Source organism: Urocitellus parryii, chromosome 3, assembly GCF_045843805.1.
Source record: "Urocitellus parryii isolate mUroPar1 chromosome 3, mUroPar1.hap1, whole genome shotgun sequence".
NCBI lineage: Eukaryota > Metazoa > Chordata > Mammalia > Rodentia > Sciuridae > Urocitellus > Urocitellus parryii.
Genome location: NC_135533.1, coordinates 116241119 through 116356388, shown reverse-complemented (window position 1 = coordinate 116356388; position 115270 = coordinate 116241119). Strand labels below are relative to the sequence as shown.

The window sequence follows — 115270 nt, the reverse complement described above, 5'->3', positions numbered from 1 at the left end:
ACATGAAAACCAACATTGTTGGTAGATCATTAGAAGGAGTCCATGGGCCTCCTCATGCCCACTTCTATAGCTTTACCACATACCAGGTGGTGAATGAGGCAAATTACTACCCTCTTCTCCATTGGCCACCTTGATTACCCCATAGGAAAAGGATATTATCAGCCCCAACTTACAAGTCAGAAAACTGAGACTCAAGATCACATAACACATTGAAGGCAAAGCTAGTATTCAAATCCAGACTCATACATTTCATATGGTATTTCAGCACCTTCCATTTTGAACTATTTGGATATTATTTGCTTGGTGATGGGAGAGTGATCACCACCAATTGAGCTGTTTTTTATGTGGTCATCTCCAGACCCAGTTCCCCTCCCCAGTAGTCTTGAGTACTCCAGTCTCCCCAAGGATGGTGATGGAAGTAGACAAAAGATTGATATGAAAAACTTAGGACACTCCTTGTCCTCAGTGTGCCCCCAGGCACTATGGGAAGGGTTGTGCTGTCCTGGGCAGGGTATATGTTAAGAACTCTTTCACTTTGTGGCATCTTTTGTTACTCTTCTCCATGCTTATAATCATAGAAACCCATTCCTGTGATAAGCAACCAGAGAGAGCATCATATGAGAGAGGGAAGGGAAGAGCTGATAAGCTTAACCAAGAGCTGTGTTGCCGATTTAGGTGTCTTTGAGGGTCTCCTCCAGTAAAAGTCTTGACTTCTTGGTGGTTGTTCATACTTCCTGGCTCAGGCATCAGCAATAACAGTATCATCAACATCATTGTCGTCATTTTCATATATTTCTTTATTTTCTGATTATAAAGGGAGAAGAAAATTAAATAAGAAAGAATTAATTTAATGTCTACCTCTCTCACTGGACTGTCTCTCTGATATACTGCATTTCTGACTAGAACTTTATACATGGTAAATGTGCAATAAACATTTATTGAGTGAAAAAGTGAATAAGCAGTGAATTGAAAGAAATCAAAAACCAAACCATTAGAACTAATAAGTTCATCAAGTTTTCAGGATACAACATTAATATACAAAAATTAGTTGTGCTTCTATACACTAAAACACTCTGAAAATTAAATTCAGAAAACAATTTTACTTATCATAGCATCAAAAAGAAAAAAAAAACAATTTTACTTATAATAGCATCAAAAAGAATCAAACATTCAGTAATAACTTTACTCATGAAGATGCAAGACTTGTACATTGAAAACTACAAAATATTGTAGGAAAAAGCTAAAGAAAACAAAATTGAATGGAAAGAAATCCCATATTCATGGATTGGAACACTTACTATTGTTAGGATGTAAATACTACCCAAAGCTAGTTACAGATTTAATGCAATCTCTATCAAAAACCCAATAATATTTTTGTAGAAAAAAAATTTGCTGGGCTGGAGCTGTAGCTCAGTGGTGGAGCACTTGCTTTGCACGTGTGAAGCACTGGGTTCAATCCTCGGTACCACATAAAAAAAGATATTTTGTCCATCTACAGCTAAGAACTATTTTTTTTAAATTGCTGAAATTCATATGAACTTTCAAGAGATCACACATAGACAAAGAGCTTCCAAATAGCCAAAACAATCTTTAGAAAAAAATAAAGCTGGAGGTCTGATACTACCTGACTCAAAATTTACTATGAAGCTAGAGTAATCAATACCATTTGGTAGAGAAATGAAGACAGACATTCTGAGGAATGTATCATTAGGTAATTTTCTTATTGTGTGCACACATTATAGTGTATGTTAATGCAAACTACATGGTATAGCCTACATGCGTTATAGGGTATAGCATGGTAACGCATGTAGGCTATAGCATGGTCAGCCTATTGCTCCTGGGGTACAAATGTACAAACCTGTATAGCATGTTACTGAACACTATAAGCAACTGGAACACAATGGTTAATATTCGGGTACTAAAACATCTAAACATAGAAAAGGTACAGCAAAAAATACCAAACTAAGAAATTTTCAACTCCATTATAATCACATAGGACCACTGTGGTATAGTCATCTATTGTTCATCAAAATGTTATGTGGCTCCTGACTATATTGGTATATGCTACAAATTGGATGAACTTTGAAAATATACTTTTAAAGATTCCATTAATATGAAATATTCAGAACAGGGAAATCTATATAGAAAGTACATTAGTGGTTGGGGCTGGGGTTGTGGCTCAGTGGTAGGGTGTTTGCCTAGCATGCATGAGGCATTGTGTTCAATCCTCAGCATCACATAAAAATAAAGTAAAGATATTATGTCCACCTAAAACTAAAAAAAATAATTAAAAAAAGAAGAAAGTACATTATTGTTTGTCAGGGGCTGAAGTAGGGGAGCAGGGTGGGGAATGACTAATGATGGGCTTGGGGAAGAATGACGTAAATTAGTGTAATTAGATAGTGGTGATGGTTGCATACAACTTTGAGAATATATACCTTTTAAGAATAAGAAAATTCCATGCTTCACCACATAATTGTCCCAGATTTTATGCTAATATTTTTTTTTTTGCAAAAAAAGTCCGATGTAAACATTATGTGAATTTTTAAAATTTGCGCTGGTATTACTTAAAAATATTTATTACTAGATTGTCGTTGGGTACAAGATTGGGATGCATTGAATACTTGTGAATATATCTTAAAATTGAATAGTTCAAACAATGCACGTCATTTCTTTGTGACAGTATAGTGAATCATTTTCCAGTCTGAAAAAATGTTAACACATCAGCTGTTATTGATAAATTTACTATAATGTTGCCAAGTGTGGACTTACAAATTTTAATCTTCCTCAGTACCATTCATATAAAATGTGGTTACCATGCAAGTCAGCTTTCAGAAATATACTGACAAATTACATGTGGACTGAGGATTCTAGGGATTCAGTGTGTAAGAAGACAAATGTGCCTCCATATTCCTCTAATGAATACATTGTTAAGCTATTTGTCTTTTAAGCCACATGATGAAGAGAATTAGACCATGTGATGAATACATTATAAGAGGTTATAAATCAATTTTTGGACTGAAAAAGCAAGGTGTGTTGATTACACAGTGTTGATAGTTGTGTGGGGAAATACGGTTATTGTCTGTGAATTATATTACACTTAATTTTTTTTTTAATTTAAAAAAGAAAGTAAAGGGCTGGGGATGTAGCTCAGTGGTAGAGCACTTGTCTAGATGCACAAAACCCTGGGATTGATCCCCAGTGCCATTAAAAAATTTTTATCTTAAATAAATAAGATGAAAATGTTGAAGGGTAAAAGCTGGTATGGGAACTGTCCCAGAGGGTGACTCAAAGCATCACTGGGACTCTAAAGCACCCCAATTTCCTTTCCAAATCTCCTTTTTAAGCCCTACCTCCTATTTCTGTGGTCTGAACACCCCCCCTCCCCACGCTTGCTTCTTCCCAGGAATGCTTGCCCCAGGTTGAGACTCCTGTACCCCCTCTACCCACCCCATACTGATCAACTAGTTCTGGCATGATTCGCATAGAGCAGGTGGACAGGAATGTGCTGGATGTTGGGGCCAGAGGGGCAGCCCTTTCATGTTTCCTAGTAACAGCCTGGAAGGAGGGATCCTAGCTTGCAACTCTGTCTACCCGCCTGTGGTAATTTGTTTATGTGTGGTTGTTGTCATGGTCCCCTGGGAGCTTGGCAAATAAGTTGCTAAACACACCATGGGAGCCTTGCTTTGAGAGGATGTGTACAGAAGGTGGGGGGAGGGGGTTCTCCTGTCCCAGGCCTTTGTTTTAAAGAAGGGAACTTTAATCCTGTTGGCCCCAAGACAGCCTGAAACTCAAAGAGGATAGATGCCTCCCCCCAAAAAAAGAGGGTAGATCCCAGCTTTCTAAGCTATGATGATGATTTAGATAACTTATTGATCTCTCACTATATTACAGCCACAATGTTGAAACTTCTGAGAGATGGAAGGACGTGCTGTAGTTCTAATGAAGGTTCAGACAGGTTTGGGTTTAAATTCTAACTTTTTTTTTTTTTTTTTTGGTACTGAGTATTGAACCCAGGGATACTTTGCCACTGAGTTACATTCTCAGTCCTCCCCCCCCTCGACTTGTTTTAAAAAATATATTTATTTTCTAGTTGTAGTTGAATGCAATACCTTTATTTTATTTATTTATTTTTATGCGGTGCTGAGGATCAAACCCAGGGCCTCGCACATGCTAGGCGAGCACTCCACCCCTGAGCTACAAACCCAGCCCACATTCTCAGTCCTTTTTATTCTTTATTTTGAGACAGGGTCTCGCTAAGTTGCTGAGACTGACCATGAAGTTGCAATCCTCTTGCTTCAGCTTTCTAAATCTCTGGGATTTCAGTATGCACAACTGTGCCTGACTAGGGTTCAAATTCTGACTACATGACCTCAGAAAATTTTCTTGATCTCTCTTAATTTCCTTTTTCTTTGGCTGTAAAATGGAGATACTCATATCTGCTTCCAGATGGTTTGATAATGACATAAAGTTCTAATCCATCTCGTTTAATGTAATATCCCCATCACTTCCCCCATGTTCTCACCTCTTCATCTTTGCTTGGAAGGAACTATTCCTTCCACTTGGGATGCTCAGTCTTCTACTTGGCTCTCCACCAATTAGCATCTTCCCTTTTCTTCCCAGGCCTGGCTCTAATGCCACCTGTATCACATCGGGGTGACCCCTGTGCCTGAGTTCTCTCCCTAATTAGGGTGGAAGCTCCTGGAGCCAAAACTATGGGATAACCTAGCAGTGCAAAAGCAGAGTGGGTAATGACTTGAGCTTAACCTTGGATAAGTTGCTTAACTTCCCTTTACCTCAGTTTCCTCATCTTACTGATGAGGCTGAACCTACCCCCAAGGGATTTTCTAATGTTTAAAAGAGGTGATACATTCAGAATGAGCCCTTCCATGTAATAAGCTTTCAAGAAACATGATCCCTTTGCACTGTCTAATACAGTAGCTACAATCACATTGGGGAAATTTAGAGCAAAATTAATCAGAATTCAATTAAATTAAAATTTCAGTTTCTGAGGCTAGAGATAACTCATGATAGAATACCTGCTCAGCATGCATGAGGCCCTGGATTTGACCCCAGTACCACATAGTGTACACAGAAGGTTGCTTAGCACTTGTGATCTGGGCCAGAAAAGGTGCTTAAAGATGTCTCTGAAGGTCCACAGCTTCTGGGAGAATCAGCAACCCTTCCTTACTTCCCTGCAGCCAAACCTCTGATGCCCCCAGAAGCAACTGGGATGCTTCACATTAGAGGGATTAAGGTGAGAAAGGAGACTGGTGAGAAACAGGCAGGATTAGGATCTAATGATAGAGCAGTGGAGAAACCCAATCTGTGCATGCTGCCAGCCTGATGAGAGGGGTGTAGCCCAGGCTTTGTGTAAACTGAAGCTGGAATGTGAAGTAGGGTGGGGCTAGGGTGTGGAGAGTTACCTAACTGCTTCTAAGTGACATAGCTGTGCCCCACACAAAGGGATACAGACAGAAATGCCTCCACCTTCCTTTGGACACAACTGTATCAGGGGTCCAGACCAAGAAAGATACAGAGTCTGGTACCTCTGAATCATCCACTTGTGCCCTGAGATAGCCCGGAATAGAGGGCACAAGATAGCCCAGGAGTCGTGGGCCAGCCATGGGGACTAAAGCTTAACCGGAGGTGGTTTCAGCTTATATAGATTCCCTTGATGCCCAGAAAAGTTAATACTGTTATCCTCAAGAGATGGTTGTTTTACAGACCATCATTGATAAAAGAGTCTCTCCCTTCCTGAAGCTTCTGAGAACTACAAGAGAATAATTCCTTAGATGTGTATAATCCTTAAAAGTCTATGTGTCTCATTAGGTCCTCCTTCCAACTATTTAAGGAGGGCAGGGCAGGTGTTGACAGCTCCATTCTGTAGGCAAGTGACCCTCAGAGATGCCATCCTGAAATGGAGATTTTATACAGAAGTGGGGAGAAAGTCTGGGTCTTTGCAGGTTCATCTACTGGTGGACTGTCAGGCAGCATGATAGAAATCAAAGGCTGGAGAAACCTTCTGGGTCTTCTCGTAGGTGACCTTCCCTTTCAGGTGGATGTCCTTCAGTGATCAGGTATTGGAAATCCCAGGTGTTTAAAAACACCCTCGTTGCACAAGGCCATTAGCCTGCCTACCACTTCACTAAGGGAGCTGTTACTAACTGGAGGCACACACAGGGTCCTGGACAAGTCCTTATTGTTTTCATGACCTTGGCGATGGGAAGAAACAGCAGGGTAGGGGTGCTCGGCTTTTTCCCATCCTGAGGTCTCCAGGACCAGCTCCTTGGGATGAGATTTGAAAGACATCAGGAAAAGGAGCAGTATCCCCATGGAATAAACAAATTTTCACAAAGAACACCTTTTGAGTTCCATTTTCTGCCTCATCCTGTTCTCTACTTGACTACAGACTTTTGGTGCAAAAGGAGGACATTAGCCTCCCCCCAACTTCCAGCAAAGTGAAATGACCATTGTGTAGACTAACCAAGCTTTTGACTCCTACCCTGTTGAAACTGGGTAGAGGAGTAATCCTTGAAGAGTCCTAGGTGTTGAGTCTCTTCGTGAGTAAGCTGAAAGATGAGGCTCAGGGAGAAAGGGCACTCAATTTCTCTGAAACTCCCCATTCTCCAGGACAGAGGCATTGAAGCACTAACGGGGCCTCTTCAGGCATTCACTCTGGACCCCCCCAGGCCACAGAGGCCAGTCTCCTTCCCTCCCAGCTATCTCTACCTGGCAGGGGACCTCAGGCTCACCTTTGGTCCCTGCCTATTCCCCAGACCTGTCCCAGAGCCAAGCATGGGACCTCACTTAATCCCAGTTACATAACGTGCAATCTAAACAGTTGTCCTGGAGGAGGTGCCTGGAGCCACGCCCAGAAGTGGGGGCAAAAGGCCCCAGCTGCACTGGGGCGGACAGGCTTGGGCCTCTACCTACAGTAGCCACCACTCCTTAAGCTCAGCCAGCACCATGAGCGGCCGAGTCGGAGACCTGAGCCCCAAGCAGGCAGAGACCCTGGCCAAGGTGAGAATCCCTCTTCCTGGAGCCCCATGGGAAAATGGCTGAGGGTTGGGGTGGGAAGGGGTGGCCAGAACCCTGCCCTACTCTGTTGATTAAGCATATCTTTGGCATTGTCTCTTTGCTGTCACTTTCCAAAGGGTCAAGTTCCAAAGGAGCCCAGTAACATCAGCCCTGTCCAGGACAGGTACTGAGAGAAAAAAAAAAACAACAAAAAAACACTTCTGGCAATAGTCTGGGTGATGTCTACCCAAGATCAGGCCTGAGCCAGATCCTCATCCAAGAGCCAGACCCAATAGCTTTATCTAGCAGCCTCCTACCACCATCTTCTCCCTCCCAGGCCTCTTAGGTGGGGGCAAAAGGATGCTGTCAGTCTGCCCTGTAACTCTGTTCCCCCTATCTCCCTAAGTCCCTGAAAAGATGCCCATTCTCTAAGAGACAAATCAGAATGTGATGGCATGCCCACAGAATGGAGAAGGGAACATATAATCACTATAACCATTAACCATGTTTTTGTAAAAGATGGGAAGAAAAAGTCCTGGTGGGCTCACACATGGCGGGAACTAAGAATATATCCATACTCCGATCCACTTACCAGCCCAATCATTTATCCTTTCTTCCACCACCCATACTTCTTGCCACTCACCTATTCATATGTTCACTCCTATTTTTCATTCGCTCACTATCTCTCTGTCTTTTTACCTTCACATTTTTCCTTCTGCTTATTCACCTACCAATTCATCCAGCCATCTAGCCATCCACCGATATTTCATTCCTTTTTCTCCATTCATATAGCCACTTATTCATCACTTTATTCTTTTTCTACCCACGTACTCACCCATTAATCCTCCTTCCATTCGCCTACCTATTCAATGATCATCTCTCCTTCTATCCATCCATCAACCTTTCCCTTCATCAGTGTGAGTCAGACTCCAGGTGGAAGGGAAGGAGGGGCAATCACAAGAGCTTTAAGTCGGAAAGCCAAGGCCAATGTGAGAGAACAATTCTAACCAGCATCTCTCTTCCCAGTTTCGAGAAAATGTCCAGGATGTGTTTCCAGCCCTGCCTAACCCTGATGATTATTTCCTTCTTCGTTGGCTCCGAGGTGAGGGCAGAGGTGGGGAAATTCAGAATGAGGGGCAGCAAGAGAGGCCTGGTCAATAGCTTCAGAATGACAAATGGCTCTCAGGATCCGACCCTACTATCTTGCTTCTTATGTTCAGATCTAGGTCAGGGAAATAAGGTCCTACCCAGGCCCCCAGCATCCCCCATGGCCTCCACTGGCTAGAAGCAAGGCAGTCTATGTCCTGTCTTATATCTTTTTTTTTTCAATCCATCTTCCCACAGCTCGGAATTTCGACCTGCAGAAATCAGAGGCGATGCTCCGCAAGGTGCGACCAACCCCCTCTGGAGATCAGGGGACAGGTTTTATGTGGGGCAACCCATACCTCAGTCCCCTACTTTCAACTCCTTCTTGGTGTGCTGGAAATCTGGTGGGACCTTACCACTCCTTTCCTTTTCAGCATATGGAGTTCCGCAAGACCATGGACATTGAACACATCCTTGATTGGCAGCCCCCAGAGGTGAGTCAAATCCACACCCCAAACACCTCTGTTTTTTATGGGCATACCATCCAAGAAGCTTGTAGTCACTGGGGACCATGAGTGGAGAGCAAGGCTGAGAAACCTCTAGAATTCCTTGGGCCTAAAGGCTCCTCTTTTGTAATAAGGGGACCTTACAAGATTGAGGCTTGAGGTAAGAATTTATAAGCATGAGCTCATTTACATCACAACTCCATCAGATATGTGCTGTAATTTCCATTTTACAGAAAAGGACACTGAAGCCCAGCAAATGTTCAGCAACTTTCCCAAAGTCTCAGAGACCCAGAGTGGGACTGGGATTTGAACTCAGGCCCTTCTGGCTCCCCAAACTTGGGGGATCTCTGAATGCCATGGTTAGCTTGTTCTTCTGCACCCCTCCACACTAGGGCTTTACTCAAAGCATCCTGTTTGGGTGGGAAAAGAAACAGCCCACAAAAGTCCTGTTAAGATCAGGGACACCACTGGAGTTACGGTCATTAATCTACTGAGTAATGATCATAGCTCCACTTGTGGGGCATGTGCTCCAGGCCGGACTTTTTCCAATATTTTTTGGAGACTTTTTCAAAAGGAGGTAGAATAGACTCAGAGAAGTGATGTCACTTGTACTCAGAAAGGTTGTTTTAATTGCACAAGGACACACAGCGGAGAAGAAGCTGGGTCTGTATATGAACCAGATCTATTGACCTCCAGAATCCACATTCTCCATCACTAAGCCCAACTACTCTCCATGGAAAGGGATGTGGAAGATTTGGGGGGCAGAACCAACGATGCCAGGGGGAAGGAAGGACAGCAGAATAAAATAGACTTTATTTTTGCTGTATGTATCTACGTGACTGCATGACCAATGTGATTCTGCAACCTGTACACTCAGAAAAATGAGAAATTATACCCCCATCAGATTCAAATGTATGATATGTCAAGATCATTGTACTGTCATGTCATGTGTGATTAATTAAAACAAACAAACAAAAAAGAACCAACGATTCCAGAGGCCTTGAGCTAGGCCCAGCTGAGCCCTGGATTAGTTATTTATCTTGTGCAAACAAGTTCCTCCTCTTCAGAATGCTAGTTTTCTTATTTGGTAAATAGTGCCACCTTCCAAAGGAGGACCAGTGCTTTGCACTGTGGTGGATATAAGCTTGGACCCCACTGGCCAGCCAGGTCTAGGGGGTCTCCAGAGAAGTATAAAATGTCAAGTTCTGTGCACCTTTCCATGCATAGGTGATCCAGAAGTTCATGCCTGGGGGCCTGTGTGGCTATGATCGTGATGGCTGTCCAGTGTGGTATGACATCATTGGGCCACTCGACCCCAAGGGGCTACTCTTCTCAGTCACCAAGCAAGACCTGCTCAAGACCAAGATGAGGGACTGCGAGCGCATCCTACATGAGTGTGATCTGCAGACAGAGCGGGTGAGGCCCAGATCAGGTGGGGCAGGTGAGGCTGCCAGGGGGTGTGGTCTCAGGAACACACCTTTGCTGTCTACAGTCAAAAGCTCCTGGGTCAAACATCAGTTCTGCAGCTTACCAGCTGTGTGGCCCTGGGAAGTCGTCTCACCTCTCTGAGCCTCAGTTTCTTCACCTACAAAGCAGGGATAATAATAAACAGTGGTACAAAGTGTAAATGAGATAATGTAAGTACAAATGCTTGTTAATTTACAATGGGGTTACCTCCTGATTAGACCCCTTGTAATAAGAAAATATAAGTCAAATAGCATTTAATACACCCAACCTACATCAAAGTTTATCCTAGCCCACCTTAAACATGCTCAGAACATGTACATCAGCCTGCAATTGGACATTGTGAGAGAATACTGCATCACCAGCTTGGGAAAAGATCAAATTCAAAATACAGTTTCTGCTGAACACATGTTGTCTTGCACTTCTGTAAAGTCAAAAAATCATGAAGTGTAACTATCAAATTGGAGCCGTCTGTTTATGGCTTAGCACATAGGCCTAATACATATTTCTCAACCATGGTAATTATTGCTGTTCCCTCTGAGTCTTTGCTCTTGCTGTTCCTTCTATCTGGATAACTCCCTCCCCCACCAAACACATCTACCTCCTAAAACTTTCCTTTGCTCTCTCTTATCTATCCGAAGTCTCAAACTTAGATATTGCCTTCTCTGAGGCCCCAGGAGGGTTAAAAAAAAAAAAAAAAAACCTCTTCTATGTTCCAGAAACCCCTGGGCTGGGCTATTCCATCACAGCACTCATCATAGGACTAGGATGCTTTCATTGTTTTCATCTCCTTGATCAGATTACAAACTCTTTGAGGACCAGAACCGAGAATTATTAAGAATTATCCATTATACTCTCAATGTCTGGCACAATATAAAAGCCTAATGAGTAACAGTTGGACAAATGAATGGATGGATGGATGGATGGATAGATAAGTGGATTGATGGGAGAATTGGTTCATGGGTAGAAGGATGGATAGATACATGGCTTGGTGGAAAAACTGATGTTTGGGTGGTGAATGGATGGGATGATAGGTAGAAGGATAAATGGATTGATGGGAGAATTGATATACTGGGTGAGTAAAATAAATGGATTTCTGGGAGAATTGATCTATGGTTGGGTGAATGGATGGATGAGTGAGGAAATTCATTCATTCTTGTCTACCTTGTTCCTCTGCTGACTGAGTGGGGGACTGCAAGAAGCTTGAAGGGTCATGTGCTTGGGTTACCGTCTCCCAATCCTGCATCCTGAGCCCTGGAACTTTTTGTTCATCTTTCACAGCTGGGGAAGAAGATTGAAACCATTGTGATGATATTTGACTGTGAAGGCCTGGGACTGAAACACTTCTGGAAACCTCTGGTGGAAGTGTACCAGGAGGTGAGGAGAAGGCCTATGGGCACACTCCTCTGACTTGATTGGACAGCCGATTTGGCCTGCTACGACCTTGATGTTCACTCAGAGCCAAAGATTAGCAAAAAATGGTTGCCTTCCCAGATGCCATCACTGCCACTTGGAACCCAAAGGGTCTTAAATATGCTTCCCAAAAGATTCCATAGAGAAAAACTCAGGGACAATGCTATATTTAGATCCCAGGGGCCCACTTCCAGCAAACTCTTCCCAGCCCTGTTGTGCTACGCACTGAGACTCAGACAAGTCAGTTCACCTCCCCATGCTTCCGTTTCCTCACCTCCCGAGTGGGGATAGTGATGTAGGGTTACCACAGTAAGTTGCTATATAAAGTATATACATAGTGCTGGGTAAATTGTGAATATTTCATAAAAAGCAATCCTTACTATTATTATATATATATTATTATATGTTACTGTAACATTTACTCTTAAAATTATCATATACTTGTTATTAGAGTGTGGTTATAACAGTCTTGAGAAGGAAGGTCCCCCATAGAAGCCAGTTAAGGTGATGACAAGAAGGAATACCCTCTAGAGCCCTCTTCCATAAAGGAGATTGAAAAGGAGATGAGCATATGAGAAGATGAAGCATGATCCCTGATGGGGTTTTCTTGGTTCTGCAGTTTTTTGGCCTCCTTGAAGAAAATTACCCAGAGAGATTGAAATTCATGCTCATCGTGAAAGGTGTGTGGCAACTGACTTCACTCATCTGTGCCTCCATTTCTTCATCAGGACCATGAGGATGATAACAGTGCCCTTGTCCCAAGGTTCTTGTGAGGCAGGTTGGTGGTGGCTTGGCTGCTCATAAATCCCTGGCATACAGTAAGTGTGCAATAAGTGGTAATTTCTACGGGTGGCCTTCCTGTCATAGGAAGCAGCTCTAACCCACAGTGATCTCTCCTTTCCCAGCTACCTCCAGCAATTTTGCCTTTCTGGTTTGTTGCCTTTGGGAGCCTCTATTCTTAGGTGTGCTTCTCCTATTTCCCTGGCCAACTTATCTGTTCCTTGAGGGCTGGACCTCTGAATCTATACTTCTGTTGTATTCCGTACAGACCTGGCACTGTGGGGGGTTCTCACTATGTATTTGGATAGTTGTTATTGGGGTATGTGGGTAGATGGAAGGATGGGTATATAGTGAATGGTTGCTTGATTGTTTGTTAATTGGGCTGCTTAGTTGGTTATGCAGTTGACCGGTCAGTTGGTTACCCAATTTGTTGACCAATTAGTGGTTGGTTGGAGAGTCAGTTGTCAGCTTGATTGAGAGAGTTTGTTTTCTGTTTTTCTAAATTTTAATAACAATATGCATTAATTTTACAAGTAGGAAAGACAATAATTTTGGTTGATTGGTTGTTTGGGTGGCTGGTTGGCAGGTTGGTTAGTTGGCTCATCTTGGACGGTTGGCTGACTGGAGAGAGCAGATGGTTGTGTGGTTCAGTTGTTATTCAGTTGGCTGGTTGGTTTGCTGTCTGGCTGATTTGCTAGGTGATAATTTGACTATTCAGTAGGTTGGCTGGTTGGTTGGATGATCAGAAGGTGAATTGTTAGACTATTTGTTGTTGGATACTTGGTTGACTGGTTTATTAGTTGACCAAATGTGTGGCTGATTAGGAGGTTGGATGTTTGCCTCTTTTGTTAGTTGGATGGGTGGTTGATAGATTAAATGATTGGTTAATTGACTGTTTGTTGGCTGGCTGACTGATAGGTTGGGTGGTTTATTGAGTGAAGGGCCTTAGAAGTGGCCAGGGTTAATAATTATGACTCTTCTATATCATCAACTATAAGCATTATGGAAAGAGTGGACCAAAGATATTCTTTTCTCCTTATTTCTATCTTTTCCAGCCACGAAACTCTTCCCTGTGGGCTACAACCTCATGAAGCCCTTCCTGAGTGAGGACACTCGCAGAAAAATTATAGTGTTGGGAAGTAAGTTGTTCTGCCACCATTCCCTGAATCCTATACATGAGCTTTGAAGTGAGATTGGTCCATAACCCCATTCAGAACTTGTTACATCACCTAGAGTCACAGTCTCCTGTTCCCAAAAGTGAGTGGATAAGTGGATCTTACCCTATGGAGTCTATTCGGTGACCTACCCCTTTGGTGAATAAAGCATCCACACACCTTAACTTATCAGTTTCAGTCTGGTTGCAAGTCAACCTCTGGTCTATGGGCCCAGTTTTCTTTCAACACTCACAACCTCATTACTTTAAAGGCACCCTAGACTGAGGAAGATGAGAAAGAAGAACAAGAAGAGCAGCTATGATTCAGAGAAGGAAGGTCCAATAAGAAGGGATTGACTGTATATGGTAATGCACACCTGTGATCCCAGCTACTCAGAAAGCTGAGGCAGAAGGATTACAAGTTCAAGGCCTCTCACACAATACCATAAAGGGGACTGTATAAATAAGCAGTGATGTAGCCATTTGATGAATTATGGACAGCCATGAAAAATAATGCTGTGAGTGAATATTTAATGTCGTAGGAAATGTCAATAAGTGAAAAAACGAAAGTCGTTATAAAGTGGTGTGGGCAGTAAAATCTTATCTTTATAAAAACAAGTGTACCTTGGTTTGGCATGGTGGCACACATCTGTAATCCCAGTGGCTTAGAAGGCTGAGGCAGGAGGATTGCAAGTTCAAAGCCAGCCTCAACAACTTAGCAAGGCTCTAAACAACTCAGTGAGACCTTTTCTCTAAATAAATACAAAAAAGGGCTGGGGGTGTGTCCCACTGCTTAAGTGCCCCTTGGTTCAATTCCAGGTACCAAAACAAACAAACAAACAAACAAACAAATAAATATATGTTAAATACACATATTTTTTTCTAGAAGGGAATACAATACAATATTGATTTTTTTCAGTCCTGGGGATTGAACCCAGGGATGCTCTACAACTGAGTTATGTCTCTAGCCCTTTTTTAAAATTATTTTTACACAGGACCTAGTTTAGTTACTCAGGCTGACCTCAAACTTGCAACACTCTTGCCTCAGCCTCCTGAGTAGCTGGGATTATGGGTTTGTACCACTGTACCCAGCTGAATATTGATTTGTTGGTGGCAAGACATCATGTATTTAATGTTATTATTTGTATTTTTCTGTTTTCTAAATTTTAATAACAATATGCATTAATTTTACAAGTAGGAAAGACAATAATTTTTAAAAGTGACAGAGTGAGAGAAAGAAGAGAAATGGCTCATAAACTCAAACCAATGACCCCGAACTTGGAGGATAATATCTCCCAAGCAAAATGGTCAGATCACAGAATCAGGAAAACTGAGGACCTAAGAGTAGATGTGGAGGTCCTGTAAATTCTTACTTTCTCTCCCTTTTCAATACCCAAGTTTCTGCCTCTACCCAGTTCCATTAGGATGAGCAGTGGATCACAAGATAGCCTGTTTTGATAACCTCAGACTCTTGCCTTTGAAACCTGCCACATCCTGAGCAGTATGGGCTACTTCCACACTCTGGGCCCCAAGTCTATGGCCTCTGCCCCTCTTGGTGTCCCAGAGGCTCAGTGCCTTTGGCCCTAGTGTTCCAAGCATTATGGCATTTGCCCTTATCCCACTGGACGGAAGGAATATCCTCTGACCATGGGGGTTAGCCTGAATTAGCCATAGGACTGAGCATGGCATCACCCCAGGACTTGGAGCTTTGCATAGAATATAAATGACAGTAATTGGCACTATGCATTATACACTATGGTTGTGGTGATTAAGGGGCTAGGAGTCCCTCCAAAGGCTCAGAGCTGCCCATCCCCCACCAAGAGGTTTAACTTAATCACTGAATGAGTTGATGAGGACCTCAACAAGGTCCTGGTCCTCATAGGTCTTTAAAGTCTCCTTGAGAGCTGGGCATAATGACACATGCCTATTATCCCAGCTTCTTGGGAGACTAAGACAGAATAATTGCAAGTTAGAGGCCACTCTCTGCAGTTTAACAGGATACTGTCTCAAAAAAAAAAAAAGATTTGGGGAAGTTGTTCAGTGATAGAGCACCCTTGGTTTTAATCCCCAGCACTATGAAAATCAATCAGTAAATAATTTAAAAAATTAAAGTCTCCTTGATACAATTAAACAACTTTTAGCTTTATTGCTCATAACTGGGAGACCTTGAAGAATGTGCAAACCTGTAAGCCAATGAGAAGACATTTCCAAAGCAACAAGATGCTGGGAAAGACACTTCCTACAGCTGAGGCCTAAGAGGCTGGGGAGTTGGCCCTGGCAGCCTAGCTCCTATAGAGTTTGGAGAAGCAAGTTTGTGGCGTCCTGGAGGGTGTAGGAGGCTGATTGGTTCTCTCTGTGGTTGGTAATCACCCTTTAATCTCCCTGCCCCTAGACAGCTGGAAGGAAGGTTTGCTGAAACTCATCAGTCCTGAGGAACTGCCTGCCCATTTTGGGGGAACCATGACTGACCCAGATGGAAACCCCAAATGCTTAACCAAGGTACAATGAACTCAAGGACAGGGCAGGGTTAGGGAGTAGGGCTGGGTTCCTTTCTCACTTGTTCATTCCACAGATATGTGTGCATAGACACTGGTGTGGGGAAACCAGATGTTGAGCTGGACAGCTGCAGGCATGCCTTTATGAGGGTTCTGAGAAGCTGTGTAGGCAAATAGAAAATAAGGGAATTTTGACCCAGAAGGATCAGCTAGAGATGGAAGCTCCCATAGGAGGCCCTGTCCCAGCTTGGGGGGGGGGGGTCAAGAAAAGCTTCAGGGGAAGGCAAGGTGGGGACAGGATGAGCAGGATACTTCCTGGAGATGGGGACATTGTCACAGGCCAGAGAAACAGCATGAACAATGGCCAGGAGAGGGGAGCAAGCCCCCTCCCATCCTATGTCTGCAGATCAACTATGGTGGGGAGATCCCCAAGTCCATGTACGTGCGGGACCAGGTGAAGACTCAGTATGAACACTCAGTGCAGATCAGCCGTGGCTCCTCACACCAGGTGGAATATGAGATCCTGTTTCCAGGCTGTGTCCTCAGGTAGGGAGAGGCCACAGTCCCACCCCCAGCTGGGCCCTAACCCCTCAATACCTATCAGACTGAGCAGCAACCTCTCCCCTCATAGGTGGCAATTTTCATCTGATGGAGCTGATATTGGATTTGGGGTTTTCCTGAAGACCAAGATGGGGGAGCGCCAGAAGGCTGGAGAGATGACAGAGGTGCTGACCAGCCAGCGCTACAATGCCCACATGGTGCCTGAAGATGGAAGCCTCACCTGCTCAGAGGCTGGTGTCTGTAAGTCTGGGCATGGTTTCAGAAGGCAGGAGCCACCTGTCCTATAGTTGAGGAGAGGAAACAGGAGCAGTGACACCTCCCCACATAAGGACACACAGCCTAGGTTAGTGCTACTTAATCACACTTTCATTTACTAGGGCCATACCCATGAACACCTGCCTTGTACCAAAAGCCAGAGACACACAGGTCCTGAAGGGATTGAGGGCCACAGGATATAGGCAAGGGACAATAGGGTGGTGTAAATTTTCCTGCGAGGAAACTGGAACTCTGGAGAAGAGAATCAATTTGTGCAGAGCCACAAAGCTGAATGGGATCCCAGGGTTCCACCTTAGCCTCAGTGTAGCTGTATAACCCATGCAAAATTTGACTGATCCGGGAAGGACTCTTGGTTTGCTCACCTGTAAATCTGAGTTTGTAACTCTTGCCTCTCGGGGTGATTGAGAGAAGACAAAGGGTATGCAGCAGACCTGACTCAGCATCCACTCTGTCCAAAGGGATTGGGAGGCCTCTGATGCTCCCAGTTGTCTCCCCTTGCATGACCATCATGTGAGCATCCAGGTGTAGAAACAATGAAATATAATGATCATTGTTCTCCTTGCCAGTTGATGCAACTAAAGACAGGCTTGGGCACATGCCAGGAGGACACATAGCCTAGGTTAGTGCTGCTTACAGGCTCTGCTCAGGGGTTTCAGTTCCAAAGGGGAGGTAAAAATCATGGTGAGAACTTGGGCCAGCCTGATAAAGTCCAAAGGAACACAAGCCCATCTTCCCTCACAGTCAGGGCAGGGTTGCAGAGAGTGTGAAGCCAGGCTCAACTGCCTATTTCCCATCTGTCCCCCAGATGTTCTGCGCTTTGACAACACCTATAGCTTTGTCCATGCCAAGAAGGTCAGCTTCACAGTGGAGGTGCTGCTCCCAGATGAGGGCATGCAGAAATACGACGAGGAGCTCACCCCTGTCTAAAGGGATCCCCATTTCTCAGAGACCCTTAACCCTCTGTTTTTGCTCTATAGACCTTGCCCCCCAATTCCCTGAAACTGATCATTAGATTTCCTGACTGTATAACATTAATGAGTAGAGAAAGAGCTACCCTAGGGAAGAGTCATTCATCTGCTGGAGTCAGATCAGGGAAGGTTTGAAAGGCACAGCCTTGGAGGGTATCAAGAGAAGAGGAAGAAGAAAGAGTAAATGCAAGAGATGGATATCACTGAAACCCAATAATAGGGAAATGAACCTCCTAGCCTTCATCTTCACCCATCCTAAGGTGTTTGTGTGTGCTTGAATTCCTTTCTTTATCTAAGCCCCCTTTTCTTCCTCTCCCTATATATGCTTATTGTATACTTGCAGAATCAAACAGAAGACCAGAAGGTAGGAAATGGGCAATTCATGGGTGTGCATAACAAGGAGGAACCGCTATGGGGCAAGTTTCAGCACCTTGGACAGGGGTAGAGGTGTGCCAGGGATGGACTCTCTGCTGGGACCCAGGGAGCCTCAGGCACAAAAACTATGATAGGAGATGCCTCCTTCAGACCTTCTCCCATCCATCACTTCACCTCCTTCCTTTGGAGAACTCAGCTTATATTTTAAGTAATTAAAGGAACACTTCTCAAAGCAAAGAATCCCATCTGACTAGCTGCTGCCTGGCATAATAAAAGCAAATCACACCTATCATTTGGTGAGTGTTCTCTATGCAACAGACATTGTTTCAAATACTTTCTGAGCTTAGTCATTTCATTCTAACACCATCCCCAAGGCCATGGATGAACATCAGTAGATGCCAAGAGGCACATTTCAAATCTTGGCTCCAACCAGGGCTTTAGGCTCCCTGCACTGCCTCTGCCTCCTGGTAGTAGCAAGTCCCCCTGCTCAGTTGCAACAGAGCAGCCTTGACGAATGATGGTACCCAACAGCACTGCTCACATCTACCTTAGCTCCCACAACACAAGATGTCTACACCCACATCCTCCAACCCTGATGATCCAATGGGAAAAGGCCAGACAACCCTATTCTTCTATCCTGTACCAGTGGTAATAATCTATCCTCTTTTGAGGACACTTGTGACATGCTTGGACCAAATTGTGGGTGCTGCCACCATCTTTGAAGAAGATAAACCTGTTTCCCTGTTTATTTCCAGCCCCCCCACCTCCTTCCTTTGTCATCCCTCCACTGCCTGCACCTTATCTGGGAAGAACAGCTTATCCTCTGCTAAGCATTTTCACAGCCCAAGTGAGTAGGTCCAAACCAAAGCAAGCTCAGACCAGACACACACAAAAGAATCTTGGTCACCAATAACAAAGTCATCAAAGCTGTCTTCTATATATAACTACATCAATAATGACCAAGGGCAACTAGCCAGACCTCTACACACAGCTATGCCATTGGCCCAGCCAACCCAGACTGCAAAATCCAGATCTCTGGCTCTCAACACTTGCAGCTCTACAGGCCCCCTATTGAAGACAAGTATGCACATCCTTTGGGAGTGATTTAGAAGCTGACTCTGGGAACCCACATATTTATCCACATAGAGGTTAATGGTGCAGTTCAACATGAGTTGTATGCTGGCTTCTAGGGTCAGCCATGAACCTTCCAATAGGAAAGCAGGGAGGTATCTAGGGGAGGAGGGTTGTCCTTGACAAAGATCAGCATCATTCTTCAGCAAGTACACAGCCATAATTCCATTTATTCTTCAATGGTTCCTAAATGGGTGATAGAGGCTCAGAGTGGTAGGTGAGATTTAATTCACTTAACTCTTACCTACCAAATAGGTGCTGTCGCAACAAGTTGGAAACTGAGGTCAGAAGCAATAGAGGCTGGCAGGTGGCCCCCACTCTGCTCTCCTCTTCTTCAGGCAATACTTTAAGGGTCCACAATGATCCATCTACCTCTTTACACACATTAGTCAGAATCCACCAGGCAGTGCTGAAGGGCCACCTGCAGGGGCTGTAGGTAATAGATGAAGTCTCCCTGGCTGGAGTGGTTCCTAGGAGTGCCAGCTGTGTCAAAGCTGTTTGCCTCCTACCAAAGCAGCAGCCTCCACAGGGAGGCCCAGCAAGTTCCCACCACCAGACTGAAGAACAAGCCTTTGACAAGTTCTCCCAAGGGAGGTTATAAGAGTGGATGGGCAGAAAGAATGCCCCTCAAATAACCTTGAGCAGCATCAAGTATCATCATGGCTGCCATTAAAGTCCTGCCATACACTTTTTGGAAACCTCAAGATGATTCCCATTTTACAGATATAGAGAACAAGGCTAGGAATTCCTGCTGTTATCTGCCTGCGATTACATACTATTGTGAGTTGCAGAACTCAGGTTCACAATTCTAAAAGAGGGTTCTTCCAGAAATATTTAAAGGTTAGAGGAATCTCGGCAGATTCAGATAATACCAAGTGGTATTAACATGAAACTAGTTCACATTTAACCTCTCCCTACTTTTTGTGTGAGCAACTGAGCTGTGTGTAAGTGGACTCAACCCCTACATGACCCTCAGTTAATTCTGTTTCTTATTTGAGCTCCTGACCACTTTGCCAAGCTGCCCCTAAGAGGGGTTTTCTGAACTCAGAGGGCCTAGGGCAGATTCAGGAAGGGAAAGGAGTTTGGATTTTTTTAAAAGGAAATTTTAAGGCATTAGTTTAGTGTTTGCTGAGTACCTTCTATGTGCTAGGCTCTACCTAAGAGGCCAGGGTTTCAGGGTCGGGGTGGGCCTCTGTCCCCAGTGTTGGATCTGGCTGGGAAGCCCTAGCCTCAGGAAGCAGGTCTGCCCTGGACTCCAGCCCTAATGGCTCCCCAGATGCACTGTGAGGATCAGAGGAGAGGAACAGGAGGCCCAGGGTGCTGGCGGTCTCACCTCTCAATGGGAGAAGCAGCAGGGACTCCAGGGAGATAAGGGAATCTCAAGGCACCTGGTGGAATGACTCAAAGCCCATCAGGAAGGAAGCCTCTTCCAGTTTATATCCCCAGATGTGAAGACCAGGTCCTGCTGTGGCTCAGGACTGCCTGGCATAGTGTTTATCCCGGAGTGGGTGCACCAGGTACATGGCTGGCAGGGAAAGGCTCAGCTCAGGGACAGAGAGGGCAGCAAGGAAAAAACCCCTTCACCTCACCTCCCAAGAGCTCCATTGCCCATATCTTACCAAACAGCAAAGCTACAGAAACCATCAGAATCTTCAACCCTTGAAGAAGCCATAGTGAAAAGAAAAATTGCCTGCCACCCATAAGTCTCCTTAAATTGGCCCTTATAACTCTTGTGGGTGGGAGAGTGGGATGGACACAATGATGAAGAGTACTGTTTATTCATACAAATAAGAGCATGGTGGTCACCCTTAGGTGCACATTTATGGATCAAGGAGGGGTCATGGCAAGCACCATCAGATCTGGTCCTTGAATGCTGAAGAGAGAGGGAAATGGAGTTGGAGAGGATGTTCTTGATAGGGGGCATGGGCTAAGCAAAGTCACAGAAGTAGAATGTGGAGAGCACATCCGGAGAATGGCAAGGAGTTGCAGGGATGCAATGATATGGAGAAAGGGTGTGTCATGGTGAGGGATGAGACTGCCAAAGCTGGCTGAGTTGTTCGACTGGATCCTGGGAGCCCTCAGGAGTCCTGGAAGGACAAAAGAGGGACTTGGAAAGACTCAGCCACCAGCATGATCAGATCAGAAGAAAGGTTCTTTAGGTGCTGATCACTTGAGGAGTTTCCAAGCTGTTTATTCATACAAATAAGAGCAGGATGGTCTGTTGGTGAGCCTGGCTCTCAGCCTACGTGGAGGAATGCTTATCTTGATCATTGTGCGGCAGGGAAGTCCTAACACAGAACGCTATGTTTTGGGACAGAGTGCTGTCAGAACTCTGGCAAGCATCATTTCCTTGCTCCTTAGGCAAGGAGTTATTCCCCTGTTGGTACAAGGTCAGCCTATGTGGCAATTTCTGAACTCTTGGTGTCTGGACTCCCATAAGATGATATGTTGTGTATCACCTCTGGCCTATCATGATTGTTATATGTAAATCGGCACATACCCATTATAAAATCTATTCTTGCTTCACAATAAAGCAGATGCCATTCTCTGAAACTGTCTCCGGAGGGGTTTCTCCATGTCCCCAAGCTCCCCACAGTTGATGCTGGAAGGACAGGCCCCTCAACAGTGGTCATCCTCAGATGCCCATTTCTGGACCACCATCCAATTATTTTCTCTGAAGTGGAATCCCTGAACCATATAATTGACATTCTTTATGTGTCAAGAACAATCCAATCACTCGCTCTTGAAGTGGATGTCTTTTGCCATAATAATAATAGCCATATCTGTGAAGCCCTCACTCTGAGTCTCTGCCTGGCTATATGTTCATCCAATCAATTCTTCTGTAAGGGGAATTGTATAGCAAAGAAACCAAGGCAGTGACTTCAACTCCAGGAAAGAGGGACCTAGAAATACCCATCTAACTACTAGATTGTGAATATTAAATTAACCGTATCACAGCAAGCCCTTAGGACCATAACTGGCATCACTAAGAGCAGTTAACTAATAAATGTTATCAGAAGAAATGACTAGTTTGAATTAAAGTTTGAATTTTGTGAGGTGCTTCTCTCTTGTGGTGATTCTGAGCATTGCATGAAACCCGCTGCTCAGGAGATCCAACTTCCAGCATGCTCCAGGAAAAAAGCCATTAAACCTGGGGGAGGAAAAAGATAACTCTGTTCTCTCTATACAAGTAGTGTTAGGTGCAGAACAGGCTGAATAAATTGTCTGCAGGGCATGCCAAACAAAGTTAGCTGCAGGATGACCTGGCTTCTCAAACCGTCTGTCTGGTTCTTTATCACCTGTTTGCTTCAAGCCCAAAAGCCCAAGCCCCTGCTCAAGGCTGAACACTCAACCCGCCACTCAAGGCTGAACACTTAACCCTCCTTGTGCCAACAAGGCAGCTTGCAGACCCAGAGACCCCATTATATTTGGGCTATAAAAACTCCCTCGTGCCGGGCCCCCTCTCTCTCTTGCTCTCTTTCTTGCTCTCTCTCTTACTCTTGCTCTTTCTCCTCCTCCTCCTCCTCCTCCTCCTCCTCCTCCTCCTCCTCCTCCTCCTCCTTCTTCTTCTTCTTCTTCTCTCTCTCTCTCTCTCTCTCTCTCTCTCTCTCTCTCTCTCTCTCTCTCTCTCTCTCTTCTCCTCTTATTCATTGCTACAATAAAGATCTCTTGGTGCTCTGAGTGTTGTGGTCACTTTCCTTTCAAGTAGGGGTGTTTCCCATCAACTCATACCAGGGTGTAACAATTTAAGATCACAACAAGACTTCCACCTTCTATTTGGTTGACCTCTTTGCACGCTTCCCCACCCAGCAAAAGGAATAACCCATCAGCACAGAACTGCCCATCACTAAGAGCTGCCTTTCTGTAAAAAGGCTGGCTGAAGAGAGGGCTTCCCACCTCTACAGGGAGGAAGTGTCTGTAGGAGGGATTCTAGCTCCATGGATGCCCCTAGAGTTGCCAGATAAAATATAGGATGTGTGGTTTAACATATCTCGTGCAATGTCAGGAACATACTTCTAAAAGATTCCTTGTTTATTTAAAATTCAAATTTAATTGTGCCCCTTATTATTTTATTTTCAAAAGTGGGCAATCCTATCCCTGGAGATTTGGTGCAGAGGTAGGGGCTACGCTGCCTGAGAGGAGGCAACTACCCCATTTTATGCCTAGTGCTTTAGGTGTCTTACTTCAGTCCAAGCTGGTGGGAGTCATCTCCATCTTATCCTCCACCGCACTATGAGGTCACTGGAGCCCTGGCTGGCTGGAAAGACACAGGACTGCTGTTACAGGGCAGAGACCTATCATGAAACTGAGGCAGTGCAGAGACCTCATTTCAAACCCCCAATTCTTGTGATCATACCAGAAAGATTTCAGACATGTCACTCAGAGTAACAGGAATGAGTTTATCAAAAAGGGATAGGAAATGGAAAAGAAGAACACTCAAGGGAGAGAGTGGGTCTCTCAAGAGAAGGATGCTATGCCCCTCCTGCCCTCGAATTTTATTGAGAGTTCTAGGGAAGTTTCCAGAGTCCCGACAATTCCACATTCTGACATTTGACTGGCAGCATAGGAAGTGCATGGACCATCTCAAAGAGATGATGTGGTGCTCACAGAGGAAATTGAGTCCCCCTGGTTTTGCCCCCTTAATTGATTTATTACACTTCAAATAGTCCTCAACAAGTTTTCTTGGTGAGGAGTCTTGATGTTTCAGTTGCCAGGGTGATTGGGGGTTGTTAGTTTCAGTGATAAGGGAGGGACCAGCCATCAGTAGTGTAATGATATGAACTTAAAACAATAGTTTTTCTTAATGTGATATTATTATGACTAGGAGATATTTTAACATAGTAAACCCCCATCTCTGACGTGTTTATCTGTGAGATAAGGCTCTCTGGGGTTTTCATTGTCTTTTCCCTGTTCACCCATTTACAATTCACAATCTACCTAACAGCTACTGTGTGGAGGGTCCTGGAGAAGACCTGACCACAGGTTTTCAGAGTGGGAGCCAAGACTACAGGCTGCACAGTGGCAGAGGGGAACTGAACTGGAGAGAGCCTGATGAATCCTCCATAGGGATTCCTGCTCTCAGAGGCCAGGTGACTTCTCCAGCCACACATCACTCACAGTGGCTTCCCTGTCCATTCTCCCATGCTGATGTCTGGGGGCTGCCAACTTACTTTGGGGTAAGCCTGACCCTCTTTTTGCAAGCCTCTGATGCACTGCAGGTGCAGGGGAGCCTGGTGGGCTGGTCTCACCTGAATCTGGAGGAACCTGACATGGTGAGGTTGTAGAGCTGGGGCCTTGGGAAACTGAGGCAGTGAAAAAAACCCTCCCCCTTCAAACCCTGATTCTTGTGGTCAAGTCAGCAAGATTTAAGACGGGTTGCTTAGAGTAACAGACATGAGTTTATTGAAGGGATAGGAATAGAGAAAGGAGACACTCTCAAGGGAGAGGGTGATCCTCTCAGTGTCCCTCTCCTGGATTCCAGTTTTATTGGAGATCCCAGAGATTTTTCCAGAAAGCCCCGCCCAGTTCCACATCTTGATTTTTGACTGACAGCAGAATGACATCAGACTTTCAAGTCCCATCTGCCCTGACAACTAAAGGTCACCTTGACCCATGCTTTCCAGATCAAATCATATTCTTAACCATAAATTCTTACAGATTTTATAGTTAGAAGGAATTATCCTTCCCCTGAGCTTCAGGATGTAGTCTATGAAAAGTTCACAAAAGTCTCCCACTTCAGGGTAACTTGGGTTCCTCTTATGGACATTATTTGGGGCCTGCATTTCTCCTGCAGATAGCAGGTGTTTACTGAGGAATGTGATATATCCCATCCACCTAGGCCAGGAAGGGCTGATGGAAAATTGCTTTTTTGTGCTTCTTGGAAAAGAAAGCCTGTGGGGGTCAGCACAGCAGGCCCATTTTATAAAATTATTCCCTTAACTTCATGTTTCACCACTGGCATCTGTCTGTCCCCTATCAGTGATGGTAAATAAATGAGATAGATAGTAAAAATAGAGGCAGGCAGTTAGGGCAATGGGCCCCCAAATGGCTTCTCTAAATGTAAAGACCCTTCCGTGAAATTAACCTGTAGAAAAATTCCAAACATTCTATTCAACTCCTTTATCCCAGAACAGCAGGAAAAGGAAAGTGGAATAGACCTGAGTGATGACTACAGACTCAAGGGCTAAAAGGGCCCAACCAATCAGAAGGTCATGGACCAATAACCTTAACACTTTTCTAATGCCTGTTTGGAGGAGATAGTGCTCAATGACCCTACCTGGTAGCTATATTAACCACTAGTCCAGCAACCTGCTCTCAGGTTCCCCTTGCCCCATGAGAGTTATGTTTCTTTTCTTCCCACTTGAATAAATTCTACTCTTGCATTCCCACCCTCCATTGTTTCATTTGTTGGATTTCATGAAGACAAAAACCTGGAAAGAAGTCACCAGCATCTGGGCACAGTGGCGCCTGCCTGTCAACCCAGCAACTCAGGAGGCTGAGGCAGGAGAATCACAAGTTCAAAGCCAGCCTTGGCAACTTAGTGAGGCTCTAAGTAATTTAGTGATAACCTGTGTCAAAATAAAAAATAAATGAGAGTTGGGGACTTAACTCAGTCGTCAGGTGCCCCTAGGTTCAATCCCCAGTACCAAAACAAAACAAAACCATCACCACCAAACCATCACCACCAACAACAAAAAAGGCATTGGCAAGCGACTGGGGTCTCCTTGAAACACTAGAGCACTATAAACATAGACCTTGCTCAATGCCTGCTCAAGAATCTGGTCCTGCCAGCTGAGGCCAGAGGCACTCCCTGAAGTTGCTGCAGAGGGTCCACTACAGGAGCAAAGGCTGAGAGTCCAGTTTCAATGGCATCCCCCAGCTGCCATATGAGTACCTCAGTCTTCAGAGTCCTGAAGAGGAGAGAAATCCCTCCCAGAATTTTCCTGTGGCTTTGTAGCATCTTTGTGGCATCTCCTGAGCTGTTGGGCTTTGGGGGGATTCTTGGCTGGCCCATTTCTTTGGCAGCTGACAGCTCAAAGGGGGTGGAAGCACAGAGCTGAAGCAGATCTTGGCCCATCTCCTCCACTTTGACCCAAGCCATAAGGTGATCTCACCAAGACCCTGACCTGGCCCCTAACAGCCCAGATTAACTGCCACCTACTGTAGATTATTAGTAACTGCTTCAATTTGTGACCTGCCTGCCAAGAGGTGAGCCGGGGCTTTCATCATTCCATTTAATCTTTCTAACAAAAATCCTATGTAGGGCTGGGGAGGGATATGGTTCAGTGGTACAGTGCTTTCCTAGCATGCATGAGGCCCTGGGTTCAAGCCTAGCAACACACACACACACACACACACACACAACCTATGTAATAGATGAAGAAACTGAAGCTTGCAGTCACATAGGTGCAGTCAAATCCAGTACAATTGCCTCTTGGTATCTGAGTAGGACTGGCTCCAGAACAACAAATTCTATTTGCAAATAACCCCCACACATCCTCCTGTAGACTTTAAGTCATTTCTAGATTACTTATAATACCTAATACAATCTAAATGCTATGTAAACAGTTGTTATATTATATTGTTTAAGGAAAAAAGAACCCAGGAGTACTTAACCACTGAGCCATATCCCCAGCCCTTTTTGTTTATTTTGAGACAGTGTCTCTCTAAGTTGCATAGGGCCTTGCTAAGTTACTGAGGCTGGTTTTGAGCCCATGATACTTCTGCCTCAGCCTCCCCAGTCGCTGGATTACAGATGTGCACCACTGTGCCCGACAATGTTGTTAATTTCTTACTGTGCTTAATTTATAAATTAAACTTGATCATGGGTATGTGTATATATAGGGGGAAAACACATTACATAGAGGGTGTAGCACCATCTATGATTTGAAGCATCCTTAAAATGTATCCCCTTGGATAAGGGAGCACTACTACATTCTGTTTACTAGAAATAACAAAATGATATTGTGCTACGGTGTACTGCTTCCCAACACTGTGTTCAGTGATTTCATGTAGGCAGTTGAAAGAGAAGATGATGGGAGCATTTACACTGTGGAAATTGATAAGTTAGGATCCCTCTGCCCTGGAGAAGCCAGTGGTTAAACATAATCATCCACTGGCCTTTCTGCCAGCCCAGGACGTAGGGAGATACAGCACCATCCCTTTCCAGACCCAAATTCATAGGATCAGAGAAGGGAAGTGGCCTGACAGAGGCTTCACAGCATACAAGGTCACAGATAAGACCCAGACCTGGTTTGTTCTTCCCTCCCCCAAAGCAGCCAGGTAGGGAGATGGGAAGTCACCTGTCTGGAGCACTCCTGGATTTCTTCCCGCCTCTCTGGCTGCTAATCCTGCCCTCGACTCTTAGATTTAGACCCTCCTCTCTCTTGCCTGGCTGCTTCCACTCATTCCTGTAGCTTTTGTCCCCAATATTCTGCCATTACATCTTATTCACCCTCCAGACTTGGGTGAGAACAGCAGCCACTAGTTGCCCCTTCTTATGGTTTGAGCATGTCCCCCCCAAATTTATCTGTTGGAAACTTAACTCCTCCACATGGCAGTGTTGGACTAGGTGTGGCCTAATGGGAGGTGTTTTGGTCATAGGTGGAGCCTTCCTGATGGATTCATGCCTTTCTGTAGAATGGGTTAACTATTGCAGGAGTTCAGACCCTTTCTCCTGCTTATGCAAATACCCAGCTGCCTTCTGCTTTCTGCCACGAACTGAAGCAGAAGCTGAAAAGATGCCAGTGCCATGTTCTTGGACTTCCCAATCTCCAGAACTGTGAGCCCCAGTAAACCTCTATTCTTAATAAATTACCTGATCTCAGGTATTTTGTGATAGCAACAGTAAACAGGACACCCCTCTCCAAGCTTTTCTAACATCTTCAATTGTCCAGCACAGAGTTCAGACTCCTTGCCATGGGACTTTGTGTGATCTGGATGATACCCTATTGCCCATCCCATAACACCTTTCTTATATCCCCACCCAAATCTTCATTTCAGCCAGTCAGTCCTTTTTTGGTTTCTTAGATTTGGAGTTTCTCTTGACTGATTACACTGATTCTTCCTTAGGATGTTCCCTCTCTTCTTTCTTCCACCCCTTCCTTCATGACCAGGAAGCCCTCTTCAGATTACAGCCCACTCTTCCCTTAGTTTATGTCCACCCGCTTCTACTACCACATCCCTGCTCCCCCCCCCCCCAACAGAAGAAAAACTCAATTCTTGAGTATTTATTGGGTTTGGATGCGGGCCTGGCCAGCTTTCCAGCCAGACCCTAGCAGCCCCTGTATCAGAGAAAGGCTTTCCTGAGGTATCTCGGATGCTCCATTCCTGTTTCTCATGAGTGTCTGTTGTCCAGTCATGATGCCATGGAGTGACGCAGCCAAGCGGCAGAGAATCCTACGCCCAGCTTGCCTTGCCCTCTTTGGGCTTCAGTCTCCTTATCTTCCATTTTCCTCTCAAAAGTCAGAGCTGGGCCCACCCATGGTCCCCTCCTGCTCAGTACAACAGATTCCATGGAAGCAGATGGGGTTTAGGACCCACCTCTCTTTGGGACTCACTGCAGTCACTGCTCCTTGAGGCCTTTGTCTCTAAGCTTCCGTCCAGCTCTAACCTACTCAGTGTCAGGGCCATGGACCCTGGGGAACCAGGTGTCCACATCCCTAGCACGAGTGGGCTGGCCCACAAGCCAGGCACTGGGGTGGGGTCAGGAGGAGCTGGGCTTCCCCACTGATGGGTAGAGCTTGCGCAGGCTGGAGTCCAGGAGGAAGTCCACTGACCTGTAAGAAGGGTGAGGTTGGTGAGCAGGTGGCCAAGGTGTGAGGGAATAGGAGGCAGGAGGCCAGGGTGAGGGGAAGGGACTGCTAGACACAGGACACAAATGATATCCAGGTGGAAACCTACCTTATCTTGCCCCTCACACCTTGGGCTACTTGAACCCCCAGCATAATACCCATTTTCCTTTTCTATATTCATCTGGGGAAAGTGAAGCACAGAGAAGGTAAAGAACTTACTCCAGGCCTTAAGGTCTGTTATGTTCCCCCAGGAAAAGACTCCTTACCCCATTCTACATTCAGTTAACACCCACCTATAGTTCTAAGAGCAGGCACATGATCTAAGCCCAGCCAATCAGAAAACGGCTGGCTTAGAGGTTGACGTTCAGTCTGGATGGACCAGTGACAGCCTTGTTAGGATTTTTGTTATTACTTTTCAAAAACTTCTGATGGGGCTTGGTAAACTGCCTGATGGAAACTGGGAGCTGCTGGGGGCCATCTCTATTCCCATGAGCAAAGCCACTAAGGTGCAGGATGGGGCAGAGAGAAGGAAAACAGACCAAGCTTCAGAGATCCAAATTCCTAATGACATCATGTGGATGCCTAGATCCAGCCATGCCTGAAAGCCAAACAAGCCTGGGCTGTTTTGCTCTTACTTAACTTACATAGTATGAGTCTGGCTTCTGTCACCAATAACTCCCCAAACCCACCACTCCAAGTACGCCCACTCTGCCTGCCCCTGGTTGTTTTGTAACAAACACTACATTTTCTTCCTGGGAATTACTTGTCCTGTGTCCCATACCCTTAAGACACCCAGGGTCCACTCCTGCTCAGTACAACAGATTCCATAGAAGTAGATGGGGTTTAGGTCCCAATTCCCTTTGGGAGTCACTGCAGTCACTGCTCCTTGAGGCCTTTGTCTCTACGCTTCTCTCCATGGTAACATAAGAGTACCTGCCAGATCACATAAAAAGGGCACAAATTGTCCTTTCCATTTCAGGAGCCCTGAGTGCCAACCCTACCTCTGCTGCCATTGTTCTGTGCCCCATACCTCTCAGAGCCTAATTCTACCTACACAGGAGATGACCCCTGAGGTCAAGAGAGCACCCACCTGTCAATGGGGTGGATGATGAAGGGGATGGTCAGCAGCCCAACTGCAGTAGTGGTCCACTTGCGGACAGTCAGGGGCCAGCGGGTGGCAGTGCCCAGGACATAGAGAGAGGCAGCACACACGCGGTTGATAGTGAAGCCTGGGATGGCCACAGAAGCCAGAGCCTGCCACACAAAGGTATCTACCACAGCCACAGTCACGCTGGTGCTGCGGCCTGCTTCAGGACCCTGCACCTGGTGGGCAGAGAGAAACTTAAACCAGTTGGGGTAGAGGCAAAAAATTCTGTAGACAAGGAGCATGAGCCTGGACCAAGGAGGGGAAGTGACCAGTCGCGGGGGGGAGGCATCAGGGCCAAGGAACTGTTCTAGTTTTGGATTCTGGCCTATATACCACAGTCAGAACTAAGAATGGCCTTGTCCACATCCAAGAGTTGGGTATAGACTGCCACCTCCAAGTATGGGAGTGAGGTGCACTCTCCTACAAACAGGACTGGAGATGGACTTTATCACTTGTAAAGCTGTAGACTGAGCCACACGCACACCTGGAGTGCACTGGGGTGGGGGTTGAGAAGGAAAGCTAACACTCACCTCTGCGGCCTTCTTGCCTTTGTCAATGGCATCCGCCAGCACATAGGAGCTGGATACACCATAGCTCAGCCACACCACAGCCTTTGGCACCAGGGAGCGGAAAGCTTCCCCAACCTCATTCGCATAACCTGGAGGGAGGGGACATTTAATTCTCAAACCCATGGACTGTTCCACCAGGGGGCGCTGGAAAGAACTGGTTCTAATCCTATTCTGCAGCAGGGTGACCTTAGGCAATGACTACCTCTATAAACCTCTGTTTCCCACTTCAACTCCAGGGCCCACTGATGGGAAGATTGGGCAGAGCCACAATTATCGTGGCTCTCTGATTATATTTCCTAGCCTTGGTTCTGAAAGCGGGCACTAATGAGGTGACAGATAGCCAAAGACTGATCAAGAGCAACCCCAATGACCAGATACTCACCCTGTGCCAGGCCTTTCTGTGCTTTATCTCATTCCACCCTTACAACCACCACCCAATGAGAGAGGCCCTCATGTTGAGCCATTTTTGTCAAGGAGGAAACTGAGGCTCACATAGAACCAACTGAGTGGCAGGGCCGAGATGGGAGTACAGATGCCCTGACTCCATAGCTAGGCTCCAGGATGCCAAAGAGGGCAACCCACTCATCCGGCTGGAGTTTTCTTTCTGGAGGGCTGACCAACAGAGACCCCCAAGGCAGAGCTGAACCCATCAGTGTCGTGTGACCTTGGGCAAGTCCCTAGCCCTCTCTGAGCCCAGTCTCCGGCCCAGGAAGAATGAGAATTAAAATACTCTCCCGTCTCCTCCAGGCCCCGGAATGGCACCTGGGAATCCCTGCTCCCCTGCCATGCGGTAGGGTCGCAACGTCAATCACTCCGCGCTCACCTAGGTATCGAACCCACGTGTCCCGGTAGAGGTCACGCTCTGCGCTCAGCCGCTGCGGCTCCGACATGACGATCCGCCGCGGCTCGGGCCGCTGCTATTGGCACTGCCTATGCTTCCGCCTCCACCTGTACAGACACTCGGGTCTCCCACTTCGGGACCAGCCGAAGGTCCTAGGCTGAAGGACGGTTTGGGCAGTCTCCGCCGGCAGGGAGCGTCTGCAAATTGCCCCGCATACCCAAGCCCCTCTCAGAGACTCTCATTTTGCAGATGGATTGCCTTTTCTCTGGGCAATTAGCAAAAACCTCTCCCAGGACTGACTGTAGCTTTTGGAGCCAAAGAACCTGAGGTTCTGAAAGGGAGATTGAACACATAGCTGTGTGACCCCGGGCCAGAGTCTACTTCTCTGAGCCTTACTTTCTTCATTTGTAAAATAGGGGGAACGTTAGCATCCACTCCCTGGGATGGTTGCGGGGATTAATTATAACCATTGTTTTTATTTTAAAAAAATATTTTTAGTTGTAGATAGACACAATGCTTTATTTTATTTAGTTTCATGTGATGCTGGGGATCGAACCCAGGGCCTCACACATGCTAGGCAAGTGCTCTAACACTGAGCTACAACCCCAGGACCCCCTTACTACCAGCTGGGACGTACAGCTTAGTTCCTTAAGCCCTCCCACCAACTATGATCCTCTTTTACAGAAGAGGAAATAGAGTCACAAAGAAGGTGGGTCACTTTCCTGGGACACACAGCTGCCAAGTAGTGAAGCTGGGATTTAAATCTAGACAGCGTGGCTTCAGATCCCATGCTCTTAAGGAGAGCTCAGTAAAGGAGGTTTGGGAAGGAAGTGAATGGCGAGTGGCCTAGAGGGTGGATGCCCGATTCTGCAGTCCCTCTCAGGAGGTGCCAGGTTTATCTATCAAGCACTAACTGGATCATTATGCACCCAGACTGAACCTTTTGGGGGCAGGACGTTAAATGAATGCACGAATGAGACAAGGGAAACAAGGATGGGGTACAAAACTATAGGGAAATGAGAACAGGAGAGAACTTAGGGGCTAGTGATTACAACAGGGGGAACCCCCACTGAATCTGTTTACCATGTGAGCAAGGAGTGCACTTTACTAAAAATCTGTGAATCCTCGGGGCAAGCACAAGGCCATTAGGAACAAGACGTCCTGGGTTAAAATCTCAATTGTTCCGTCTATCACACACTATCCTCCCCGAGCCCCAGTTCCCTTAACTATAAAAAATGAGAGTAACCAATATTTACTGAGCTCTCACTTGTACCGGGCTCTTTTCTAAGAGCTTTGCATTTGCTTAGCCCTTAAATCTTTGCAACAATTCAAGTCAGTAAGCACGAGGATTTTGGCGTGGTGCCTAGATGTTCATTAATAATCATCTTTTATCATCAAATAAATACTGGGAAAATTAATATCAACTCGTTATGAAGACCGCCGTTTTCAGCCCTAGGCGTCTGCATCCTTGTAAGTTAGTGTGAGGCAGTCAGTCAGCGGTTACATCTCGGGAACTTGGTTCGAGGCTATGGGTGGGGACAGAAATGTCTCCAGTCCCTGAATCGCCGACAGTGCGGGTGCGGAATTAGGAGACGGTCCCTAATACCACGTGATCACCCCTGCTCCACCTCCCCACCACTTTTGGTCCCTCGCAGGCGCAGCGAGTGCTCGCCGGGACTGGCACTTGTCTGAGCTCACGTACACCGGGCGCTTTTGACGCCGCCCAAAGGGGCCGGGCCTCTGCCCTCAACCGTGAAATCGACCCTGGCACCCTAATGCCCTGAGCAAAGATGGCAGATGACAGCCCACTGGAAGAACCAATCAGGAGGCAAGTTGTTAGTCGAACCGCCCATAAAAGCTCTTGCGAGCGTACAGTTGCTGAGTTTCTGCGCCTGCGGCTCAAGTGGGGGACGTAGTTCCTAAGTGACATTCGGGTCTCAAAATAAGGGCAGCGAGGAATCGAGCGGTAGGCATTGAATTCCACTCTCTGTGCACTCAATGATGCTTTTATTCACCTATGAATCTTCCTAAAATAGCTTTGTAAACCAAGACCAGGATGTTCTCCTGAGCGATCTGCCCGTGGCCTGTGCAGCCTCAGCCCCCTCTGGTCAGCGCTAACCCTGCCCCTGCCCCGAGCTCCCCAGGTTGGACCAGGGCTCGGGTTCACGGGAGAAGAGGTCCCATAAGGGCCTGGGTCTGCCTTCCCTAGTTCTGAGTAACCCGGGAATCTGGCGTTTTTTCGCAGGACGTGTCAGTTGAATTGCTGTGGTTTCGTGGCAGTCCCCAGTCCCTGGTTTTGCGAGATGCTGGCCAGGCCTTTGGCGACCTGCCCGGACAAACTCTCCCTGGCTACCTACATCCACAGGCACGAGGAACCCACTTTGCACCCGTTACACGCCTCCCCACAGAGATGGGACTATCAAGACCTTGTTCAGATCAGTCAGGAAGCCAGTTGGCAGGCACTGTGGGTGACTCAGACCAAAAAATGCTCTGAGTGCTACTGTATTCATATCATTTGTCAGAGGGTTACTTGGTGAGAAGCTGGTGGCTCAAAAAAGTGAATGGAAGCCCCCCCCCCCTTTTAGGACTCAATCCTAATCCAAGCCTCCTTGGTCCTTCCACCAGCTGTGATCCCTAGAGGTAATTGCCCTTGTGCTTTGTTTCTTTGGAGAACAGTGGCTGGGTACCAAGTCCCAGGAAGCTCTGAGTCACTGACAATCATTAGTAATTAAAGTGACATCCAGTGGGGCCCAGGAGTTGCTGGGGTTTTTTAAGTGAAAGACCTGCCTATCAACCTTCTATGTTGACTTGAGCCACTCCTGAGATTGGGATAAGCCAAAAGATACCCCAGCCTCAGTGATTAAAAAAAAAAAAAAAAATGGAAGGGAGTCTGTAGCAACCAGCCACCTTGCTGTCCCTCGTTATGATCTGAAGGTCCATGTTCATTTGGGAGCAAGTTCCTCCCCTACAATTGCTTCCCTGAAATGTTAGGTCCCCCCGCTTTTCTAATTTCTTCCCTGCTGCCATCCCCATGGTAACCTCTCTCTGTCTTAGCTGTCACTGAGCAGGTGAAGTTGGCAAGGCTTACAGAACAGATCCTATTGTGATGGTCATCCCCTGTGGACTCCTTAGTGATTTGAGAGGCAAGGAGACCCATTCTAGCTACTTGCCCTCTTCCTGATTCTAAAATGAAAGCTCCCAGATCCAGCCTGAAATCTTCCCTTCAGCCCAGTTTCTTTGGGCTGCAGGGTCACAGGGAAATGACTGCTACAAGGAAACCAACAGGGAGACACTGAGGGGGCCAGGCCTGCTGTAGGAGGAGGCATTATTTGGGGGTGACTGTCCCCAGCTGATTCATCTTCTCTTCTGAGGCTTTGTCTGGAAGCAGGACCTCCACAGTGAAACTGACCTTCTTGGCATGAATGAAGCTGTAGGTGTTGTCAAACCGCAGGACATCTGAGGGGAGGCAGAAAAACAGACATTCAGGTGATTTTAATAGAAAGCAGAAAGCTCAGGAACAATGATATATTTAATTGACTGAGCAATGCAGTGTGATAGGTAATGGGGATGAAGGGAGTATGCGTAATGGACTTTGACCTTCTTAAAGTTAGTCTAGCTGAGCTGACAAGACTTTGTGGAGTGTAAAGCAGGCTAAGTGCCGGATGAGTAACAAAGACAATCACATCTATAACATCTGGGAAGAAGAGGGCCCTGTACAACATAACCATGTCTTTTTAGACAAGGTAGAGCTTGAATTGGGCTCTGAAAAGGAAAGTAGAATTAATAGCAGCAGTAGTAGTTGTAATAATAGTAATAATAGCTATTTATGTGTCACAGCACTGGGTTGGTGATATGTGATCACATTCTTCTTCACAACTCCATGAATTCAGCATTAGTCCTGTTCTATACCTGATAAAAAAAAAAAAAAAAAGAGGTCTCTTATGTCACATAGTGAAAAAATGGTTGGAGCTAAATTCTCCTCTAGTTCACATTCCTCTTTGTCCTGCCTGACTTGGGCCTTGGAAAACCAAGCCCTTTTCAGTTTCTGACAATAGGTAAAATGTGCAAGCTTTGTAAATCAGGAATTTATCCTGCAGAAAGATAAATAAACAAGGGTGCTCACTGCATATCTGCTTATAATAAGAAATTGGGAATACTCAAATATTCTTCAAGAGAAGATCATGGAGTTTTTTTTTGTTGTTGTTGTTGTTTTGTTTTTGTTTTTGTTTTTTTTTTTTTTTTTTTGGTACCGGGATTGAACCCAGTGGCATTTAACTATTGAGCCACATCCCCAGCCCTTTATATATTTTACTTAGAAACAGGGTCTTTCAGACCTAATTCCTATGAGTGCATCCATGTGTGTAAATGGCCTGTTTATTATGGAAACATGATACTTATAAAGGGATGGAAAATGTTTCATAAAATAATAGTCAAGACCTATTAGCAGTGGTTTTCAATGGGAAGAGAAAATGGGCATGTAGTTGGCAGAGAGAGCTTCCAAGCCTTGGCAATAGAACAGACCTGCTTTTAATCTAACCCTGTTTCTTTCAAAAGTTGTTCCATTTCAGTCAAACATCCCCTTCAAGAGAACTAAGCACAAAAACAAAAACAGTAGTTCTACCTCTTCCCTATGCTGGTCTTTTCTCACTTTTCCCAGCAAGAAGAAAAACCTGTGTATTTATCCTAAGACTTTTACTTTCCCTTTTCCTGACCCTGGATAAAATGATAGTTTAGACCAAAAGTAGGCATACCACCCACTCCTTCCTGGCATGAAGTAAGTATGTCATTTTTTCTCTGGACCAGAGGTCTTACAGGACTTACAGTCCTACAAAGAGGGAAGTTTTGCCGGGCATGATGGCACATGCCTGTAATCCTGGTGATTTTCAAGGCTGAGGCAGGAGAATTGAGCATTCCAGACTAGCTTTAGCTAATTAGCAAGGTCCTAGGCAATTTAGTGATACCCTGACTCAAAAAATAAAATGGGCTGGGGATGTGGCTCACTGGTGAAGTGCCTCTGGGTTCAATCACTAGTCCAAAAACAAACAAGGGGGAAAAAATGAGTGAAGTTTTCTCTTTGCCCTGTATGATACAGCCTTGTCAACTAGAATCTATCACGCTGGAAGAAAGTTCTTTTGATCTCCCTAGGTCAAGAAGCAGCATTGAAATGGCTCTGCCTAGCAAGATATTCTGCCTTCAAAAACAAGGAAGGGGTTGATCAGAGGCACAGGCCCTTGGGAAGTGGAGTCACTGCAGCTCTAGATTCTGCATGGTTCATTTTTACACTAGTCATCTATTCACAGCTCATGGAACCATTGAAGATCTTTCAAACTAGGGCTTCCCAAGTTTGGTTGGGATCTGAGAACCCCCCTTGAGAATCTGATTAAAGCACCAAATTTCAGATTCCCTGGAGTCCATCATAGATCCTCTGGGGCAGTGGTTCCCAATGGGAAAGGTACTGTTCTGAAGATAAGTTGTCCTCATTTAATGTAATAAAAATATATATATTCTAGTGCTGGGTGTAGCTGAGTGGTAGAGTGCTTGCTTCAAATGCATGAAGCACTGGGCTTAATCCCCACTGTAGGGAAAAAATTAAATATATATATATATACATATATGTGTATATAAATATGTGCATATTTTTTATATGTATAATATAAATGAATACACACACCACACACATACATACGTACAATTGCAAATATATATTTGAATTTAGTTTCTTTTTATTTCTCTAATATTACAGATAGGAGATTATATTGAACCCAGGGTTGTCCTACCACTGAGTTACATCCACAGCCCTTTTTATTTTGAGACAGGGTCTCACTAAGTTGTTAAGGTGGCCTAGAATTTGTGATCCTCCTGCCTCAGCTTCCTGAGTTGCTGGGATTGCAGTCATGCACCACCATGCCCAGCAATATTGATTTTTAAATTATGTTTATAGGTATATTATGTATTTATGAATTCCATTTGAGAATAGTAAAGGGGACCCTAGACATATTATAAAAGGGGAGTGTTTGGTTTTAAGGATTTAGGACAACTGCTCTAGGGAGTCCATGGGCCCCAAATTAAGATCTGCTCTTGTCTACTCCCCTCATTTTAAAGAGAAAGGAAGCCACATCTAATTCGTTAGAGACACTTGCTCAAACTCAGAGAATTGGTGGCCAAACTGGACCTTCTCAGTAAGCAGAACTTCTGTTGTCCGGCTGGCCTCTTTTCACCCAACACTGTCAGCAGGCTGTGTCACCTTCTTTCCAGGTCTTCACGACCACATTGTACCCTCTTGTTGGACAAAAATCTAGATCTTTTCTCTAAATCTTTCCATTCCTAGTTGAGTATTCCATACACAGTAGGCCCTCGGTAAATATTAGGTGAGAACAAAAAAAAAAAAGTTAAATCAGTTCAAACTTTGGTCCCCTCGGCAATAATTTAGTACACCTGGACAAGGACCAGAAAAGCCCAGTGAAGGTTAATGTGTTACAGCCATTGGAGGCTGGGCACTCAGAGGTTTAATTTCTCCACTGGATGATTGTGTTACACATTGCAGGGGATCTTCTGATTCTCTGAGGGCACTTCCTTACCACAGATGAGTTTATGACCCAACACTGGATTCTCTGGGCTTGGGACTAACCTGAGCCACTAATCCCACCTCATTGTCTTTTTACCTGGGAAGGCAGAATGGATGCCTTTCCTGGGAATGGGTGATTCACAGATCCCAATCGAGGCCCTATAGGCACAGGGTTCCAGATATGTTCCTATCAGGAATGTATCCAAGAGGAGCTATAATAAATTTGGGATTTGTAAACCAAAGTCTGATTATGTTAAAGGTTCACAGACCCTTCTCAGGCTGTGTTGCCCTTCAGCTACTAAGGAAGAGACAGAGGGATAATGGTCAATGCTAGAAAATAGGTTAGGGCTCTCCTAATGGATCTATGACAAAGAAATTATTTTCCTGGTCTGGGACTCCACTCTCTCCATCATCACATCAAAGAGATGTCCTGATCATCTCTAGGACAGTCTATATTCAAGAAATCATGGAGTAGGATTCTAGAGAGTTTCTTGCTCTCTACATAAGTTACTTTGTTGGAGAGAGAGCACCCCTTCTCTATACCTTATCTTTCCCATCCTTTAAAAAAAGAAATTCAAGCTTGTATGTACAAAGAAGTTTATCCTTTGTGGGTGACAGTATCTGGGCTGGTGCTAATCTTGTTCTTGCTGAAGCAATAGTATACACCCTCTCCCCCTGGACCAAGCTGCTTATTAACAAGAATACTCCCCACCCCATGGGGAGCCATATTGTGCCACAGAGCATCTGTGAGGAGGGGGCAGTAGAGACTGAGGTTGCCTGAGATGTGAGAAATGAGACAGAACTACAGACTAGGTGATGGTTGGATAAGCACAGAGGCTGAAACATCTGTGGAGCTAGTTCAGACCTCCTGGTGGTGCTCCTTAGAAATGGGCTACAGGGATAGATATGGTGGTATAAAACTATAATCCCGGCTACTCTGGAGGCTGAAGCAGGAGGATTGCAAATTCAAGGACTATCTGGGTAATTTAGTGAGATGCTGTCTCAAAATAAAATTTTCAAAGAGCTAGGGACATAGCTTAGTGGTAGAGTGCCCCTAGATTCAATTCCAAGTGTACCACACACACAAAAAAAAAAAGAAAGAAAGAAAGAAAGAAAAGAAGAAAAAGAAAAGAAAAAGAAAGAAAGAAAAGAAAGAAAGAGATCAGGGCAGGGCATAGTGGCACTTGCCCCAGCCACTTGAGAGGCTGAGGCAGGAGAATCACAAGCTCAAAGCCAGCCTCAGCAACTTAGTGAGACTGTCTCCAAATAAAAAATAAAGGGATAGGGATGTGACTCAGTTGTTAAGTGCCCCTAGGTTCAATCTGTATTACCAAACCAAAAAAAAAAAAAAAAAAGAAAAGAAAAGAGAGAGAGAGAGAGAAATAAAGAAATAAAGAAAAAAGAGATGTGCCACTGGGCTTCTCCCATCTTTGCAGCATAATCTTCAGGGTGGCCCTGCTCCCACAACTGCCCTAAAAATAATAATGGTGGCCACAGAGTATTGAGTGCTTGCTCTATGCCAGGCATTTCAGTAAGTGCCCCACAAATCTTATCACATCTGGTATCCCTATAAGATACCCCTGGTAGCAATCAAGAAATTGAAACTCAGGGAGGTTAAGTCACTAGCCTAAGGCCAGGCAGTCAGCCAGTAGTCCAGTCCAATTCAGGTCTGATCATAGAGCCAGCCCTTGCTCATTGATTTTCCACTCTTAGCCCCCTGACTCTGTCAGAAAGGAAACTGGGAATTTGGTTGTGTTTGTGTGTTCACACATGCTCATAAACGTACTGCATTGTCACTGGAAAGCACATTATTTTGTAGAAATAGTAGAAAAAATGAAAGCCCTAACTCTAATGCTAACTTTAATAAGGGTTATCTCAAGGGAGCTTAATCATCCTTCCTCTCCTGAGATAATCACTATTAGATTTAGCATAGACTCCCCAGAATTCTTTTCTGTGTACTCACTTTTTAAAAAAACCAATGTTAGTGTATACCATACATTCTGGGTTTCATTTAATAAGTATCAGACATTTTACATGTCAACTTATTCTCTTTGATGTCTATATGATATTCCAATGTATAAACTGACTATAATTTATTTAACAAGACCTTTTTATGGCCATTTGGTTTATTGCCAGTTTTCTAGGCTGCGTAGAACATCCTACTCCCTCTCTGTTTGTGTATTTGTGTAAATATTTCTGTAGGATATGTTTCCAGAAGTAGAACTGCTGAGTCAAAGGAAGTTTTAATCAATATTTCAAAGTCAAGAGAGGTTAAACACTTTTTCAAATGTCTGTTTGCCATTCTTATTTCTTCATGTGTAAACTGCCTGTTCACATTCTTTGTCTGTTCTTTGATCAATTGGACATGAGTGGCATTCAGAAGGGTCAAGGCTGAGCTTTCTTCAGCACACTGCTGAACCTCTGATCTCTATACCTATCCAGCCAGTTCTGCCTCTCTGGCCTGTGGGGGAAGAGCATCCTCAAGAAATGTCTGGCCACGGTCATAGACTCAGACCCCAAAGCAGACATTCTGAACCCCTGTGCTTATCTACACTGTGACTCACCTATACCTGGAAGAGTCCCTTCCTATTTCTAACCAGCTGAATCACCTTGAGCAAGTCATTGTACCTCTCCAAGTCACAGTTTCTCATCTATGCAAGGAGAGGGCTGCTCATGGGATTCTACTTCCCACTCAAACTCTTTGAGAGCCCAAATCCATGGAATAAGAAGGGACTCACAGGCAGAGAGCTGGATAGAGGCTTCAAGGCATTGCCAAGATAGATATACTTACAAATGCCAGGATCACTGCAGGTGAGGGTCCCATCCTCAGGGACCAGGTGGGAGTTGTACCTCTGGTTAGGCAGCACCTCTGTCATCTCTCCTGCCCGCTGTCGCTCCCCCATCTTGGTCTTTAGGAAAATCCCAAAACCAACATCTGCTCCCTCTGACATAAACTGCCACCTGCAGGAGAAACCCACTCATTTAGACATAATTCTATCTGTATGTGCATCTCTCTGGCACCAGGGATTTTTTTCCCACTACAGCCCACCGACTGGCACCTACAGGTCTCCTGGAAGGGCCAGGTCCTACCTGAGGACGCAGCCTGGAAAGAGGATCTCATACTCCACTTGATGGGAGGAGCCACGAGAAATCTGCACACTGTGTTCATATTGCTGCTTCACCTGGTCTCGCACATGATACTTCTTGGGGATGTCACCCCCATAGTTGATCTAAAAGCAGAGCACAGAATGAATTGGAATGTACATTTAAGTCAGGCTTCCCTGTTCACCTTCAGCCTCTGATGGCTCTCACCTTGGATTTGCACTTGGGATTTCCATCAGGGTCAGTCATGGTGCCCCCATATTCCACAGGCAACTGGTCAGGGCTGATATATTTCAGTAGAATCTCCTTCCAGTTTGCTGGCAAGAGAGGGAAGAATGAGACATGTCACTATTAGGCAAGATTTCACCACAGCCCTGATGGTCTATACTAAAGTGACAGAAAATAAAACTGTCCCTGTCTCTTTCCCTATGAAGATGGGTATTAGGAGGATATGATGTGTACACAGTACTTGCAGGGGAGTTAGGAACAGCCATCTCCCAGAGAAAGGATTCTGTCCTGGACCAGGAATTGGGAGATCTGGTTTTCTATCCTCTGACAGCTGAGCAACTTAGAAAGTCAGTTCATTCAAGCTAGTTCTTCCTGCCCTACAGGGTTGTGGCAGAAATGACCTAAGTATATTTGAGAGGGCATTAAGGTGCCCTACACTAAACAGAATATACTATCACCCCCAAGGAAGGAGGTACAAACATTAAAGTATAAGCAGGAGGAGGGCAGACAAAGTGGGGATGGGTGTTCCATGCAAAGGGAACAGCATGTGCAGCAGACAGGAAGGTCTGATCTACCCTGATAAGATAGAAGACTGCACTTACCCTATATGTAATTGTACTCAATTGTGACTTACTAAATTAACCCACTGTACAGTGCTCCCTTAAATAGTTTTCCTTGGCTTTACCCAAGCCCCAAATCCACTCCTGCCCCAGTTGTTTTGAGCTATTTTGGCTGCTTTTTATAACCAAGCCATCTCCTGACTAGAAGACATTCTGAACCCCTGTGCTTGATTCTAGTGCGGCCAGTACTGAGAACCCATCTCCAGCAATTCAAATTTGTGAAGGAATATAGCCAAGTACAATGTTTTGATACTGAAACCTTTTGGTGCTAACTATATAGACCATATATAGGCGGCAACTCCATGCCATGGGGGATAGCCTAGTGTCTTCTGTGTAGTGCTGACTGAAACCCTACAGGGACATGGCGGCACATGCCTGTAATCCCAGCAATCTGGGAGGCTGGGGCAGGAGGATCCCAAGTTCAAGGCCAGCCTTAGCAACTTACTGAGATCCTATCTCAAAATTTAAAAAATAAATAAGAAGGGCTGGGAATGTAGCTCAATGGTAGAGCACCCCTCAGTTCAATCCCCTGTAGCAAAAAATATAAAGAAAAAGAAACCCACAGAGACTGTCCATGGTCTTCCCAGTCTCCCAATTTTTAGGACCCAAGACCAGGCAACTTCTGGGAACATAATGTCTGTGGTTTTAAAGTGATTTAATCTGCACTGCTAAGCTCCAGTGACCAGCCTGGAGTGAATTTCATCCCTCCTTCGATGAAGATCCTGTACCTTCCCAGCCTGAGGCGGGTTTGGTTAAAAGAATTTTAGGTGTGGGAGGGAGAACAGACTGAGCCTCCTACATAGTTCAGCTGCCAGGAAACCAAACCGTCTCACGCACATGGTGGGTGGTAGCAGCAGATAAACCAAAAATCATAAAAGCCTTTTGCTCCGAATTTTCATTTCTTCCCCCAGTTCAGCTGGAGAGTTGGGATAAGGCCAGGACAGTTCATCCCATCTTACAGAGGGAGTAACTGAGGCAACAAGAAACAGAATCTGTCACTGCTGGGGCTAGGACTAGAACCCAGAAATCCTGCACTTCCCTGGCAATATCATACATGCTCCCATCTCCCTAGCACGTTTGGAAAATCATCACTTGTAAAATCACATAAAGGGGAACATTCAGAAACCTTCATAATCCCTATTACCTAGGCCCAGTTTCACACAGGTTGCATCAAACCTTCCTTGAGCTGTGGTGATCTACCTTTCTAGTTCTTTTTCCCACCACTCCACTTCCTGCTCTGAAAAGCAGAAGTATCCATCCCTGGCTGGCTTGATTCCTGTGCATCCTCTTTGTGGGTTTTGGGTCTTGCTTTTCCATGTGACCCTATGTTCTCCCTGCTTCTCTGCATATTCAATCCCTGTTGGCCTGCTTCTCTGCCAACAACATTAATCACTTCTTCTCAGTCTCCCTGGTGGGCACTTCTTCCTCTGCCTGCTCTTGAATTTGGATATTCCCCCAAGGTTCAGCCTCTGCTCTTCCCTGGGCATCTTACCTACTTCAAGGTTTTAGCTACCACCTTTATTTGATGATTCTCAAATTTCCAGGCTGAAGTTCTCACCTAAACTTCAGGCACATGTGTTCCCAACATCTGTAGATCTCGCAGACTCTTCAGGCTTAACCCCAAGCTCATTCAAATTTCTACCAGTTGTTTTCCTCTGTTGAACTAATTTAGCATCACCATCTACTCTGTCATTTATGCCAGATACCAAGAAGCCATTCTGGATTTCTCTTTCTCTCTTATCTCCTATATTCAGTCAACTTGACTTCTGCTCTTTTACTTCCTAAATAAGCCTAAATCCACCTTCTTCTCCTTATCCTGACCACTGCTGCCCCAGTTCATGCTTGCAATACCTCCTGCATGGACTGTGGCAACAGTTTGCAAACTGGCATCAGTTCTTCACAATCTTGCCGTACATCAGTTTAAAATCTGATGATAGGGGCCTATACAGTTATGTCCCAGCTTCTCAACATAGTACCCTGCATCTGCAACCTGGCTCCTGGCTCTCCAGCCTCACCTCTTGCCACACCCTGTCTCGTGTTTAATAACAACTGCCTGTGCCACACCAGAAGGTCTTTGCTCAATGCCTACTTTCTGCCAAGCAGCTTCCTGCCTTGTTGCACGCAGCCCACTCTTACTCATCCCACAGTGTGTAGTTCAGATGGGCATCACCTCCTCCCCAGCTTAAGTGGAGCTGGTTACCCTGCTCAGCTCCAGTACACTTTGCGGTTTCCCTTTTCTTCCATTTACCATATTGTGCTGATTAACATCTGTTTGTGTCTCCCTTCCCTCAGAGTTCTTCAAGGGACTCTGTCTTTTTCATCTTTGGATCCTGGCACCTAGCCCAGGGCCTGGCACATGAGAAGATGCTTGTCACATGAAGCCACTCCTAGTTGCCCCCAACTGAAAGCAAAACCTTGCTCTTCTAATCTCCATGGCACTTTCTCAATGTGTTTTCTAGTATCTTCTAGTTTGTATCTTAGCTTTCTCTCTATAGGTCGCCTTTCTCCCATAATACATGAATGTCTTAAGGGCAAGGACTGGAGTTTCCTTCATCTATGAATCTGTGATTGTGAGCCCAGTGTTTGCTTCTAGAGTATCTGAGAAAAAGAGTTCTTATGAAGACTGACAGGAAGACCCCAGGTCTGTCCCTCCTTGCACCTGGGTCCCACTGCTCCCAAGCCTTCACCCTGGCAGCCATGGCTATACCTGGGAAACCTGACCCAATTTGGGTCACAGACCAATCTGTGGAGTTGAGAAGAGTCTGAGCCACTCACCTCCAAGGACCATGATTTTCTTCCGAGTGTCCTCACTCAGGAAGGGTTTGATGAGATTATAGGCCACAGGAAACAGCTTGGGGGCTAGAACAGAGACCAGACCATGTGAGGCTGGGGGCAATGTTCAGTCAATCCTTAATGGTGTCATCTGTAGCCCACCTCTCTGCAGCACCCCTACCCCATGCTGGGCCATACATCCCTGGTGCTATGGAGTGCACATCAGCTGCCCAGGGTATGAGGCTCAGTGTGGGCACCTGTTTGAAGTTCAGCCTCCCCAACCTTGGATCTAGTTAAATGATCCCTTCCTATCTCATTAGGATAGACAACTCCAAAGGAGGTGATAAAAACTAAAAGCTCTGCACATCGGAAAGCATCTGATATGTCAACACCAACCTTTGGAACATGATCTTGGGCCCCTCCTTTGGCTCCTTGTTTTGCTTTTTTCAATCTGCCTCCAAGTAATGTTTTTGGCTCCCCTTCCCATTTGACTTCTCACTGGAAATTCCCAACTTACTTTTATTTATTTATTTTTTTGGTACTAGGAATTGGACCCAGGGGCACTTAACCACTGAGCCACATCCCAGCCCCCCCCCCTTTTTTTGTATTTATTTAGAGACAGTGTTTTGCTGAGTTGCTTAGAGCCTTGCCAAATTACTGAGGCTGGCTCTGACCTCATGATCCTTCTGTCTCAGCCTCCTGAGCCACTGGGATTACAGGTGTGTGTGCCACCGCACCCAGCCCTACTTACCTTTAACAACAAATAGACGCTTCAGTGTTTCAGGATAATTTTCCTCAAACATGCAGAGAAACTGTGGAAACAAAAAAATCACTGGTTCCAGCAGGCTCAGGCTTTTGTGCCAGGGAGAGAAGCCCTGCTTCCTCCAGACCATAATCTGCCCCATGGCTGCACCCATCCCACAGGGCAACCTAGATGAGGATCCCACTCCGACTCCCTTACCTCTCCATAAGCTTCCACTGCAGGTTTCCAGAGATGCTTGAGGCCCAGCCCCTCACAGTCATAAATCATGGTGATGGTCTCTATTTTCTTCCCCAACTACAGGGAACAGATAGCAGAAAGTCACATTAGGCTGCCCCAGTGCAGAAGCCCGGCCCTGTTCAGGGCAAATGCTGATTGCACCATGTACCCACCGAACAACCACATCTGGTCTGGGCTGGGCCCAGGGTTTTCCAAATAGAATTAACTACCCCATGCTGGAATTGTGGCCTAAGCAAGTGGTTCCCCCTGGCTAGGTCTCCATGTTCTCATGTGGTAAACGACTGGGTGGATCTAGATTACATCTGAGGTCCCTTTGTCCTGAAGGTTTGCCTGGCAGCCTCTCTTCCTTTGTATCACCATGTGATCTCTGGGCAGCACCCACGAGGCACCTGTGCAGTGAATTCTCGAGCAGGTATAGATGATCTGTCCACTCTAAGCCCTTAAGGGAAAATGTGGGTTGAATGTCTCCTGCATCTCCAGCCCCTTGGGGTCTCTGCACCCAGTAGCCTCTCTGTGAACATTTGAAGATGACAGTACTAAAATGTCCCTAAACGTTATCATATTGTTTCACTAGATCTTTACAACTATTGGAAGGAGGTAGACCAGGATGGTAGCTCCAGCTTGTTTCTCAGTCTTTTTCTCAGTACGGAATCAGGAGTCCTGATCTCTTTTGAATTCAGTTAGATAAGCACAGAATCTGAGCTCATCAACACCAATGGTGCCCCAATACTTGTCCAATAATGGATTGCCTTATTTGGCAAAACAAAAATTTGTCAGGCTGGGGTTGTAGTTCACTGGTAAGAGCACTTATTTAGCATATGTCAGGCCCTGGGTTCAATCTCCAGCACAACAAAAACTGGCAATATTATATCAGTTTCTAAAATTCTGAGACTTTACTGGTCTATGAAATCCAAAAGCCTGGTCCTCAGCCCTGAGGCTGTACTTCTATCCCTGTGTGACATCCTTGCTTCAGTTTGAATGCTTCCACAGGGTCAACTTATTCTGGACGACAGCAGATCACTCACCTTTGTGCTCTGGTGGGCACACTCCTGTAAAAGCAGCTCACAGTCCCGCATCTTGGTCCTGAGCAAGTCCTGTTTGGTGGCTGACAACAGCAGACCCTTGGCATCCAGAGGCCCAATGATATCGTACCAGACAGGGCAGCCCTCCAGGTCATAGCCACACCTGCCCCCTGACAGATACTGTTGGATCACCTGAGCAAAGACATCTGAGTGAGGAGGTAGTATCTGGGAAAGCCAGGGCATCCCTACCTTCCCTGGATGGCAGAGCTTTACTTTGGGTTCCTTAGTCTCTCCCTCCACATCCCTCCCTGGATGCCAATGGATACCCACTCTGGAAACCATCATGGCTCCCTTGGCATTGTCATACCTTTCTTCTGAGGATCCGAGTTCATAAACCCAGAAAACTGGCTGTGGGTCTACTGTTCTAGCATTGAAATAGAGCAAGCTAATGTATACTCACCTCTGGAGGCTGCCAGCTAATGATGTTGTCAATGTCCTTTTGTTTTCGGAACTCCACATGCTACAAACATACAATCAGAGATTTTAAAGTGGGAATTGGGGAGAAGGGGTGAGGAGGGGTTCTTAATATGCATCTAACAATAAGTGACAGCATGAAATGGAAAAGAAGGCCCTGCCTGTTTCAGAGGTCTCAGCTGAACAGATTAGCATTCTTGCCAGGCCTGGAACTAGGAAAGCTCTGCAGATCCAAAGAAAGGAATGCACTTTGTCCCAGAGGGATAATGCGACAGTGATCGGCTAAAACTCAGATATGTTACACAAGCAAAAGACTGTGATCAGAGTAGGTGGGGGTGGGCAAAAGGAAATCCAGGCAAGGTGTGATTCTGTTGGGGAGGAGGCAACAGTGGGATTTTGAGCCAAATGGATCTCACCTTCCGGAGCATAGCCTCCGACTTCTGCAGGTCGAAGCTTCTTGCTATAATAGAGAAACACAGTCACAATTAGGCCAGCAGTCTGGGTGCCCAAGGATGGAGAAACTTCCCTGTTCCCATCCTGGGACCAACTCCTCTAGGGTGTTCTCCCCAGCTGCCTGGAAGATCATCCCACATGCAGAAGCCAATATGAAGACTTCCCTGAGGGCTTCTGGAACACCACAGCCCCTGGTTCTGTGGGGAGTGCAGGTCAAGTTTAGGGAAGCTGGGGATAGGATTGCAACCTCAGGGTCAAAAGAGTTCTACCCCAGTGGATGTAATCAGGTGAAGGGTCTTATCTCTTCTCAGGGAAAGTGAACCCTGGACCCCCTTATCATTTGGCCTTCCCCCTTACATGGAGAAACTTTATCTCCTCTAGTCTAACATCCAACCCTGAGAAGTTGACCCACAGTTCAAAGATGAACATAGTTGCCCTGTAATCTGGGATGAAACTGGCAGAACACCCCAGTGAGGTAGAGGAGTCAATACGCCTCCAGTCGATCTTCTCATGTGCTTAAAGGACCCACACATTCCTTAAAGGAGCACAAAGAGTTCCTGAAAAGTTTCTGAATTAAAATTCACCTGAGCCAACACTTTATTTATGTATGAACCCCAACAAGTTGTCCTGCTCAAGTTTGAACACAAAGACCTCACTGTCCCTCAAGGCCACTTGTTCCCAAACTAATTAGAGCTTCCATCTACACTTCTCATACTGAGTGGAGATCCACTCCTGAGACACTCAGAGGACAGGGTTGCTTCTTTAGTCACATGATAACCCTTCTGATACTAGAAAATTCTGTGCTGTCAACCTGGATCTGTTCTAATATCATGCTGTACATCCTTGGAGCCTTTCACTATTCCTCACAATCAGTTCCAAGACCATCCTCGTAACTTCCCTTTGGATGATTTCCAGTTTGTCAACGTACCTCTTAAAGTGTGCTGTTCAGAGCCAAGCGTAGCCCCAGGTGTTATATGCCTTCTCCAATAAAGCCTAAGAATTTTCTTGACAACAGTCCCACCCTTAACCCAGGCAGAACTTTGAGTCAACCAAAAGCCGCAAATCCTTTGCACCTGTGCTGTTAAGCTTTTATCCCATACCTAGAGATCCATCGCTATCAAGTTTCCTCTTGGTACAGCCAGCTTCATTCCAACCTTTGAAGATTTTCTAAGATCCAGATTCTGGCCAATTTGACCATCTGATCTATGAACTGTACACCCTCAGCCCCAAGCTGTACATCCTTCATGGATTTGTTTGGTATTCAGATCAGCTGAGAACCCTGGAATCTGGGCCAGAAAGGCTGCTCCCTGGGCTGTCACTAGTCCCTTCATATCACTTTCTAGGACGAATACATTCCCTGACTTTGCTGTCATAAAATCCAGTCCTCTCTCCTGGGCCCAGAAGCTGCATCATGTGGTTTGACCAGTGCCACTCCCATCACATGAGCTGGACACACACTGATAGAAATGAACAGCCACTCTCAGGAATTGGTCTTGGGAAGTGCCTCTCAACTACCACCCTTCCAGTGCAATTCAGCAACCTAGAGTAGCTTGCACAGGAATACAATGCAGATTTGCATCCCAGCTCTTCTACCTTCTCAGTTTGACCTTGGACAAGATACAGCACATCTCTGACCCAATCATCTGATGAACTAAGAAGCAGTAAAGAGAAGCTGGGAATCTTTCACAGAAAGGGCACACTCCTAAAAGAGAGCCCTTATCTTCCTAAAGAACAGAGGCAGGGTGGCAGCAAATGGTGAACCCCCATCTGGGAGGAAGCTCTCCAGTTATCTATCAAGGTCCAACATCCAGGGTCTGAGTTGCTACTTGCTTCTGACAGCACTCTACCTGGTGCCTCCCCATTTCTGCTCAGTCAGATCTCGCTGGGCTCTTGCTGCCCTGGTCAGTGGCAGCTTAAAGCCATGGCACTGCAAGAGAACCCAACCCTGTAAAATGCAGAGACTCAAATGTGTTCTGCCTCGCTCTCAGAGTTTCCACCACCTCTTCATCTTGCTATCTAACCCTTCTTGCTGAGTGCCCAGAGCTCAGCCGCAGCCAGAGGTAGGGGTGCAGTGGGGACTTGAATAACTGTTCACATGCCTGGGGGCCAACAGAAAGCTGAACCCCAACCTCACACCTGGGTTAGAGAAAGACATGATGCTGGTGTGCAGTTTACAAAAGTCTCCTTTAGAATCAAAGGGAGAAAGGGAAAAGGTTTTTTTTTTTTTAAGTCAACAAAAACCCTAATTGGAATTCATAATAGGGTCTGACCAAGCCTGAACTCTTGCCCAGGAAATGTGAGCCACAAGTAAAATGTAGAAGAGACACTTTCAAACTGTTTTAGAAGCAAAGCTTGGCTACAGGAGCAGCGGTGGGCTTACTGGAAAGGATGCTGTGGCTTACTGGAAAGGGTGCTGTCTGAGAATCTGGAGTTTTTGCCCTGATTCTGCTTTGCAATAGCTATGTACCTTCAGGTAAATCCCCTTCCCTCTTTGAAACTAAGTTTTCTCGTCTGGCAAATGAGGATGACCACACTCTTTGATACCCCTGTGAGTGTGAAGGTGGTGTGGTGCCTGATATGGGTACTTGGTGAACTATCAAGCCTTATGCAAAAAAGGTTATCCCAGGACTCAGGAGAAGTGGGGTTAGGTGTTTGAGAGACCAGCTGCCAGGACCCCACCATTCTTCCTAGACAAAAGAAATCTACAGAACTCTTTAGAGGCTCTCTGAAACCACACTTCCCTCCTCCTAGCAGCTTGGTTTGATTGTCTTGCAGCTGGCCCTTTAAGGAGGCCACTGTCTTCCCACTCTCTCCACCCACCTGCTTCTAGCTTCAGCCCTTCAGCAAATGCTGGGCCAAAATTTCCTCCAGCCTGGACTAACTCCACTGCCACCTCCACACTGCCCCTCCACCCTCTCTGGGTGGGCTGGGAACACAGGATCACATCTTTTGGGGGAAATGGGCAAGTGACACTTCCAGTGGCACCCAAGGCCCCACGTGGCTCTCCTGGATGCTCCTACCGTCAGTGTTTGCTAGCAGACCTGCAAGAGCATACTAGCTCCACTAAATTTCTGGGGACAAAAAAAGAAACTACAGCAACTTGGGAAGCTGAAGCATGAGGATTGAAAGTTCAGCAACTTAGACCCTCAGAACTTAGCAAGACGCTGTCTCCAAATTAAAAAAACAACAAAAAACAAACAAACAAACAACAAAAAAAAAAACCCACAACGTTTTAAAGGAATGGGAATTTAGCTTAATGGTAAAGTGCCCTGGGTTCAATTCCTAGTAACACACACACATAAAAGGAAACTACACATTTTCACCTGTCCCACACTACTGGGCATGTAGGTGTGTGTGTGTGTGTGTGTGTGTGTGTGTGTGTCCTCAAGCAAATAATAAGATATGATCTATACTTTAATATTTGGGGATATGATTCTACGTCACATCTTAAGCTCATTAATTTAATACAGTGGTATTTTCTTTGTTATTTTTATTTCCAGTAATAAAGTCTCTATAAAGAAAAAAAAAAAGTGTGTCAGAAGAACTGGGGAGGGTGGCACATGACTTGACTCACAGGAGAGGAGAAAAGGGAAATGAATAGAAAGGTTTTAGGAGTGAGAGAGAACAGGGTCAAGTTTGACCTTGATGTTAGTAGCAGCTTGTACAGGTCATCATTAAATGCAGAGCTCTGTTGTGTCGTATCTTGCACCAGGCAGGGCACCCTGTCTTATCCTGTTCTCCCAGGGGAAGATCTCTTAGGAAAAAAGTGAGACTTTGACTCAGATGCCACAGCCAGGCCAGAGCAGAGCTGGAACTATAACTTGGGGCCCTGGTACCTGGCAGGGGTTTGAGAAATCTTGTCTATTCAAGTTGAGCTGAGCCCCTCACATTCCCCATGCACACTTCCCCTTCAAGTTGCCTGAACCGCTGGCAGCAGAGGCTTTGTCATCTGACAGGGCCCAGAGAGGCCCAGCCTCTCCCAGGGACCAGGACTCTGGTTCTAACCTCACCTCTGCCTCTGACTTATTACTTGGTGGGGCCCTCCTCACTTTTCCTCACTTTGCTTCCTCAAGTAGATCAGCAGAACAGATTTATATAGTAGACAGAAAGGACACTGGCCTGACAGTAAGCAAACTGGGACTCCAGTCTTGTCTCTGCCTGCAGCTCACCCACAGTGTGACTTGGAGCAAGTCACTTTGCCTCTCTGAGCCTCAGTGTCTTTACCTACCAAGAGAAAGGTTGAGGTTTTGTAATTGCCAAGTACTATTTTATTCTAAAGCCTGAACACCCCCAAATTCTCGATTGCCAGGGGCAGGGTTCCCAGAAGTGGTCATTCTGTTTCCCAGAATGCACTCTTGCTTCAGCCTCCCACAGCCCCTCTTCCCTCACCTCGGAGCCAGCGCAGAAGAAAATAGTCATCTGGATTCGGCAGGGCAGGCAGCACATCCTGGACATTCTCCCGAAACTGTAGGGAGAGGCAGCTTGGGTGAATGGTAGGTCCCACCCTGACCACCCTCTGCCAGAGACTCTCCACAGGGGACTTTGCTGGACCCCTCTGTTACATTGTTCAATGTTATAGAAACTGTCTGAGTACCTGGGCCTCTGGGGCTCTCTGCCTTGCCGGGGTGCCAGGTCAGGTAGCAGGGGAGGGGGTAAGAAGTGAATATGACACTGTGCCTGTCTCTCTGTGAGTTCTTCTACACACCAGTCTGACCAGGTGCAGTAGCAGGCACTGGCACTGTATCTTATCTACTCCTCACTTTAAGCCTCTGGGGGTATCACTGTCCCCATTTTACAGATGAAGGAATAAGAGCTCAGAGAGGCTAAGTAACATGTCCAGGTTCAAACAATTAGTAATAAACAGAGCTAGGAATCACATCTGGGCCTGTCCAGAGTCCAGAGCACATACTCCTTTCACCAAGGTCTCTTGTCCCAGTGGTAATAGGTGAGCATTGTGCTAGGCAGCAAAGGGAAGGAAAAGGGGGGTCTCATATGACTTCGTGTAAAAAAAAATAGCATTTAACCTGGGCTTGAAGGAATTGGAAAGAAGCAGAGGGAAGGGAGTGGGCAAGCCAGGTGGATAGAACAGTTTCAGCAGGAAGCCATGAAGGGGGAAAGTACAGTCAAACAAGAGAGGTGGACAGTGACCCTAAGGGATAGCCACACCCACCTCCAATCTCTCATTACCTTGTAGGTGAGCAGGCCCCCATGCACCCTCCCCAAGCCTCCAGCTCAGCCATTCACCTTTCCCTGGTCACTGACATACAGAGGGGACCAATGAGGACCAGCCACCTCTGCCCCTTGCCTAGGTCAGCCAGGATTGAAACCATCCCAACCCCCAAAGCAGCTCCTAATGTTCCAGGGTCACTACTCATCCAAACTGCAGGCATAAAGCCATCCCCCACCAATGACCCTACCCAGCCCCTGGTTTCCAGTATAATCATACCTTATTTGTTCCCTGCAAGTCAGCAGTAAAATCTGAAGTCTCCCTATCCCACCTTCCTGGGATGGGAGAGGCCCAGCCTGAAAAAATTCTTCATGGAGCCAGTGTCTTCCTATTACTGCCATAGCATGGGGCATCCCCTCCCTGCACCCAAGCAATGGAAAACTGCCCACCCATGGAACCTCCAAACCTTGGGGCTGGACCCAGATGAGGCCCTGAGAAGACCACCCCTCTCCCCAAAGGTAACAGAGATAAGGAGATTCAACTGGTGGGGAAGGAGGGGCAGACCTTGAACTGTAGCCCCCTCCTCTGGCCAGGTTCACCTCCTTGCCTTCTGAGGAATATCAACCTAGATCTCCAATCAAGAAGGGATCTGGGTTGCAACACAGGCGAGGGTTGGTCTTGGCTCAAACTAAACCCAACACAGTGCGTCCTGGGAAGGGATCTTAGATATAGATGTACTGTCTTCAACATCAGCTGGTCCAACCAGGAGCAACCAGAGAAGGACCGGGCTTTGCCCAAGGTCGCACAGAGATCTGGTCCTGAGCAAGGGGTACCAGAGAATCCTAAGGAGCTGTCCAGGACCCTTTTCATCTGCCACTGCCTGGGCAAGAGGAAAATCTCCCGGAAATGGGAGAAAATCTGGGGCCCTGCCCCTGTCCCAGGGCCCGGCTGCCAGTGCCTGCCAGCCCCGAGGATGAATGTTGCCTTTGTGCCCTCAGCAGCCTCCAAGGGCTTCCAAGCAACCACTTCTTCCCAGGTGGCACCGCCAGGGCTGCTCCGAGCTGGGGCCGGGGTGACCAAACTTCCTAGGGTCCCCAGGCGGACTGAAAGAGGGAAGAGCCGTCAGCTGGGTACCGGCCAAGCGGGGGCGGCCGGCTGCTGCTCCCTCCGCCGCCCTCCCGCCGGGACGGTCCCTCACCACTCAACCAGTCTCTTCTCACCCGAGGAAGAGAGCCACAGCCCCGAGCAGGGGCCCGGGCCGGGCAGACGGCTCACCTTGGCTAGTGCCTCTTTCTGTTTGGGGCTCAGATCACCGACTCTGCCGCTCATCCTGTCTCAGGCTCGGGGCGCGGCGGTTGCGGCAGCTGATGGAGCACGGACTCGTTCGCCGCCGCCGGAGTAAAGTCCCAGCCTTTTGCCGGGGCCGCGGGGCCGACGACCAAGCCCCGCCTCTTAAAGGATCCCGAGGGGCGGGGTGGGGAGGGACGCGCTGAGACGCTCGGGGCTCTAACGCGTGCCCGCCGCCTCCTCAGGAATCCGAGCCAGGCGCGGGAAGCGAACCGGATTGCCCACCCGGATTGCGGCCACAGCCAGTGGGGCATCAGACGACTAGGATGTCTGGGATTCAGTCCCAAATTTTACCCTGAGGTTTCAGTGTGACCCTAGATAGACACTGAGGCTCCCTGGGCCACTCTCCCCATCAGAACAAGGAGATTGAAAGTTGCTAATGACCTCTTCTAAGGTCAGATCTCTCTCAGCGCAGGACCTCGCCGCTCCTTTCCTCCGCACATGACGGTAGAGAACCGCCTGGTGCACTTGTGAGGAGCGATGTCCCTAGAACCTAGCTTCCGGGGAACTGTGGTATTGGCGGGTCTTTTTGGGGGCACTTTCTTCCACCTGTCCGGCCATCCATTTAGAACCACTGCTGCCGGCCCAGATTGGGGCCTTACAGCGGCGACAGCCTTTTCCCTCCACCTGTAGGGCAGGTAGGAGGAAGAATATGGGGGCCAGATTGAGGATCAAGGAAGCACGGTTTAGCGTCTCCTCACCCTGAGTCCTGTCCTCTGCTTCTAACCTTCCCTGCTTTCTGCCTGAGGGCTCACACCTCAGCTGGTGTGGAGGAGTGCTTCTTTCTGGAAATGAAAAGACTTAGGTTTGAATGCCAAATGCTCCACTTTTTATGAGATTTCATCAGCAAGCGACTTTGCCTCTCTGAATTCCAGCTCCTTTTTTCACTAATTGGCTTGGCGTGGGGAGGGGGAGTTGATAATCCCGACTTGAAATCAGCAGGAGGCAAAAGGGAGCTATATAATTCACTTTGTGTAGTGCCTAGCATGGGGATGGCTTCTTGTAACCACTTCCTAGTGCTCCCTACACAGCCTTCCTCCCCTGCCTACCTGGCCAGGCTTTGTAGAGGAAGTCACAGTGAAAGCAGTGGCCCAATGAAAGCAGACCTGTTATCAGTTTATCTGCTTCCCAGAGCTGTGGGTTTCTGGACAGTGGCAAGTCTGATTTTGGGGATGGATGCTCTTGGCAGTTGCAGCCCAGCAGCCTGTGGACCAGCCTATGCCATCTGACTGTCCTGCTACATTCTGGTCATTTCCCCTTCCCCACACAATGAAGCCAGTTCCTCCTTTCAGAACTCAGTAGCCTTCTCTCTCTCCCTGGGTTCCCTGTCATTTTAATCCTACCTCTGTGGTAGTACCTGGTCACATGCCTCAAGTCACTCTTTTCTCCTACTGTGTGCCAGGCGGGAGGCACTGTTTTGGGACCCAGAAGTGAATCAGACCCCATCCTGCCCTTCCAACAATAAGAAATGATACTTGACAATTAGAATACAAAAACAAGATTAATGCCCTAGGAGAAGCAGCAAGTGTCTAGAAGTTTAGATAGGGCAGAATTTGCTTTTTGTTTTTATTTCTGTTTTAGCAGTGCTGGGATCAAACCCAGGAACTTGTACATGCTAGGCAAGTACTCTACTACCAAGCTATGTCCTTAGCCCTCCTCCCCACTTTTTTTTTTTTTTTTTTTTTATATATAGCCTCTTACTAGAGGCTGGCCTTGAACTTGCAACTTTTCTGCCTCCCTGATTACAGGTACATGGCACCACATGTGGCTTGAGAATTTGCTTTGGATTGAAGAATTCAAGAAGGCTTCGCGGAGGGAGTGGCATTTGACTTGGGCCTTAAAATGTGGGCTGGGACAGGACATGGAAGGGAGATTCATTCATTCCATGCCAGCATAGTGGCAAGAACTGTTTTGGTGGTGGTTGGTTGGAAGTTCCGCTACAACCAGGAGGCAGAAAGAAGAGTAGGCAGGGGACCCTCAGATCCTTGATGTGGCCTTGCTTAATAGCATCTGCCATACTGTACCATGGGGTCCTTGTGCACAGAGCCCTGTTTCACTGACATGCGTCCCCACAAGCCCTGCAGCCTGTGCACAGTACCTTGTACTGTGATTGTTAATAAATGTAAGCTGAATACATGAGTGCCAATATAGTGCCAGGGGATAGGACTGGTAAAGGAGAGATAAGCAAAGACCATTCATTTAACAGCAAGGGAAACTGAGGTCCAAAGAGTGCCTGAAGTTGTTTGGCATGACTGATGTGGGTGCCCAGTGCCTGGCATATAGAAGAAGCACAGTCCTACCTTTCCCCTCCTGCCTGGGACTACCACAGAGCTAGACCCAGGAGTGTATGATCATCCCATCTCACCTCCCAGAGTCATGCCCTGGCTACATCAAAATTCAAGGCTTTCGGGGTAGGAGTTGTAGCTCAGTGGTAGAGCACTTGCCTAGCTTGTGTGAGGAACTGGGTTCAATTCTCAGCACTACATATAAATAAATAAATAAAATTAAAAGGTCCTTCAACAATAAATAAATAAAAATAAAAATATAAAATATAAAAACAACAGAGACATGAGATGGGAGGGAAAGGGAGAGAAAAGGGAAATTGCATGGAAATGAAGGGAGACCCTCATTGCTATACAAAATTACATATAAGAGGTTGTGAGGGGAATGGGAAAATAAACAAGGAGAGAAATGAATTACAGTAGATGGGGTAGAGAGAGAAGATGGGAGGGGAGGGGAGGGGGGATAGTAGAGGATAGGAAAGGTAGCAGAATACAACAGTTACTAATAGGGCATTATGTAAAATTGTGGATGTGTAACCGACGTGATTCTGCAATCTGCATTTGGGGTAAAAATTGGGAGTTCATAACCCACTTGAATCTAATGTATGAAATATGATATGTCAAGAGCTTTGTAATGTTGTGAACAACCAATAAAAAAAGAAAAAATATATAAAAACAATAAATTAAAATTTAAATTAAAAAAAAACCCTCAAGGCTTAGGAAAATGGAAAGTAGAATGCTCCCCTTCTATCTCCTCATATAAAAGCAGTAGAAGGCAGAGGCAGGCTGCAGCAGACCCTTTAAAAGACACTTGGAAGGACTTTGCCCCTGGTGTGGCCTCTACCATAGAGATCTGCTGTGGGGCACAGAGTGAAGATGGAGGAGCTGGAAGGTCCCTGGTCCCACCTCTGCCAAGAGTCTTCAGGAGGTTCCAGCAGCCCTGCCCTAATTAGAGGTTGTAGGCCTCTGGCTTGGGGCAGGGCAGAGCTGCTTTCCTTACTGGATATATGGTTAAGATCTTTATTTAAGACCCTTCCAGGGGCAGGATGTTCTTTACAGGGTAGGGCACACTCAAAGAAAAACAGCAGAACAGCCCCTTATATTAGGCCATTGCTTTACAGGTCACAATGCACTTACAAATAAATCTAGCTTCTCACTTAAGATAAAAACCTAAGAATTCTCCCTCCAATCCGCCCCTCTCAGGTTCTGTGGCTGTCCATTTCTCCTTCTTCCACTAAGACTTACCTATGTCTGGCCCACTGTGAAAAAGGTTAGTTAAGCTGATAATATCAATCCTAGATAAATAACCTGGCTCCAAGTGAGAAGAGACTCTTTTACCCTCAGCTTTTCTCGATTCCCCAACCCCTGCCCTAGAGTTCTCCCTCTCTGCTTCCCCCGATCAAGAATCTTCAGTGGGTCCCCAGTTCCTTCAGAAGTCAGCCTAGTCCCAAGGACTTGTGTTCAAGGCCTATTCCCATCTCTTCCCAGCATCCCTTCCACACAATTTAATTTTGGTCAAAGAAGCTCCCCTGCTGTCCCTCAAACATACCTTTGCCCTCCTTTGTCAGAATTCTTGTTCCGTCCTATTCCTCCTATGTTGTCCTCCTCATTCCTCAAGGCTCTGCTGCTTGTAGGAATTTCCTGAACTACCCAATGACCTCTGCCATCCAGAAATCCCTCTCTCCTCACTTTGACTCAGACTCCTTTATATTGTGGAGGTGACCATCAAGGGACAGCCTGGCCCAATAGGAAGAACCTGGCCTCCTGGGTCAGGCAGGCTAGAGGTAAGAAGCTTCCCTAATGGGGTATGTGGTCCAGAGTATACCTTGCTGGGACTGTGGGTGGGGGAGCATGGAATGTGTGAACAACTGAAAAGAGGCTGTTGGAGTATAGAGATTTAGGAGGAACGTGGAGGTTAGAGTCCAAGTTTTGGAAGTTAGGAGCCTGAGGTTTTGATTCTTTGAGGAGACAGCTCCTAGCACTGTTCCTGAAATTAATGTTCTGCAGTGACTATTCAGCAACCAACATGTGTGCTTGGTTGCTGAATAGCCTTCTACTGCTTCTGTGTGAGGTCCCCTTTGAGCTGCTTCTCTGTGTCCTCTGGGCCTTTGTATCTTCCTCACTAAAAGGAGGGCATTGGCCTCAAGATCAAAGCCCCCTCCTCCATGCTCTGACCTCAAATCAGGTGATGCCAGTGTGAGAGCGGGTGGCACACAGATTGGCACAGTGAGAGTGAAAAAGAACGGTCTTTTAAACTCTTCAACAAATATTTGTGGAACACTCTACTTCCATGGGGCCAGGGCAGGGGAACTTTCTGGAAAGCTCTTGTGCTCTCGGAGCAGCCAGGCAGAAAGGCCCAGACTCAACTGGAGCCTCCTCCCCTCCTCCCAGCCCCGCCATGTGGAACTGTAGCTGCCTCAGGTCACCTGCCTTCTCTGGGTGCCTGTAACCTGGGGAGAAAACTAATCCTTACCTCTCTCCCTGAGGGGGACTATGAGAATTCCAAGCAACATAATGGATGGAAAAGTGGTAGATGCATGGGGGGGAGGGATTATTATCTTTACAATCATGGGTTGTTTATGAAGGCACAAGAGAGTTGAGAAACTGAGCCTTCACCACTCCTCCCTGGGAGATCCACTTCCTTCTCACTTCCGCAGTCCACCCAGGATTTGTGAAAACACAAATCCTCTCCCAGCCTTGCTTTCCACACCCAAACCCCTGATTAAGTCCCTTACCTTCCTGGGTATCATTGTCTAATCCCTAATCTCTTTCTCACCAGTCTCCAGTTGTCTCGGAGAGTCAAATCCCTTTAGAATAAGGTGGCCCAGTTAGCTGTGAACAGAAAGGCTGGGGGCAGGGAGCTGGGATCTCAGGACTCCACCCCCACCCCAGGGGACAAGAGAGTGGGAAGGGGGTTGGAGACCCCACTCCAGCTCTGGCACTAACTGGCAGGAGTCTGGAGACTCCCCATGGGGAGGGTGGGCCACCATTTCTACTTTTACCCCCTGCATCTAAGATGGAGTCTGGATTCCATCAGCAGGTTGTTCTTTCCACACCAGAGAAACAGAGTGGCATGAGGGTGAGCCTACGGATTCTGGAGCTAGATGACCTGCGTCCAAGTCCTCGTTCCAAACCTTGAAAAGTTACCTGACCTCAGTGCCTCAGTTTCCTACCCAGAAAATGGCTGGGATGAGATCAAATGAGGTTTTTACAAAAAGGAGCTGGAATCTAGGGAATGTATTGGCTGTTTTCTATGGTGTACTTCCTGTTTCTTCCTCCAGAAATTCTAGCCATTCAGACATCAGCCCACATGCCACCTCTCAGGCCTTCCTGCTCCTGGAACTGAGCTGAGATAGCCCCCAGCCCCCAAACCCTTTCTAAAGCTGTTTTATCTATCGCCTTCTTATGGCACTTAGTGGTGTATGTCATTAAGATTAACTCTCTGTTCTCAAAGGCAAGAGCCATTGTCAGTCATGGTCACTGCTCTATGCCTGACACCTGGAACCTAGGAAGCCATTTGTGGGTACTGCTGGACACTCACCTGGAGGACTGGTCTGAGGAAAGGAGCAGGTGTCCCCTCTTGTCCCTTACCACAGTTGGCAGCTGTTGTTCTACATCTTCCCTGTGTGATCAAGGGTGAGTTACTAGCTGGGGCAGTGGTGCATACCTGTAATCCCAGCAGTTTGGGAGGCTGAGGCAGGAGGATTGCAAGTTCAAAGCCAGCCTTAGCAATTTAGAGAGGCCCTAAGCAGTTCAGTGAGATCCTGTCTCTAAATAAAATACAAAAAAGGGTGGGGGATGGATGTGGTTCAGTGGTTAAGAGTCCCTGAGTTCAATCCCTGGTAATAAAAAAAAGAAAAAAAAAGTGAGTTACTAACGCTCCTTGGACATCAGGGTGAGTAGAGGGAGATAACTGGACAACCAAGGAACAATCTAAGATTTTTTCTTCCTTTTTTTTTTTTTTTTTTTGTTGTTGTTGTTATCAAGGATTGAACTCAGTGGGCTTAACAACTGAGCTACATCTCCAGCCCATTTTTTAACTTTTTGAGACAGGGGTCTCGCTAAGTTGCTTAGGGCCTCACTAAGTTGCTGAGGCTGGCTTTGAACTTGCAATCTTCCTGCCTCAGCTTCCTGAGCCACTGGGATTACAGGTAGCACCACCACACCCAGCACAGTCTAAGATTTTTCTAAGACAATTTGTTTCACATTTTGGGGTTCATGCCTACAAGGGCAAGGGACCTCCAGGAATTTCCAAGTAATAAAAATATCACCCTCACCCAGCCTAGCCTTCTCTTGTTGCCAGTGGGCCTGAAGCTACCATGGATGGTGTGATTCTGTGAGTCAGGCACTTCCTTCCTCAAAGACCCTTTTTGTACAAATTGGACCCCAGTATGGCCCCCTTCTCTGGGGGCCAGTCTGCCACCTGGTGGCAGTTTCATAACATTGGCCCTCTTTGTGGTCTCTGGAACAGACACTTATTCCAAATGTGGATTTGCCTTTCCTGTCCTTGGTTCTTCTGCCAGAACCACCATTCCTGGACTCATGGCAAACCTTGTCCTTTTCATAGCGGTCTGTACAGCTTGGTGTCTGACTGAGGAACTCATTTCCAGGAAAGAAAGAGCAGAAGAGGACTCATGTTCATGGAATTCATTGGCCTTACTGTGTACCTATTCCTCTAAAACTTTCCACCACCCCATCCCATCCCGAACTGGGAATATACATTCCATGCCTGGTCCTTTCATTAACAGTTTCATTTATTTCAAGGTTCCCCTGCAACTTTAGGGCTTAAGGAGAGACAGAGGAATTAGGGTCCCCTCCACATAGGTCATAGCCTAGGGCAGGAAACCTTGTATTCCAAGAAACAAGCTACTTGGAATCACAGAATGTCTGATGGAAAGCCTTCCAAATCCTTTTGTCCAAGTTCCCATGTTATAGCTGGGGACACAGGCCAATAGAGAAGAGGCTTACCTGGAACTACATGGTAAAAGAGTGACAATCCTCTCCTCATTCACTCCACATCTTGTCCCAGAAGTCAAGTAAGTTAGGATCTGTGGGCTCTGAGAGGGCCTAATGGGCTGAGCATCCTGTTTGTCCATTCCTGCCTCCTGGGGTCCTCCTCACTTGCTCCACTCCAGGCAGGGCCTCCAAGTCCCTCATCTACTTGCAGTCAATTCTGACCCTTGGTTTCTGGTTGCCTCCCTTCTTGGGATTATGCTCTTTCTACCTCATACTACTCCATATTTCACAGCTCCTTCACATGCCCACAAATCTCACTGCACAGGGGCTGGGGATGTGGCTCAAGCGGTAGCGCGCTCGCCTGGCATGCGTGCGGCCCGGGTTCGATCCTCAGCACCACATACCAAAAAAGATGTTATGTCCACCGAAAACTAAAATAAATAAATAAATAAATAAAAATAAAAAAAAATCTCACTGCACAGCATCAAGTCCCTGGCTGGGCTGGGCTATACCTACTCATATTGAGAAGATATCCTTAAGTTCTTGTTCTCCAGGATAACCAAGGGCTACCTCATGGGAGGACAGTCCACAGGGTACCTCTGGTTACCTACCACGTTTGTAAGGAGTGGCAGCTCCTACTGACAAAAGCCTAGGATGTGGGTATATGTGTGTGTGTGTGTGTGTGTATACACACACAATGTATATATACATGTATATACATATATGTTGGTATATAGAAATGTTTCCTAGGAAGGAACAATTTATGAGTGATGATCTGTGTTTGATTGGGGCCTATGCTGGGGATAGGTGATCAAGAACCCCTGCATGGGTGGAGCAAGGGCAAGAAGAAAGTAGTTGGGAAAATGATAGGCAGATCATGGAATCAACAGTCAGACTGATGACAGGTATGCCCTTGTAGCACTGTTATTGGGGCTGAGAAATGGGCTGGGATGTTCACAGAATGGGAGAAGCAAGACTTTCCAAGGGCAGCAAAGAGCCTCCAGAGTATACATTGCAACTTATTATTATTACTAAGTATTAAGGATTCAACCCAGAGGCACTTTGCCACTAAGCCACATCCCCAGTCCTTTTCAAAATGTGTTTATTTTGAGACAGAGTCTCACTAAGTTCCCTAACCTGGCCTTGACTTGGGATCCTCCTGCCTCAGCCTCCCATGAAGTTGGGATTATAAATGTTTGCCACAGCACCCAGTGTATCACCATGATTTCCTTCATAGTTTTGTTCCATCTGAATATATGCCTAAATAATATAGTCAATTCCATGTGCTGGATCATTTTTCTTGTGGTGAAATTCACAGAACATAAAATTAACCATTTTTTTTTTGAGAATTTTTAACATTTTATTTCTTAGTGTTCGGCGGACACAACATCTTTGTTGGTATGTGGTGCTAAGGATCGAACCCGGGCCGCACGCATGCCAGGCGAGCGCGCTACCGCTTGAGCCACATCCCCAGCCCAAAATTTTAACCATTTTTAAGTGAAAATTTTAATGGCATTTAACACATTATTGTGCAACCATCACCTCTATCTAGTTCCAAACATTTTCATCACGCTGAAGGGAAACCCTGTTTCCGTTAAGCAATCACTCATCATTTCCCCCTAGCTCTCCAACCACCAGTCTACTTTCTATCTCTATGAATTTGCCTATTCTGGATATTTCATACAAATGGAATTATAAAATATGTGATCTTCTATATTTGGCTTCTTAGTATAATGTTTTCTTTTCCCTCCCTCCCTCCCTCTTTCTTTCTTTCTTCTTTCTTTCAGGAATTGCACCCAGAAGTACTTAACCCCTGAGCCACATCCCCAGCTCATTTTATTTTATTTATTTATTTTGTGTATGTAGTGCTGGGGATTGAACCCAGGGCCTTGTACATGCAAGTCATTTCATTTTTAATTTTGAGCAAATTCTTGCTAAGTTGCTTAGGGCCTATCTTAAGTTGCTGAGGCTGGCTTTGAATTTGCCATCCCCCTGACTGAGCCTCCTGAGCCACTGGGATTACAGGTGCATGTCATCATGCCCAGCTTAATATAATGTTTTCAAGGTTCTATGATGCATCATATATCAGTACTGTATTCCTTTTTATGGCTCAGTGTTATTCCATTGTATGTGAATACTGAATTGTTTATCTATTCTTGTTTATGGACAATTGGGTTGTTTCCACCTTTTGGGTATTATGTATAATGCTACTGTAAACAGATGAGTATAAGTATTTGTTTGAGTCCCTGATTTCAGTTCTTTTGGATACATACCTAGAAGTGAAATTGGTGGGTCATGTTAATTCTATGTTTAACTTTGTGAGAAACTGCCAGCCATGGACAAGGTTTAGATTTCCCAACATTTTCATCCACATTTATTATTTTTTAATTTTTGGGGAACAGTCATACTGTTATCCACATTTACTATACCAGTTCACATTCCTACTGTTGATCCATTATGAATTAATTTTTGTACATGGTGTTAGGTAAGGGTCCAACTACATACTTTTGCATTTAAATATTCAGAGCCCCCATTTCTTGAAGAAACTGTTCTTTCTCTCATTGAGGTATTGGCACCTTTTCAAAAATCAATTCCATGGGTTTATTTCTGAACTCTGAATTCTCTTCCATTTGTCTATGTCTGTTTTTATGCCAGTACCACACTGTTTTGTAAAGAAATGGAAGAGAATTCAGAGTTCAGAAATAAACCCATGGAATAAATAATAAATAAACCTGTTCATAGTAGGTTTAAGTCTTCTAACTGTGTTCTTTTTAAATATTTTGCTATTCAGGGCCCCTTGCAGTTCCATATGAATTTTGGGATATGTTTTCCATTTTTTCAAAAAAGAACATTAGAGTATTGATAGGATCTGGGTGCGGTTCCATACACTTCTAAATCCAGCAAGAGGCTGAGGCAGGAGGACTGGAAGTTCAAGGTCAGCCTTAGCAATTTAGCAAGGCCCTGAGCAACTTTCAAGACCCTGTCTCAAAGTAAAAAATAAAATGGGCGGGGATGTAGCTCAGTCCCCAGTAAACCCCCCAACACACACACACACACACACACACACACACACACACACAATTTCAATAGGGATTAGTTGGGCATAGTGGCACATGCTTGTAATTCCAGCTACTCAAAAGACTGGGGCATGGGGGCTGGGGTTGTGGTTCAGTGGTAGAGTGCTTGCTTGACATGTGTGATGCACTGGGTTCGATTCTTAGCACCATATATAAATAAATAAATAAAATGTCCATCAATAACTAAAAAAAACCAAAAAACCCAACAACATAAAAACAAAAAGACTAGGGCAGGAGGATCACAAGTTTGAGAACCACCTGGGAAACTTAGTGAGACCATTTTTTTTTTTTAAAGAGAGAGGAGAGAGAGACAGACAGACAGACAGACACAGAGAGAGAATTTTAACATTTATTTTTTAGTTTTCGGCGGACACAACATCTTTGTTTGTATGTGGTGCTGAGGATTGAACCCAGGGGGCACGCATGCCAGGCGAGTGCGCTACCGCTTGAGCCACATCCCCAGCCCCTAGTGAGACCATCTTAAAAATATAAAGGACTGGGGATATAGCTCACTGGTAGAGTGCTTATCTAGCATGTGTGAGGGCCTGAGCTCAATCCCCAGCACCATCAAAAAAAAAAAAAAAAAAAATTGAACCTGTAGTGACAATTCATTAGTTTGACTGTCTTTTCATTTATTTATTTTAATTTATTTCAGCAAGGTTTTGTAGTTTACAGTGCACAAGCTTTATTTCCTTTTTGTTTTTATTCATTCCTAGGTATTTTATTATTTCATATACTATTGAAATTGGAATTGTTGTCTGAATTTCCTTTTTGAATTATGGTATATAAAACCACATCTGATATTTGTGTATTGATCTGATATTTTGAGCTTAGCTAGTACATATTATTTGGAGACCCTCTTTTGTGCTCAGCATTCTGCAAGAATTTATCTAGGGTGCTCCTCATAACTGGTTCATTAATTTTTTCTGTTGTATAATATTCTACACATAAAGATACCAAAATATATCTTTAGTTATCTTTTCATATTTATTGGCTCTTTTGTTCAATGCCTATTTGTTTCTTGTGCCCATATCTATATATTTACTTATTCTTCATATGAATCATTTGGTTGCAAATATCTTCTCCCAGTTTGGGACATTTTCTACCACCTTATTCTGCTGTTTTCATTAACAGAAGATTTTTTTTTCATTTTATAATGGATACATTTTCAATATTTTCCTTTACAATTTTGCTTTTACGTCATAAGGAATCTCTTCTGACCTTGAAGTATTGTCCTATTTCTTTCTAAAAAATGTTTGAAGTTTTACTTTTCATGTTTAGGTTCTTAATCCAGAAGGAATTGATTTTCTGTTTATGATATACAGTAGAAGTCCAATTTCACTTCTTTTTCTAGTGGTTAAACTGATAGCTTAGCAAAAATTTTTTCTTTCTTTCCTTTTTTTTTTTTTTTGTACCAGGGATCAAACCCAGGGGCTCTTAACCACTGAACCACATTCCCAGTCCTTTTTGTATTTTGAGAAAAGTTCTTGCTAAATTGCTAAGGCTGGCTTTGAAATTTTAACCCTCCTGCCTCAGCCTACCCAGTTGCTGGGATTACAGGCATGCGCCACCACACCCAGCTTCTTAGCAAAATTTTGGAAGGGTCCACCATGTATCTCCTTTCATTTCCCAAAATGCAACATTCCCTCTGACACACCAGGTTTACACTTTGTCGGTTTCTGGCCTGTTTCATGCCCCATTTGTCTGTTTTTGCACTGATATCAGGCTATTTTAGTCTATCTCACTATTCTTCAGGAATACTTTGACCATTGATGTTGATGGCTGGATCGGAGTTCACTGTAAGATTTTTTTGTTTTTCTGTTTGAACTTTTTATATTATGATAAAATAGTAGGTGAGGTAGTGTCAAGATTCATCTGGCCTTTTTTCTTTTTCTTTCTTTCTTTCTTCTTTTTTTTTTTTAATTTACTGTTCAATTTTTAAAAGCCCCCTGAAGCTCAACATTTAGAGAAACGGACCAATTTTAGGACAGTAGTGAAACCTTCGCCTTCCAATAGGCGTTAGAGATTATTTGTTGGGGGTAGGGCAGTCCTGATTTTTGTCAAGCCCCTTTCACAGATGAAGTAAGTGACGAAAGGGACCCGCCTCTTTGCCCCATCAAGGATCTGTGTGCTTGGGCTAGCCCCGCGCCCTCCAGTCCCTCTTCCTGTCCGCCGGGGACCCTTCCATCTGCTACCCATGTCAATTTCTGTCTTCTGACCTTTGGTCAGATAGAGAGAAACCCAGGGAAGAGCGGGTGTTAACATGATCCTGGCCACACTATGGGCCTCCACAGAGCAAGGGCCAAGACCCACAACCCCAAATGTCCCTCGAAGCCGTCCTTCTCAGGCCCTGATTGCGATTCTGCCTCTCCGGATTACCCTTTCCAATTATCTCCCTCGGTCTACCCTGCGCCAGACTGGACTCTCTGACAATATTGCTGGCTGGCCAACGCTTGGTCTTTCGCACTCACGCCTCGAAACCAGGACCCGGGATCCGCCCCCTTTCAGCTTCCGGCCTCCGGGGCCGAGACTCTCCTCAGTCACAAGGGGGCGCGCGCGGCCCAATTAGGGCACGGAGCCTCCAGGATCCGTGCCACCCCTCTCGGCGCCCCGCCCCGTCCGGCAGTGGTCCCGCCCCTCCCTACGCCCCGCCCCGTCCGGCGCGGCGTAGCTCTCTCAGCTGTCCCCGCCGCGCCTGGGACCCTAGATCCCTAGTCTTGCCAGCGCGCCGGGTTCGGCCATGGGGCCCGCCGTTCGCCCCTCGCTGAAGTCGCCTCCGCCCCCGCCACCTCCGCCAGCCCCGTCGCCGCTGCTACTGCTGCTGCCTCTGCTGCCGCTGTGGCTGGGCCTGGCGGGGCCCGGGGCCGCGGCTGACGGCAGCGAGCCGGCCGCTCGAGTGGGGCGGGGCGGAGCCCGCGCAGTGCGGGTGGACGTGAGGCTGCCGCGGCAGGACGCTCTGGTCCTGGAGGGCGTCAGGATCGGCTCCGAAGCCGAGCCGGCGCCCCAGCTGGGGGGCCGCCTGCTGCTGGTGAGCGCGCCTCGCCCAAACCCCCCATCTGATACCCCGCTATAGACCCCGCATCCAGAACTCACCTTCACCCTGGACCAAACCGAGCTGACAGCCCAGCGCTCCCGGCTTCCTAGGCCCCCAGCATTCAGGCTTCCAAAAACTTATATACTTCTGCAATCTCGTTCCCAGACCCTGACCTTGTATTTTCTGTAGCCGACCCTTCCACCTCTCTTCCACCTTTCCCTGCCTTCCTCTTCTCATGGCCCTTGCTATACAGATGGACATCGTGGATGCTGAGCAAGAGGTGCCGGTAGAAGGCTGGATCGCAGTGGCATATGTGGGCAAGGAGCAGGCAGCTCAATTTCACCAGGAGAATCAGGGCAGTGGGCCGCAGGCCTGTCCCAAGGCCCTGGTCCAGCAGGTGCAGAGGGTGTATGTGTGTGTGTGGGGGGGTAGGGGGTGGAGGGCTGGAGGAAATGGTCCTCCAGCATCTGCTAGTGCCAGGCTACCACATGGCTTCTAAGGAACTTTCAGAGAAGCCATGAGCATGCATGGGTCCCCTGTTTAGAGAATTAAAGTAGTATGGTGTTGAAGCAAGGAGGTGGAGGGAGACAGGAATCTGGACCAGGCTCTAGAAGCAGGTGATGGGAATCTGGGTTGGGGTGGGGGGACTGCCTTGCTCAGTCTAGGGAAAGGACTAGGATTTTGAATTCTATAGAGCGGAAGGAATGAGAGTTTCCTCCCTTGACTTCAAGGAGCTTATGGCTAGTCTATCCAGAGGGAACACTCATTGCAGAGCAAGGAGCTAAGAGCAGCTGGGGCCACAGGTGTTGAGACAGGTGTGCGGCAGGGTATATGCTAGCTTCCCACCTCTGTCCTCTTGCAGATGCAACGGGCCCTCTTCCTGGGAGCCTCTGCCCTACTGCTCCTCATCCTGAACCACAATGTGGTCCGAGAGGTAAACTGGAGTAGGCTCTGAGGGTGAGCAGGTTGGGGTAAGAGCAACAACCAAGGCCTGCTGACCTCCTTGTTCCCTACAGCTGGACATATCCCAACTTCTGCTCAGACCTGTGATTGTCCTCCATTATTCTTCCAATGTCACCAAGCTGTTGGAGGCACTGCTGCAGTGAGTTGGAGTTTGACCTCAAAGGACTGGGCCTAGAACCTGGGTGTGGAGTGTTCTGGCTCTCCCAGAGGGTTCTCAGAAACAGGACTGTTCACCTTAAGACTGTGCTCTCCCTGGCTGAAAAATGGGGGAGGAAATAGGATGGACACATGGGGCCTGGAGGGAGGGGGTGGCTTTATGGGCAGAGAAGACTGGTCCCAGCAAGGAAGAAACAGGATACCTAATTGATGTGCTCTTCCTTGGTATGAGGTGAAAACTAGAAAAATCAACAGCCAGGAAAGGCCTGAGAGCCAAAGTGGAAAGCCTACAGGAATGACATTTTGGTATATCCATGCAGGAATAGGGTGGGTGAATGAGTGAGTCTGGGCCTTTTTTTCCAAGGGCCCTTCTGCCTGCCCCCTATGTGACTTTCCTTCCTAGGAGGACCCAAGCCACAGCTGAGATCACCAGTGGAGAATCCCTGTCAGCCAACATTGAGTGGAAACTGACCCTATGGACCACCTGCAGCCTCTCCAAGGATAGTTATGGAGGATGGCAGGACTTGGTATGCCTGGGAGGCAGTCGTGCCCAGGAGCAGGTAAGTCAGGTGGGGCCACATATATGCCTTGTCTTAAAAATCCTGTGGCCGCTCCTTGCCTTGATGACAAGGATAGCCCTTCTTACCTCACAGGGCTTATGTGTTTAGTGACATGGTACTGTGGGCTTTCAGTGACACATCTGGCCCAGGGACATGTGTAGTTAATTTAGCTCTTGCCGTGATCATCTTCTCCTACCAGGTAGCCTTCCTTGGCTTTCCATTATCTTCATAACAAAGTTCTGACTCCTTAGCCTGGATTTCGTAGCCCTCATCACTTATCTGTTTTTTGAGTCTTCTGTTTATGCTATGGCTACACTGTGCCAGTCACTGAGCTCCTGCCTCTGGGGCTTGTCCATGCTTGACCTTAGGCATTGATACCCTTTTTCTTCATCTTCATATGTCTGGCAGAACCTTCCCAGCTCATCTTGCCTGCCTGCTTGAGAAAGCTCTTTACACTCTCTGTTCAGCCACAGCTGTGCTTTGCCAACCTTTTACAGGCTTTTAGGACAACCCATAACATACACACACGTGTTGGGGAGCATGTGTTTCTCCTGGTGGCCAGTTTTGCCTCTCAATTTCCTGATATTTGGTATTCTCTTGGATTGGGGGTATAGTTCAGTAGTAGAGTACTTGCCTAGCATGCCCAAGGCTCTGGATCCAAGTCCCAGAACTGCAAAAAGAAAGTATATCCTCTCCTTAAACATATCTGGAGCCCCTGCTTAGTGTGTGCACACTAAGTAGCTTCAAGTCAAATAGGCTTGGATTCAAATTTTGGCTCCAAAACCTTAGCTGAGTGATTACAGACCTAGTATTTAACATCTCTGGGCTCATGTTCCTCATTTGGGAACACGACAGTATACTGTTGATTTTTCAACTTTGGCCATACTGTTTTTATGGGGTGTGCCCCATTATAAGTGTTGGGTGGCCATGGCAATTGGGGTGTCAAGGATAACTGGTCAGACATTTCAGCTTGCTAGCCTGATGGGCTATTCTGTAGTGGCCACTCAGCAAATCCTGCCACATGTCAGTCTGTCTCGGCATAGTATGGGACACAGAACTAGGCAGGTCCAACTCTGGGCTTGTAGGGCCCAGTCCTGGAGGCAGATATGCCACAGATGCTCTGTCAGATGTCTCTGCTGGGATGCCATGCTGGCAGTAGCATAGGACCTTCCAGGTCATAGCAAGGTCACCTGAGCTCAACTTAGGGAGCTTTAGGAGAGCTTCCTGGATCAGGTGCCAGCACCCCACTGCAACTGGAGAGGAGAGATAGGCAGGCTCACAAATACCACTTGGTAGTATTCCCCAGAGTGCCCTTGTCTCAAGCAAGAACATCTCATGGCATTAGTAGCCCCCAACCTGGTCTAGAGTGATGGCCTTTAACCATCAAATTACTTCTTAGCTCCTCTCCTCTGCCATGGTGGAAGTTTAACTTCAACATTGGTTGGGAAAGAACATGAAGGCACAGAGCTGCTAGGAATGCCAACAGCTTTTAAATGAATGTTTATTAATAAGAACACATATCCAGGCTGTGTGAAATAGCATGCCTGCATGGAAGAGAATGATGTCTTACTCTGCCACATCATTTCCTGAGCCAGCTTCTCAGTGATCAAAGACTAGTAGCCAAGTGGTAGAAGCTAAATTAAGGTCAATGTTCTTCCCCCAGCAGGTTTTATAGTGGTCTTTCAGTCATGTTTCCCAGCACATTCATTCCATGACTAGGAGAGGCACTGAGGATATAGGGTGACCATGTCAGAAGTGGTTCCTCCTACCAACAGGAGCTTGTGGACCACTGAGGGCAGCAGCAAGGAAACACATGATTAAAGTGACATGAGGAAAGGGCGGAGCAGGTGGAGACCAGAAGGGAATATCACCCCAGTGGTGCAAGAAATGGGGTCCAGCTAGGCGCAGTGATATACCCTATAATCCCAGTGGCTCAGGAGGCAGAGGCAGGAGGATTGCAAGTTCAAAGCCAGCCTCAGCAACTTAGTGAGGCCCTAAGCAACTCAGCGAAATCCTGTCTCAAAATAAAAAAGGGCTGGGGATGTGGCTCAGTGGGTAAGCACCCCTGGGTTCATTCCCTGGTATCCTCCACCCCCTCAAAAAAGAAAAGGGGTCCAAAGGCACACTATTACAGGGGAGGGGTAAGGAAGAATAGTTTCTGAGAGAGGGAGCAGTACATGTGTGGAAGGGCACAAACATGGAAGGAGTGAGGAGTATGGAACAAGGAGAGAGGCAGTGGGTAAAGGAGGGAAACTGTGCTATGGGGTCAAGTTTGCAGGTGAGATCCCCTGTCTGTGGGTGGGAAATGGGTGGGCAAGGTTGAGGACCAAAAGGTCATGGGATGGAGGAGGGGTGCATGAGACTTCTAGGAGAGCAAAGCAACAAAGCTCTGGGGCTGGCTTCAAGATTGTGCGTGTGAATGTTCAGCCTGGATGGAGGGGAGTGAGAGATGGCAGTGCCTGAGAAAGCAGTCCAGGAGGATGTGCAAGATGAGAATGGGTAGAACGATGCTGGGGACAGATATGGCTTTCCTTGCAACTGGGTGAAGCAAACATAGCTAGAGGCAGATCCTGAGGATCATCCAGGTAGGAGGGATGGAGGCTTCAGAAGAGGAAGCCAGGAGCCTGGGGGGACACAAAGGCCTCCAGGGCATGTCACCTGGCTGGTCTCTGGCCGTGGATATTCCTAGGGAAGAGTGTGGGGGCAGCTCCAGCGCCCTTGACACCCACCTCCCTCCCCAGAAGCCTCTGCAGCAGCTGTGGAATGCCATTCTGCTAGTGGCCATGCTCCTGTGCACAGGTCTTGTGGTCCAGGCCCAGCGACAGGCATCTCGGCAGAGCCAACAGGAGCCCAGTGGCCAGGTGGGAGCCAGACTGAGGGAGCCCTGGTGCCCACAGACCTTGGGCCTGCAAGACTGTGGTTGTCCTCTCCTGACAGGTGGACCTGTTCAAGCGGCGTATAGTGCGGAGACTAGCATCCCTTAAGACCCGGCGCTGCCGTCTCAGCAGGATAGCGCAGGGCCACCCAGAGCTGGTCACTGAGACCTGTGCTGTGTGTCTAGACTACTTCTGCAACAAACAGGTAAGTGCCCTGGGCAGGATCAGCTGAACTTCCTTCCTCTACCATATTCCTGAGAGACCTGGAACCACCCCAACCAGGTCTTTCTCTTCCCAGCCCCTAACCAGGGCTACAAAAAGCAGAACTGGGATGGAGGAGGGTGGTAGGCAGGCCCCAGGGGGTTTTGATTTCCTAGTTCGGGTGAGGGTTATAGGCCTGGGGCCCCCCTTATGGAATCCTGTCCCTGCAGCTTGAGCCCATTTTCCCCTGCCCTTGTAGTGGCTCCGGGTACTGCCCTGTAAGCATGAGTTCCATCGAGACTGTGTGGACCCCTGGCTGATTCTCCAGCAGACTTGTCCGCTGTGCAAATTCAATGTCCTAGGTGAGCATCAGGGGGTGGAGCCCTTGGCTGACCCCTTCTATCTGACCTACCTGATGCCTTTCTCCATGTTCTTTCTCCTTCCCTGCAGGGAACCACTACTCAGATGAATAGCTGGGGATTCTGGATGTGGGATGGAACCTTCCCACCTGTACCCTGAGACAGGATAGCCTGGACTTCTGGGACAGGACAGTGGGGTGGACAGGACTGCCAGTCCTGTGGATGAAGGAAGGATATTGCTCCCACTGTGACCTTGCTGGGAAGAAGGGTCCTGCAGCCCCCAGGATAAGGATGCAAGCCAGGACCCACCAGGCAAGGGAGACAGGTCACTCTGGGATCTTTCTCTATAATCCTGGGACATCTGTGTTTGCCCTTGTCATGGGTAGCTCTGAGGACCCTGGGGAAAGAGAATGTGGGGCCCAGTGCTGCTGTCCCCAGCCCCGGGAGCTCTCAGTGTCCCTGAGGCCACAGAGGCCGGGTTTTATGCTTATTTATTGGGGGGTGGATTAAGGGAAAAGTTCTCTGACCTTTGGGCACCCTGACCTAACCATGTTTCAGAATATGTCTTGGTCAAGGCTGTGATGTTAAACCCAGAGACGACTCTACTGCCTGCTGCCCTCAATCTTGGGCACTGGGAGCCATGGGTCCTGCTGCTTGTTCAGCTGGGCTCCCTTCCTGTGCTTGGCTAGGACCAGAGGCCTCAGAAACCATCCAGTCCTGTTCTTGGTTGGGCTGTGTATTGCTGATCAGGATACTTGAAGCCACAGGATAAAAGTGGAACATTTTCCAAGGGCATCCATTTTTTAAAAGTTAGGGTAGGGAAGTTTTAATAGTAAAATAAATGTGGATATATTTTAATATGTAAAATTTGAGTGAATGTTGCTGGTGGTAGGTGGAATTCTCACATGGCTCCTAAGGTCCCCCCCCCCCCAATCCTACCTTGTCATGAACATGCCTTGTATTGTCTCTGGAATGGTGACTCTTAAGGGATTTTACCCCTATGATTAGCTTATGTTATATGCACAGTTGACTTTAGGGTAGGGAAAGCACTCAAGTGAGCCTGACCTTGACCTGGGCCTGTTAAAAGCAGAGTTTGCTCTGGCTGGTAGAAGAAAAAAGGAAATCAGACACTTGATACCTGAAGGGGATTCAATACAGGGGACAAAAGTCCTGGCCCTTCCTTTGGTGGCCCTCCTGAGGCTCTGACTTCCAGGACTTAGAGAAATCCTTCATAACCAATTCTTAAAGGCATGGAGTTCCTCCGTGAATGAATGCCTGGTGTTCTTCGGTCCTTAATGCCCCAGACCCAGGATCAGAGCCACGGTGGGAGGCTGAAGGCACTGCTGTACTCTGCTTGCCTCAGTGAGCCCTGAGCCAGCATCCTAGCTTCTGACTCATTGCTTGCCTCAGATGCCCTCACTGGTCTTTCCCCTGTACATCCCCCACACCCTGATCTTCCTCTTTGTAGGTGCCTGGACTACTTCTGCAACAAAGAGAAGACAGAGACCAGGTTTACCCCTTGGTACTTGCTGTGAGAATAGTAAGATTTCTTCACCTGGCCCAGGTGCTAGAAGACCTGCATGGTATGGCCTCAGCCTCCAGTCTGGGCAGGGAAGGAAGGACTCTTTGTCCAGTTTAGCCATTCTGTGAGGCCAAGATCATCTTGGTTAGATGGCTGGGCCTTTATTTCATTGGGAGTTGCCAGCTACTTGTCCTCTATCCCTACCTCTACCACAGCCTACAAGGGTGGTTCTTGGGGCTGGTTTGCAGTACCCGCCTGGCCCCGGCTTGGTGACAGTCTCCTCCTCAGCTTGGCCAAGGTCCGGATGGGGTTCTGGGTACAGATGGCAGAGTGGGTCATGTCCTCCAGGGAGGATTTGTTGGGCCAGGTGGAGGGCTGCCGAGGTGGGGATGCTCGAGACTGGCCTGGCAGAGTCCTGCCTGCACTGCTTGTCCTGCTGCCAGGAGGGTGCCACCTGCCTAGAGGCCTGAGGGAAGACAAGATCACAAAATCCCCTGTGAGCAAGGGGGTCTATACCACTCCATCTGTCCTACATTTGACAAAGACTCACTCACCCTGGGGATGTACTCTGGGCCTGGGCCCGGGATGCTGCTCCTTGGGTTCCCTTGCTGGGAGGGGACCAGAGCTGTTCCTGTGGAATCATCTGCAAAGAAGGTCAAGCTCTCTGTACCCTACCCACTGTACAAAGAGGGTGTCTTAGTAGGGACAGGGAGGGAAAGTCTGAACTCTTAGTTCCTTCCACTAAGTGGTATGACCTAGGAAGCTGTCCAGGGCTTTCCTCAGCAGCAAACCCTCAGGCAGGCAGTATATATGGGAAGGTTCCTCTGACATTTGATGGTATTAAAGTCTCTAAGGGTATTTGGAGATAGAGGACACTGGAACTTTAACATCCTCACACCTTGAGTGAAGTTTCACAAAAGCACTGCTTAAATACCAAATGAAGATGGCTTTCAGCAGGCTCCCAGGCAACCTGAAGATCTCAATGGGTAGAGGCCTCCTCTAAGTCCCAAAGGGTTACCCTCTCAGACCCACCTTGAGGGCCCCCTGCTGGGCCACCTCATGGATTTTGGACAGCATTGACTGGAGCCACCCATTCTCCTCCTGCAGGACCCGGATGCGGATGTCATTGGCCTGCACCTGCCTCTCCATGTCATCTGTGACGTTGCCAGAGTCTGTGGAGACATGATATCTGGGACCCCACCACATTGGGTCTGCCTCTTGTGCCCAATGGGACAGGACCTAACAGGACAGGCTTGGAGCTAGGCAATGCACTGTGCTTCCCATCCATTGCATCTTCATTCTCCTAGGGCCTTGTTCGAATTCACAGTGATTTGGCAAAAAAAATGAAAGAGTAGATCTCTTATCTCCAGCACCACAAAAGGGAAAGAGAGAATCCCTACCAAGGTCACCTGTTTTTGTTGTGCTAGAAATACAGTGAGTTTGTCCTAAGAATCATCCAGGCAGCCCTGGATAAGTCACAAGAATTCAGCTTGGATGTTCTTTCCCATGCTTTGCTTCCAGCTGTGTAAACCTGGGAAAGTTACTGCCCACTTTGATTTCTGGTTTCCTGGTTTGGAAAAAGAAGCTACCTGCCCTCAGAAGGGCCTGTCACTTAATGCTCAGAAATGATGACTTATAATGATCAGCTAAATTACAATGCATCTTCCCAAGAGCTCTGTGACAGGATTCACTCCAGAGTCTTAAAGGGCTGTAGGGGCTGAGAGGAGAAAAGAACCCATTTGCCTGACACTTAATCCTGTGCCAATGTGGGTACATAGCACTCCTGAGCATGGGCTCTAGGACTTTGGAGAGTGGGGGGCTGTGTCATTGGAACCAGCTCTGTAGTATGGTTTGGGGAGAGAACCAGAAAGGGGGACACAGGAAAGCTGAGCAAGGACTGGCACGTGATGTGGTGAAAACCATGCACTATAGGCAGCTAGATCCATTTCTAGATTCTGCTGTAGCAACCATAGGCAGTCACCTCACCTCTGGGTTTCCATGTCCCCTCTACACAAAGCGGTGGACAACACATATTATGTGTTGTCATGGTGACTCTAAGGGCTGCACTTCTAGTTGTCACACCTTCCCCACTACCACGTACATTGTGGACTGGGGGAGTTGCAGGCCCAGTGTTCTGCCAAGGTGAGTCTTTAGTTGCCCACTCAGGCCCAACAATGTCTTTGGCAGCATTCCTAGGACCCTACTTGGGATCTGGGCCTCCATGGGCTTGTGTAGGTCAGGAAAGGCCACCAGCAACCGCTCTCGCTCCCTCAGCTCCGCCAACTCCCGTTGCAGTTCTGAGATGGTCAGTCGTAGATCTGTTGTCACCTGCTCCATGTCTTGCTTCTCCCGCTGCAGGCTCTGCAGTAGCTCCTGAGGCAGGGAGAGGTTCAGATCTGGTCCCAGGATGGCTCCCCTAGGGTCACTGCCCCACCTCCAGACACAGGACAGGCCCACAGACACTTAACAGGTTAGAGGTTCCTCTGATGAAAGGGAAGCTCCCCCCATCTCACCCTGCCCATTTTCACCTGCTGGGCCTGGAGCTGGCACTGTCCCTGCTCCCTCTGGCTCTGCAGGTTCTGTAGCTGCTCCTCCACCTGGGCTCGTTGGGCCTCGGCCTCTTCCAGACTGCCCCGTAGCTCCTCACGCTCCTGGTCCAGGATGTCCAGCTGCTGTAGCAGGGCCCGCTGTTTGGCTTGCAGGGACTAGGTGAGAAGGATGGGCAGGGAGGCTGTGAGGTCCACCAGTCTAGGCCAACATGGGACTAGTATCTACAACCTTCCCAGTTCCTTCCCTTGTGCCATGAGTCTGTGTACAGGGGTCTGTGCACATACATAGAGGGAAAGTGGGCAGAGGGGAGACAGCAGACATGTACACCTAACCAGATCCAGTTCAAGTCCCCAGCTTGCAGACCCTCCACCCTTGTAAGGCAATTGGCTGACCCTGGAAGCCTTCCCTCCCACACATTTTTTTCAGTCATACACAGTCCCTACTAGAAGAGGAATTCTGGCAAATAGGCTTCTCTTCTTTTCCTCCAGTGTCATATCAGCCTGTCATTGAAACCCTTACTGCCTGACTTGCATTGACTGTAAAGCAGTGAGAACCACTGTTAGTGTGCGGAGTCTGGCTCTGCCTCTTAGCTGTACAGCCTGGGAAGCTTCCTTAAATCTCACTGAACCTCAGTTTCCCCATGCATGAATGGGAATGACAGGAGTATGTACTGCCTACTATTGTGGAAGGGAGTAAGAACAAAAAGACTGCAAAGCCTGAAGCCCAGTGCCTGGTTGAGGGTCTTACCTCCTGATGGCGAACCATGCTGTCGACACGGGCCTTCTCCTTGTCCAGCTCTGTGCTGGCCCAGCGGATCTGCTGGCCAGCACTGTCCAGCCGCCCTGCCAGCAGCTGTACCTGCTCCTCCAGCTGCTGCACCTGCCTTTCAGCCACTGCCCTGCGCTCACTTTCCTCCTGCAGCTGCTGGGTCTTTGCTTCTGCAGGATCCAGTGAACAAGCATGTGTTGAGGGGGAGGGGTAGGGCACTGGAGCCTTTGGAAGGGAGACCCTGGACTACCTCTGACCCAAGATAGGACCCAAGGGAGGTCACATTATGTCTCTGGGCTTGTGTTCTCAGCCACAACATGCAGCTCTGGACCCCAATGAGGTGGGTCTAGAAAACAGAAGATACTTTCTGGGTAGGAGGTAGTACCCCAACTCAGGTCATCGCCCAACAGTGTGGATGGTCATGTACACCCTCCCTTTCTCTTTGCCCCAGAAGCTCAGGGAACAGAGATGGAGGATGCTTGTACAGTCACCACTGGATTGAGATATGGCATGGTAACATGCAATGGGGTTCCTTACCCATTGCCTGCATGGACTCCTGTTGCTGCTTCAGCTCCTCCTCTAGGGTGGCCACCTTTGTTTTTAGGTCACATGTTTCTAGAGCAGCAGAGAGAGAGGTCCTTCAAAGGGTCTTTTGGGACTAGCCAGCAGCCCTCATACCCAATGCATGCTGCAGAGCAGAGGCAGCCATGCAGTGTGGAAGAGGCCACCAGAGGTTGCCAAAGAAGCCCTGGGGAGATGCTTGAGCCCCAACCTGCTTCTCACTGGCTGGCTGTTGTGTGCCTGTACCTCTCTGGGCCTTGGTGCCTTCCATGGAAGTAATGGTGAGGCTTGGACTTGCCCCAGTTCCTCAGGCTTCAAACCATCAGAGGATACTGAGAAGCTCCAGTGCTGGGAGCTGTATCTCTTTGGTCAAAGCCAGAGAGACTGCTCCACTAAGGGGGAAATACTAGGGGAACAAGTTCCCCAGAAGTAACCCTCAATGACCTCCAGGAGCAAGTGGATTAATATCTTAGCTCCCTCCCCTTCTGATGGGACTACTCTGAGGCACATGTACCATCCATTATCTCCTGGTATTCCCCAGTGGGACTGAGCTCTAGTGGGACTAGCTGCTCACAGTGTCACCAGCTGGATGGACATGCTCTTCTTTGCTACCTTCTCCTCCTTGCCTACTCCCCAGGCCAGGTTCCTTCCACGTAAGCTGTGTCAGGGTCTACCTCAGAAAGTGCCCATGGCAAGACTTTAGCAGAGCCCATGGGCACTGAATATCCAGCCTTTGGGATACAGACCTGCGAGTAAATGCTGCCTGTCACACTCCTGCTGGGCCATGTGCTGCTCAGCCTCTTCTGCCCGCCGCTGCCGCTCGCCCTGCTCCTGCTTCAGGGCATGCTCCAGCTTGCCCACCTGCTTCCTTAGTCCATCCTTCTGTCCCTCAGCCTCCTCCAGTTGGGCCCTAAGGGGCCCAACAAGCTGAGTGAGAGTGCTCACATGCTTACTGAGGCGTGCCAGGTCTTTGCTCTGCTCTGTTGCCCAGTGGCCCATGGTGGCAGCTGGTAGTGGCCTGAGCCCCATGCTGTCCTGTACCAGCTGCTGGAACTGACCCAAGGATGAGGGCAAGTTCTGGCTCTGACACAGGCTGATGACCACTTTGCCCACTTCCCAAAGGCTGCCCTGGACACTGGTACATGCATCACAGGGTACCAGCGCTGTCTCGATGGTCTGGGACTGGATGCTTTTGGTGTTCTTGGATGTCCCAGCTGGATACCTCAAGGAGACTCTGACAGGGATTCTCTGTGGCCCTTGGTAGGTATGGGTCAAGCCTGCTGTTGGGGAGGGCGGCTTGATGAACTTGGCAGTCATACATTCAGGGCTCCTGGCTGGCTCACCCTTGGCTGTGGGCCTAGAGATGGGAGTCTCTCCTTGTTTTGCCCTTTTCTGGGGTTATGAAAAGAAAGGGAAAGCAGGTGAGAGAGAAATGGGCCTGGGAAGTGACCAGTTCCCTGGGGATGTTCTGTAACAGCCTTGCCCCAATGCTCAGACTCTCAAATGATATCTGACAAAACAGGAATAAGAGAAAACGTGACTTTTCCTGTGACTCAGCTTACTAAGCCCAGGCTTCCTTTCTTCTGCCCCCACCCTCACCCCAAATTTGATGTGATGATATACATGGTATTGGGAGGGTAACAGTGACAGGAACAGCAGGCAATTACTGGGCCCTTGCTTGCCATCATGTCACTATCACCATTCATTTAATTTCTTCCTCCTCATGGTGACAGATATCCTTCCCTACCAGATGGTTTGGAGGACTACGGGATAACCCATACCACATGGGGCCTCATCTTAGCCCTACTGTACAGATGAACAAACTTAGAGTCTGAATAGGTAGGATTCTCCTAAAGTCCCATGGCGTAAATGGCAGAGCCAGGAAGCACAGATATGACCAAAGCCTACTTTCTTAACTGCTGTGCCATGTGGGCCTTGACTGGGAGGCTGCAGAGTTTACCCTGCTCCCTGTGAGCAGTAGGGAGTCAATGAAGGATGCAGTGCACACAGTGGCACACTAGGAAGCTGAAGTTGAGGCAGGGTGTGAGGGGCATCACCACTGGGGGCTGGGGCCCATTCACCTGGCCAGCCACCTGCTGGTAGAGCATGCCCAGCCTTAGCAGGCTATTCCAGAAGCGTCGCACTGTGAGCCCCACGGACATGCAGGGCCCTGCAGCCTGGGCAGGGGGCATTGTCTGACCTGAGCCAAGGTTCTCCAGGTAGCTGGCGCAGCTCTGAAGTAGCAGCAGGAGCCTGTAGGCAGAGATGCCATGGTGGGCCAGGATCAAGATGGGCTAGTGTGCCCTCACACCACACAACTGGCAGCTTCAGACTCTGGGAAAGCGGCCCAGGCATCAGGAACTTGGAGAGTCTCTGAATCTGCTGCTGGGTCAGCTTCAATGACAACTCAGTGGCCACTGTCTCCAAGAAGCCCTCCCTGACCCCCAGCTCAGCTCAGGGGCCTCTTAGGAGCCTCCTGGTGGCAGCCCTTCTGCCTGGTTGTTCCCTGAACTTGATTAGGGAACTTGGGGAGGCCAGCCTGGCTACATATAAGGTATATTCTGAGTGCCTGGAAGTTCTGGGTGAGCAACTGCCTTATATCAAGTGCTCTAGAATCTTTACAGATGACACAGCTGAGACCCCAAGAAGTCAAGGCCCTCCACAGTCACAGGGTGAGCAGGGCAGGAAAGATGCACAGTGCAGCCTCCTGAGTGTAGTCAGGGGCTTCTCCCACAGGCTGACCTACTTTTATGACAAGGGAGACTTGGGATGAGGTCTCTGTGCTAATTTCCAAGTTCAAAATTAGAGGCAGGCATTAATTTAAGAAAAAAGGGGGGGACAGTGGTGCCTGGCATTGTGCCAAGCAGCAATGGGGAATGGGGACACATCTGGAAAGAGGGTAGAACATGGCCTTGGCACAGCAATCTGTGCTCAGACAGACCCTAATGGTGGAAGACGCTGTGCTGTCTTCATCCTTAGCTCTGATTCCATTCCTTGAAATGACCCGAGTACCTCTAAATGCCACACTGGGGGCTAGAGGTCAGGGTTCCCAGGCAAGTCTGAGTCTGAGGTCCAGTGGTCTCTGGCAGGATTTACTTTTATATACACAGGAGCCCAAAGGAAGCTCCAGTTAATTTGGCCTGAAGTGGGTAGGGGGGCATTTCAGTAACAACTTCACAGAGAAGGAATGGGTAAACAGAGCTTTGATAGATGAGAGGGGCTTGGTCAGACCAGCAGGGAATGGGTAGAGCACTCTGAACAGGGGGATAATGAGTAATGCACAGTCACAGAAGAAGGAAGGTGTGTTCTAGACTCATATTTATCTGGCTTCTTATAGATTACAAATGGTGCTTTCTTACCTACAGCTCCACCAGGTCTCAGAGTAGTAATCCTGCCTTCTCTGTTTCCAGGTGAGTCATGCTGCAACATCCCTGCTGCCTGTCAGGTCCCCATGGCTTTACTGTCATATAAGTTTTTTGAGTACCAAGAGCCTAGGTTGCAATTTCCAGGAAGTAGAAGGCTAATGACCACATTAATTTTTTTATTGTTGTTATTTTGTATGTGTGTGTGCTGGGGATGGAACCCAGGGCCTCACACATGCTAGGCCAATAGGCTCTACCACTGAGCTACATCCCCAGACCAGTCATGCTAACTTTAATGACAGTGTAGAAGTGGTGGGGGCTATAGGGAATCCACTAGCCTTTTCCCAGCAGGACCAGGAAGTGGAAAAACATCCCATGTCTGGCCTTGTGATGTGTAGAAGGAACAATATAGCCCACAAGACACCAGGAAAAAGAGCCTGGGATGGAAACTCTGAGCGATAGCTAAGGAGTCCCAGACACAGAAACCCTGAGACAGTAGTTAGAACTGTGGTGAACCAAGGACTGAAAGGGGTAGGTGGCAACTCCCTGATAATGGAGGCAATAGGACAGCATAGCACTGAACACAATAAAAAAGGTGAGGTCATTTCAAGGGTCCTGAGCTGATATAGCCCCTGACAGGTACTCAGTAAATGGTGATTACTTTTACCCATGTCCTCACCACCTCTAGAAGGGGTTCCTACAGCTGCAACTGGTATAAGGGGCAGATGCTAGCATCCAGGGATGTCCAGATTCTACCAAGGCCCTCACCTGTCAATGACCAGCTCTAGCAGCACTGCATGGGACAGCTGCGTGAATTCGGGATCGTCTGGCACATGGTCATAGTGTTCCAGCAGGGCCACCATGTCGAGGTCACAGGCCACACGGTCAGGGAACTTCCAGGAGGGGAAGCGCACAGGCCCAGCACGTGAGAACACATCCACAATAGCACCCTGCAGATCAGTGAGGTCCTTGCGCAGGCTGTCCATGCAGGACTGGCTGCCCAACAGATGTGCCATCCCCACCGCTCCTGAGGTGGGCAGAGAGAAACCCTGTTAGTCAAAGTTAGGTTATTGCTGCTGAAGGAATCTTTGGAAAACCCTAATCTTCCTGGTTGCTTCTCAGCCAAAATTCTGCCCCTGACCTTGGGGAGAAGTCTGTTCCCAATCCCTAAGTAACAGACTTTTCAGGACCTGGTTATGGGTGGCCTGGCCACCCTCCCTCTCATCCACCCAACCCTGTACCCACCCTACCTATCCCATTATTTCTCAAGTACTTCCTGAAAGCCTGCAAGTGCTGGGCCCAAATGTTGGGTGTATACAGCTGTGAACAGGAATGTGTTTATCACCCTTCCCTCCTAGGACAAACTCTCAAACGGGGGTATGGACAATTTAAAGAGTTATAGCTACACCATGTCAGGGAGTGCTGGGATATACCAAACCATTGCCATCTCCTGCCTAGACTAATGCAGCAGCTTCTGGCATCCTACAATTTGATCTGCTGCTGTAATTTGATCAACTTTGGCTTAAGAGATCTGCACCAAACTCTATTTGACCACATCAGCTGGCCAACAACCCCTCAGGACTCCCTATGGCTCTATGGCCCTTGGGAGAAGGCCATATTCTCCCAAGGGCCATAGAATGGCCGCATTCCTCACCTCATAGTCTACCCTGCCATATTCCACTCCTTCCACCATCAGCTGTGAGCAGCAATCATGTGCCCTGCACACTCATTTTTGAATCCTTGCTCATCTGTCCCAGTCTGAATCATGTTTCTCCATCGGATTCCTGTCAGCTAGCTAACTCCTTTCATCCTTGAGGGTCCCTGGGTATCACCTCCTCCAGGAAGGCTACCCAAAGTACCCTCCAGGCTGGGTTAGATAATCCCAAATCAGCCCTGATCCCTCACTGCTGTAATAGCCTCCTCTCTGTGTCAATAGTCATTGTGGTATCTTAAGCATGGTCAACTGGGGCCTTGCCCATTGTAGATGTTTACTGGCAAATGAATAATTGAGTACTGAATAAAGAAAAAAAAATCACATAAGAAATTTAAAATGCACTGACTTTGGGGAAAAATAAGGTCTGAAGTGTAAGAGATGAAAACCTGGAAACTTGTATGGAGACCTATTCTAACCAACCTTGCTCTTCCTGGCTTCATGGCCTCAAGCAAGTCACAACAGCTAGCACTGAGGACTGGAACACTTCCTGGTCTCATCACCCAGAATGTGCCCATATCTCATACTTCCTCTAGATAAGATACTTCCCTCAGATTTCTACCCCTATGTCCCCTCCTCAGGAAAGCCCTCCAGAACTCCAGGCTGAGTGAGGTCCTCTGTTATACATTGTTTTTAGCACCCTGTCTTTTTCTTCCAAGCATATGCCACCACCAGAATGGAATCATTAAATATCTGTATGTAACAGTTGTCTGTCTCCCTGTGTGTAGACCTTGTCCTTTGAGTATGATCTGACCAGTTGGGCTGAGGCCTGAGGACCAGTTCGTTTACAGGTGCTGGGAAGCTTAGGTACCTGAGGATGATACTCCACAGCTGAAGGGAACTCAGTCTCCAAGAGAACTGGGCTCTGCCCTCACCTCTCACGTGTCTGCCTATAGTGCTGGAGTGACCCACTGAGTCTGGTTCTTATACTCTGGGTCTCATTCAGTTGCCTGCAAGACTGGCCTCAAGCTGCCCTTCAGTACCTGGGAATGGATGAAGGCAAGAGTGAGTGAGTACATAGTCAGGCAGGAGTTCCTGGGGTGGTGGGTTGGAAGCTATCTAGGAAGAAGGCGCTGGAGAAATGGGGTGAAAGGGTGGGTGGGATGCATGCTTTGAGCCTAAACACAATGGGTGTGCTTCAATAGTACTAGCTTTGATTAAACAGCCCACTGTGCCCTACTTCACTGAATTTCCCTCCTTTACATAGAAAAGGAAACCTAGGCTCTGGAAAGCTAAGAGGCTAGCCTAAGATCTCCTAGGGAGCTGGGATTCTGAATCTAACATCTCTGCTCTTTCGTTAGGCCATGCTCTTTCAATAGCAGCAGTGTCTAAGATAAATAAAATGCAAGGCACATATGGGGTTTAGATTTTGTACTTGCCACTTATGGGGTACAGGAACCCTATCTCAAAATATGGCATCTTGGAAACTGAGAAACAGAAGCAGGAAAGCCTTCTCACCTTCCCTTCATCTTTCTTCCCTAAAATGGGCCATACAACCTAGAGAGGTCATTCAATGACCTCCTCCTTCCCTTCTCTCCTAAAGACCTGGTGTGACAGTTGTCCTCTCCTATATAGCAGATTGGGAAAGAATGTCACACAGGAATGACAAGAAAAATATGAACAAATAGTCCTTGCTAAGTGCCTCCCTTTTTGTCCTATCATACTGTGATATCAGGATGATTGTGAATGAAAATACACAGATGTCTTGGTGTCTTTGGGTCTTCGCTTCTAAAGCCTTGCATGTCATGGAAAACTTTTATTAAATAAATTGGTATGTTCTTCTATTGCTAATTTGTCCTAGTTATAGGGTCCTCAGCCAAAACCCTTGTGATGGGTAAGAAAAAGATATTACCTTTTCTCTCCTATACCACATTAAGAAGAGTAAAAAAAAGTGGCGAATTAATTTTAACAACATTTCTTTACTTGAATATACTCAAAACATTATTTCAACATGAACTCAACATACAATTAAGACTTTTTTTCACATTTTAAAAATTAAGTCAGCTGGGCGTGGTGGCACACACCTGTAATCCCAGTGGTTTGGGAGGCTGAGACAGGAGAATAAGCCGGCCTCAGCAACAGCGAGAAGCTAAGCAACTCAGTGAGACCCTATCTCTAAATAAAATACAAAACAGGCCTAGGGATGAGGCTCAGTGGTTGAGTACCCCTGAGTTCAATGCCCAGTACACACACAAAAAAAGTCACCTGCTGTGCGTGGTGGCACACGCCTGTAATCCCAGCAACTCAGGAGGATGAGGAAGGAGAATCTTGAGTTCAAAGCCAATCTCAGCAGATTAGCAAAGCACTTAGCAACTCAGTGAGACCCTGTCTCTAAATAAAATATAAAAAAGGGCTGGAGATGTGGTTCAGTGGTTAAGTACCCCTGGGTTCAATCCCCTGTACAAAAACAAAAAATAAAAATAAAGATAAAGTTACCTAGTGTCTATTTGACCTTTATTTACAGAGCATCTCAATTTGCATCAGACAGTATTCCATGCTTAAAAGCCATATGGGCTGGTAATTACAGTTTTGTACAATGCAGATGTAGAGGATCAGATGCTGCATTCATTCAGCAAACAGGGACTAAGTATCCATACTGCTATGTCCTGTATCAAGACTAGGAACAGTGGTGCATACCTGTATTTCCAGCAACTTAGGAGGCTAAGGCAGGAGGATTGCAAGTGTGAGGCTAGCCTGGGCAACTTAATGAGACCCTGTCTCAACATGAAAAATGAACCAGGGTTATCTTAATGGTAGAGCACCCCTAGGTTCAATCCTCAGTATGGGGTCAGGGGGGAGACAAGAAACAGAGCAGGACATACAGATACCTGTCCTCCAGGAAACAATTATGTCTGAGGGTCTCTGAGGGTAAACTTGGGTGTGTCAGATTCACTCACAGGCTAGGAAGATGCATACATGTGTTGCTTTGGCAACTGCCTCTTGGGAGATAATGCTGCCTAAGAGATTTTATGTCCCTAAGGAGTGCAGTGGAAACAGAGAGGAAAAACAGACTGCAACATTTGGGTTTCCTTCCTGGAATGAGCATGAAGGAGATAAACAAAGAAAGCAAAAAGCCCCAACTCAGGAGGAAGCAAATTCAGAGGTAAAGGTCCTAGAACTCATGAGCTTTCTGGTGAAGGTAAAGAAACACAGGTCTGTTCACCATCAAATTACTACAGCAGCCATCTCAGGTCATCTTGGATACCAACTCCCATTAGATTCTGGTTCAGATAAGTAGCAGCAAAAGCTAAAGCATTAAGAATATCCAAGGTTGGGCTGGGCTGATATAGCTCAGTGGTGGAGTGCACAAGGCCCTGGATTAACCCCAGCATGAAAGAGGGGGGGGGAGGAGAGAAGAGAATATGAATGAATATGAATATCCAAGGTTATCTTTAATCATTTCTTTTGAAGACTGAGGTTATGCAGATGTGTGGTTTGAGAAGCACTTAGTTCACAGGGTGGACTTCTGACTCCCAGAGAAAGGCAAGAGCCTTTGTTCACTCCTGTTCAACATTCAGGCCCCTCCTCTTTCTCAGAACTAGCCCCTTATACTACCGGTAAAGATTATGCCTACCTCCAACCAGTGTACTCACTGAAATTCAAAGTCACCACCATGAAAACACTATAGAAACTCTAAAACCACCTACATGGCAGTTGTCATCCTCTAACCTGAAACTGCTAATTGCCTGGATCTCTGGGGACACCAAAGAGATCCCAGCCTTGAGTAAAGACAAAAGAATAACCATCTGCACTGGTAGAGAAGATGGGCCTGAGTTTAGACTTCCACCTATCAACTCTGAACTTCATGGTCTTTATCTATAAATAGGATGCTATAAGGAACAAGTGATTTAACCCATGTAGTGTTTGGCACTGGGTCTGGTTTGCAGTAAATACTTAATAAATCCTAGCTTGCTTGCTTTCTATTCATTTACTTACTACAGGGTCTTGCTCTTTTGCTGGTTTTCAACTCCTTGGCTCAAGTGATCCTCCTATCTCAGCTTCTGGGGTAGCTGGGACTACAAGCACGTGCCATTGAGATGGGTTCTAGCTATCATTACCGTTCTACGTTAATAATAACAATGACATTAATAAGGTAAAGTGTGCAGACAGGGGAAAGAGTCTTGGGAGAGAAACTCTTCCTATCACTGCCCCATCTCACAGGTGAGAAAATTAAAGTCCAGCAAGGGCTCTAAATCAGCTCCCTGCATTCCGGAGTTGAGAGGAGAAGGGACATGGATGAGAAGATCTTGGCAGAGGGAGAGAAGCTTGCGCGATTGAAGCGTGTCTCTGCAAAACAAGGAGTACGGTCTGCAAGGCCTAACCTGTGGGAGTCAGGGTCAGAACCTGACCTGATCTGAGAGGGTCCAGTGGGGCTTGAGGAGGAGTCTAAGGAAGGCAGGGGTGGGACTTAGAAAAGGTAGAACCACGGGTGGGAATTAAGGACGTTAGATTTGAGAGGGGGCCCTGGAGGAGGTGGGCCTGAAGCGAAAGAGTCTAAAGGAGTAAGAAGGTGGAGTTTTGAGCCGGTGGACCTAAGTGGTCCGGGCTCTCCACCAGGAGATGCCAAATCTGAGGAAGCGAGCGGGAACCTTGTAAGGCGGGGTCGATGGGAACACGGAACTGGCCTGTGGAATAAAGCAACAACCACGGCCGCGAGGTTAGACCGGCGGCTGTCGCGAAAGTAATGTGGAACATCTCACCTGTCTTTGAAGTCCTGGCCTTAGCTTCGGCGTCTGGCTGGCTCATGGAATTACACCCAGGGCGCCTGCAGCTCTGAAGATCCTTTGAAAACTCTAGCCTAGCGGCAAGAGTGTTGCCATGGCAACGGTGCCGCGTGCGGCCGTCCTGAGGAGCAGGAAGCTCGCCATAGCAAGGGGAGGGACCGGAAGTGCGCCATTCGCGCCTCCGCGACGACGACCCGCTTAGCCGCCGCCATCTTGTGAGCTCGTCGTACGGTGGGTGCGCGAGTCTGTCTTGACGCAGTACCAGTCATCGATACCGAGGCGGACTGGCAGCCCTGAGCGTCGTAGTCATGCCGGCCGGACCCGTGCAGGCGGTACCCCCGCCGCCGCCCGTGGCCACCGAACCCAAACAGGTACCGCGTCCCCCACCTCTACCGCAGTCCGAGCCGGAGCCTAGGCCTGGGCCCTCCCCTCCAGCCTTCCTCACTCCCGCAGAAAGAAGCGGCCCCTTCGGAGGGTTTGGAAGGACTACAAGTCCCAGGAGGCAACGCGCTTTCCGCGCTGCGCGGCCTTCCCTCTAGAACTCTAGTTCTCAAAGTAGTCCGCAGACCAGCAGCACCGGCATCACCTAGAGCTTATTAGAAATGCAGTCACTAACCCAGACTTTTTAAGTAGACATTTTTAACAAGATCACAGTGATTAATTAAAATGTGAGAAGCACTGAGTCAGCCCATCCACTAGGCTTTTGTCTTATAATTCCTAATTTCCCTACTTTCGTGGTACCTTTTTGGATGTTAATTCTTAGCATCTACTCTGCACTTACTGTGCTGGGATTCAACATTACCAAAATGAATGAGGCACAACCCCGGCTTTAGGGAAGACGAACAGACTAGAATACCCACCAAATGTTTATTGCCTTGATTAATATAAATGATGAAGTTCCACTCACCCCTAAAATGCTCAGTCGGCTATTGGTGAAACAGATGCATGAATAATTGCTATATGGTGTGGTATCACAATACTAGAAGTACTGGATACAAAGGAGCCGTTAAATCAAAAGTTCTTGCTGGGGTAGAGGAGAGATGACCATAGTTGAAGTGCACAGTTAAGAGAGGTAAATTATTTTTAGAAGGATTAATAGGAGTTCACCAGGAGGATGATTAGGGAAGGAAAATGGCATACTGTAATCATTCGGTGAACATTTACTGAGCTCACACTGTATGCTGATCACTGCTTTGGATTCAGAATACTCCAAGCAACAAGACAGAAAAGACCCATGTCCTTTCCACCAGTATTTATGTGTTCTTGTCATTTTCCTAGGCACTAGGGGAAATAAGGTAATACCAGGTAGTAAGTTCAAAAACAGCAAGATAAGAATCAGATAGTGCCTCTCCCTGATCAAGGATAAGTGAGCAAGTGTGGCTGAAGTGCAGGGTGGGGAACGTGGTAGCTGGAGATATGATTCTTAGGATTTGACCTTGTCCTTATAGAAAATGGGAAAAATGGGAGAATTTCTAGGTAGTAATAGTTCTGTTTGAGATTCAGGTGGTCAGGCAGTAATGAGGGGAATTGCTAGGGGGATCAGAGATACTGAGGAGCTAGGCATTGTGGGGCCCACCTCTAATCCCAGCCTCTTAGGAAACTGAGGCAGGGGGGATCCCAAGTTTGAGGCCAGCCTGGGAAACTTAGAGACTGACATAAGTGCTGGGGATGATGTAGTTCAGTGCTAGAGCACTTGTCTAAAAAGCCTTGGGTTCAGTCCCCAGTACTGGGAGGGTATTTACTTCATAGGGTTCTTATAAGGGTTGTAAGAGTTAATAAATTTAAATGCTTTTAAAAGACACCCGCAACCTACTTTGTTAAGGCTTTTACAAATAAATAAAATATTTACAAATAAATGTTATCATTGTGGAGGCCCGGGTTTCTGGCCTGTGTGAGTTGGAGACCATCTATGAGGTTAGAAATGAAAAGTGCAAAATGCCAAGAAGTAGGCTGCACCTAAAGCACTGTGGCATTCCAAAGTCATCTGGATTGATTTGGCTGGATTGTTCAGCCAAACAGGAAGTAGGGGACATAGTTAGGATTGCCTCACTAATGTGAATACAGTAAAGAGAACCAAAAGCAAAATTTTAGGGGTCTCTAGCATTATAGGATAGGAGGCAGGAAGGAATCATGAACAAGAAGGAAAGATAGAATGAGGCTTTGGTTAAACAGTTTTGTGAAGGGATAGTCACTGGTGTTGTCCAGATAATGGTTGTAGTTGATTGTTGCCAGTTGTTTTTTACCTTGGCAAGAGCACTTTGAATGTGGATCAAATGGGAGGTAAGGTAGTGGAAACTCAGGATGTTAAGCTACAGTAAGAAAGGGAGGGAGAAGGCAGCAGTGGAACAGAACTTGAAGGCAGGGCATAGATTTTATTTTTCTAAGGTGAAGGACTTGACCCTTTGTTTATTACTAAGGGAAAGAAGCTACTGGATAAAGAACATGACAACTTACAGGGAAATTCGGCTATTCCAGGGATGCTTCACAAAACATCAGTGCATTGAATGGTGATTAGAGCTGTGGAATAGATACAGAGAGAAAGGGAATTCAAAGCAGAACGAAGCCGCCAGCAAGGAATTACCCATGTGGGTGTTGGGTGTTGGGTCCTAGGAATTAAACCAAGGCTTTATACATGCTTAGCGTATATTCTACCATGAGCTACACCCCAGCCTTCCTGTTTCTTTATTCAGCAATCAATACGACTGGTCTGCAGATTAAATGTTCTGTGCCAGGCACAGTGCTGGGTGCAGGGTTCTGGTTCTGGGTTCTGGTCATCTTCTCAGAAGTAGCCAGAGCTGCTGCATCTGAATCACTTGAGCATTTGGTTAAAATGCTGGTCTCACTGAGACCTGGAGGGGAGCCAAGGAAGCTCCCCTTTTCCTTGGTTCCCAGGAGAAACCTGTGTAAGCACCATGCAGGTAAGAGAACTGCTTTTCTGAAGCAGAGGGTTCTAAGGAAGTCTGCAGGGCAAAGTTTGTGCTGTAAACAATATCCTGGAAGGGTATAATGAGTTGGGATGAGGGAAATTCTTCCCCAGACCTGGGACTTCAAGACTTTATTTTCTATTTTCACAGCCAACTGAAGAAGAAGCACCTTCAAAGGAAGATTCCACCCCTTCCAAGCCAGTGGTTGGGATTATTTACCCTCCTCCAGAGGTCAGGAATATCGTTGACAAGACTGCCAGCTTTGTAGCCAGGTAATGTAACTACTTCTGCACAGGTGGGTCAGAGGTGGATTGTGGCATGAAAAGCTTCTGAATCATCACAGAAGTAACCTGTGTTACAAAAGATTTTATTGGCTTGGATGTGTTAGTTTGTCCAAAACTACAACATGGCAGTGAGGTAGCCAACAGATAGGACTGACATTTCCAACATAGCACAGAGTCTCACCCTCTGTATCCAAAACAGGCCTGAATAGATGCCTGGAAAGCTATTCTATCATAGACAGTTTGTCTGAGCTGCTGGCCTGAGAAAGGTAAAAAGGAATTGATCATTCTCATTGTACAGGGACCATATTTCACCAGCCTCAAATGACCCCTCTGCAAAGTTGAGTCAATGAGTAAGCTGATTGGACTGAATAGAGCTCATTTACGTCATGCAAATGTTAGCTGCCTTCCCAAATGGGATGGAAGTTGGTCAGCCTTCCTCCTGGCTCACCCCATTGTGCTTATTTATGTACACTCACATATCCTTAGATGGAATCTTCTTGACTCCAAAGAGCAATACATCCCCTGGTTTAGGGTATTTAGAGTATTCTTATGACAGCCAACAGATTATATCCAGCCTACAGTTGTTTTTGTTTGCCCTCACAGTATTCTTTTTTTTTTTTTTTTTTAATATTTATTTTTTAGTTCTCAGCGGACACAACATCTTTGTTGGTATGTGGTGCTGAGGATCGAACCCGGGCCGCACGCATGCCAGGCGAGCGCGCTACCACTTGAGCCACATCCCCAGCCCTCACAGTATTCTTTTAAAACTCGAATTAGTTGTCAATGCTTAAAAGGGAGGAAATTTCACAATAAATTTGGATTTCTGGCTTTCCTTTGGGGAACTGGCACCTTCTTTTTTTAAAGTATTTTTTAGTTTTTATAGTTGGACACAATATTTTTATTTTATTTATTTATTTTTTATGTGGTGCTGAGGATTGAACCCAGTGCCTCAAACGTGCTAGGCAATAGTGCTCTACCACTGAGCCACAACTCCAGCCCTGAAACTGGCACCTTCTTGCTGGAAAGCTATAGCTATCCCTGAGAAGATTATTGCCCTCAGTTGGGGAATGTGTTCTCCAGGGGTTCATGCCTTGACAGTCACTTCTTTTAAGGCAGAATCCTTAATATTTTATGTAATTTAATGGATATTCCTTCCTTTTACAGCCTCCTAATAAAATGAAACAGAATTACTCTAGTTGATATCTTTCACAGTGTCCCCTGTGTACAGATTCATCTCATCACATATCAAGGGCTCTGAAACTGCTGCTCTGTTCTTGATTGAACATTATTAGGCCATTGTCAGATTTCAGGCATCAGGTGTTGTTTAGAAAGACTTTTAATGTCTTACAGCTCCCCTTGTGTCTTGCCCTTTTCCCCTGATATTTTTAAAACAACAAAGAAGAAAAGGATGTTGGGTGAGGAATCACTATACTCTTACTATCAGAATAGTTTCTGCCTGTTGTTTTCAATTTTTCCACTTTCTTTCTGGGCCTTGGCATCCATCCATTTTGAGATCCTTCTGATACTAGCAGAGATCCTTTCACAACTTTCTTTTCCTTTTGGTGCTGTGTTGTAAGCCCTTCTTCATATTGCTCTGTAGTCTTCCTCATGCTGTGTGGAGTGTGATTTTCTAAAAGGAGCTTTTCTTTCTGGGTTGGGTCTTCCCTGCATTTTCTTGTCAGGCCTTCTGTTGACAGGATGCATTGTGTGCAGGTGGTGGGTCATCTTTGACTTAGCCAACTCCTCTCTATTTTCCTTTGAGATTGTTTCCAGTGTTTCCATTTGACCAACAAAGCCACAGGGGAGTCTTGGCATTTTCTTTCCCTTTTAGATTGTTTCCTTAGAAGAAAATACCACAGTCTGTGATCATTTTAAAATTATTTAAATTTTTTTTGGTAGTACCAGGTGTTCTCCGGAGCATTCTGCCTCCAAGCTACCACTCCATCTCTTTTTTAAATCTTAGTTTAAGACAAGGTCTCACTAAGTTGTCCCACGCTGGCCTTGAACTTGAAATCCTTCTGTCTCAGCCTCCTGAGTTGCTGGAATTACGATCTGTTCCACTGCACCTGGCTAAAAAAGACTTCTTAAGGGCTGGGGATGTAGCTCAGTGGTAGAGCACTTGCCTAATATGTGCAAGGCCCTGGATTTGATCCCCCAACACTACATAAAAAAAAAAAAAAAAATGAACAAACAAAATAAAACATTTTGCCAAGTAACTTACTTTCCAATAAAGTATTTTGTGTAATACTTTGCTTCCATAGACATAATAGTTAGCTTTATCTAGTTCCCTTAAAAATAAATATGCATCCATGTGTAGGTGGATTTTTAGCTACTTTGATTGCTTTTGTAGGCATTTTTAAAATATATGAACTTGCTTTTGTTCACATAGCAATGAGGGGATAGGCAAATTCTTCACTCTGGGAGAAAGCCAGCATGTATGACTCTTATCGTGTTTTTGCCAAGGTTGTGCACATATTTTGGAGCAAGCAGTAGAATCTTCAGTGGAGTGTGATTTTCCAAAAGGAGCTTTTGTTTCTGGGTTGGGTCTTCCCTGCATTTTCTTGTCAGGAAGCTGAAGTAGAAATTACCCTTAAAAAGTCCCATCAGCCGGGTTGAGTCAGAATCACGTCTTTTTCTGCTGAAATCTATTACTCGTGTTGGAGGGGGTAATTCTAAAATTAACACTCAGCCAACTTAACACCACAGAATAGCTTGGAATGAACATGCGTGCCTTCTCAGCATTGATCTTTTCAGTTTCCAGATGTGGCAAGGTTGTGGCTTAGGAGGCAGTGATGTGTGGGGACAACCAGAGCCCCCTTTTCTAGTAGTACTCAGTCTGCCTTGGGCATTTGCTGTGCATGATGACCTACTTTAGCAGGATTTAAGTGTGCTTTCACCCTTCTCCTCGTGTGTATTTGCCTTATGTAAGGAGGTAGAAAAATGCTTCTTCCCAAAGCATGAGGTTTCTGTTGGGCTAGTGCACTGTCAAATTGAGACCTCATGGTGTTAGTCACACTATAGGATGTGACCAGAACTTGCTGAGGCATTAGTCTGGGTGTTGAAAACCACCAGCATGGTATAGATTGTTGTGGCTAATCTGGGCCATAGAGTGGCCTGCATTCTCTTGCCCTCTTTGATAGAGCCAGGTGTACAAAAGTCTGAGGAGAGTAGAGCAACATGACTGGCAGCAGCCCTGAAGCTGTGCCTTGGTGTGTTCACCTTTGAGTATAGGGCCCTGGCCAGAGGAGCAATAAAAGCCCCACAGTCCTCTCCTAATAACCAAATCATCTTGAATGTTTATGGAACTGGCACTTTACCCTTTATAGGAGTAATAGCCTCAGGCATTTACAGGCGAATCTATGATTCAAAAAGACTGGTATCTCCTGAAGTAATTTGGTTTTCTCGGTAGTACTTCAGGTTACAGAGGCAAGGTGATGTTAGCCAAATTTTACACACAGGGAAATTGAGGCAAAGAGTAGTTTAGTAACTTGCTCTAGGTCATAGTGAGTTGTTAGTGAACATGAAACTTCCATGTGTCTTTTAAGGTTTGTGTGCTTTCTGACTGACACAGGTGTTATATGTCAGCGTGGCACTTTGAATTGTTACCATCAGGACTCTAAAAATCAGGATTTCCTAAATATCATGTTAGGGACTTTTTTTTTTCTTTAATTATCCTGAGGTTTTGAAGGCATGCATACTGGGAACATGGGGCATACCTAGAGAACCATCCCAGGCAAGGAGAGCAGTAAGGAGAAACCCCCTAACTTTAGCCAGTCTCACCACACCTGTCATCTGAATGTGCCTATACATTCTCATAGATTATTTCAATTTCCATGGTTTTTTAGTCCTTCTCATTACCTGGAGGACAAAGTCTCAGTTAGGAATTAATATATTTTTTAACACCTCGCCGAGAACTAGTCTCAGCAAACTTTGAGCTAAACTTTAACAGCATTACTCTGTTGACCTCACTTTGGGCTATATTTTGTTAGTAAAGGCATACTAGTATTTATTTGGGGTAGTAATATGTATCTTTTAAGTATGTTTTTTTAAACTGAATAATGTTTATTAAAAGCAAAAAGTGATAGCTCGGTTGGTTTGTGGAGGTGGCAGACCAAGGACCTAAAGAGTGATAGAAGATAGGGTGGTCTATAGGTAGAGGTGGCCTGGGCCAGGCCAAGTGAGTCAGATGGCACTGATTGCTGGTGCCTGGAGGCTTGAGGAGGAAGTCTGTTGTTCTGAAAGATGGGCTGCTTTGAGCAGGAAGTGATGGCAAGAAGAGGCTGGAATGGATGATGTTTTGAATCTGAGCAATCATAGATACTGTGGTGTTAATTCTTATGTCTTTTTCTTCTTCCAGAAATGGGCCTGAATTTGAAGCTAGGATACGACAGAATGAGATCAACAATCCCAAGTTCAACTTCCTGAACCCCAATGACCCTTACCATGCATACTACCGTCACAAGGTCAGCGAATTCAAGGAGGGAAAGGCTCAGGAGCCCTCTGCAGCCATCCCCAAAGTCATGCAACAGCAGCAGCAAGCCACCCAGCAGCAGCTTCCCCAGAAGGTTTGGAGCTTACCCCTTTTCCCCAGATTGAGAGGGAGGCAAGGACAAGGGGGGTGTAGCACATAAATAACTGTTGTCCACATCTCACAGCCACCCAGGGGGACAAGGGAAGCTGTTATCCCTATCTTAAGGAAGCAGGCAGTGCTCAAGAAATGAGGTACTGATGACAGTTGGCATTTCCTGATTATTGCTAGTCATACTTTGCTCTGTGCTTTATTGACACCTCTGAAGGTCTGCATTGCAAAGGCTGATTGAATGATTATTTTACAGATGATGAATCTGAGGTCTGTAGGACTTTGATTTACTCAAGGCCTTCGCCATGGTATGAGGGCAGTGCTCAGTGTGTGAAGGACCTCCGACCTCCTGCCTGATTAAGCTGAAGGATATGGTGTGGCCTAGGCCTCTTTGTGCCATTCCTTCCCTTCAGTCTGGGCTGTCCTAATACCACCCTCCCTGCATTGGGCTCAGGATCATGGAGTCCACCACTAAGGACTACTAGGGTTGTAAATAAAGACAGGAAGGGCCAACACATTTTGCCTCTTGGATAGTCCTGGCCTGGTCTGTTCATTTTGCTTTCTTGCCAGCTGGTGGAAAAAGCTTACTTACATGGGAAGTAAAGATTAAAGACAGGTTCTAAGAAATTGTGTCACAATTTACTACTCCTAGAGCCTCAGATTACCTCGGTTTTCTCATCTGTAAAAAGGGTTCATAGTAGATGATCCATTTACCTTTATATAGTGGGTTTCTGTGCATGTACATACGTCTTACTGCATTTCCATCCCCCTTAAGTAGGATTTAGTAAGTCAGTTTCTGTCAATATTCTGTCATGCACTTTTGGTCCTCAATTTCAGGGCAGGGTCAGAGATACAAATGGACACAGTCTCTTTTAAAGTCATTCAGGGAGTTGAGGCCACAGTTGACCAAGAAAGTAATACTCTTTTGAGTTAGGATTCTCTCATGCCAAGTGCTGGTGGTGTGTTAATAGAGCATAGTAGTCCATAGCCATTCTTCTGGGTGGTGGTGCTACCTCTCTTTCTGGAGCTGGTCCACCCCTATGCCACTCACCTCATACTTCCTCTACATTTTAGGTCCAAGCCCAGGTGATCCAAGAAACTATTGTGCCCAAAGAGCCCCCTCCTGAGTTTGAGTTCATCGCTGACCCCCCATCCATCTCAGCCTTCGACCTGGATGTAGTGAAGCTGACAGCTCAGTTTGTGGCCAGGAATGGGCGCCAATTTCTCACCCAGCTGATGCAGAAAGAGCAGCGCAACTACCAGTTTGACTTTCTCCGCCCACAACACAGCCTCTTCAACTACTTCACAAAACTGGTGGAGCAGTATACCAAGGTATCTAGATGGGGCTGGTCATGTGTTGTGCCCAGGGAGGGAAGGCATCTCAGCAATATCCATTCATTGTTTGCAAGGACACTGCTTGTCTGTGAGCTTATGGGCAAATATTATGAAACCCAGTTTAAAGTAAAAATCCTGTTATTTCTTTAAATTCAGAAGAGATGTCTTATTTATAAAGAGAAATGAATCATATGCTTGCATTCTACCAATAGCTGATTACCCACTACGTGACAAGGCCAGGTTGCTAGCTGCTTCTAGGTACATGTACCTTTTCAGTTTTCCTAGTATAGAACTTAAGAGAAAGCAAGCCCTCACTGGGTCAGTGGCACATACCTATACTTCTAGCTACTCTGGAAGTTGAGGCAGGAGGATCTCAAGTTTGAGGCCAACCTGGGCAACTAAATGAGACTCTATTTCAAATTAGGGCTGGAGGAGTAGCTCAGTGATAGATCCCCCCTGAGTTCAGTACCTACTATTATGGAAAAACAAAGGAACAGAGAGAACCTGGACAAGTCAATACTGGTGTTTAAAATTATCAGCTCATTAGTTTATTGTTAAGAACATTGGTACAGATTTGCCTTGGGCACATTTTTCTTGGTGCATATATAGCTCAGGTTGTTTTCCTTTCTTTTTTAGTGAAATGGTTTACATTTCTATTTTTGATCAATCTAAAAAAAATATGTTTGATCTAAGTTGAAAGGACTCAGGGATTTCCTCAGACTTCTTTTACCCTAAGTATATAATTAAAAAGAATTGTAAAACTGTGTATTTAGAAAATTACCAAATCTCTGAGCATGATAGTACACACTGAAGACCGGGGATATTACTGTTATAAAGCACCCTTGGGTTCAGTCCCCAATACCAAATAACCAATTCCAGAAGCTAGTAGAGTAGCTTGATTATAATCATTGAAGAGTACTGTAAGTACACGGGATCCATTTATGAGAGTGCTGGATTCCTCAGTGACTCCCTTAACATCCCTCAGTGGACTGCCTCCATGGTTAAAGGTTACCATTATTCTGTTACTTTTCTGTTTTTTTTTTTTTTTTTCCAAAACTTGGTATTTGCATTTACAATTCTGACTTGAAGGCCCTAGTGTCTCTCTAACCATGGAAGACCCTATCAGTAGAGATAGATTCTAAGGCTAGAGGTAGAAGGAAGAGCAGGGTGGGGTCATCCTTTTTGCTACTGGTAGTAGAAACTTGAAACAGTTATAATGGCTGGCTGTCCAGAACAAAGGTAAGGGCTAGGGATGTAGTTCTGTGGTAGAGTGCTTGTGTAGTGTGCTTGAGGCCCTGGGTTCAATTCGTAGCACTGCAAAAACAAAATGGTATTCCTTCTCTCAGTAAATGTAAATGTCAGATGGTATTCAAGGTGCTGGAAATGTAGTAGTGAACAGAAGACAGAATTTCCTGTCTTCATAAGAGTTTCTAATCTAGTGGGGAGGAAACAATAGGTGCAACATCAGTATGTGTCAGATGTGATAAGTACTATGGAGAAAAAGGGGATGGAAATATAGGGATGTGGGATGAAGAAGTCTGAGTAGCATTTTCAAAGGATAAGAGCAGACTAGTGTTACAGAAGCAGCCATCACATGCTGACCATGTTCTGGGTAACCTTCCAGTATTTGCATACTTTTTCTGCTAATCCTTGAGCAACCTTTTTACATTGGTGGTGTCATAATTTTGTAGAAGGAAGGCCAAACTGGGATTGTTAGGTAACTTTCCCAAAGTCCCCCAGCCAAATGGATCTGGAATTGGGACCCAGAATCCCTTACTCTTGCCCAGAAAGTCTGCCTTTCCGTCTTGTGATATAATAACACTAATGTTTGCTTTACCTCTTCTATTTTAGATCTTAATTCCACCCAAGGGCTTATTTGCAAAGCTCAAGAAAGAAGCTGAAAATCCCCGAGAAGTTTTGGATCAGGTAAAGTGAATAAGATTTCTTGCGACCATTTAGTAAGTGGGGTTTCAGGTTCTACTCTGTGAGTTCTGTGTTTAGAAACACTTTGAGGTAGTATAGGTTGAGTGTCCCTAATACAAAATGCTTCAAAAGTCCAAAAAATATAAGAAACCATTTCTAGGCTATGCGTTTAAGGTTCATGTGAAAAGCAATTGGATTTTGTGTTTAGATGTGGGCTCTTTTCCCAGGGTATTTCATCATGTATATGCAAATATTCTGAAATTCAAAACATTTCTGGCCCATAATTATTTCAGATAAGGTATGTTCATAGGATGGTTAGAAGAAAGGCCTTGTGGCTACAAAGGCCAAAGAAACCAGGTTTCATATGATGCTACATTCTTCTTTACTCTTAGCTTCAGTAGGTCTGTTTTCTAACCAGATGGCTATCTTCCAAGCAGATTCTCTGATGATATATGCCTAAAAGCTCCCAGGCTTTCAGAGTTGAGAAGGTGTATTGTTGCTAGCTGATCTTAGTGGATACTTGAAGGTTTTGTTTCTCAGGTTTTTAACATTGCTGGTTTTCTTGAGAATACTAGGTTATCATTCAGACTTCCTGAAAGATTCTCCTACTCCGAACTCAAAACTCAGGAAGTCCCTTGGCTATTGAAGAATACCAGAACTTGCCCTTGGCATCATTCTGGTGTGAAGAAGATGCTAACTTTGGTGGATCCCAACCTTATTGGGAGTAGACACTGACTGAGATCAGCACCATGTTGTTTCCTATCCCTGTAGGTATGTTACAGAGTGGAGTGGGCCAAGTTCCAGGAGCGTGAGAGGAAGAAAGAAGAGGAGGAAAAGGAGAAGGAACGGGTGGCCTATGCTCAGATTGACTGGCATGATTTTGTGGTAGTAGAAACAGTGGACTTCCAACCCAATGAGCAAGGTAGGTCTGTGAGGAGAGTGCCTCCAGTTGGGAACTTGGAAACCCCTTTAGATGTTTCCAGAGGGATTTATCACTGTTTCCTCTCTGCTCCCATTTTATTTCTACCACTTTGCCCAAATTAAGTGCAATTCAACAACTGTTTTGCCTTATCCTGAATGGGCCTCTGTAGATAGAGCAAGGAATCAGAGTGCCAACCCTTGGAGAACTGGACCGGTAAATAGGTGGGCCTTTGATATGGAATCCTTTTGACTCTGGCTCACATCCTGTTAGGGAACTTCCCTCCCCCAACCACACCAGAAGAACTGGGGGCCCGAATCCTCATTCAGGAGCGCTATGAGAAGTTTGGGGAGAGTGAAGAGGTCGAGATGGAGGTTGAATCTGATGAGGAGGATGAGAAACAGGAGAAGACCGAAGAGCCTCCTTCCCAGCTGGACCAGGACACCCAAGTGCAGGACATGGATGAGGTGAGCTCTCAGGTGGCTTGTGTGCTGACCTTTCCCCTGAAGCCCAGGAGATCAGGGTGATGCTATTCCCCGAGTCAAAGGTTTAGCTTCCTTGTGAGCCTCCAAAAGAGGCGTGGGCCCTAAACAAGGCTGGACTGACTCTAGAGCTGCCCAAGTCCAGGCAGCACAGAGCCTCTTTCCAGCTCTGATAACAAAGATTCATTCACAGGCAAGGATCTAAAAGATGTACTGGCCCTGTTCTATTTCTTTCTCTTTGCCTTAGAGGCCCTGCTTCCTCTACCTCATGCCAGCCCTTAGTTAGGGAATTCTGCATCACCCTGTGCTTTGATGACTTTTGAACTCTTAGGTCCAAATGATCAGTAGATCTCCAGAGTTTTTCTAAATGTAGCCTATAGTCTAAAGGGAATAAACCAATAAAAAAAAAAAACAAAGAAATGAAATGTGGCCTATACTTTCTTTCAGACATCCCTACCCACTTCCAGCCTGGCCCTCCAAATAAGCACAGTCTCCATAGTCAAGCTGTTGTCCCCGCTCCCGCTCCCCCCCCCCCCAAAGAATTTGTGTGCAGCCTGAGAAGAAAGGGTCCTTGTGTCTGTGGGAATTGAGTTTTTCTCTTCCTCCCAGCATTGCTCTGTGAGCAGCTAGCATTGAGTGTGGACTCTCCTCTTGCACCCCTCCCCTGCATGTTAAGTGCCCTTGGCCTCTTGGGACTGCCTGGTGCCAGCTGCTGGAAATGCCTGGGAGGAGTGTTAGCACCATGGCCCCTGGTGCTCCCATTCATGCTGTGAGGAAGCAGTTTGGCCTGCTGCCGGCTGGCCTCAGCTGCCCTGGGAGGCTTAGCACATGGATGTTGGCTGGCAGAGGCCAAGGCTCCTTGCCACCATGAGAGCTGCCAGATCTCAGCTGTAGGTGGCCTCTTGTCCCTTTTCTGAGCCCAGCCACTGCTTTGCTTTTCAGGGTTCAGATGATGAAGAAGAAGGGCAGAAAGTGCCCCCACCCCCAGAGACACCCATGCCTCCGCCTCTGCCTCCGACTCCAGACCAAGTCATTGTTCGAAAGGACTATGATCCCAAAGGTACGGTCTGCTTTCCAGCTCTTGGGCTGCCCGGGAAGGTCCTGCCTGTCTTGTGTATTTTTTAGATTGGGCAATTTCTAGGAGGTCTTGAGGCATCTTTTTTTGGTAAGAGCACTGATAAGCCTATCTATTATAGGCCTCAGGGTAGGAAATAAGATTTAGTCATTGCCAGTGTCCTGGAACCAGGTACAGGAGTGTGCTCACCGGATGCATCATCAACGAATGATGCATGAATGAAATACCACTGTTTTACCTCAGCTGCCACCCTGTTTTCTCATTTGGACATCTCTTTGCCTTTTAGCTTCCAAACCCTTGCCTCCAGCCCCTGCTCCAGACGAATATCTTGTGTCCCCCATCACTGGGGAGAAGATCCCAGCCAGCAAAATGCAAGAACATATGCGCATTGGGCTTCTCGATCCCCGCTGGCTAGAGCAGCGGGATCGCTCCATCAGGGAAAAGCAGAGTGATGATGAGGTTTATGCACCAGGTGAGGTGGGGTGTTCCTAAAAAGTCTGTGCAATGTCTAGGTCATAGTCACCTTGCTTTATACAGATAAAGAAAGCAGCAGTTGAAGTTAATTAAAGCTTTTGAGGGTAGGTCTAGCCTATGATTTTGCCAAAGAACTTCTCATTTCTAAGAAAAACTCTCCAGAGGAATCTTCCAAAGGCAGGCACTGACATAGATGACATGTGCTGTTGGCATCTCAGCAGAATCTGATAGTAGCTGGGAATAATACTGGCTTCTGAGCTTTCTTAGACTAATGGTTGAAGTACCGTGACTCCTAGAGGACCCACCAGTCCTCTTTTAACTACAGTTTGGGAAGCAGCAGAGTAGGGAGGGAACTGCCAGGGGCAGAGCACCAGGCTTTTAGTCCTGATTGCTAATTGTTCTCCCATCTGCCCTTTCTGGCCCATTATTCTTTTATAACTCAGGTTGGACAAGTATTGGGTCTATAGACTTAGGGTCAACTGAGCAGTCCTTTTGCAGGCTGAAAGGGTAAGAGTACAGTGTTAGACTGAGTGTCAGCCTTGCACTGTGGATCCAGTTTCTGTCTTACACTCCCGGAAAGCTTCTGCCTTGTTTGAAGAGCACTGAGTTTAGCTTCCCTTTCTCTCTTCCCATTGTGTGGCTGCATAAAGGTCTGGATATTGAGAGTAGCTTGAAGCAATTGGCTGAGCGGCGTACTGATATCTTTGGTGTGGAAGAAACAGCCATTGGTAAGAAGATTGGTGAGGAGGAGATCCAGAAGCCAGAGGAAAAGGTATGGCTTGAGTGGATCCTTTTGTCTTCCTGTCATCTGTCTCCTACACTTGAGCTCAGTTTTAGAGATCCTGTGGCTTTGCTTTACTTTGCAGGTGACCTGGGATGGCCACTCAGGCAGCATGGCCCGGACCCAGCAGGCTGCCCAGGCCAACATCACCCTCCAGGAGCAGATTGAGGCCATTCACAAGGCCAAGGGCCTGGTGCCAGAAGATGATACCAAAGAGAAGATTGGCCCCAGCAAGCCCAATGAAATCCCCCAGCAGCCTCCACCTCCATCTTCAGCCACCAACATCCCCAGTTCAGCCCCACCTATCACCTCAGTACCCCGCCCACCTGCGGTGAGCTAGCAGCACTCTGATCAATTTTGGGGTGGGACACAATTGACTGAGAAAGGAAACTACCTTATAGTGAGGCCTGAATGCTGTGTGGGTCAAGTTAAAAGATAAAGAACTTTTTAAATGAAAGAGGGATTGCTACCCTGATCTTCAGTCTGTACAGGTGGATTGGAACAGGGAAGAAGACAAGTGATAAATGTGAAAAACATGTTTGGTTTAAAGCACAGAAGAGCAGTGTGACTTAATGGGTCTTTGAAGCCTGCTAAGCCGTCACAAGGAGGCTTAGTTGAGGTTAACCCTTTTAGTTGCTCTCAGTGTCTTCTAGGAGCTGCTAATTGAGTCTGACCTATAAGTCCCACGTGGTGAGAGTGTCCACCCTGGGCCTCAGTGCAGTTTCTGTCATGTGTCCAAAGTGAGGCTGCGGTCTTTTGGCACCAGGGGACTGAGTCAGAGCTGTCCAGCTTCCGTTCTCAGAGATATAGGTGGCCAGTTGCCAGCTATGTGTGCCCTTGGAGTCAAGTCGAAGCTTCCTGTGACCTGTGGATTTCTTTCCCCCACAGATGCCGCCCCCCGTTCGTACTACAGTTGTGTCTGCAGTACCTGTCATGCCCAGGCCCCCCATGGCATCTGTGGTACGGCTGCCCCCAGGCTCAGTGATAGCTCCTATGCCGCCTATCATCCATGCACCCAGGATCAATGTGGTGCCCATGCCTCCCTCAGCACCTCCCATCATGGCACCCCGCCCACCCCCCATGATTGTGCCAACAGGTCAGTCTCTCTTATATCACTTTACAGGCCACTGAGTCAGGGACCACAAGCTAAGCATTATCCAAAGAGTTGTGGCTAATGTTAGTGGCAATTCTTCTAGCTTGGTGTCTAGCCCGGAGGAGAGCCCTGGCATCCCACATAAAGTATTCCTGAGCCAGGAGCTGGGAACCACATCTTCTAGGGAAGTGTAGGAGTCCATAATGGTATAGCTGGTGTTTGCACCCAGGGGTCAGGCCCCAGACAAGCTCAGAGGCCTGAGCAATGCTTGTTGTTGGCTGGCAACTGCTCCATCCATCAGTCCTGCTCCTCCAGTGCCCTGCTGCCTGATATGGGCAGCCTCCCAGGGCCCCCAGCCAGGGAACCTATTAACTGCCAGATTGAGCAGAGAGTAGCATTTCACACCTCTCCATGGAACCTTTAAAGTCTCTCCCTTTACTTCCTCACCAGCCCTGTTTCCCAGGCTCCTCCTCCACTCAAGGGTTGTTGTTTCCTCTCTGCAGCCTTTGTGCCTGCTCCACCTGTGGCTCCTGTCCCAGCTCCAGCCCCCATGCCCCCTGTCCACCCTCCACCTCCAATGGAAGATGAGCCTGCCTCTAAGAAGCTGAAGACAGAGGATAGCCTCATGCCTGAGGAGGAGTTCCTTCGCAGGAATAAGGTCTGTGATCTGGAGTGCTCTCTGGCCTGGAACATCCAGGTCCAAGCCACACATTCCTTCAGTCCCCCTTTTCTGCTCCCATGGTTTTAGTTTTAGCTTCTGAGGTCTAGACTAGCTATTAGAGTCTTCACAACACATATTCAAATGTGGGGTTAGCAGCTGGGGGAGCAGAGAGCAGTGGTGATGGTGGTGGTCATTGCCCCTTGGTGTGTATTCCTGTAGAAGCCAATAGGGGACCCAGCTGCACAAGCAGCATGACCTAGGTATGACAGGAACCTTGGACACTTAGAGGGAATCTGGGCTTGCCTGTGCTTCACCCCAAAAGGACTGTTTTAAGAGTACTGATATTAGAGTAGATAGAATCCTGGACATTGGCAGTCCCTAGGAAAGCTATTAGGCTCCTGTGAGGAGGCAGAAAGTTGCTACTTCTGCTTTCCTAAAGGATTTGACCCAGTCTCTTGTTTTCTAATACCAAGAAGTATTTTTAGTAATTCTTCACTCAAGTTTGGGGTAGAGCTAAGCACATCATAGGCACTTTCTTTTTAGTGCTTACAATGTCACTATACCACACTTGTGGCATTGAGGTTCAGACCTTGTCAGCTATGATCACAGGCACTTTCTGTTTAGTGCTCACAATGTCACTGTACCATACTTGTAGCAATGAGGCTCAGACCTTGTCAGGTGGGAAGCTGATTTGTTAACCTAAGTCTTCTGGCTTGGGTTAATCTTTTTTCCCTTTGTGCTACTTGGGGTTTACAGAACATTTTTACCTAACTGCTTCACCCTACTTCCTGACTCAACAGGAGACAGGGCAGGTAGGGATCCATTATTTAAAGAAAGAAACAAAGTCTTAGGGGAATGACTCATGCCATGTAGTGAATTTGGGGCCAGACCCCAGGAGAGGACAGGTGACATTGTCCGGACAGTACTTGAAACAGCAGAGCATAGTTCATTGTTGGCTCAGGGATTCCACAGGCATAATAACCACCTCCTTTTTTGCAGGGTCCAGTGTCCATCAAAGTGCAGGTGCCCAACATGCAAGATAAGACGGAATGGAAGCTGAATGGGCAGGTGCTGGTCTTCACCCTCCCGCTCACAGACCAGGTATCGGCTGCTGCGCCCAGTTGATATCAGATGCGTGGGAATCAAGATGTCAAGAGACAATCTCTTCTAGCTGGCCTTAGCAAGTGGGTGAATGACCTCTCCTTTGCCCTACAGGTCTCTGTCATCAAGGTGAAAATTCATGAAGCCACAGGCATGCCTGCTGGGAAACAGAAGCTACAATATGAGGTGAGTCAGAATGTCCCAAGTCCTGCCTCTTGAGTCCCGTGGAAAAGAGATTTGGATGTGGCTGAGTCCATTCCAGTGACATTGCTGGCTAGGAGTCCTGGTAACTGATAATGGGAGGCCCTTGTGTGGGGTTCCAAATACCCTTTGCTTCAGCAACTGGGGGAGATCCAGAGATAAGACTTGGGAATCCTCTGGTAGATTGCTGACTCAGTGGTGAGGCCTGCCACACTGGTGTGTTCTCAGGTGGCCTGGCTCTGTGTGGACACTGAGGAGATGTCTAGCCTAAGTAGGTCACATGAAGTGCTTCATTCACCTCTTTGGACTTGAACATGTCCACACTCTGGGCCTGTTTCCTTCTCTATAAAGTGCGGCTGTTGGATGAGGTGATCTCTAATGGTCTCATGATTTGAGAGTCAACCTCCATGGGCTTGATCAGGATCAGCATCTTGCAGAGTTGAGCTTTGAGCTAAATGTCAATGAAGGGAAAAAGCATCAGTTGGAGGAAAGGCAGGAGAAATCATTCTAGGAGGAACCAGAATCCTCCCATGTATCTCGCCCTAGTCTTCCCTCAAACTGCTAGAGTTCAGAGTGTGAATAGGCCATGTTCAGGGTTTTGAAGCTGTAGTAAAGTACTCAAGGCTAGGTGCCATGTTCTATAAAGTACTCCCATCTATTTTCCAGGGCATCTTCATCAAGGATTCCAACTCACTGGCTTACTATAACATGGCCAATGGCGCTGTCATTCATCTGGCCCTCAAGGAGAGAGGTGGCAGGAAGAAGTAGAAGAAAAAGCCCTGCTTTCTGGTTCCATTTGGCTGGCCTCTCATGTCTTCTACCCCCATCCTATACCCAGGAGCCCACTTGAGGCCTCAGGTGCTCCCTGCACATTTGTTCCTCTTAACTCAGTTTGGATATTCAAATTGTCCTATAAAGATTCATAGCCCCACTCCCCACCGCATTGGTAAGAGTAGCAGGGCTTTCTGAACCACTCTCTGGAATCCCTTTGTGTTAGAGTCTTGATTTGAAGTCCTTCGTTTCTTCCGGCACCCCATTAGGAATTGAGAACCCAGGGATGTCCTACAGAATAGTTTCATAGTGCCAAATGGCACTTGGTTAGTAGAATATGATTGATACTGTCATTTTGTATCTTGCAGTGGTCTAATAAACCTCTTAAACTCTTCTTGTGAAAGCATTGTAATAAGACTTGGCCCATGTCAACCTGTGCCTCTTCACACTAAAGGCAGTAGGAACACTGTACAGGACAGAGTAGCTCCCCTCAGTTTGTATCTGAATCCTTACATTTTATGTTTTATATATTAGGGCCAGATACAGGCTGTTATTTTTGGAATCACGCTATCACAGGGAGGTAGGTGCTGCTAGGGGTATTCAGAGGGAGGAAAGTGAGAGTGTTGAGAATTGTTTCCTGGTTTTAAAACCTATGTTGTGAAGAGCGCATGTGTTTGAAGATTCTGAGAGTTCTCCATACCTTTTTTTTTTTTTTTTTAAGTTGTTGATGAACCTTTATTTTTGATTTATATGCATTGCTGAAAATCAAACCCAGTGCCTCACACATACTAGGCAAGTGCTGTACCATTGAGTTACAACCTCAGTACCCCCAATGCCTTTTTTTTGGTATTGGGGATTGAACCCAGGGATGCTTAACCACTGAGCCACATCTCCAGCCCTTTTTTTTTTTTTTTTTTCCCCATATTTTATTTAGAAACAGGATCTTGCTGAGTTGCTTAGGGCCTCGTGAAGTTGCTAAGGCTGGCTTTGAACTTGCGATCCTCCTGCCTCAGCCTTCCAAGCCACTGGGATTACAGGCATGTACCACTGTGCCTGGCCCCCAATGTCTTTTATTTACAGTCTTTCCATTTGGTCCTTTTTCTTGCCCAATTAGGTCCTTTTCAGGACACAGAGGGGTAAGACCATTCCCAAGGTCACAGAATTGGTATTCTGGTCACCCCATTCCTCTCAGCCAAGCAAGCTCAAAGCTTCCAACTGCAAACCTACGGCTCAGGCAGTACCATTCATGTGGCTTCATTACAAACTGCTGTCACATTTTTAACTTGGTCAGTGTGATTTCATTCCTTACCCTCTGACATTTATTTGCCTCCAACCCAATTGCTAGAAGTTTGCCCTTTGGGCCAATGCCAAAATTTGGCTTCCTGAAGTGGGCTTCATGGTTTGGTGCCTAAAGTTAGCCCACTTGTAGTTTCTTTTCCATAGGCAAGGCCAGAAATCCTCTTGAACATTACCAACTGGGCCTTATTTCAAGAGGTAAAAGGGGACCAGGAGACCTGGGGGAGTCTCATACTCCCAAGTTCTCCTTTCCGGGAGTAAAGGCTAGGACAAAGTGTTAGGGCACTAGTCTCCTCCATAGATTGGCAGATCATACACTGCCTCTGTAGCTGAGGCTGTGACAGGAATCCAGGAATGCTGCTGGGTGGAATGTGAGTGAATGGGCCCTTTGAGCTGCCCTGCAGGAAATGAACCCAGTTTCCCGGAGCTTCTGAATGAACATCTGTCCTGGCCCCCTCAGTTGCAAGAGGCCCATTGACCAGGAGGCCTTGTGACCATCAGTGGCTATTGACCCAGCCACTGCATCCTGTAGGTAGCACCTTGCTATTTACAGAGTTGCTTGCAGAACTATTCTGGTTCTTATTGCTCTTGCCTGAGGATCATCATCTTGTTTTTTAACATGAGGTAGAATATCCAACATACATAGCCAGTGAAGGCTTTGGAACACCAAAGTAGCCCATGCATTCCTGGTCACCACCCTGTCTGTGTTGTACCACCAGAACAGACTGTGAAATAGAAATGTTTCTATTTTGGGATTACTGGGAAACCAAGCAGGACTGGAGTCTTTGAAAAGTTGCTGTAATTTTTTGTTTTAAAGAGTCAAAGCCATCTCATTATCCTGCCCAGACTGACCTTAAACTCCTGGCTTCAAGCAATCCTCCTGCCTCAGCCTCCCAAGTAACTGGGGACTTTTTTTTAAAGATTTGCATTCAGAGGCTCTAGAAGCACTAGAAATTAAGGAATTTCCTTTTCAATTCTACTTGCTGCTTGAAATAAGTGCTCAACACATATCCCTGGAGAGGCCAGTAATCATCAGTCCCATTTCACTTTATATATTAGAGAATATGTACAGTGGTTATATTAGGTAAATGTTAGAATATATCCGTGAATGGAAATACATAGTATAACTATAGCAATCATATATGTTATTTGTCCCTGTTATTTAAAGAAATCAGGCAAAGTAATAATAGGTCATATTTAAGGGTAAATAGATACACATTCATAAGATTTTTAGAAATTTACTTTTTAAAAATAAAAAGTCTTGGGGCTGGGGCTCAGTGATAGAGCCCTCACCTGGCATGTTAAGGTACTGGGTTCAATCCTTGCCACCAAGTAAAAATAAAAAGTATTGTGTCCATCTACAACTAAAAATATGTATTAAAATAAAAAGAGATGGTAGTATGATTATTAACTCTACTTATTTGGGGAAATAGCTCTTAACTATTTTGCATTACCATATTTTAAAAAGAATAGGTAAACAGTTCTAAGTACTTTTGGACTCTATAGTCCAAGAAGCAAGACAAGATAAACCCTTATGGTGAAGAGAGTTCTGTTCCCTTAAGCTGAGTTAAATTAAGCCATCAGTGTTCCTTATCCCTGAGCTGTGGTGACTAGATCAGGGGTAGGCATGTGACCCAGTATTAATGTTTGACATACTAGGAAATGCAGGCTTCTCTCCATTTGAACAGAAGCTACCAGAAGACTTGTGTGGATATATGGAGAAGGATGTGAAGCCTGGATCTGCTGCCTTGAGGGGCTCCAGTTAGAGAATGAAGCAGCCATAGGGAGGTCAAAGAGATGCAGAAAAAGAAAAATGAGGCCATATCTCTGGTGACATAATATCTGGATTAAACTGCTCCTGAAGCCTTCCTTACCTGTGAATTCTTTTTTAAACTTTGGGACCCACTAAATATTTGTGGTTTAAGCTTACTTGAGTTGTGTTTTCTGCTATTTGTACCAAAAGATTCTCAATTGTTATCCTCTGCATTGGGATAAATAAGCTATTTATAGCTTGCCTGCTCTTCGTAGGCTCCTTGATACTGATCATATCTTCTGAGCCTCAGAAGGTAACAAAGGCACTTATGTGGGCTCATGGCCCATGCTCATAGGTAGCACATGTAAACTGCACGTTGTAGCATGTTGGAAGAGTGACCTATGTGAGCATCAACTTGCAGGAGTGACCTCTGCAGGATGAGACTCAAGGATATCAACAAATTCCTATTTCCTTAGTAAGTATCTCTTATCTTCAAACGAATGTCCACAGTAGCCAGGCAACCAGGTCTCATAATATTGCCTAAGACTTTTCGTACTTTGCACTCTAGTGAACCACATAAATCTGTGGGTCTCTTATTCATTTATTCATTTTTTCTGAGGTATTATGTGGTCTCACTTTGTTTCCTGGGCTGGCCTTGAACTCCTGGGCTCAAGTGATCCTCCTACCCCTGCCTCCTGAGTAACTGGAATTGCAGGTACCACTGCACTTGGGACTCTCGTTCATTTATTCAGCCCTCCCACTTCCTGCTCACTCCAACCTAACCACATCATCTTATGAACCTCCTTCTTCAAGGAGAAGCTTTGTACCTGCTGCTCTGCTTCTTGTATACTGTTTTCCCAGTTCCCACAGAAAGGCTCCCTCACTTCCATCCACCTCCCACTCCCATCACTGCCCCAGTATTCTCTGTGTCTCACCCAGCTTTCTTTTCTTCATACTGACAAATGTTCTATGCTTATTCATGTTCTCCCTCTTCCAGTGGACCATAAGTTCATTTAGGGCCAGGACTTTCATACCTCTCTCTCTCTCCCTCTCCCTCACCCCCATCTCTTTAATGGTGCTAAAGATCAAACCTAGGCCTCACATATGCTAGGCAAGTGCTCTACCATTGAGCTCCTCTCCCAGTGCTTTATCTCTTGTTCACTAGAGTAATGCCTGGCCCATAATATATACCTATATAAAGAACTCTAGAATTTAAAGGAAGTAAAGGAACTAATATATCCTGGAGACTTCAGAAACAGTCCATGACACACAAAGTAATTCCTATTTTTCAGAAAAGGAAAATGAAATTCTGAAAAGCAATTTTATATAAAAACATCCAGTATTGGAGCTGGGGCTGTAGCTCAGTGGTAAAGCACTTGCTTCACATGTGTGAGGTGCTGGGTTCAATCCTTATCAGCACGTGAAAATAAATATACTGTGTGTTCATCTACAACTAAATAAATGTTTAAAAAAAAAAACACCCAACACCCAATTTTGAGGGGTACAGCCATAAAGCAGCGTTCTAAACCGTATGCCATTGATTAGATTTGAGTTAACTTCCATACCGTGGCCACAGGCTGTGGTGGGAAATAAGACAATAATGAATTTGCAAGTGCTTTGCAAACTACAAATGCTGTTATTCCTGTTTGCTATTTACTGGGCAACTCCATGTGCCAGATGCTTAGATTATATTGTCACACTGAGGTTTCAGAATGACTCCTCCAAAGGGGTATTTTTTTCAGTAATTCATTTTACAAGTGAGAAAATGGCCTCAGAGAAGCCAGATATGATAGTGTGTGCTTGTAGTCCCAGCTACTTAGGAGACATGCAAGAGAATTGCTTGAGCCTAGGAATTTAAGGCCAGTCTGAGCAACAGTGAGATCCTCTATCCCCTCCCCACCCTTCACCCCCCGCCCAAAAAAAAAAAAAGAAGAGAAAAAAAAATGGCCTCAGAGAGAAGTGATATGCTCAAGGACACAGCAGAAATTTGAATCCTGAGTGGGCTGATTTAAGATAATTAGAAGATGGGGCATCAAGATTTTAACTGAAATAAGGTGTAAATAGTCTCTCAAAGATAGACACCAGGTGTCTTTAACCTGCTTCTACCCACATTCCAAGTATTGTTAGGAAAATGTCTCCTTATGGGCTCAAAATATGTTTGAGGTGTGACCCTAAGACCAAAGTTATGAAGCCAAGGGCTGTAGATTTTTTGCTATGTTCGGGGTTTCACATCTGCTCCCAAGTATATTTGGTTCCTTTCTCTCCCTTTTCTGGAATAGGCCTATGCCCCCATGCAAGGCCTACTCTGCCTCTCTTGGAAACTGGGACCTAGAGCCCACCACTCCCTCTAGAACCGTTAGAAGATTCGTCCTTCCAGACTGAGGGTTTAAGATGAAAACAACCTAGGCCCATTCCCATGCTTGCCATTGTCCTATTGAGTGTTGAAAGCACTTGAAAAATAGTGTATATCTTTTTTGTTTATGGAAAACCAGAAGCCCATGGAATGTGAAAACTGCACAGTAAAGACTTTAGGAATATCTGGGCCATGTGGTGTCAAGGAAACATCTGTCAAAATCAAGGTTTAAGACCTCTTGGAATTTGCTTTGTGGCCTTTTGCTTCCTACCTTGGTCCTTGCGCCTCAGAGCTAACTTTTCTAATCTCTTCCCCTTTCTGGGCCTGTCTACCCCTCTGGTCTGTAGGGGAGAGTCATATCATACCACAGTTATAAGTTTTAAACCATAGAGTACTAGACTTAGGTGAGGAAATATCATTAACAATCTCTGGGGTCAGAAGTTGGCTACTTAAGGAGTGGGTAAGACCATATAGATATTGGTCTTTTACCCGGCATGGTGGCACATGTCTGTATCCCAGCCACTCCAGAGACTGAGGCAGGAGGATTGTGAATTCAAAGCCAGCCTCAATGGAATGTGACGGACATCATTATCCAAAGTACACGTATGAAGACATGAATTGGTGTGAACATACTTTATATACAACAAGAGATATGAAAAATTGTGCTCTATATGTGTAACAGGAATTGTAATGCATTCTGCTGTCATTTATTTTAAAAAATCAATTGAAAATAAAAAGCCAGCCTCAGCAATTTAGGGAGGCCCTAAGCAACTCAGTAAGACCCTGTCTCTAAATAAAATACAAAAAGGGTTGAGGGTGTGGTTCAGTGGTTAAGTGCCCCTGGGTTCAATCCCTGGTACCAAAACAAAAAATTGGTGTGTCTCTCCCAATAAAAGTAGTAAGAGCTGGGTTCAAATCTTGTCTCTACCATAAATTAATCCTGAGACCTTAGGCGACTGACTACTTTTTTTGGTACTGGGGATTGAACCTGGTACTTTATCACTGAGCTGTATCTCCAGTCCTTTTTATTTTTTATTTTGAGACAGTAGCTGAGGCTGGCCTCTAATTTGCTATTCTCCTGCTAGGATTTTAGGCATGTATCACAACACCTAGCTCAATGGACTACTTCTGAGAAATTTAGTTCCTTTTCTTGTGAAATGGGATTAATAATAGTATATATCTTTTTTGTTTGATACTGGGGATTGAACCTAGAAGCACTTATTACTGAACTACATCCCCAGACCTTTCTATTTTTTATTTTGAGACAGGATTTCTCTATGTTGCTGAGGGTCTTGCTAAGATGCTGAGCTGGCCTCAAACTTTTGATTCTCCTGCCTCAGCTTTCTGTGTCAGTGGGATTAAGGTATAGACCGACAATAGTATATATCTTATTGCTAAAAGATTACAAGAGATGGCACAACCAATTTGTACAGTTTTCCAGTTCCTTAATGGTTAAACAGAGTTAATGTTATAACCCAGAAATGCCTCTCTTAGGAATTTCCACCCAATAGAAATGAAAATGTATGTCCACAGAAAAGCTTGTACCTAAATGCTTAAAGCAGCATTATTTCTAGTAACCAAAAAATGGAAATATCTAAATGATCATCACTGAGGAAAATGTACTATACAAAATAATATATATTTTTATATATTATATATTATATAATATATAATAAATATTATATTATATATTATATATATAATATATTATATATATAATATATTATTAAATAATATATATATTAATGTACTATACAAAATAATATATAAATGTACTAAACAAAATGTACTATATCCATACAATAATATTATTAGCCATAAAAAGGAATGAAATACTTCTGGGTATGGTGGCACTCACCTGTAATCCCAGAGACTAGGGAGGCTGAGGCAGCACGATTGCAAGTTCAAGGCCAACCTCGGCAATTTATTGAGGCCCTAAGCAATTTAGCAAGACCCTATCTCAAAATAAAAAAATAAAAATATGCTGGGTGCAGTGGTGCACACCTGTAATCCCAGCAGCTCAGTAGGCTGAGACAGGAGGACTACAGGTTCAAAGCCAGCCTCAGCGACTGTGAGGTGCTAAGCAACTCAGTGAGACCCTGTCTCTAATAAAATACAAAATTGGGGTAGGGATGTGGCTCAGTGGTTGAGTGCCCCTGAGGTCAATCCCTGGTACACCAAATAAATAAATAAATAAATAGGCTGGGAATGTAGCTCAGTGGAAAAGCACCTTTGGGTTCTATCCCCAGTACCAAATAAATAAAATAAAAATAAATGAAGTACTGATAAGTGCTACACGTGAACAGATCTTGGAAACATTAAACAAAGAATCTAAACACAAAATCCACATATGAGCCAAGTGTGGTAGCATAGCACACTCTGTAATCCCAGGAGCTCTGGAGACTGAGACAGGAGGATGGCAGGTTCGAAACCAGCCTCAGCAACCTAGTGAGACCCTGTCTCAAAATAAAAAAAGAGCTGGGAATGTGGTTCAGTGGTTAAGTATTCTTGGGTTTAATCCCTGGTACAAAAATCCACATAGGGTTGTTTATATGAAATGTTCAAAGAAGGCAAATCTATAGAGAGAAAGTAGATTAATGGTTGCCAGGGACTGGGGAAGGAAGTTAATGGGTAGGAGTATGTTTTGGGGATGATAACATTTTTATGTTCTAAAAATAAAGTGATGGTTGCACAACTTTGTAAATATGTTAAAATCATAGAATTTTATGCTGTAAACAGGTGAATTTATGGTATGATAATTATATCTCAATAAAGGTGCTGAAAAAAAAAAGTTTATCAGAGCTGGGCATGGAAGTGCATGTCTGTTATCCCAATCCCTAGGGAAGCTGAGGCAGGAGGATGCCAAGTTAGAGGTGAGTCTGAGCAACTTATACCCTGTCACAAAAAGCGGGAGGCAGCTCAGTAGTAATGCATCTCTGGGATCAAACACCAGTCCCACCCACCAAAAAAAAAAATTAATGCGTAGCTAAATAAATGTGGCCTCCCCTCACTCCCCCCACACCCCACTGGGGATTGACTGCCACCGATCTACATTCCTCCTTTTTATTTTTTTAAATTTTGAGACAAGAGTTCACTAAGTAAAAACAATCCCCACCCATGCTCCTAAAGTCTCTCAAGGAGCAGGCCCCAAGATGCAGATGCGGAATCCCTGGGGAAATACCTAGGCCTTCAGCCTGCAAGGTCTGGAGGGGACAGGCCCAGCCCGCGTCAACCGGAAAAGCCAGAGGAACTCCTCCAGGTGAGTTCTCATGAT

General features: G+C 46.4%; 6 protein-coding genes across 9 annotated transcripts; 3 read left to right on the top strand and 3 right to left on the bottom strand.

The window, feature by feature from the left end:
• The first annotated feature begins 6895 nt into the window (after nucleotides 1-6895).
• On the top strand, nucleotides 6896-18263 carry LOC113196824 (SEC14-like protein 3). Of its 2 annotated transcripts, none has more exons than XM_026408918.2 (12): nucleotides 6896-7023; nucleotides 8047-8122; nucleotides 8365-8408; nucleotides 8541-8600; nucleotides 9840-10028; nucleotides 11358-11453; nucleotides 12109-12169; nucleotides 13325-13408; nucleotides 15815-15921; nucleotides 16324-16463; nucleotides 16549-16718; nucleotides 18066-18263. In XM_026408918.2, coding segments are annotated over exons 1-12 (1083 nt in total). In that variant the 5' UTR covers nucleotides 6896-6969; the 3' UTR covers nucleotides 18068-18263. The 2 variants fall into 2 exon arrangements, with proteins under 2 accessions (XP_026264703.1, XP_026264702.1); XM_026408917.2 differs by having other exon boundaries at nucleotides 17560-18263.
• A 10180-nt stretch (nucleotides 18264-28443) lies between these two features.
• Nucleotides 28444-31756, bottom strand: Mtfp1 (mitochondrial fission process 1). 2 transcript variants are annotated; one of them, XM_026408909.2, is made up of 5 exons: nucleotides 31562-31756; nucleotides 30700-30827; nucleotides 30113-30345; nucleotides 29804-29955; nucleotides 28920-29007 (listed from the first exon to the last, which is right to left on the bottom strand). In XM_026408909.2, the coding sequence occupies exons 1-4, from the start codon at nucleotides 31626-31628 to the stop codon at nucleotides 29832-29834; spliced, it is 552 nt and encodes a 183-aa protein (XP_026264694.2). In that variant the 5' UTR covers nucleotides 31629-31756; the 3' UTR covers nucleotides 28920-29007; nucleotides 29804-29831. The 2 variants fall into 2 exon arrangements, with proteins under 2 accessions (XP_026264695.2, XP_026264694.2); XM_026408910.2 differs by lacking the exon at nucleotides 29804-29955 and having other exon boundaries at nucleotides 28444-29007.
• A 1845-nt stretch (nucleotides 31757-33601) lies between these two features.
• Sec14l2 (SEC14 like lipid binding 2) lies at nucleotides 33602-54366 on the bottom strand. The gene is made up of 12 exons (XM_026408911.2): nucleotides 54258-54366; nucleotides 52205-52280; nucleotides 47779-47822; nucleotides 47349-47408; nucleotides 46892-47080; nucleotides 45828-45923; nucleotides 45618-45678; nucleotides 44870-44953; nucleotides 41457-41563; nucleotides 41235-41374; nucleotides 40936-41105; nucleotides 33602-35035 (listed from the first exon to the last, which is right to left on the bottom strand). Exons 1-12 carry the CDS (start codon nucleotides 54309-54311, stop codon nucleotides 34905-34907), a joined length of 1212 nt encoding a protein of 403 aa, XP_026264696.1. The 5' UTR covers nucleotides 54312-54366; the 3' UTR covers nucleotides 33602-34904.
• Nucleotides 54367-67300: 12934 nt separating this feature from the next.
• Nucleotides 67301-73842, top strand: Rnf215 (ring finger protein 215). 2 transcript variants are annotated; one of them, XM_026408936.2, is made up of 9 exons: nucleotides 67301-67672; nucleotides 67932-68075; nucleotides 68541-68612; nucleotides 68695-68780; nucleotides 69201-69357; nucleotides 72099-72218; nucleotides 72295-72438; nucleotides 72694-72796; nucleotides 72885-73842. In XM_026408936.2, the coding sequence occupies exons 1-9, from the start codon at nucleotides 67385-67387 to the stop codon at nucleotides 72905-72907; spliced, it is 1137 nt and encodes a 378-aa protein (XP_026264721.1). In that variant the 5' UTR covers nucleotides 67301-67384; the 3' UTR covers nucleotides 72908-73842. The 2 variants fall into 2 exon arrangements, with proteins under 2 accessions (XP_026264721.1, XP_026264722.1); XM_026408937.2 differs by lacking the exon at nucleotides 72099-72218.
• Nucleotides 73843-73848: 6 nt separating this feature from the next.
• Nucleotides 73849-88074, bottom strand: Ccdc157 (coiled-coil domain containing 157). Its single transcript, XM_026408938.2, has 11 exons — nucleotides 87968-88074; nucleotides 82325-82583; nucleotides 80276-80447; nucleotides 78941-79586; nucleotides 78171-78248; nucleotides 77613-77803; nucleotides 76844-77020; nucleotides 76520-76688; nucleotides 75348-75487; nucleotides 74870-74958; nucleotides 73849-74781 (listed from the first exon to the last, which is right to left on the bottom strand). Exons 1-11 carry the CDS (start codon nucleotides 88011-88013, stop codon nucleotides 74532-74534), a joined length of 2217 nt encoding a protein of 738 aa, XP_026264723.2. The 5' UTR covers nucleotides 88014-88074; the 3' UTR covers nucleotides 73849-74531.
• Nucleotides 88075-88156: 82 nt separating this feature from the next.
• On the top strand, nucleotides 88157-108502 carry Sf3a1 (splicing factor 3a subunit 1). The gene is made up of 16 exons (XM_026408935.2): nucleotides 88157-88362; nucleotides 91066-91187; nucleotides 95557-95764; nucleotides 96853-97110; nucleotides 98965-99039; nucleotides 99808-99958; nucleotides 100229-100422; nucleotides 101380-101497; nucleotides 101799-101984; nucleotides 102637-102758; nucleotides 102853-103098; nucleotides 103656-103863; nucleotides 104364-104518; nucleotides 105521-105622; nucleotides 105737-105808; nucleotides 106490-108502. The coding sequence occupies exons 1-16, from the start codon at nucleotides 88300-88302 to the stop codon at nucleotides 106589-106591; spliced, it is 2382 nt and encodes a 793-aa protein (XP_026264720.1). The 5' UTR covers nucleotides 88157-88299; the 3' UTR covers nucleotides 106592-108502.
• The last annotated feature ends 6768 nt before the right edge of the window (nucleotides 108503-115270 follow it).

Bases quoted from the DNA above. Each gene is read 5' to 3' on its own strand.
- LOC113196824 (XM_026408917.2), top strand. From the start codon at position 6,970: ATGAGCGGCCGAGTCGGAGACCTGAGCCCCAAGCAGGCAGAGACCCTG. The intron at 8,123-8,364 runs GTGAGGGCAGAG...ATCTTCCCACAG, and splicing joins CCTTCTTCGTTGGCTCCGAG to CTCGGAATTTCGACCTGCAG. The intron at 13,409-15,814 runs GTAAGTTGTTCT...CCCTGCCCCTAG, and splicing joins AAAAATTATAGTGTTGGGAA to ACAGCTGGAAGGAAGGTTTG.
- Mtfp1 (XM_026408909.2), bottom strand. From the start codon at position 31,628: ATGTCGGAGCCGCAGCGGCTGAGCGCAGAGCGTGACCTCTACCGGGAC. The intron at 30,346-30,699 runs GTGAGTGTTAGC...TCTGCCCACCAG, and splicing joins AAGGCAAGAAGGCCGCAGAG to GTGCAGGGTCCTGAAGCAGG. The intron at 29,956-30,112 runs GTGGGTGCTCTC...GTGATCTGGCAG, and splicing joins ATCATCCACCCCATTGACAG to GTACTCTTATGTTACCATGG.
- Sec14l2 (XM_026408911.2), bottom strand. From the start codon at position 54,311: ATGAGCGGCAGAGTCGGTGATCTGAGCCCCAAACAGAAAGAGGCACTA. The intron at 47,409-47,778 runs GTGAGATCCATT...GTATGTTTGTAG, and splicing joins CGGAGGCTATGCTCCGGAAG to CATGTGGAGTTCCGAAAACA. The intron at 45,924-46,891 runs GTGAGTGATCTG...TGTTCCCTGTAG, and splicing joins GTGCCCACCAGAGCACAAAG to TTGGGGAAGAAAATAGAGAC.
- Rnf215 (XM_026408936.2), top strand. From the start codon at position 67,385: ATGGGGCCCGCCGTTCGCCCCTCGCTGAAGTCGCCTCCGCCCCCGCCA. The intron at 68,781-69,200 runs GTGAGTTGGAGT...TTTCCTTCCTAG, and splicing joins CTGTTGGAGGCACTGCTGCA to GAGGACCCAAGCCACAGCTG. The intron at 72,439-72,693 runs GTAAGTGCCCTG...CTGCCCTTGTAG, and splicing joins ACTACTTCTGCAACAAACAG to TGGCTCCGGGTACTGCCCTG.
- Ccdc157 (XM_026408938.2), bottom strand. From the start codon at position 88,013: ATGAGCCAGCCAGACGCCGAAGCTAAGGCCAGGACTTCAAAGACAG. The intron at 82,584-87,967 runs GTGAGATGTTCC...TGCCCACCTCAG, and splicing joins GGCCAGGACTTCAAAGACAG to GAGCGGTGGGGATGGCACAT. The intron at 79,587-80,275 runs GTGAATGGGCCC...TCATAACCCCAG, and splicing joins ACCAGCAGGTGGCTGGCCAG to AAAAGGGCAAAACAAGGAGA.
- Sf3a1 (XM_026408935.2), top strand. From the start codon at position 88,300: ATGCCGGCCGGACCCGTGCAGGCGGTACCCCCGCCGCCGCCCGTGGCC. The intron at 101,985-102,636 runs GTGAGGTGGGGT...GGCTGCATAAAG, and splicing joins TGATGAGGTTTATGCACCAG to GTCTGGATATTGAGAGTAGC. The intron at 103,864-104,363 runs GTCAGTCTCTCT...TCCTCTCTGCAG, and splicing joins CCCCATGATTGTGCCAACAG to CCTTTGTGCCTGCTCCACCT.